Source organism: Babylonia areolata, chromosome 30, assembly GCF_041734735.1.
Source record: "Babylonia areolata isolate BAREFJ2019XMU chromosome 30, ASM4173473v1, whole genome shotgun sequence".
Taxonomy (NCBI): domain Eukaryota; kingdom Metazoa; phylum Mollusca; class Gastropoda; order Neogastropoda; family Buccinidae; genus Babylonia; species Babylonia areolata.
Window position 1 is genome coordinate 9,314,036 of NC_134905.1, and position 144,179 is coordinate 9,458,214.

At 42.5% G+C, this 144,179-nt stretch overlaps 3 protein-coding genes across 9 annotated transcripts in view; 1 reads left to right on the top strand and 2 right to left on the bottom strand.

The window, feature by feature from the left end:
• Positions 1–5,781: 5,781 nt before the first annotated feature.
• On the bottom strand, positions 5,782–61,510 carry LOC143275525 (uncharacterized). Of its 5 annotated transcripts, none has more exons than XM_076579701.1 (13): positions 61,391–61,510; positions 56,298–56,524; positions 55,493–55,905; positions 28,701–28,909; positions 26,952–27,157; positions 26,539–26,609; positions 25,445–25,490; positions 24,150–24,221; positions 22,912–23,036; positions 18,843–19,166; positions 12,822–12,895; positions 9,954–10,463; positions 5,782–8,922 (listed from the first exon to the last, which is right to left on the bottom strand). In XM_076579701.1, exons 3-13 carry the CDS (start codon positions 55,653–55,655, stop codon positions 8,629–8,631), a joined length of 2,094 nt encoding a protein of 697 aa, XP_076435816.1. In that variant the 5' UTR covers positions 55,656–55,905; positions 56,298–56,524; positions 61,391–61,510; the 3' UTR covers positions 5,782–8,628. The 5 variants fall into 5 exon arrangements, with proteins under 5 accessions (XP_076435816.1, XP_076435814.1, XP_076435817.1 ...); XM_076579699.1 differs by lacking the exon at positions 61,391–61,510 and adding an exon at positions 61,055–61,360; XM_076579702.1 differs by lacking the exon at positions 61,391–61,510 and adding an exon at positions 61,055–61,360 and having other exon boundaries at positions 56,278–56,524.
• A 4,162-nt stretch (positions 61,511–65,672) lies between these two features.
• On the top strand, positions 65,673–115,369 carry LOC143275353 (uncharacterized). Of its 3 annotated transcripts, none has more exons than XR_013053423.1 (12): positions 65,673–65,765; positions 69,915–69,927; positions 70,660–70,789; positions 71,209–71,326; positions 78,845–79,054; positions 82,042–82,195; positions 82,621–82,669; positions 85,175–85,401; positions 94,566–94,756; positions 107,748–107,824; positions 109,759–109,948; positions 114,098–115,369. XR_013053423.1 is itself a non-coding variant. In XM_076579403.1 (12 exons), exons 1-11 carry the CDS (start codon positions 65,735–65,737, stop codon positions 109,885–109,887), a joined length of 1,329 nt encoding a protein of 442 aa, XP_076435518.1. In that variant the 5' UTR covers positions 65,673–65,734; the 3' UTR covers positions 109,888–109,891; positions 114,098–115,369. The 3 variants fall into 3 exon arrangements, 2 of the variants coding, with proteins under 2 accessions (XP_076435518.1, XP_076435516.1); XM_076579403.1 differs by having other exon boundaries at positions 109,759–109,891; XM_076579401.1 differs by lacking the exon at positions 114,098–115,369 and having other exon boundaries at positions 109,759–111,918.
• Positions 115,370–123,100: 7,731 nt separating this feature from the next.
• The window catches only part of LOC143275671 (protein timeless-like), a 60,981-nt gene continuing 39,902 nt past the window's right edge, over positions 123,101–144,179 (bottom strand). Inside the window, exons 18-23 of the mRNA XM_076579951.1 lie at positions 143,806–143,880; positions 142,303–142,474; positions 137,069–137,128; positions 136,374–136,577; positions 135,672–135,792; positions 123,101–132,328 (exon numbers count right to left, since the gene is read on the bottom strand). Coding sequence (XP_076436066.1) covers positions 132,241–132,328; positions 135,672–135,792; positions 136,374–136,577; positions 137,069–137,128; positions 142,303–142,474; positions 143,806–143,880 — 720 coding nt within the window. The 3' untranslated portion in view covers positions 123,101–132,240. The remainder of the gene's footprint in view (positions 132,329–135,671; positions 135,793–136,373; positions 136,578–137,068; positions 137,129–142,302; positions 142,475–143,805; positions 143,881–144,179) is intronic.

Below are 144,179 nucleotides of genomic sequence, written 5' to 3' on the forward strand. Positions count from 1 at the left end.
CAATGATGTAGATGGAGCTACACTGAAATGTATGGACAGTTTCACATTGTGGATGGATTGTTTAACTGATGTTTAAGGACTGTTTCACTTGTGAATAGACTGTTCCACTGATGAAACTAATGTGGATAGTTTATTTCACTGATAATAATGTGGAGGGACTGTTTCACAAACGTGGATGGTTTATTTCGCTGATAATGATGTGGAGGGACTGTTCCACAAATGTGGATGGTTTATTTCACTGATAATCAGGGACATGGAGGGAAATTATATCATTCTGGTGTTAAACACTGCTGGACATCAGATAGCTAATATCTATGGTCCAAACAGGGATGAACCAGAGTTTTTCAAAGAAATCCAAGCACAAACTGAGTAATTGAGTATTCCAAATATCCTTATTGCAGGTGATTGGAACCTAGTATTGAATCCTAATCTTGACTACTATAACTATAAGCATATAAATAATGTAAAAGCAAGAGATGTAATTTTTTAAATGACCTCCACATTTGAGCTAACTGACATATGGAGAGAATCCTGAAGTTTTAAAGTATAGTTGGAGAAGAACCAACCCTTTTCAAAAGAGTCGTCTTAACTTCTTTTTAGTTTCTGAATCCTTAATCACTAATGTAAAGAATGCAGACATTCTATTTGGTTATCGAAGTGATTACTCTCTAATATGTATAAAATAGTATTCAAAGTTGAAGAAAGAAGCAGAGCCTTTGGAAATTTAATTCATCTTTACTCAAAGACCATGAAGATGCAAAATTGATTAATGACACTATTGAAGAAATAAAACAACAGTATGCAGTGCTTCCTTATGTGAGAGAAAATCTTAAATAAGCAATGACCAGATACAGTTTGTGATTTCGGACTTGTTCTTGGATACACTTCTAATGGAAATTAGAGCAAAATCCATTTCATACAGTATAAAGAAAAAAAGAGAATGAAGACAAACCGAACAACACTTAGAGGAGGAAATGCAAGCATTAGAAAGAAAATCACCCCTTACTGAACTTGACACACTTCTCGTAAGACACAACTAACAGAAATTAGAAAATCAAAAATGGAAGGCATAATCTTAAGATCAAAAGCAAGATGGGCATCTCAGGGGGAGAAAATGAACAAATTCTTCTGTACATTAGAGAAAAGACATTTTGTTAGCAAACAAATGTTAAAATTAGTATCAGATGATGGCAAACTGTTAACTAAAAGTGATGAAATGCTAGAGGAAACAAAGACATTCTTCACCGATTTATATAAAGAAATAAAATCACAAAATATAGAGCTTAGTAATTACGTAACAAATTTACCCAAATTAAGCAAAGTTGAATCCGACAAACTGGAAGGATTAATAACAAAAGAAGCATCAGAAGTGTTAAAAAATATGCAGAATGACAAAAGCTCCGGTACAGATGGGATGACAGTAAACTTAAAAATTTTTTTTTTTTTGTGGAGACAGATAGGGGACTTTGTGGTTCGGTCTATAAATGAAGGGTGAAATGTCAGTCACAAAAAGGAGAAGGATTGTTAATCTGTATACCCAAGGGGATACCTTAAAAACTGTAGACCTATCTCACTACTGAATGTCATATATAAAATCAGTTCAGCAAATAGAATGAAAACAGGGTTACCAAAACTAATTCATGAAGATGAGACTGGGTTTATTTCAGGGAGGTATATTGGAGATAACATTCGATTATTATATGACACTACTTAGATAGACACCTGGGTTATTGGTTTCAATTGATTTTGAAAAAGCCTTCTACTCCGTAAACTGGGATTACATGGGAAATGTTCTTGAAACATTTGGTTTTGGAAATGATATCAGAAAATGGATATACACTTTTTATAAAAATATTAAAGTTTATGGAAAGATGTCACAGACTTTCACTATAAACAGAGGGTGTCATCTTGAGTGTAGAAATATTAGCATGTAAAATTAGAGAAGACAGAGAAATTAAAGGAATACAGATATCAGACACGGAATTTAAAATAAGCCAGTTTGCTGATGACACATCATTTACATTGGAAGTAGACAGAAAGTCTCATGAAAAATTGTTTGATGTATTAGGAGAGTTTGAGGATTTTTCAGGACCTTAAATGTTGGAGAAAAAAAAAAACAACTGTTAGGTAAAAAGAAAAACTCAAATATAATATACTTAGAGAATCAACGTGTTTTTTTGTTTTTTTGTTGTTGTTTTTTTTTGGTGTTTTTTGTTTTTGTTATTGCTGTTGTCTGTGTAGGTGTTTGTTATTTGTTTGTTTTCTCTATTCTTCATCCATTCTTTCTTGCTTGTTCGTCAATTATTTGTTAACTAAAAAACACCCTTGCAAACGGTCACCATATTAAACGTGTGTGTATATTATATGTGTATATGTATATGTGTGTGTGTGTGTGTGTGTGTGTGTGTGTGTGTGTGTGTGTGTGTGTGTGTGTGTGTGTACCTCATTTGCTAAAGGTGGTGTGAATTGCAATTTTGCTTTATTGGTGTGAAATTTCATGTGAAATTGTAATGGAGACAATGTTGAAAAGAAAATATAACCACCTATGCAAGGAAAAAACAACAACAAAAAAACAGATGTTGGCCAATGTTGCCATCATCTGCCTTCCATACTTTCTGAATGAATTGTTTGTATGTATATGATTAAAAAAGACCATTTTGAGCTTTCGGAGCTCTGATACTCCTTCTTCAGCAGCTATGAATAACTTTTGTCAATATAGATTATACTGTTCAAAAATAAAATTAACAGTAGTACTTTAAATAGTTAAATATTGGAGATAATTAATTGTTTGGATAGTGCTCCGACAACGTTCATCTGAACAAGCCTGGTTGACACGAATTCATATATTCATATTCTGCATTACTGGTAAGAAAATGGAGAACATTCATAAAATCAAATGTGCGTCTTCTACCAATTTAGCATGAAAACAAAAAGATCTTTCTTACTCTGCTGCAGTGTCCTGCGGTCAGCATCAGCGCGGCAGCAGTCACATGTACTGTACCGCGCTAAGGCATGATGAGCATCATTCCACGCTTGCGTTACCTCCATCACACACTCTCACCTTCCGACTGTTTGTAAAGCAATCTCCCACGGCAAGAAGTGTAAATAATGATTATAAAAAAATCAAAACCTAATAAAGTTCCCCTCCCCCCACAGTGGTAAACTTTATGTTAGTATGATCAGCCCATGGAAAGTGGGTCGGGGGACATCTCTAATAAACATCCCTCGCGATTATCTTCAGTTGCATTTGTCTGCTTTAGCTCAGACATCTGACAACTGATTTGAAAATACAACAGCTGAACAGTATCGTAAAGAGATGACCCATGACCCATCAATGGTTCTGACATCTCCAGTCAGCGTTTGTTGAAGAACAGATCCCTTGACCTGAACTGCCTTTGATCAAGCCAGTATATTGGATCAGGCCCAGCGGAATTCTGGTTTACTCATCACAAAGTCCAGTGTCTACTTCACAAGCTCCTTTCAGTGTTGCAGCTTTTACTCCTGATGAGAATATTCACATAATAGTATGAAACAAGACTGTCAGCACATACTGCATTCATGTCCAGGGAACTGAAGGAATATATCTCAGTAGGGTGTGCGACTAGCAGAAGTACACCATACCAACAGGAAATTCTCAAGTGGAAAGGTACAATGGAATCATCTGGAAAACTGTGCAGCTTGCACTTCACTCTCAAGGACTGACGGATCGTGATTGGGAATCTGTGATCCCTGAAGCTCTGCAATCTCAACAGCGACGGACACAGCCCTTCATGAGAGGTTATTTGCTTTTCAACGAAGATCCTCTTTTGGACTCTCACTCCTTTCTTGGATGAGTCCTGGGCCAGTGCTGCTTTGTCGTTTTGCTCGCACCCATGCTGGAAACCCGCTAGTTGATCCTGTGTTACTGCTGGATGCAAACCCTATGTATGCACACATCCGTTTTTAGATAGACGTGAATCAACTGTGTCTCTTCGGGACGCACCCTTTCCACGAACTCCAGCAGAAAGAGGCGAAAACGTGGAACTCGACGGAGAAAATGGACGACCTGACATCCACAATAAGAACAGAGAGCATGGAGAAAAAGCAGACAGTATTCATCAGTCTCCAAGTCCAGGTCTCACTTCTGAACCTCCTGTTCAGTCTCTACTCTTGAAGTTCTACTCGGGTGTCAAAACCGCCTGATCGTTATGGGTGGTAACATACTCTTGAAGGCCGAAAAATGTAGTTTATTTCTTTTCTATTTTCTTTTCTGTTCAGTTCAGTAATCGAAGGTTTCTCTATCGTTATATGCCTCTTCAAGGAGGTAAGAATGTCGTAATATCTGTAAGACTACACTTTCGTTTCGCTGGTTTCTGGCTTTCACTGTTTCGTCACTTCCTGTCAATGGTGGTCATCTTATTTAGCCGGTTAAAGGCTGAGACTGAGTTCCAAAAATACGAAACCGTTTTCTGTCGGCTTGTGTCAGTTGTGTAAGGTACAGTAGAGAAAGTGAGTTACCAATGACCACTACCACACAGGCATACATGGCCTACTGGTTAAGATGTCTGCCTGGGGAGTGGAAGCTCCTGTTGTTTGATCCTCGGCTGAGAAAAGACAATGACTTTAAAACTGGTATTCTAGCACAGGCCAGTGATCACTTTGTAGTAAACTTGCAATTTTGACAATTTAACAGCTAAAGAAGCTGGCCTGTGCTAGAATACTTCGTATTTCTGTTCATTACACAATGCAGATGACCAGTGGTTACTATGACATAATTTTCAGATTATGACTATTAGCTTATTAGTCTCCTGAATACTTCTGTACCTTGCATAATGCTGGTGACCAGTGGTTAGTAGAGGTTTTGACTCTTACACAACTTCTAAGTCTCCTGAGTATTTCTGTACCTTATCAAATAACCGCCTCAGTGGCCTTGGGGTTAAGGCGTCCGCCTCGAGAGCGGTAGGTCGTGGGTCAAACCAAACCAAAGACTTAAGAATAGGCAGTCTAACAGCTGTCCCGCCAGGCGCCTGGCACTGAAGGAAACAGTGTTAGGACCAGATGGCCCGGTGACTGGGTGGGATGAGTTGGCTGGATCTGCTCCACCACTCTTGAGTGGGAGCTCCCTCCGTCTATGCATACCCGTAATGAGATCGCCTCGTTACTGAAAGGCACGTTAAACCCCAGTCAACAAGCAAACAAACCTAATTGAATGCATATGACCTCTGACCAGCAGTCATCTTCATTGTTCAGAGTACAGAAGTACTCAGGATACCCTAAGTTGTTAAACAGTAAAAATCCGCATATTCGTCAGACTGACCACTAGTCTCTGGAACTGGCCACTGGTCATATGCATTATTAAAGGTAAAAAAAATTATCTGGAGACAGTAATAATTATGCTGTTAAAGAGTCAGAATCTGACATTTTAGGTCAAAGTGATCTCAGGTCACACACACACAATTGCGACATTTTGTACCGTTGTGACATTTTGTACCGCAATTATGACATTTTGAACCGTTGTGACATTTTGTGCCGCAACACAAGCCACGTCTACATTCCCAATCCTTGAGTGATAATTATGGTCTCTCTCTGTGTATCTCGTGAACGCTGTACCTAAAATCCCAACTGTCTTTTGAGTAATCAGATTTTGAGATGAAGAACCTCCCCTCCACACACACACACCCTTCTTCTCTTTCTCACTCTGAGCCCATCAATGAGGGAAAAAAGACGTAACATCGAAGAACTTTATTTTGCCGAAGTGACCACGAAAAAACACACACAAACCCCCGAAAACAAAGAGGAAGGATACATATAAGCATGGAACAAATCATTTTTCATTCTACAGCATTGTTGCTACTTTATCACAGAAGCTGTTCAGCAAACCACACACACACACACACAAACAACAACAACCCTCTCTCTCTTTCCCGTCTGTCTCAATTTTGTCTGTTTACTCTTACTCTCTGAAGCAGTAAATCAACAAGAAAAAGTAATCATGACCAAAGAAAAAAATAACAATTGTGCGTGTGCGTGAGTGTGTGCATGTGTCCGTGCGTGTGTGTATGTGCGTGCTTGCTTATGTGTGTGTACATGCTGGGTAAAGAAAAACGCACAATGATTTCCTTTAGGGTGGAACTTTCAAGAACCATGAGTGTACTCTCTCTGTCTGGGTGACCCATGGGAATGAAACATGCATTCGGAATCAAGGAAATGTTGATGTTCCCAACAGAGTGCCCGCGAACACTCTGGATCTGTCATCTTTCCTTCGCTGCTTTCTCTTTGCTCTATTCTACACTCAAATTTGTATCTGTATCTAAAAAATACTTTAAAAACTTTGCTGTTTAGTCTTCATTGACTGAGGCATTCCTGTCGTACGCGACTATTCCGTTGTAAGTATACATGATTAGATAGATTAATAAATATATATATAGATATATAAACACACACATACACATGCTTTCTTTTCGTTGTCAAAATACTGACATGTCTTCATTGTAACATCCCCTTTTCTCTGTCATACATAAATCCAGAAACCAAAAACACGTATATCTACTATCGACGCACACCCCCCCCCTCCCCCAAAACAATCCAAAACCAAAACCAAAACAAAACCCCCTAAAAAAAAACAAAAAAACAACAAAACAAAACAAAACAAAAACACCTACGATAATCGAATATGTAAATCATGTTTGATATTTTATCTATAGGACCAGTTCAAACGGTGACTGCTAGATCAGTAAATTATTGACATACACAGTATTTTATAATAAATACTAAATCCTAATATAGTAAAAATGATATTAAATCTGTGATTCACCGAAACATCCTCATGCATTTCAGAAAAATAACACAATTATATACGATTACTGAAGGAGCATCTAAGTCTTACACGTATTTTTAAAAGCATGTCTTGCAAACTATCTTAGTACCTAAGTGCAACATATTCATCACATGTTTAGAAATAATGCTGAAGATTATAATACTGATATTCGTTTTGGCAAGTAATGTATGGTAAACGCAAATGCATAAATAAATGAATAAACAAATGAATAAACAAGACAATGGCAGCGCAGATCACAAACCACACAAAAAATTTCATTGTGTAACTTACATACACACACGCACGCACACACACACACGCGCGCCATTTCGATCTCTCGTAAGAGAGGTAATGCTGTTCAGTAAAAGTTCCATGGTAATTTCGCAAAAGCATAATCTTTCGAAATATGAATTAATTTCAAATGGCAGGAAATAAATAGACCCCCTCCTCCCCCCAACATTTTTTTTGAATCAGAGTAAATGTAATTATGACATTTGCGTCGCTCGTTACAGATTTGGGCATGGTTGCACGAGCGAGCTTTGCAACGCTAAGTTTGCTTATCGTGAAGGATATTCCTAACTCCACGGTAAATTCCACATACTTAGGAATATATTCTCATCTCACAGCAAACAGCACTGTTAAATTCGCTCATGCAACTCGCCCCTGGTTCCACCCGCACATTGTTTTTATGAAAAGTATTTCGACACTGAATCTCGTTGTGTGGGTATACGTCTTTTGTCTGCGTCGTGGTCTCCGTACATTTTACTAACACAGATAACTCGTTTATTGCGTTGTCTACTTTAAAGGGTAACGGTCAAATAGCCTAAATAGCCTATTACAGCCTCCAGGGTAGCGAATTCATATCCACTGTGTCTAGAGCTCGGCATAGGACGGCGGGGCCCAATTCTCTCCCTCCGCCGTTTTAACCTCCCCAGACGAAGTCAGGCAGCCATTCACACCTCAATGGGTGGAGTGAGGAAAATCGGAGTAAACCGCCTTTCCCAAAAGCACAACACCATTGCCGGAACGGGGTCTCGAACTCAGATCACTGGTAAACACTGGACCTGGAGACTAACGCCGACCCTATTCTGCCACGGTGCTTTCTCTTGCGTTTTTTTTAAACACGGATCCTACTCGTTCATTTCCAGTTGAATTCATCTTGCCTTTTCTTTTGTTTTTTCTTTTTCTTTTCTCAGCTGTCCGATTGAAGACTGCCTGATGTCACAAGAACAGAGTTAAGTTATTCAAAACATCAGGTGTTCGAAAAGAACGGCAGTGATCAATGTTCATGTTACACTGCTCAGCTTTCGAAACAGTCACAGAGAAAAACCAAGAAACATTGAAAGGCGGAAGATGTTGATGAAACAGTCTATAATGATGAGGAGGAGCTGAAGGGAGAAGAAAAAGAAAAAGACGAGATGGAGGAGGATGCGAAGATACTGCCAGTTTTGAAGAGAAAAAGAAGAGAAGGAGGAGGAGGCGGGTAAGATATTGCCAGTGATGATTGATGATGGTGGTGGTGGTAATAGCCATAGTATTTGTGGTGATGATGATGATGACGATGATGGTGACGACGACTAACACAATGATGTTGAAAAACGTCAAGCAATTGATGGCAAACAACAGAACCATTTTCCTCAGAAATTCTCATTCTCAACAACAACAAAAAAGTACACATTGCTCAAAGGTCTTTCGCTTTCAACATATTCGCCTCTCTCAATGCAACTCCTAACCTCTTCTCTCTGTACATGAGTCAAAACCACCACCACCTTGACCCTGTCCTTGCTCCCCCCCCCCCCCCCCCCACCATGTATCAACGTCAGTGTCTCGAACTAGCTTCCGACGGCCTCGTTCTGAGCACCGGACACGGAAGTAGCTTCAGAGTCTTTAGCGTCGTCTTGAAGTGTCTCTTCTTCATTCTTTCTGTGAGTGGTGTTGACGCCAGTTGTGGGTGCTGTTGCACCGTTCTCTTCCTCTGCTGTAGCTTGGTTCGGGGAAGTGGTGACGTCATTCTCAGCAATGACGGCGCCAGCGCCTTCCGTGAGGAAGAACTTGACGTCATCCTTTTGTTGTTGTGGGAGGGCATTCTGGTTGTCCAGTTCTGTGGAGCCAGCCGCTGTCTCCGTCTGTGAAGGAGATCAAGGATGTGGAGTGTTAAAGGCGGATGGTTGTGATCTTTAGATATTGTCTTCTCTGGTTGGTCTTCTGTGTGTATTGTCTATCTAACTGTACGCACTGAAAAAGAACCCATGGCAACGAGAGTGCTGTCCTTTGGCAAATTTCTGTTGAAGAAATCCACTGATAGGTACACAAAATTAATATATATAATTATGCATGCACACAAGGCCCGACTAAGCGCGTTGGGTAATGCTGCTGGTCAGGCATCTGCCAAGCAGATACGGTGTAGTATATATGTATTTGTCCGAACACAGTGACGTCTCCGTGAGAACTGAAAACAAATGTATGTATACGTCTGTCCGAAAATTAAATATGCCATGACGCGACTGATAAATAGTAATTGCTTGTTTGTGTGTGTTTTTCCAATATGCAAATTGTTTATTATTTTGTTGTTGTTTTTTCATGCACACACACACACACACACACACACGCACGCACGCAGGCAGGTACGCTGGCACACACGCAAATATGCAAGCATGTCATACATACATACAGATGTTCATGCCTTCACACAAAGGCACAAACACACACCGTCACGCGCACATACACACACACACATATACACGCACACACACACATACACGTACGTAGGCATGCATACCCATGCGCGCGCGCACACACACACACTTTCTTTTTTTCACATTACTCTATGAACCAAACTAAGAAAAAAAAGTACAAACACGCTTCCGTAAAATGAAATAAGCAAATGATACTTTTGTTACACGAGCAGTTACACTGCATTATGTGTTAAGTATTGTATTGTACTGTACTGTATTGTATTGTATTGTATTGTATTGTATTGGCATTACATTATATCATATTGTATGGCCTTGCCTTGCATTGCATTACATTGTTGCACTGCATTGCATTGTACTGTATTGATTTGTATTGCATTGTATTGTACTGTACTGCGCTGTTTTGTACTGTACTGTATTGTATGGTATTGTGTATTAGTTTGGATGTTTTGTTGATGTCTTACCTCAGGCACGTCTTTTTCCTCTTCTGTGTGTTCCATGTCTTCTTTCTTTTCTTCTTCCAACTGTTCAGTGTTTTCTTCATCCTTCTTCTCAGACAGTTTTTCCCTCTCTTCTTCTCCAGCGTCTTCTTCATCCTTCTGTCTTTCAGCTCCCTTGCCTTCTGTCACCGCTTCTTCGTTCATGTCCTCTGGCTTTTCTTCTTCTCTTGTTTGTTCCTCAGTGTTCTCTTCTTTCTCTTCCTCAATCTTCTGTAGTGACTCTTCTTTGTTTTCGGATTTCTCTTCTTTCTTGTCTTCTTCAGTTGTCTTCTCTTCTGTCGGTTTCTCGTCTTCTGTTTGTTTTGCAGTCTTCATTTCCATGTCTGTTTCCTGCGCATGAGCGGCGCCGGGTTTTGTTTCCGCTTCCTGTCGAACGGCTGGCAGGTGTGAGCTGTCTACCCTGACGTACGGGGGAACAGGAGTGGGTGGGGGCTGGTTGTGGAAGGAATAGTCCTCTGGTAGATATTCTCTGAACTGCAGTGTGAAACACACAGTGATTTGCGTTCAGTGTCAGCTTGCCCAATAAATGTAAGTTTACAGGTCAGGATGCCAGTGAAGGGCTATCACCTCACTGTGACAAGACCGAGCTTACAGGTCAGGATGTCAGGTAAGAGCTGTCACCTCACTGTGATAAGACATAGCTTACAGGTCAGGATGTCAGTGAAGGGCTGTCACCTCACTGTGATATGACAGAGCTTACAGGTCAGGATGTCAGGTAAGAGCTGTCACCTCACTGTGATAAGACATAGCTTACAGGTCAGGATGTCAGTGAAGGGCTGTCACCTCGCTGTGATATGACAGAGCTTACAGGTCAGGATGTCAGGTAAGAGCTGTCACCTCACTGTGATAAGACATAGCTTACAGGTCAGGATGTCAGTGAAGGGCTGTCACCTCACTGAGATAAGACAGAGCTTACAGGTCAGGATGTCAGTGAAGGGCTGTCACCTCATTGAGATAAGACATAGCTCACAGGTCAAGATGTCAGTGAAGGGCTGTCACCTCATTGAGATAAGACAGAGCTCAAAGGTCAGGATGTCAGTGAAGGGCTGTCACCTCATTGAGATAAGACAGAGCTCAAAGGTCAGGATGTCAGTGAAGGGCTGTCACCTCACTGTTATATGACAGAGCTTACAGGTCAGGATGTCAGTGAAGGGCTGTCACCTCACTGTTATATGACAGAGCTTACAGGTCAGGATGTCAGGTAAAAGCTGTCACCCCACTGTGATATGACAGATCTTACAGGTCAGGATGTCAGTGAAGGGCTGTCACCTCATTGAGATAATACAGAGCTCAAAGGTCAGGATGTCAGTGAAGGGCTGTCACCTCATTGAGATAAGAGAGCTCACAGGTCAGGGTGTCAGTGAAGAGCTGTCACCTCACTGAGATAAGACATAGCTTACAGGTCAGGATGTCAGTGAAGGGCTGTCACCTCATTGAGATAAGACAGAGCTCACAGGTCAAGATGTCAGTGAAGGGCTGTCGCCTTATTGAGATAAGACATAGCTTACAAGTCAGGATGTCAGTGAAGGGCTGTCACCTCATTGAGATAAGACAGAGCTCAAAGGTCAGGATGTCAGTGAAGGGCTGTCACCTCATTGAGATAAGACAGAGCTCACAGGTCAGGATATCAGTGAAGGGCTGTCACCTCACTGACATAAGACAGAGCTCAAAGGTCAGGATGGTGGCCAACGTTCTGTATTGGACTTCTACCTGTTGGGACTGCATTGCTTTGTTTAGCTACACCTGTCACACCAACTATAAGAACACAAAAAGTACCAACTGCATTTTAGATTTATATCATTTTACATATGTTCAGCAGACAAAAACATTTGCTAACACGTTCGTCACAGGAGAAAAAAAAAACGTATGAAAAGCCTATTTTCAAAACGTATCAAAACCTATTTTAAGGAATAATATTACAATGAAATGATTCCTTCATGAAAGTAAATCACATTTAAATAGAATCCATGGTGGGGAAGGGGTTAAGGGAGAGGGTGTAGGAGAGAGGAAGAAAGGCCGTGGCACAATCATCATCACAGTGAATGTACGTTCAGTCAGTGTGATATGTACAGTAAAAATGAAAGCTCGACACAAAAACACGTCAGTTAAAAAGTCTTATCCTTAAAAAAAAACCGATAATGCTTAGGATTCATTAAAAGGAAAATAAACGCTTATATTGTTATCAATTCTGTCAATCAGCTAATCAAATTTCTACATCATCGTCATCGTCGTTACTATCACCGCCCTAGCTCTTTGTACTTTCTTGTTCAGTTGTGGGCAGCTCAATCCGCTTCCACGAGTGGATGAATGACGGTATTCATCCCACCACTTAGGCAGCCATACCAAACTACGTTTTTGGGCATGGAAACATTCTGGGTGTGTTCGTCCTACCAGTGATAATGAAACAAAGGAGTTGTCAGGTTAGGAAAATTCAGATCATGATGTATAGTTTTTGAATTACGAATTTCAAAGTCTACAACGCAATAAGAAAAAATCCAAACCATATCTGTACCAACAATTGCAGTAAATGCCATGAAACCAAATAATAAGTATTTCAGGGATTAGTTCAGTTGAGTATATTTTGTTTCAGTATGACTTCATTGCAAAAAAGTAATTAATAAATACCATCATTTAATGTTTGAGGGCACTTGTAGGCGCATTTTGACATTCATATATTATATGATAATTATTATTATAAGTATGATATATTATTATTATGTACAGTGTGTGTGTGTGTGTGTGTTTGTGTGTGTGTGTGTGTGTTCATTATGTTGTCGACATTTGTAAAAACAAAGTGAAAAAAAAAAAAAGATTTTCATCAGTGAAACTTACCGGACGAAGTTTGGGTAATTTTCCCTCAAACCTAAACTGTCCCTCTCTGCTTGAATTGATAGGGACTCGGCTTCCTGAATGAAAAGCAATCAATTAATCAATCAGTCAGTCAGTAAGCAAGTAAGTCGGTCAGTAAGTCAAACAATGTCAATCAACCAGTCAGTCAATCAGTCAATAGGTCGGTCAATCAATCAATTAATCAATCAATCTGTAAAATGGTTAAAAAATAATCAGTCAGCCAATCAATTGGTCAGTCATGCAGTCAGTAAGCTGGTCACTGAGGATCTGACTGATTCAGTCAGCAGTATCATAATAACTAAAGTCTCAATTCTCCAAGCTTCAGTTTCAGTTTCTCAAGGAGGCGTCACTGCGTTCGGACAAATCATACACGCTACACATCTGCTGGGCAGATGCCTGACCAGCAGCATAACCAAACGCGTTTGCATGCATCTCTCTCTCTCTCTACACACACACACACACACACACACACATATATATATATATATATATATAGAGAGAGAGAGAGAGAGAGAGAGAGAGAGAGAGAGATCACAGTGGATTATGTGCGTGCTGCACACAGGATCCCGGTTTATCGTCTCATCCGAACGACACTTAGTTTGATTTTCCAGTCAAACTTTGGAGAAAGGGCAAGAGCACACATACACGCACACACAGACACAAATGTTTGAACATAAGTCGCACATAACATATGGATGGGGCTGATGACTAGATCTTCAGGAAAGTGGTTGTTGATTGCACAATTATCTTATTGTTAATACTGTTGTTGCTAATTATTCTGGTTTGATCATTACAATGATGTTTTAATGTGCTTTTCCCCTGCGCAATAACAGCACGCACACCGGCGCTTATACACCAGGCAGTTAAGAAAATACAGACATGACCTCACGTACTTCTGACATTAAAAGAAAAAGATCGAATGTCAAATCTCAGAAAAAAAGAACATACCGCACAGGTGTATTCATTGCAAAAGTATTGAAAAAAGAACGTGGTGGTGGATACACGTTCTTCTGAAGTGGTCGCAGCAGTGCTGAATGACGAGAAGCAGGCGTGGGATTTGCCATCAAATCTCACCTGGCCTGTAGACTCACACCCTCACAGACATTGCATTGGCAGATGAGCGTCTTGACCATTCTGCCACCTTCTCCCTTATTTCTCAAGGCCTGACTAAGCGGGTTGGGTTACGATACTGGTCAGGTATCTGCTTAGCAGATGTGGTGTAGCGTATATGGATTTGTACGAACGCAGTGACGCCTCCGTCCTTGAGTAACTCAACTGAACTGTCTGTTGTCACGTCTACCTGTTCCCGCATGCGACTAGACTATCTGCGAAGCTGTATCTGGAACACATAAACTATTCAGTTTACCTGCAAAGAAGTTAACCAGTAAAGACAACTTGAAACACAAACTGTCATTACTTTGTATTCTGTACACACTGGTATGAGTGTTTCTGTGTATCAGAAACGTTTCTCAGTGGATTACTCTGCGTTTACATGTATCGTTTACCAAAACTCTGTGAAGTGTATTATAATTATGCCATGTATGTATTCCTGTACTGTCAGGTCAGGTCATTAGATCTGCTACTGGTAACCTGTAATCCAGTACAACCTGTTCAGGGTCGGGTTGCCGGCGACTAAACCGGCACTCCCACCGCTCCCTTCCGGGACTGGTGAGGCAGGTGGCTAGACACCCTTATGGCGATCCATAAAAGGGCGTTGGCTCAGGAGAGCCACTGACGGCCATCTAGCTCCACCGTGCTGTGTGCATGCCACACGCAGTTGGCCCCCGGGGTGTGTCTACCCATGCATGCGAAGTCTGGATCCGGCAGAATCTGCGGAAGAAACCTATCGGTTCAACGGAGAGGAAGGCGGTTACAGCAACGCACTGTGGAGTGCAGAGAGCAAGATGAGACACCGAAAGGATATCTTGGTCATCCACTGCATCCGTGCTCATCCTCCAGTCGTCTCGACTTAGTCTTGCCACTGGAAATTGGTGGACCCGGACGAGAGAGTGAGGTCGACGTTGCGCAACTCCTCTTCACTTTAAACAAACTCATCGCGCAAGTCATCAGTCATCCAAAATGACCTTTCATCCTTCATCATTTCATCACCCCCAAGTCCTGTGGCGACAGGCGAGCGACAAAACGACAGGTGTGGGTACACTGGCAGTCGCAGCCGCAGACCTGCACACAGGCGGCTCAGGCCATAGGGTCGTTCTTCGTCGACAGGAGCAGCGATGGAGCTCGGCAGCCGTCTGAGCGTCTGAGCAGCCCTCTTTAGGAATGCACTGCTCACCTCCCTGGCATGAGGAAGGGGCTAGAAAAGGTGCCCTAAAAATTGCCTGCTCCATATCACCCTGGCCAGCATACCGCGGCTGGCGGGGACCCTACATCAGCGGTCGAAACAACAAGAAAGAAAAGAAAAAAACAAGGATCGTTCCTCTCACCATTGGTGCTTGGAACATAAGGACTCTCCTGGACAGAGATAACGCGGACAGACCCCAAAGGAGAACGGCACTAGTTGCATCCGAACTCGCCAGATACAACATTGACATCGCAGCCTTGAGTGAGACTCGGCTTGCAGGCGAAGGCGAGCTCTGTGAACAGGGATCTGGTTACACCTTCTTCTGGAGTGGACGAGGAAGCGAAGAGCGACGTGAAGCTGGCGTTGGTTTTGCAGTAAAAACAGCACTTGTCAGCAAGCTAGCTGGAATCCCAAAGGGAGTCAACGATAGGCTTATGACCATGAAACTCCCACTGGCATCTGGCCAGAAGCACCTCACCATTGTCAGTGCCTACGCCCCAACCATGACCAACCTGGATGAAGTGAAGGCGAAGTTCTACGAGGACCTTCACTCTGTCATTGCTGCTATCCCTAAAGCAGACAAGCTCATCATTCTTGGGGACTTCAGTGCTAGAGTTGGCTCTGACTACATCTCCTGGGATGGAGTGATTGGAAAGCACGGTGTGGGCCACTGCAACCCGAATGGATTGCTTTTGCTTCAGACCTGTGCAGAGCACGAACTGCTGATAACCAACACAGTTTTCTGCCTCCCTACCCGTAACAGGACGTCATGGATGCACCCTCGCTCAAAGCATTGGCATCTCATCGATTATGTCATCGTCAGGAAAAGGGATAGGCAAGATGTACGTGTAACAAAGACCATGTGTGGCGCCGAGTGTTGGACAGACCATCGCCTTGTAGTCTCGAAACTGAATATTCGAATCCAGCCCAAGAGACGCCCCCAAGGCCAGAAGGCTCCAAAACGGCTCAACATTGCTAAGCTGAAAAACATCACCATCAAACAGTCCTTTGCGGAGCTGCTGGAAGATCGTCTGGAATCCGCCTCTCTGGACAACCAGAATGTGGAGTCTGACTGGAGGACCCTGCGTGAGCTGATCTATAGTACAGCTTCAGAGACCCTGGGACCCATGACCAGAAAGCACAAAGACTGGTTTGATGAAAACTGTGATGAAATCAAGCAGCTTCTGGATGAGAAACGCCGTCTGCATCAAGCCTACCTGAGCAACCCAAAGTCCACATCAAAAAAGGATGCATACGATGCCATCCGCAGGACTGTTCAGCAAAAGTTACGCCAAATGCAGGATAAGTGGCTGAGTGACAAAGCTGATGAGATCCAGGGATATGCTGACAGGCACGATATGAAGAGGTTCTATGATGCCTTGAAAGAAGTCTACGGCCCCACATCCTCAGGATCATCCCCCCTCCTCAGTGCAGATGGGAATACCTTGATCACCGAGAAGGATAAAATTCTCGAACGCTGGGCTGAGCACTTCAGCAGTGTCTTAAATCGCCCTTCCTCCATAAATGATGAAGCCATAGACCGTCTCCCACAAGTCCCCATCAACGAAGCACTGGACGATCCACCAACACCTCTTGAGACCCAGAAAGCAATCCATCTGCTATCCAGTGGCAAAGCACCTGGCTCAGACTCCATACCAGCAGAGGTCTACAAGGATGGAGGCACTGTGCTGACTGAGAAGCTCCATCAGCTGTACTCACTCATGTGGAAAGAAGAGACGATCCCCCAGGATTTCAAAGATGCATCTATCATTCACTTGTACAAGCGAAAGGGGAACCGGCAAGCCTGTGATAACCATCGGGGCATTTCCTTGCTCTCCATCGCAGGCAAGATACTTGCCAGGATCCTACTAAACCGCCTCACAGCACACCTTGACCAAGGTCATTTGCCTGAGAGTCAATGTGGATTCCGGAAAGAGCGCGGAACCACCGACATGGTGTTTGCTGCAAGGCAGCTGCAAGAGAAATGTCAGGAGCAAAATGCTGATCTGTTCTCCACCTATGTCGACCTCACTAAGGCCTTCGACACCGTGAGTAGAGAGGGACTGTGGAAGATCATGGCCAAGTACGGATGCCCTCGGAAATTTATTTCCTTGGTCAGCCAATTCCATGAAGGCACGCAGGCTCGAATCCAGGACAAAGTCGAAACATCTGCTCCTTTTGCTGTCACAAATGGTGTCAAGCAAGGCTGCGTGCTGGCTCCAACACTGTTCAGCCTCATGTTCTCTGCAATGCTTACTGATGCCTTCAGAGATGGCGATGTTGGAATCGGCCTAAAGTACCGAACAGATGGCAAGTTGTTTAACCTCAGAAGGCTTCAAGCAAAAACGAAGGTCATGACAGACATCATCAGAGACTTTTTGTTTGCTGATGATTGTGCCCTCAACGCTGGATCTGAAGCTGACATGCAACTCAGCGTCGACAAGTTTGCCACTGCCAGCAGGAACTTCGGCCTTACCATCAGCACGAGGAAAACTGAAGTTCTCCATCAGCCAGCCCCAGGGAAACCCTACGTTGAGCCCAACATCACAGTCAACGGTCAGAGACTCAGTGTGGTGGAGCGGTTCACATACCTTGGCAGCACACTGTCACGAAATGCGACCATCGACGATGAAGTGAACGTCAGGATTGCAAGAGCAAGCGCAACTTTTGGTAGACTCAATGCAAATGTCTGGAACAGAAGAGGCATTAGTCTTGAGACCAAGCTAAAGGTCTACAGAGCAGTAGTTCTCCCCACACTACTGTACGCCTGCGAAACTTGGACAGTGTACCAACGACATGCCAAGAAGCTGAACCACTTCCACACAACATGCCTCAGGAAGCTGCTGAACATCAAGTGGCAAGACAGGACCCCAGACACAGAGGTGCTCGCAAAAGCCACCCTTCCCAGCATCTTCACCATCCTGATGCAGTCCCAGCTTCGCTGGGCTGGACACGTGGCGCGCATGCCAGACCATCGGCTGCCCAAAAGGCTCTTCTATGGCAAGCTGCAACAAGGGAAGAGATCACACGGAGGTCAGAAGAAGCGCTTCAGAGATACTCTGAAAGTCTCTCTGAAAGCGTTTGATATCAACCCTGACTCCTGGGAGGAATCTGCAGTGGACCGTGACAAATGGCGCGCTGCTGTGCACAAAGGCGGCAAGTTGTGCGAGGCCAACAGGACTGCTGCAGCTGTTCAGAAGAGGCAGGCCAGAAAGTCACGGGCAAACAAGCTCCCTGACAATGGTATGCCTGTCTTTGTCTGCCCCAACTGTCAGCGAACATTTCGTGCGCAGATTGAACTATTCAGCCATCTGCGCATTCACAGATAGATTCATGAGCATCCTCCCCCCCACCCCACCACCACCCTCCCCCCATCCCCCAGCTGGATGACAACGATGGTCATCATCGATCTCGATGGACACACACCAATTAACTTAATGTTTTATTATGCATTATAACACACACACACACACACACACACACACACACCTATGGACTGACTTGTTTTCTGTGCTGGCACACACATACGCACATCATACGGTTTAGTTTTTTGTTTTGTTTTTTGTTGTTGTTTTTTAACAAAACGAACATACACATAAAATAAAAACAAAAAAGTCACAAAAGCTTGTAGCCTGACCTTAACCCGTGACCATGACACACCATTTACATACAAAGGTCAACAACACTCCTCACAAACGCACCCCTCACGCGCAGCTGATGCGGCGTTAAGGGCCGGTAACTTTCATCAAAACCGGGCATCATGGCTGTGACTGCTGCAGAGTTCTCCGCCTTGGGAGGAGAAACACCACCACCACCACCGTCGTTGTTGCTGGGAGGGAGGTGGACGGAGGTGGTGATGGAATCCCCCCAAGCCTGGCGAGGGGGAGGGTGGGGGGCGTGAGGCATGGGTCCTAGTCCTCTCTTCCCCCCGTGTCCTGGGGCCGTAGTGGGACGTGCGCGGGTCTCTGTTGTAGTGGTGTTTAGGTTCGAACCAGCTTCTTCATCATTGTCTGATCTGGGTGAGTCTGAGAGAGAGAGAGAGAGGATCAAAAACGAGATCGATAAGATAACGGGAACAGAAAAACCTCTTCCTTCTATATCATTATCGATTTTGATTTTAGAATAGACCAGAATAGAATAGGATATGTCTATATTACCAAGTGGACCGGGGTCACAAGGAATATTGAAGGGAACAGTACATAAAAAGGTACAAAATAAATCGAAAATCATACACAGTACATAAAAAGGTACAAAATAAATCGAAAATCATACACAAACACAGATACAGCAGAATTAAGGATGCATACATGTGCATATCAGTATCAGAACTCACACATGCACATTCACACACACATACACACTCGCGCACGCGCACACACACGCATACACACGCACACACACATACACGCACACACACAGACACAAACATAAGTCGCACATAACATATGGATGGGGCTGATGACTAGATCTTCAGGAAAGTGGTTGTTGATTGCACAATTATCTTATTGTTAATACTGTTGTTGCTAATTATTCTGGTTTGATCATTACAATGATGTTTTAATGTGCTTTTCCCCTGCGCAATAACAGCACGCACACCGGCGCTTATACACCAGGCAGTTAAGAAAATACAGACATGACCTCACGTACTTCTGACATTAAAAGAAAAAGATCGAATGTCTAATCTCAGAAAAAAAAGAACATACCGCACAGGTGTATTCATTGCAAAAGTATTGAAAAAAGAATGTGGTGGTGGTGGATACACGTCCTTTTGGAGTGGTCGCAGCAGTGCTGAATGACGAGAAGCAGGCGTGGGATTTGCCATCAAATCTCACCTGGCCTGTAGACTCACCAAGCTTCCAAAGGGTATCAACGACCGTCTGATGACATTTCAGCTCCCAATTTCAAAGAAGAGTGCAACGCTGATTAGTGCCTACGCTCCACCATGACCAACCTAGATGACATTAAAGACAAGTTCTATGAAGAACTCGACGCCCTCATTTCAGCAGTCCCACAGTCAGAGAAGCTCATTGTTCTCGGGGACTGCAATGCCAGAGTAGGGACAGACTACCAAACCTGGGAAGGGATCATTGGAAGACACAGCACTGGCAAGTGTAACAGCAACGGCCTTCTGCTCTTCAAGACGTGTGCCACACATGAACTTGTCATCACCAACACCCTGTTCCGCCTACCCATCCGTAAGAAGACGTCATGGATGCACCATCGCTCGAGGCACTGGTATCTTATAGACAACGTCATCACCAGGAAGGGGGACAGGCTGGACGTCAGAGTGACAAGAACCATGTGTGGTGCCGACTGCTGGACCAACCACCGCCTCGTTGTGTCCAAGTTCAGGCTTCACATTCTGCCCATGAGAAGACTCCAAGGTCAGAAAACTGCAAAGAGGCTGAATGTTACGAAAGAACTCGCCAACGACCTTGAAGGCAGACTGCCAGACACACCACAGGAAGACGGGACCAGTGTTGAGGAACAGTGGATGGCCTTCAGAGGTGCTGTCTACACTACTGCCCTCGAACATCTCGGACCAGCAACTCGAACAAACCAAGACTGGTTCGATGAGAATGATGAAGAAATAGAGGCACTGATAACAGAAAAAAATCAACTGTTCAGAGCGCATCATAACGACGCTACGTCACACAAGCCAAGGATGGTTTACGCAAAAAGAAATGTGCAGAAGAGACTTGGCGACGTGCAGGACAGCTGGTTCAGCAAGAAGGCGGATGAAATCCAGAGCTACACAGACAGCCACGACACAAAGCGCTTTTATGATGCACTTAAGGCTGTATACAGACCCCAGTCCTCCGGCTCCTCACCGCAGATGAGACACAGCTGCTGACAGATAAGAAACAGATTTTGGTGTGGTGGGCTGAGCACTTCAACAACGTTGCTCGCCTGCCCCAGGTAGAGATCAACGAGGACCTTAACACCCTCCCCACAGAAGATGAAGTCAAGAAGGCAGTGAAGCATTCCTCCTGTGGCAAAGTGCCAGGATCCGATGCAATCCCTGCTGAGGTATACAAAGCGGGAGTCCCTGCCATGATGCAAAAAGCTGACTGAACTATTCCAGTCCATGTGGAACGAGGGACAGATTCCGTAACAGCTGAAAGATGCCAGCATAGTCCACATCTACAAGAGGAAAGGCAACCGCCAGTCTTGCGACAACCACCGAGACATCTCCCTCTTGTTCATTGCTGGGAAGATTCTGGCCCTTCCTGCTCAGCCGCCTTCTCCAACACCTTGAGCAAGGTCTCCTTCCAGAAAGCTAGTGCGGCTTTCGTGGTGAACGTGGGACTGCAGACATGACTTTTGCTGCTCGCCAACTCCGGGATAAATGCCAGGGTCAATAAACTGATCTCTTGATCACCTTTGTCGATCTGACCAAGCCTTTCAATACGGTGAGCACAGAAGGCTTGTAGAAAATCATGGAGAAGTTCGGCTGCCCCAGCAAGTTCATCACAATCGTCCGGCAGTTTCACGACTGCATGGTGGTGAAAGTTCTGGATGACGGAGACGAGTCACAGGCCTTCTCAGTGACAAACGGCGTGAAACAAGGCTGCGTTCTCGCCCCGACTCTGTTCAGTATGGATTTCTCTGCCATGCTAACAGATGCCTTTCGTGAAAGCGAAGGAGGAATTCACGTCAGATATAGGACTGACGGGAGATTGTTCAGCCTCAGGCACCTGCAGGCTGTTACAAAGGTGAAAGAGACTGTCATCAGAGACTTCTTGTTTGCTGATGACTGCGCACTCAACGCCAGCACACAGCATAAGATGCAGTGTGAAATGGACTGCTTCTCACAAGCCTGTGACAACTTCGGTCTCACCATCAGCACCAAACAAGTTATGTACCAGCCTGCCCCAGGAAAGACACACCAGGAGCCGCGCATCTCAGTAAAGGGGCAGAACCTCCAGGCAATCGACGACTTCACCTATCCGGGCAGCGTGCTCTCTCGCACAGTGAACATAGCCTCTGCAGCGTCTACACCCTCCTGCAGAAAGCCCGAGCCAGATGGGCTGGACATAATATATGATCAGTATGCCAGACAGTCGACTGCCTAAGCAGCTGCTGTACGGAGAACTGTGTCAGGGCAAGCTCCTAGTTGGAGGGCAGAAGAAACGCTACAGAGACTGCCTCAAAGCGTCCTTCAAAGACCTGGGCGTCGACATCAACACGTGGGAGACGCTTGCTCTGGACCGTCCAGCTTGGCGCAGCAAGATCACCACAGCAGCCCGTGCAGCTGAAGCCAGGCGCATCACCGAAGCGCAACGAAAGCGTGCTGTGCGAAAGGCCCGAGGAAGATCCACTGCCACGACAGCACCCACTCACTTGTGTCCCACATGTGGGCAAGCCTTCAGGGCCCGGATTGGCCTCACCAGTCACCTCCGAACCCACAGCCACCGATCTTCCATCTGATATTTTAAGCCATGGTCATCTTCGAGTCCGAAGGGCGAACATCATTGAAAAAAGCATATATGTTCATCATTGATAATAATAATGATAATAACAATAATGATAATATTATTTCAATCTGTACGTGCCTATCCATGTAGAACATGCTCAACTATGTAAATACCGACGTTTAAAACATGCATTTAAACACTAAAATGGAAAAAAAAAGGGAAACATTTACATGGACAGTTCTTTTCAGTCAACCAACCAAACACTCAAGCACAATACTGATAATATCAAACAACCACCACCAACAACAAAACAAGCAACAAACGAAGAGAAAATGGAGAAGGGACGGCTTACCCGGGGGGGCCGAGGAGGTGTCCAAACCGTCCGCTTTGTGCGGGAGGACAAAACAGGCCAGGGGGTTGTGACGTGGCATGTACACCCCGTGCTGACTAAGGCACTTGGAGTCCACGTAGTGAGCCCTGCACATGGGGAAGGAGGAGGAGGAGGAGGAAGAGAAGAAGAAGAAATGATCATAATGATAATAATAATGATAATAGTAAGAAGAGGAACAACACTAATACTACTCCCAACACTATTCATAATATTAATGATAATAACAATGCACCTTTGTACAACGCTTGCATTGCTGCTCTAAGAATGTTTAACAGTACATGGGGGAATGTGGGCTTCTTCAGAAAGATTTAATGGAAGATTTAATAAAACAGAGCTGACGGAGATCTGTTCTGCATTCTAAATATACAAAACACACACGCGCGCACGCACGCACGCACGCACACACACACACACACATACACAAACGCACACAAAGACACGCATATGATAATAATGATAATAATAGTAATGGATACTTGTTGAGCGCTTTCCTCCCTTAAACCCGAAGGACTGGGTTTTAACACGGGGAGCGAGTAGCCGCCGTGAATCGGAAGATCATCTGAGTTGTCGAGGGTGTGTGCAGGTTTGAATGACTTCTCTCAGATGCTGATGGGCAGCACCCGAAATAGAGCTGATGGTAAGAGTTGCGACTTTGCACTGAATGCGGGCAGATATTTGGAACCAGTGAAGAGAATGCCAAAAGATGAGTGATATTGTCAGTCTTTTTGGTTCTGTTGATTAACCTTGCACCTGCATTTTGAGTTTTCTGGAGTTTTTGCATTAAGTATTGAGGACAACCAATGAGGATTGAGTTACAATAATCAAATCTGGACAAGACAAGAGAGCACACGAGAGTTTGTGTAGCTGAGTAATAAGGAGATGTCGGATGGAACTGATCTTTCGAATTTGAAAGTTTGCAGCCTTGCAGAGATTGTTCACGTGTTTCTTCATTGAAAGGTTTGAATCAAACTTCACACCCTGATTTTTCACTGAAGATACCAAGACTTCATCTGAATCTCCAATTTGAAGAGAGGAAGGTAAAGAGTTGTTTACAGACAGTCTCCTTGAAGAAATAATGATAGCGTCAGTTTTACTATCATTTAATAGTAGTTTGTTTGGATTCATCCATGCCTTAACGTCAGCAATACACTGTTGTATACAGGTTCCATACACACACACAGAGAGACACACACACACACCTGTTGTAACGGGCACCGGTGAGGAAGGAATAAAAGGACTCTCCATCAATGTCTGGGTGCAGCTGAAGAAACCTTCACAACGACACAAACATAAAGCACTGTTGTTGTTGTTGTCGTTTCCCCAAAATAAGTCGTCAAGCCACGTCAAGCCAGGTCAGAAGAGAACAGATCAGATCAAGCCAGATGAGGTCAGGTCAAATTAGATCCAACAAAACCAGTCACGACGCGTTCACAGATCGGCTGAAGTTTCATGACTTGTCAGTCACTTTATTTTGAGTTTTTTGTTGTGATAAACAAATAAATGCATGGATTCATGAATAAATACATACATTGATATATTGAGAATAAATAACACCAACTAATGAATGAGTGAATGATAAGCAACAAATTAATAATTGAATCGATAATGAAAAACAATAGGTAACGATTCAAAACAGATAAGTGTATAAGTATTGAACAGATAAATGATAAGTAAATAAAAAATGATTCAACCAAACAATCGATTGACTACAAACTGTTTCTGAACGAGGTAAACATAATAGTCAATGGTGGGATAATAAAAATAAATTAAAAAAAAACACACAAAAAAAACCCTGCTTGTATATCTCCTATTATTTTCTGTCACACACTTTTGCTACATGCTGTTAATAATGGCAGTAAAAAATTCAGTGCTGGTGTCATCTAGTGCAATACCTCTGTAGTCACCAGGATTGTTCACTTCTCCTGTTTTGTACATCGGTAGGATAATAGACTTGAAACGTTTGTCTGGAAATTCTCCTTTGTCTAACAAAGATTGAAGAAATTTGAATGGTTCAAATGTACAGGTTAAATATTCCTATTCATTTCAGTTATACGATATAAACCGAACAAGACTTAATGAGTCCATTACGTGGAGAATATATAGACGAGCTGCATTTTGTCTTTATATGTCCTATAATCCAGAATTTAAGTGAAGATTTCTATGGGCAAAAATATCATAGAGAACCTTGTTTCTTCCGTTTCAGCACGTTAGTGTAATAAGTAAATCAAAGGGTGGTAACAAAAAATATCAGGTTTTTATTTTTATTTTATCAAGCCTTTAAACTCAAAGCCAGATAATGTTTATAGTATATTTATGTGTCATTTCTGATTCAAACATTTACAACTTTTGACGGGATATTGTGTCACATTCCCTATTATGCAATGACCTTGGCTTCTTATGAACAAACCATTCATTGCGTCGAAACTAACAAACCAATTCAACACAATATGTTTATTGTATAGTTGATGAGAAGTACTGATGATAATTCACTCACTCTCTGGGGTTGCTGAAGGCACAGGTCAATCTGATCTCCTCCATTCCTATCGACAAACAACGTTGGACATAAAAAAAGAAAAGAAAGAATGGACAGACAGACGGAGGGAGTCGACTCAAGAAAGACAAAACAAGCAAGAAAGAAAACAAATAAATAAATTTGTTTGGCAGTTGTATAGTATAAAAAAAAATCATGTGATTGAAAAAGATGAAGAAAGGAAGCAGAAAGATGAGGAGAAAGACTGGCCGAGAGAAAAAGTAGAAAAAGAAGAAAACATATAACAACAGAAATACGTCTGACAGTTGTCGAGAATATGTATAGTGGGGGGAAAATAAGGAAAGGAAGGGGAAAAAATTGAGAAACAGAAAGGCAAAGAATTAATACCACAAAGGCATAGGAAGACAGAGAGAGAGAAAAGGAAAAAAAGAGACAGAAAAACACAGACAAACAAAAGGAAGGAGGAAAGAAAGGAATAAATACATCTTGTAATGTCAATTTCTGTGGTACTCATGGTGTATTTATATACTGAAGGACGGGTGGCTTAAAATGAATGAATGAATAAATGAATTCGAAACATCAAAAAGACGAAGAAAGAGAAACAGAGAAGAAAACTGAGAAAAGACGAAACACACAGCAAAGCATGTCACTGAGAATCTTCTCACACACACACACACACACGCGCGCGCGCACGCACACACACACACACACACACACACGCGCGCGCGCACGCACGCACACACACACACACACACACACACACACACACACACGTGTGCGCGCATACATAAACACACGTACATACAAGAAGAAAGAAATAAAATACACAAAAGGAGATCCTGCACTGCTGCAGAGTCACATCAGTAGTGCCTGTTCTGAATCAACATACACAGGACACCACCTACTATGCCCCCATGATTGCTTGGTCGTGGAGCCAGACCAGGTGAGTTTCCTCTCAAGAGGACCACCACCACCTCCCTTCATCGACAACCCCACATGAATCTGCCGACACCGAACACCTTGACAGGAATTCACCTCAAGCATGGAAGTGGAGGGGGGTCGAAAATGAGTTGACCATGAGAATACAAAGGACTTACTCTGATCCAGCTGACGACGTAACTCAAAGGACATGGCAGATGAATTCAGTTTTTGCCTGGCGCGAAGCAGTCTGTAAGAACATTGTCAGTCATCAATAAAATGACATGAACACTCTCTCTCTCTCTCTCTCTTTCAAACACACACACGCAATCACACTTTCACACACATACACGCACAAGCACACACACATACACACTCACGTACACGCTCATTCATACACGCACACACTCACGCACACGCACATTCATACACACACACATGCAATCACGCATAACACCCAACAGACACACGTACGCGCTATCACACACTCACACAAACACACACACACTCTCTCTCTCTCTCTCTCTCTCTCTCTCTCACACACACACACACACACACACACACATACAGCAACTACACCACCACCACTCACGTGGTCCGGGTGGGCCTCCCATAACGGACGAGGTCCTCGCAGTCGGCTCCGTCCTTCAGGTCGGAAGCGGCAAGGAACTGATGGGAGCGGGTAGGTCTATAGTACACCACCCCGTTATTAGACCCCGCTGGTGGGGCCGACACACGTATGGGTTTGCCCGATGACTGGTTGGTTGGGAGTTTGCTGAACCCGTTCGTCGTTTCCATCTGTGTATGGGGAATAGAAAGAAAGGGAGAGGTTGTGAACTGAAGAAAGAAAAGATGAATTATAATTATGAGTGATGATGAAGATAATATTTTTTGTGTCGCGAAGAGAAAGGAAGGGGGGTATGAATGACGAGGAGAGGCAATGATGATGATGGAATGGATACTTATATAACGGCTACCCTCGGTCGGATACCAAGCTCTTAGCGCTTCACAAACACGGAGTCGTTTGCACAACGGGCTGCCTATCTGGGTAGAGCCGACTGTCAGCTGCCCTTGGGCGCTCATCAATCGTTTTCTGTGTCATTTTTTCAGGTTTCAGTCACGCACACATATACACTCAAACAGACATGTGACATTTTACGTGTATGACCGTTTATTTACCCCGCCATGTATGGCCGTACTCTGTTTTCGGGGATATGCTGGGAATGTTTTTGTTTTCATAACCCACCAAACGCTGACATGGATTACAGGATCTTTAACGTGCGTATCTGATCTTCTGCAAAGGCAGAAGGGCAGCAAGGTGGAGGAGTGAGAGTGATGAAGGGAAGGTGAAAGAGGAAGAGAGTGAAAAGGAAGAAAACAGGATGTTCATGTCGAATATAAACATGAAGGTCATAATGAGAATGGTGGGAAGAAGAAGAAGAAGATGGAAACAAAAACACATCTCCCCTCCCTTTCGCCGAACACTCTTCTATACCACACTTTCATCCATACCATAAGTTCATTATTATTATTAGAACATTCTTAAACTTCACACTCAGACTTCCACACCAGCGCATAATTGAAAAAGTCAAAACAGATTCTAAGAAGCACGAATAAAATGATTTGAAGACGACAGTGTTAACATTAGAAGACATGAGCTTCCGCAAGCAGTACGGCCTTGTTTGACATATCGTGTTGATATGATCAACATGTTGTTTCAAACGTAACTTGTCTAAAACTGTCCCTAGATATTTATTAGAACTAACATGCTGAACTTCAGTACCATTTATGAAAATGTTTTAAAAAAAGAAAGAAAAAGAAAAAAGAGAGAGAGAGCGCCTTGTTTTTCCAACATTCAAATCGAGGCGACTGCAATCACACAAATTAACACATCTTTGAACTACATTGAAATAGTTGAAGTCACAGTTAGAAAGGTCTTCAATTGGTGAATCATCTAAGTATTTCATAAAAAAAAGTTGAATGGCTTCCTTTGCAGTCACTCTTACACAAGTCAACAAGGGGAGAGGAGTGTCCCTTGGGGGTGCACCTGTTAAAACTGAAGATCTGGGTTAAACAGCAGTTTGATATCGGACAGACTGTGCGCTTGCGTTAAAAAGTCAAAAATACATACATATTAATTAGCCTGCTGTTTATGTTTAAAGATTAAAGTTGTGTGGTGTTAAAAGCCGAAGAAGAAAAAAACAATTGAAAGAATGCGTACAAAAAAGGCATGTTTTTTTGTGTTTTTTTCCCAGATGTGAGTATGCATGGTGAAGGGATTGTAAGTGTTGCGTCTGTTGAAGTATGTTGTCTGAAGGCGAGCTGCGTGTCGCACACTGACCTTGGAAGGAGACAGGAAGCCGTGAGCCAGCAACGGGGACTCCCCGGAGTGGGTGGGCCACCGGTGAGCCTCCACCGCCCACGTGGGCGACTCCCCTATCAACCCCATCTCCTCCCGCTCCATCTCCAGGTCAAGGTCGTCGCGCAGCTGCCGGTGGTACTCCCGGCCCTTGTCGAAGGTGTAGAGGCTGAGGGGGTGTCTCTTGCTGCCTAGGGAAAGATAAAAACGGTGTTGATGATGATGATGATGATGGTGACGATGGCGGTATTGGTGTTGGTGATGATGATACGATGATGACGGTAACGACAAGTACTGCTATGAAAACAAACTAGTATGTGCTCTTGCTGCCTGGGGAAAAGGGAAGGTGAGGAAAAAGATGATGGTGATGATGACAATGATGGTGTCGGTGATGATGATGGTGGTTGCGGTGGTGATGATGATGATGATGGTAATGATGATGATGGCGGTGATGATGATGGTGGTGGAGCTGTTGTTGTTGGTGGTGGTGGTGGTTGTTATGATGATGATGGGGGTGATGGTGATGGTAATGATGATAATGGTGGTGGTGATGATAGTGATGATGATGATGATAATGATGATGATAATGGTGATGATGTTAACGATAAAAAAAATAAAAAACAAGAGGGGCAAGGCCTTCAAGACTCACTTGTGATACACTTTAAAAAAAATCTAAACGTTAAAATGTGTTCTGCATTTGTTATTATAAAGTTTCGCATTAAAAAAAAAGAAAAAGAAAAAAAAGAAGTCCTAACCAGATTCGATTTAAGTCCCCTAGCATTAATTACAGAATAATTTCCCTTTTTTACTATCTGCACCAAAAAGTTTGAAAAATAAATAAAACTTCCATGCTTAGCAAAATAAGTTCCTGTTTCAACAAAAAATGATAAAAATGACTTGTTGTTGGGTCAGAATATCAGATCAAAGTGCCAAGTTTAGAGAATACAAAAAACAACAACAAAAAAACCCAGTAAATGCAGTTTGCATATAATTAGGCTTCATTTTTTATTTTTTGTGCCCATCCCAGAGGTGCAATATTGTTTTAAACAAGATGGCTGGAAAGAACTGAATGTTTCCTATTTTCATGCCTAATTTGGTGTCAACTGACAAAGTATTTGCAGAGAAAATGTCGATGTTAAAGTTTACCACGGACACACAGAAACACACACACACACACAGACAACCGAACACCGGGTTAAAACATAGACTCACTTTGTTTACACAAGTGAGTCAAAAAAGGTGTTGAGGCTATGGAGGTGTCTCTTGCTTCCCGGGGTAGAAGGAACAGGGGTGGGATGAATTAATAAACGATGTTGATGATGATGATAATGACAAATTTTAAGAGGGAAAGATAAAACAATATTAATGATGATGATCATCATGATGATGATAACAACTGCTATTAACAGTGTGTGTGTGGGAGGGTGGGGAGGGTGGGAGATGTGTGTAGAGCATGTTTATTGCTGCTTATTGAAGACGATAAATGGGGCGGGTGGGGTGAGAAAGATGAACACGATGTTTTTGATGAAAGTGGTGATGATGAGAAATACTGCCAATGACACAAACGGTAATAACAGAGTGGGGGTGTCAATGAGAGTGCGCGTGTGGGTCAGGAGAGAGAGAGAATGAGAGAGAGAGGAGAGTGGGTGGACGGATGTGTGTGTGTGTGTAAACCAACGAAAGCTTCTTTATTTCATAACAACTTGTTTCCCTCCGTTATTATGTTGCAATAAACATGGGCGTATTCTATTTTCACATTCCCTTGGTGTTACACGGTCACTGAGGGGTATTTACATTATCAGGCTGTTACACAATGTAAGTATAAATGTCAACACAAGCAGACAGTCACATTGATCTTATACTGAGAGATTGGCTGACACTCAACAGCACAAGGAACAACAACTGTTCTGGAGTCAAAGATAAGAATCACGACTTACCTCTCTTGTTACAACTATTTGCGGGACAGAGAGAGAAAAAGGAGAGGGAGAAGGAGAGAGAGAGAGAGATAGACAGAGAGAGAGAGAGAGAGAGAGAGAGAGAGAGAGGTGGGAGGGAGGGGGGGAGAAGGGGGGGGGGCAATATTAAAGAATACAGAGTATGGTTTGGGGGAAGGGGAGCATGGTGGGCTTATCCTCCCACCTAACCCTTCCTCATATTTCTGTCTGTCTGTCCGTCAGTCTGTGGCCGTCTGTCTGTCTCTGTATATATATATCTCTAACGACCATCCTTTGATGAAATATTTCAATTCAATTTCTAAGATTTTTTCTGAATGTGTGTGAAGCCTCCACCATTTCTCCCTTCCTCTCCGAACCTCTGTTTGTCCCTCTCCACACACCCCCGCCCCCCACCACAATATCTCTTTTTTGGGAACAGTATTCAACAAAACATCCCTCTTCTCCCATCCCTCTTTTTCTCTTTCTCTCTGTTTCTTTCGCCTTCCATTTAAAAAAGAAAAAGAAAAAAAAAGGCAGTTAGTAACCCCCAAATTATCACAAAATACAATAAAATATTTCAAACTAAAACAAAATAAAAGAAAGTGATTTAGGATGAAATGAAATAAAATCAAATCGTGTAAGGAACCCTAACAAAAAGTTCCTCTCCACGGTTGCCAAGCAACCAAGCGCTGCAGTTGCGACACCGTCAAATATGTTCGCTCGGCGAATTCGGTATTCATTGGCTATGCAAATGTAGGTGAATTCAATGATACACAATCATGACCATTCTCGGGCCACACAATCATTGTGGCAGCCAGTCGTAACACGATCTGACCTCGATACTCCGTTTGCATATCAGCGTGCGTCGCGCACGCTCGAAAATGTATTTAAAAAAGACAAAAACAAACAAACAAAAAAACAAACAAACAAAAAAGAACGGAAACAGCCATGTCATATGAAAAATGTCTCTTTTCTCTCTTGACCATGGTGGGTTGAAAGTTGGGGTGTGCCGGGTGAATTTACAGTTTTGTGTCATGGAAGGGTGTGGATTAAAACAACAACAACAACAACTGAACAAAACACCTGTGACAGAACGACTCACGTGATCTGTTTACTTCAGAATGCTACAGAACAAAGAGTTCAGTTGCGGTACATTTCGTGAAAGTATTGATCATTATTGTCCAGAAATAATTATACCCGTGTGATGTTTTTGTTTCTGACAACTTTACTGATTTAATAAAAAATATGCGGATGCAATGCATGAAATGTACAATTAACATATTTATTAATATCATCGAGACTGATGTGACAAATGTTGATGATAAAATTATCTGTTTCACGATTACAAAGCATTTCTTTGCAGATGAAAAGATTAAAAAGCGAACTTTCATCGACATTGTGCTTTTTAACGTAATGAAACTGCAATATGAATACATAATAATAATGATAATGATGATATTTATATAGCGCCGAATCTTGCGCAGAGACAAATCAAAGCGCTTTCGCACCAGTCATTCACACGCATGCATAACTCTAAAACTGGAGAAACTGAAGACAAGAAAGAGGCAGGGAAGGGAGGCTTTTTTGGGAAGATGTGGGCTTTAAGGCCAGACTTGAAAAAACTGAGTGTGGAGACTTGACGAAGCGAAAGAGGAAGTTCATTCCAATTGCAAGGTCCAGAGACAGAGAAAGAACGGCGGCCAACAGTCGAGTGTTTGAATCTGGGTATGCGTAAACAGAGTGGATCCGACGCCGATCGTAGTGAGCCAGATGGAGTGTGGAGGTGAAGGCAGCTGCAGAGATAGGAAGGGGCAGGTTTGTGAATACATTTATAACATAGAGTGCTGATCTTGTACTTTATTCTGTGTGAGACGGGGAGCCAGTGGAGATGTTGCAAAAGAGGAGTGATGTGCTCAGATTTTTTTCTTTCTGAGGACGAGTCGGGTAGCAGAGTTTTGTATGTGCTGAAGAGACTGAATGGATGAAGCAGGCAAACCAGGCAACAGAGTTACAGTAGTCAAGGCGAGTGAGAATGGGAGAAACGACAAGTCTAGATGTTGCATCAATGGACAGATATTTCCGGATGGAACTGATGCGCCGCAATTGACAGTAGCAGGATTGACATGTCTGACTGATACATTTTTGCATGGACAGTGTGTTGTCCAGGACAACGCCGAGGTTCCAGACTGAACTGGAAAGAGGGATGGATGTACTGCCAAGTTTGATTGTGTCAGTTGTAATGGAAGAGAGATTTTGCTTGGTTCCTATGATCATTGCTTCAGTTTTGTGCGCGTTCAATTGTAACTTATTTAGAGTCATCCAGTTTTGAATGTCCAAGATAGTCGGATGTTTCTTGCAAGAGCGACGACAGTTTTACGGGGGTATCACTCTTCTGGAGTTGAGTGTCATCAGCATAAGAATGATGACTGACATTATGGCGGTTGATAATTTCAGCGAGAGGAGCAGTGTACAGTGTGAAGAGCACTGGGACTAAAACAGATCCCTGTGGGACTCCATGTTCGAATTTAACGGGTTCAGACTGGAAATTATCAACAATGACAGACTGAAATCAATCAGTGAGATCAGATTTGAACCAGTTTAGAACAGTGCCGTTGATACCAAATGTAAAATGAAGACGGGAAAGAAGGATTGAATGGTCTATCGTGTCAAAGGCGGCTGACAAGTCGAGAAGAGTGAGAAGAAAGATCTGTCCTGAGTCGGACGCTAGCAGTAGGTTATTCAGGATGTGGAGGAGAGTGGTTTTGGTACTGTGGTCAGCACGATAGGCAGACAGAAATAGGTGGATGAGATTGTTGAAACAAAGGTGGTTGTTTAGCTGCTTCAGGACAGCTTTTTCAAGGAGTTTGGACAGGAATGGAAGATTAGAAACTGGTCGATAGTCTTTCAAAATGTTTGTGTCAAGGTTGGATTTCTTCAGAAGAGGCCGGACGATTGCAGTTTTGAAAGTGGATGGAAACGTTCCAGTGAGAAGCGATAGTTGACAATACTGGTGATTGTTGGGAGAAGATGTGAGACACACTGGGAAAAGACAGAAGCTGGTATAGGATCGAGCTCACAGGAATTTATTGTCATTTCTTTCAGGATTTCATGGGTTTCTGTTTGTATTTTGTATTTGTATTTCTTTTTAACACAACAGATTTCTCTGTGTGAAATTCGGGCTGCTCTCCCCAGGGACAGCGCGTCGCTATACTACAGCGCCACCCTTTTTTTTTTCCTTTTTTTTTCCTGCGTGCAGTTTTATGTTTTTCCTATCGAAGTGGATTTTTCTTCAGAATTTTGCCAGGAACAACCCTTTTGTTGCCGTGGGTTCTTTTACGTGCGCTAAATGCATGCTGCACACGGGACCTCGGTTTATCGTCTCTCCGAATAACTAGCGCCCAGACCACCACTCAAGGTCTAGTGGAGGGGGAGAAAATATCGGCGACTGAGCCGTGATTCGAACCAGCGCGCTCAGATTCTCTCGCTTCCTAGGCGGACGCGTTACCTCTAGGCCATCACTCCAGTCAGTGGATTAAAGAAATGGAGAGGAGTGCCGTTGAATTGAGGATCAGGATGACTCAAATGAATGTCCCGAGCGAAACGCTTTCTTCGGAACACAGTACTATTCATAGGATGTTTGTTGTTGTTGTTGTTGTTGTTGTTGTTGTTGGTGGTGGTGGTGGTGGTGTTTTTGTTGTTGTCTCTTTTCTATTCTTTTCCACATTGATAAACCCCGTCAAAAGAGGTACTGACGACATTATAATTATTTTTGAAATTTTGTTTTAATTTCAGATTGAAAAGTTTACAAATCTTGTTACGCTGCACCATTAAACGTGACTCATTCTGATATCTCCGCCAGGTGGGCGTAGCGGTACATTAAACATTAGTCTCCAACAGTTAAGCGAACGTTTTTGTAACATTGTCAATCATACATGTGTTATGAAATACTCGTTTGAGTTATGATGAGCTAAACCTTTGATATCACGTCCTGTTTGCTCATACCGCTTATCATCATTGATATTCAGGGGCCATTATCTGGGTGTTTTTATTATTATTATTATTATTATTATCTTTAAAAAAAAAAAAATTCTTATACCCCAAACGTGCAAAAGAAAAAGAAAAAAGTAAAAAGAAAGAAAGAAAGCAAGAAAATTATGGAGAAAAAAAAAAGATGAAAAAAAGAGGAATCAGAAGACGACACACGTAAAGAACAAAATTGGCAACACGCACATGCAAACACCAAGGCCTAATACAAACCTTCCCTCTCATAAAAGGGAAAAAAAACGGAAGGGGGGAGGGGGAAAGAAGAAACAGAAAAAAAGAATGAATGAAAGAAAAAAAGGGGAGGGGGCCAACTGTATGAGTAAAACTTGTGTCTCGATGAGATAAAAATTAATAAACACACCACTTTTTGTTGAGGACATTCAGTCGTACGCCAGCCATGCCTAAAATGAAAATAATTTTTCTTTTTAAAAATGAAGAGGGGAAAAAATCATATGAGAGAGGGAAATTCATATGAATAAAACCGGTGTCTGGATGAAAAACAGCATTTTCTTGGGGACATTCAGTTGGGTCATACCTGACGTCAGCCGTGTCCGAGAGGAGAATGAAAGGAAAAGCAACATGCAATGAATGCACCTTTCGCACAGAGAGAGAGGGGTGTGTGTGTGGGGAGGGGGGGTGGGGGGGGGGGGGGGGGTAAGGGAGAGAGAGGGGGAGAAGGAGAGAGAGAGAGGGTGGGTGTGCAGTGACACACTGCTGTGTTTCTGTCTGCTGTGGTCGTCACTGGGAGGTGTTTGACATGTGTAGTCTTTATATGTTATTCAATACGTGCGGGCGTGTATGTGCATGCAACGTTAATGTTATGTAATCTCCTTTCTCTCTCTCTCTCTTACATACACAATTTATTCATTTACTTTTGCTGCCCCATTCCATAATCTGCCGCTCATTCCGAGTCTTCCATACATGGCCACATCCGGGTTCGTCTGTCACAGTCCCAGCGTCGGCAGTCCTCAGGGAACCATGGAAGTTGGGTCGCAAGGAGGTCATACACCAGAGGAGACCCTGCACTGCCGCTGAGTCAGGTAGTGTTCAGTAGTGCCTGTTTTGATTTAACCTACTAAGGACACCACCTACTAAGTCCCCTACTGACGACAATAATGGCTTAGTCGCGGAGCCAGACTGAGTGAGTGTCCCTGCCAGAGTGGAGACCGCCACCACGTCCCTCCAACAACAGCCCTCAATAAATCTGCCGACACTGAGGACATTGACAGGACTCACCCCAAACACGGAAGTGGAGGGGTGTCGAAACTGATGTCACCATGAGAACAGGGCATGAAAGGCCACATAATTTGGGACTTGTTTCATTTTATTTTAAATTTTATTTTTTAGTGATGATGAAGAAGGATAACGATGAAGTTGATGACGATGCTGCTATGGCGGTCCGTTCAGGTTTGGTACTACGTGACAAGGCTGTACTTAACGCTTCCTAATGATATCCCGGCGTCAACCAGGCCCGAGAGACACAGACACTTGCAGTGTTGGTCAGGAAATTACAGCAACACACCCAAAGAAGTGAAGTGAAGTGAAGTGGATGATACTCGACTGTGTGGTCCCAGTCGTCCAATTTAAGCCCACAGCACATTTAATTCTGGGTAGGAGCCGGCCGCGGGCGGAAAAACCCACCTCCGCAGGGATTCGAACCCGCGTCTTCCCTGCGGTCAGTCCAGCGACGCTAACCACTTCGCTACGGCAGCCGGCTTTATTTAGTTCTTGTTTGAGTGAGCCATACCTAAAGTATCACAGATACTTGTATTCTGTGTGTGTGTGTGTGTGTGTGTGTGTGTGCGTGTGTGTGTGTGTGTGTGCGCGCGCGCATATGTGTGACGTGTTTATGATTACGTTCCCCATTCACACATTTGCATAACACATGACTTTCCAGACCAGGCTTGTCGAATACTTCGTGATATTGCGAACGTACTTTTTATCCTTAACGTGTCCCGCGGTGAATGATGCGTGTCCACCACAGAACAAAGTTCTACTTTTGTAAACAGAGAAATACAGGGATTGAACTGAATACCTGCAGTCAATATCGATCTTCCGTGAAGGATGAAGGTCGATTTATTTCGCTTGTTGACATTTGCATCGAGAAATCTGCATGTTTTGAAAACGCTGTTGTGTTGTGCTAGCAGTGCAGTGTTGTACTCTGCTTCACTGTGTCGGGAATGTTTTGTTGTGTAGTGTTACGCTGTACTTTGCTATGTTGTAGTATGCTGTGGTATGTTGTGCTGTGTTGTACTGTACTATGTTATGCTGTGTTATGCTGTGCTGAGCTGTGCTGTGCTGTGCTGTGTCGATTGTTCGGCTGTATCGTATCGTGTCTATTATATTGTATCATATTGTATTGTATCATGAAAGGTGATCTCTCCTCTCCATCCTGTCATTCTAATGATTGTGCTTTTTTTTCTCGGCAAGTTTACTGCATGAATTCTTTTTTGGACAAAGAATACTTCCTGTTCACAATTTAAATTAACACAAAAACTGTAAACAGAATTAGCAGTTTAAGTTTTTCAGATTCAGTTTCTTGTGGAGGCGTCACTGGCGTCGGACAATTCCATATACGCTACACCACATCTGCTACGCAGATGCCTGAACAGCAGCATAATCCAACGCGCTTTGCCAGGCAATGAGTGTATGCATATATATTAGTGTACCTATCAGAGTGGATTTCTTCTACAGAATTTTGCCAGAGGACAATACTTTAGTTGCCATGAGTTCTTTTTCAGTGCGCAAAGTGCGTGCTGCACACGGGGCCACGGTTTTTCATCTCACCCGAATGACTAGACGTTCAGTTTAATTTTCCAGTCAAAACTGGGAGAAAGGGCGAGAGGGGATTCGAACCCAGACCCTCACACTGGCAGATGTGTGTTTTAACCATTCTGCCACCTTCAGCAGTGACATAAGTGTCAGCATCAAAACGTATCGGTTTTAACTCTCTCTCTCTCTCTCTCTCTGAGTCTGTCTCTCTGTGTTTCTGTCAGAGGGAGAGAAACAAAAGGTCATGAAATTTTATTCAACCAGTGGAATGAGATCATCAATTTTTGACATGTTTTTTCCACCCGACCTTGAGGCAAGGCCTGACTAAGCGCGTTGGGTTACGCTGCTGGTCTGGCATCTGCTTGGCAGATGTGGTGTAGCGTATATGGATTTGTCCGAACGCAGTGACGCCTCCTTGAGCTACTGAAACTGAAACTTGAGGCATACAATCAATGATAAAGAAAGAAAGAAAGAAAGAGAGAAGCAAACAAACAAGCACATAAATCGTACACACACAACCAAAACAACAAGAAGAAACAATCACACAGAGAAAACTGTACAATTGCATAAAAAACAAATAAACAAAACAAAAACAGACAGACATAATTATAGACAGAGATAGACAGATAGATATATATATATAGAGAGAGAGAGGGGGGGGGGAGAGGGGCAAGAAACAGACAGATAGATACAAGAAGAACTAAACACTTTTTTTTAAACATTTTTTTAACATGATTTTACCCGGGACAACTCTTTTGTTGTCGTAGGTTTTTTTTACGTGTTCTAAGTGCATGCTGCAAAATGGACCTCGGATTTTCATCTCATCCGAATGACTAGCACACAGACCCATCACTCAAGGTGTAGGGAGAGGGGTGGAGGCAGTAAAAAGTACGGTTCGTACATTAGACACAAACCCGTGGACACATTACGACGTGAGCACCGCCTGGACAGGTGACAGATCATGCATTTACCATTACCTTTACCATTTACCACTTAAAACCACTTAGCGCCCGCTCAATTTTCCTGTACTGAACCGGGACACACAATACCACCATGATTACCTTGTCCAGCTTGTTATTGATTCAGGCATTTTCCTGGGCCTGTCGAGTTAAGATAACGTAAGACGTTATGTGAGTGTATACATGTATACACCGGAGATACTCGCATACCGCCACAACGTTGGTATTCAAAAATTAATATAAAACACGCAAGATTTGTGCATGCACGCAAACACACACACACACGCGCGTGCGCGCACGCATCACAGAAAACTACACTCGCAGACAAACTTGCGCGCATGCGCTTGCTCGCATACACTGCACACACACACACACACACACACACACACACACACACATACGTACGCACGCGCATACACACACACTCACACGCACGCACTCACACACATACACGCACACACAGATCTTGAAAAAGGTGTGTGAGTGGGGTGGGAGGGGGTGGGGTTACAAGGAAAGAGGAGTGGCTGGCATATTCTGCGTGCATGAAGGGTGAGGGCGTATGCACGTGCGCAGCATGTGTGGTCCTATCAACTCGACGTAAAGTTAAACATGAACCTGTTTCAACCAAACACTCAAAACAGTCTCTCTTCACATTCCCCTCTCCACCCATGTTCGATAACCACTTAACTCCTTTAAAAAAATTTTTTTTTTTACTTGTAGCCCCCCTTTCTTATCTCTTTTCCAATTCATGAGAGACAGGACGGGGGAGTGGGGGGTTGGGGGGCGGGGGGAGCGGGTCAGTGTGTGTGTGTGTGTGTGTGTGTGTGTGTGTGTGTGTGTGCGTGTGTGTGGAGGGGTGTTGGGGTGTGAGGGGGTCGTTGCGACGAGAAGCAGCTGGTGTGAGGGTGGAATTTCAATAACCACAACTCTTCTTTACACCGGTATATCCCCTCTTTTTTCTTTTCTTTTTTTTTTATCCTGTTTTCAATTCTAGAGGAAAATGAGAGACAGACAGAGAGAGAGAGAGAGACAGAGACAGAGAGGCAGACAGACAGAGACTCAGAAAGACATGCAGACAGAGACTGACAGACAGACAATGAGGTTGAGAAACAGAATGACACCTGCACAGAGACACAAAACACAGACACACACACACACACACACATGCGGCTTAATATGCATCTGTTCCTTAACCATACATCACCTACCCCCTTCCTCACTTCCTTCTCCATACCCCCCAAACCCCTTTTCCCCCGTCTAACATCACTTCAAGTGGAAAGACGTGACGTAAAATTGAGGACTACTACTTCTACTACTACCACAACCACCACCACTACTACTACCAATGAGAAGAAGACGAAGAAGAAGAAGACACAGCCATTCAATCAGAAACGGAGTTAAAACAGATAAACACTGTTAACTCACTCAGTACGGCCAGTCCTCTTTTCTCCTCTACACACACCCCTCGGATGTCCAGTGGGTGTCTGAATGACCCAACCTTTAGCTTCCGTCGTCAGAATTGTGGTATTCTTTGTCAACATTCACGTCTTCAGTATAAGAGCCTTCCGCTTGCAATATTTTGATGGTGGTAATTGGGGTGAAACGCAGTTAACGTCGTCTCTTTCGCCGTTCGGATGGAGAGAGTTAACCAGACCGCCTAGGAAAGGGCTAATACGGTATACAGCAGAAACCTTCTGATCAGTTTTAATTTAGCAGCTGCCTTATCACTGCATATGATTGATGCGATTTTAAGCAAACGCACTTTAGCAGCCATTTTTGTCAGCCCTTTCGCTTCAATGGCAGTCAGCTGAATTTAATCTACATATTTCTCATGGAGAGAGAGACAGACAGACAGAAATAGAGAGAGACAGAGACAAAAAGAGACAGAGAGACAGACAGTGAGAGACAGAGCGAGAGTGAGACAGACAGAGAGACAGACAGTGAGAGACAGAGACACAGAGAGAGAGAGGGGGGCGGGGTGACAGGAGACGGAAAAGAGAGAAAGCGAAAGAAGAGAGAGATTAAGTTTCAGATTCAGATATTTTATTCATTAAAGATGGGCTAAAACATAACTGTATGATCAAACCTAGAATCAGAGTCCTTTCAAGAGAATTACAACACAAAAATCAAGACATAATTGTCTCTCTTAACTTAATAAAGATACAATGCTAAATTCCGAATAATGCTTTCATTGTTTGATGCCATCAGTAGACCCAGACAGAACTAGCATGGCTCTGCATATTTCTTTGGTATGAACTGCACACGAAAATCATTCAGTACATGGCACATCAAAACAAAGTGGACTTCATCTTCAATTGAGACTTGACACACTGGACAAAGTAGATCAAAATCATTTTTATGTTTATAGCGATAAGACTGAGTTTTGATGAGAGAGAGAGAGAGAGAGAGAGAGAGAGAGAGAACACTGAACACTGAATGGTTTAATGAATAGGCCACTGGCCCATGTCATTGAGGGTGGTTACAAATTCACAGTCACATCAGATGAATGATTCCCTGCAAGGTCACGCAAGTTATGATCAAAAACCATATTACATAATTTGAACATGTGCACATAGTTATCCAAACTCGTGTACATGTACACATATACACAGCTATGCACATACATACATGCACATTTAAATACACACACACCTATGCACTCGCGCACATACACGCACGCAAACACACACACTCATGTAAGTATTGATGACATACTTAAACTATCAATCCAACAGATACATACGACGGACTTTCAGAGCTTTCTCAAGGAACAGAGCAAGGCGGATGACCAACGTTTTAGCATTGTCAGCTTAAACTGTGATGGATAATTATAATATATGGTAGGGATATACTGTTCTCTTAAATCCTGGTACTTTGGACATTGTAAGACAAAATGAGTTTCTATTTGAAATTCACAGAATGGGCAAAGCAGCTGATTTACTGACAAGTTCCTTCTGAAACGCAACTTATGGACACACAATTCAGACACACCCAGTCGCATTCTGATCAGACTGATTCTGGCTCGCAAATGATTTACTAATTGTAAGTATTGAGATAAAATAAGATCACTTTTAAATGTTCCATAGAATTGAAAACGTTCACTGTGCAGCATATCAGAAGACCACTGTGTTTTGTATTCATCAATTAGCTTATTTCTCAAGACTTTTAAAAATTCATTTTCGTTACCGACCCCTTGGTTTTCCCAGACCTCCTCAAAGCCAAATTTATATAAGAAAAAGCAGACTGATGATGCCCAAGTGTTCTTATTACTGTAATAGTAGTATAATAGCATTTTATACGCTTTGTGTGGTAAGCGATGGGGCGACATTTTCAAAATTTTCAACCAATACTTAATGCTCTTTAGGTATAGATTAACATACAGTGGGAACCGTCCAAGTTCTCCATATGCCATTATGTTAGGTGTTCTTAAACTGATATTCAAGAATCTTTTCAAAGCAAAAAGGTGTACCTTTTCCACAGTGTCAACATTTGCAATGATTCCCCAAACCTCAGCCCCATAACTAAGTATTGGCTGGATCTGAGCATCAAAAAGTTTGAAGAATATAGTAGGTGATTTTTCTCCTAATGACCACAGGAATCTAAATATAGTAATGACTCCTTTCTTCGCTCGACTTGCCATGTCATTCAAACTATGCGTGAAGGAAAGTCTGGTGGACATGATAATTCCTAAGTACTTATACATGTTAACGACTGTAAGCTTGTTCTGGCCATAAAACCACGTTTCCTTTTCAGAGATATAGCCACCATTTCTAAATATAACAACATTTGATTTCTCGAAGTTAACTATCAGCCCAAGTTTCTTTGCTGTGTCGAACAGAACATTTAACTGATTCTGGAGGCCTACAATCGAGTCAGAAATCAAAATAATATCATCAGCAAACATAAGAATTAGGATTTCTAATAAATCAGGAATAAGCTGAATACCATGTTCACCTTTCTGAATGACTTCTTCTGCTAATTCGTTTATAAAGAGGGAAAACAGAACTGGACTACATACCTCTCCTTGCTTTAACCCTGAAGGACACATAAATGAATCACTAAGTTCACCGCCAGCTCTAACTCTTGCTTTCACAATGTTATATATGCTTGTAATGGCTTGGTACATTTTCCCATTCATTCCCCTTTTCTTTAGAATTTTCCATAAGTTTATACGGACAACAGAATCGAAGGCTTTTCTAAAGTCGATAAAAGCAACATATAATTTTTTGTGCAGCAACAATTGCTTTTGAACCATGGTGAATAATGTAAAAACATGACCAACTGTGCTATATTTCTTTCTAAAACCGGCTTGACAGTCGTTAATGACATTGTTACTTTCAGTCCATTTATTTAATCGTTCGTTTAATACATGGCTGTACAGTTTACTGCATATATTCAATAGGGATACCCCTCTATAATTATCTGGTAAATTTTTGTCACCTTTTTTAAATATGGGATGGATGATAGCTTCCGACCACTGTAGGGGATAACTTCCAGAAGAGAAGAGTTGATTGAACAAGAGGACCAAAAATGGAGCAATCACAGTGATAGAATTTTTAAAGATTTCTCCAATGATCCCGTCAGGGCCCGCTGCCTTGCCGTTTTTCAAGGAACGAACTGCAGCACAGACTTCACTTTCAGTAATGTCACAGTCAAGTGAATCAGTGTTGAGTTGGCTTTGCTCGTTACTGATAGGTTCTTCAGACTGGCTGTCTACATTGTCTGACAGGTCATTGTTCGCCTGAGACTGAAAAACCTGAGAGAAGTATTTATACCATTCATCTTTACTTACGTTATTTTCACCAGATTTTCTGCCTTAAAATGATTTGAGTTTGCTCCAAAATCCGGTAGGATTATTAACATTCTCATGCAGTGCGTTCAACACTTTTTTTACGATGGGTTTTCTTTTTCAGCCGTAAGAGCTCTTTGTATTCCCTGCGTTTCTGGTTATACGCAGTTCTAATAGTTAAATTGTCATCCTTAAGTTTGTAGTACTGTCTCAAATCGTGACGGAGATCTCTTCTGTGTTGGTTACATTCCTGGTCGAACCACGGGTCGGTTCGTACATTTCCTATGGTAATGTTTTTTCTCATACAATCACTAGCAGAAAGCAACGCATCATTGAAAATTTGTAAGGCTTCATCAACATTATGATTCACCAGGTAAGAAGCTCGTTCCAAATGGATTTTAAATTCACCAGACCCCAGTTTTTCTTTAAATTCCTCGTTTTTTTCTTGGTCCCAAACTAGTTTTTCAACTTGATAAGTATTCTGAGTATGACATAATTCAGCTATATCTGCTTGACAGTGCATGACATTCTACAGGCATGTGTTTTGATTCAATCCTTGGTCTAACATTCTGGGAAACACAAGAATTTAACAAACAACGTGATACTATGACATAATCAACAATACTGCATCCTGTAGAAGAAATGTAAGTGTAGTTACCAAAATCAATGTCTTCTTTCATAGTGCCATTCACAATGGAAAAATCAAAAGAACTGCAAAGATTCAATAGATATTTACCAAAGTCATTCTGAATGTTATCTTTTGATGAGCGATATACCTTGTATTCCCTATCATCGTCTAGTAACACATCTACCTCTATATCATCATTCTCTATTGCATTTTCACCCCCAGTACGTGCATTAAAGTCCCCAAGTTACAGAAAAGACATATTTCCATAACACTCTATCAAATCCATAATACATTGTTCTACAATAGCAACACCATTTGATATCTCTGTATTGCAATAATAGTCAGAAGTACTCGGTGGTAAATACATGCCAAGTAGCATTACTGGCAAGTCTGTGCCAAACATATCTTTGGACAGTCTTACTGCTATGATGTTGTCATACTCCACATCTATTTTTTCAACATACTTGGAAAAATCTTTCTTCACAAGGAGTGTCAAACCTCCGGACAGTCTTGCAGTTATACCATCCGAGAGTCTAACACCCGGCACAACAAAAGCATTATAATCTGAGAACAAATGTTCTGGAAACCGAGTTGTAAACGTTTCTACAAGAAGACAAAAATCAAAATTATTGATATAAGATTGTAATTCATGGTTATACACATGGGAAAGCCCTTCAATATTATTTGTGACAAAGTTAATATTCTTCGTGACTTGAGCCTGGCTGAATCTCTATTGGTTATTTTGTTTTGTGGTTCTACCTGTTGCTTCCTGAATAGTAGTTTGTCGTTTAGTTGTGGTTGCTGTACACGAGGCACTTCTCAACAGAGCTGCCGGCGCGTCACGTGCACTTCTGTCTCTGGAGCTCCGTGTCTTGTGCACTGCTGTGGCCTTGTCTTGGCTGTTGCGTTCTGTCGCTGACTGTGTGTGTGGTTCCGTCACCGAGTGGTCTGTCACATCTACCTGTTCTGCTGTGTTTGTGTTGCTATAGTCAGTTTGTCTCGTTGCCTCACAAGTTTGTTGTGGTTTTGTGTTTTGCTCGTTGTTTGTTTCCGTGTCGTTCTGTGCGGTATATTGTGGCTGATTGTCAGTGACGGTAACGTCAGTAACAGTAACTGTCACGGAGGGCGTGTCACTGTCAGATATCTGTTGTCTGCATACGTAAACTTCGTTGTCCACAGCAGATGTTTTCTCTTGTTTTTAGTGAGGGTATTGTCTTTGCTTTCGTCAATCTCTTTTTCAGTCTCTTTGTCAGTTCCTTTGGCAGTCTCTTTGTCTGTCTCGGTAGATGTTTGTGAAGTACTGTGTCCCTGTGTCATAGTATCATTCATACTACCTGTTTGAGTCACGTTAGTGTTATCAGACCGAACACTGATGACGTTGGCGTTTCGTGTAGATCGCAATGGTGGGAAGTGATGCATAGAAGCATAGTGGGGGTATGGCTGGACATGGTAGTTCCAGTCCTGCATCTCACTCCCGTCATGATTCCAGCTCTCACCCCCGTACCTCCTGTAGAAGTCGGCTGATGGTCCGTCGTCGTACCGCTGGTCAGGGTACCAGTATCCGTGGTGTGACTCAGATGTCGGCCCGTCACCCCGCTCTCTGAGGTTTCCTCGGTCACTGGTGCCGGTGCTGCTGCCGGTGCTGTAGTAGGCCCTGGTGTCGTGCTGGGCGCGCCCCCTGTGGTCCCCGTGTCCCCGCTGCCACTGAGAAATGTGTGGCCGCTTCTGTTCCTCCACCACCAGCCTGTTCCCCCTGTAGTATGCGTGCATACCTTGGTGACGGTAATCTTTGATGGTTTCTCTCTGCCTGTCTGTCAGATCTGCAGCCACGCTTACGTCTTTTCTCCGCAGAGCAGCTTTACCCTGTGTCAAGAGTGCCATTTTGTCTGACCATCGTGTGAACTTGACAATCATCGGCGGAGGGCGGCTATTGTTGTCGTTGTAGTGTCCGAGTCTGTGTGCACGTACGATGTCATCACGGCACCACACTTTACCTGGCACTGTCCCTTCCAACACACTGAGAACGGCCGTCACGCATTCGTGGTACGACTCGGGGCTGGATGTTCGAGGAACATTGAAAAACTTCAGGTTTTCACGTCTCGAAAACATTTCAAGTTTTTCTATCCTGTCCGACAGTTTTGCTGTGGCTTGTGACAAACTGCCTTCCAACCGGCTCAAAGCTTGCTTTGCGAGGTATGTTTCATGAACAGCAGTTGTCACCGTTTCTTCAAGTGATGATGTCTTGGTACGCAGCTCGTGCATTTCGCTTTTTAGCTCACACACTGCCTTTTCTAGGTTGGCTGAAATTTGCTGTGTCACTGCTGGAAGACGACAGTCCAAAACTTTGTGAAGTAAATTTTCAAAATCCTGCTTTTGCGATTGAAGTAATTTTTGAATATTTTCTTCGTTGGTGACATCAAAAGAACTTGATTCCATTCTTATCGATGGATCTTGTTTTAAAAGACGCAATTAACAAAAATAATAACAATTTTTTGGGAGAGCTCCGAATCCGCGTCTTACCAGGTCTGCGAACCTGAACTCACCCCCCAAAGAGAGGGAGAGAGAGAGAGAGAGAGAGAGAGAGACCGACCGACCGACCGACCGAGACAGACAGACAGACACAGAGAGAGACAGACAGAGACAGAGAGACAGACAGACAGAGACAGACAGACAGACAGAGAGGGTCATAGAGAGAGAGAGAGGGGGGGGGGGGGAGAGATGGAGGGGAAGAAAGACTGACAAAGAAAGAAAGACGGAGTCAAACAGGGAACGGTGCGAATACGTGGGCTCGTGTTTTACATGTACGACTGTTGCTGTCGTGTTCCAGATTTTTCGACAATCGATCACACGTAAGAAATCGATCTACGCGTGAATGTGCACCTGCAAAAAGTACACCTGAATAAGGCCAACAGACCATACAGCGTGTTCGATCCTTCCACCTCTTTGAAGCCAGTGCTCTACTTGGCTGTTTGTTTTGCACACCGTTCGCTATGCTCTCACGTAACATTCCCCCAAACTTTTAAGCACGCAAATAATATCCACTTTCATCTCTGGAAAATGTTTGACATAGCTGTTTATTTGCATCCTGTAAGCTATACTTTCACAAAAAGGCTCGGGGTTGAAACATGCACAAACACAAGCCCGCACCTGACAGTATTTATTCACTTTCATCTTTGAAAGAAAAATTACGTAGTTGTATATCTTGTAGACTGCTCGCTATGCACTCATGAAAAAGGTAAGGGCTGAAACATGGACACAAACCCGCACTGAATAACAATTAATCACTTTCACCTTTGAAAAAGAGTCGTTTTTTCTGTGTGGAGAGTTGTCTCTCATCACCATCATTATCATCATCTGCAATAGATTTCAGCACAATACAGTACAATGCAATGCAGTGCAGTATCGTATAAAATTACACAATGCATTGCAAAGTAATCCAATCCAATACAATGAAGCTGAGACGGCGTACAAATCAATAATATGCAATGCAATACAATACAATACAATGCAATACTATTAAATACAATATACATCCACGAAACACAACACAATGAAATGCAACACAATACAAATATTTTGTTGCTGTTTTTTTCATGTGCTTGTTTAGTTTTGTTTTCAACAGACTACAATACTCAATGCAGATTTTATCACAATCTTAAAGTGTGTCTATTCATCCGTACCAACGCATTCGTTGTGTTATTCCCGCTGTTCCACTTTGCGGGCGTCATATTATTACATTTAGTCGACATCAAAGCATTCCATATGTCCCTGGTTTTCAGTGAGGAACCACTGAAGCAAATGATTGTAACGGTAGCTTCCAAGGTGCGAAAATGGTGCTTTTTTTCTGTCATGAAAAGTGGACAAGTTCATCAAATTTTCAATTCATAGTGGCTTGCATCGACGTTTCTACAAAATACCATATCGTTTGTTTTGTTTCTTTGTTTCAAGGCCTGACTAAGCGCGTTGGGTTACGCTGCTGGTCAGGCATCTGCTTGGCAGATGTGGTGTAGCGTATATGGATTTGTTCGAACGCAGTGACGCCTCCTTGAGCTACTGATACTGAAACCGAAAACAACAACATAAATGATGATAATAATAATGATGATGATGATGATGATGATAATAATAACGATGATGATGATGATTATGACAATGATAATTATAATAATGATAATTTCTTGTTTTAAACTTCTTTTTAACTGCCACAATGTCAGTCATCATTCTTATGCTGATGACACTCAACTTAAGAAAAGTCATACCCCTGAAAATTTGCCCTCGCTCTTGCAAGAAACATCTGAGTGCTTCCTGGACATTCAAAAATGGATGGCTCTAGGTAAATTACAATTTCATTGAACGCGGACAAAGCCGAAGCAATCATCATCGGAACTAAACAAAAACTTTCTACCATCACAACTGACACAATTAAACTTGGCAGTACATCCATCCTTCTTTCCAGCTCAGTCAGGGACCTCGGCGTTGTCACTGACACACATTGTCCATGCTAAAATTTATCAGTCAAACCTGTCAATCCTGCTATTGTCAATTGCGGTGCATCAGTTCCATTCGGAAATATCTGTCCACCGACTCAACATCAAGACTTGTTTCTCTCATTCTCTCTCTACTGTAACCCTCTATTGTTTGGTTTGCCTGCTTCATCCATTCAGTCCCTTCAGCGCATACAAAATTCTGCTGCCCGACTTGTCCTCAGAAAGAAAAGATCTGAACACATCACTCCTCTTTTGCATCATCTCCATTGGCTCTCTGTCTCACACAGAATAAAGTACAAGATCAGCACGCTGTGGTATAAATGTATTCACAAATCTGCCCCTTCCTATCTCTGTGGCTGCCTTCACTTGCACACCCCATCTCTCTACGATCAACTTCGGATCCACTCGGTCTGCGCATACCCAGATTCAAACACTCCACTGTCGGCCGCCGTTCTTTCTTTGTCTCTGGACTTTTCATTTGGAATGAACTTCCCCTTTCGCTTCGTCAGGTCCTCTCACTGAGCGCTTTCAAGTCTGACCTTAAAACCTACCTCTTTCCAAGACAGCCTCTCTCCCCTGCCTTTTCTTTGTCTTCAATTTTTCAAATTTTGAGTAAAGCAAGCGTGTGAGTGACTGGTGTGAAAGCGCTTTGATTTGTCTCGGCACAAGATTCAGCATTATAAAAATACTTATTATCATTAATATGTATCTATTTTAATCTCTTTTTCTGCTTTTTTTTTCAAGCGTGACTCATAATTATGTACTCAATCATCGTGGTGATTTGAATCATCTACAAGCTTGTCTGCGTCGGCCTTTTATAAAGTGGTTAAGTTTTGTTGGGGGCCTACTGTTATCACTGATAATTTTTCATGTGCGAAAAAGGAGAGAGAGAGACAGAGAGAGACAGAGAGAGAATAATTAATATACGAACAAGGAAAATATGTTATCTGAAGACCCATGCGCATTTGCCCGTTAGGAGTTATCACATCACCTCAAAACGGCTCGCTCTCTCTCTCTCTAACACACACACACACACACACACACACACACAGAGAGAGAGAGAAAGAGAGTGAGGGGGAAGACACACATACAGAGACAGCCGTTCAAATTTGCATTAGCTCTCCCAGTACATGCTCTGTCTTTCCGAACATGGAACAAAGTTGTTTTGTTTTTTGTTGTTGATGATGTTGTTGTTGTTTTTACTGTTCAGATAACTTATAAAGAAAATTTCCCACTCCACTAAATTTCAAATAAATGCAAATTTCACGGCAGTTTACCTTCCGTTCAGACTTTTGTGCGCCGCTTAAAAAATAAAATAAGAAACAATATGAATAGCGCTGGTTCTCGTACGAATATATATTTTCCGAAAATGAATAAATTGTGGATTCCGTATAAAAAGGCACATTAGTTCTGATAGTATGAAAATATGTAAAAGACAAACAAGTTTTCCTTGCATTATTTGTGTCTTATTGCAGCCACAACACTGTTATATTCCGAAAGAGTTTATGTGTGTATGTAATATGAGTGCGTACACTCATTAATATGTATGTATGCAGTACATGCATATGTATGTATGTATGTTTGTATGAATGCATGCATGTCTATATGTCTGTCTGTCTGTATGTATGTATGTTTGTTTGTTTGCATGTAGTTATGCAAACATGCGATTATGTATGCGTCTGTGTGTATGTGTAATACATCTTTGTACGTTTACTACAGTACAAATCTGACAAAAAATAAAAAGTAAACCACCGCACTCAAGAAAAATCAGAAACCTGAAATCACACGTACGTACCTTGGACATATATCGATCGATTTTTATCAAAACGAGCAAAATCAACATCTCAAACTAGTCAAGTTACATGTACTCTACACTTTCGAAGTTGCTGTGGCCTGCCCGGTTTGCCTGCCTGGTCAAGTAAAACATTCCATTTCATTCGGATGAAACAATAAACCGAGGTCCCGTTTGCAACATACACTTAGCACAAGTGTTACCCCCGCCCCCCAATCCCCCCACCCCCACCACCCTCCACAAAAAACAAAAACAAACAAACAAACAAAACAAAAAAACCCACAGCGAAGCGAAATTCGGCAATAGCGTCCATAGATCATTCCGCACTCTCCTCAAAACTGAAACATGCATCAGACAGCGTACTAAAGAAGGGGCTAGAGGCCGTGTTCAAATGTACCAAAGGAACAATTATTTCCGTGTGTGTGTGTGTGTGTGTGTGTGTGTGTCCAAAAGCATGTGTGATGTGAGTTGCGATTAAACTTTGACAAAGAAACACACACACACACACACACACACACACACACACACACACACAGAGTAATTGTGTTATTTCTTTGTGTATGCGTGTCCAAAAGTGTATCATGAGAGTGGAGATTAAATTTTTGACAAAACCAAACACATACTCAGATACACACACAGACACAGACATACACATACAAACTCGCGCTTGCATGCTTTTGCATGCGCACACACACATAAATAGACACAGACACAGACACACAGACACACACACGGACAGCAAACAAGCAGACACAAATAGACAAACCATGGCAGCAAAATATAGACAAGCGCACACAGAATGACTGAAACAGATATCTACCACAAAGGGCCGTTACCCCCACCCTACATAACCTGAATGCGTGAGGAAGAGAAAAAAAAAAAGGAGAGAAAAAGAAGCAATGTGTGTGGGAAATATTAAGGTAAAGCTTTCGGTGCCGAATTTAACGGAAATACGGTTAAGGAAAATCTTTTACATCCACGCCTCATTAGTTTGTTGGACGTTTCTAACACCAGCTTTCACAAGCAAATCCTGTCAACGCCGATCGATTGTGGCAAACGAAACGTTATTATCGTAAGAAAAACCCATTCATTCCTTTCAGTCTCTGCTCTTTTGAACGTGGGAGCGATTCAAACTGCTGGTGTTGAAAAGCTAAGTTACATTGGAAGCTTTGGGAACTGTCGTAAGATTGTGCAGATTTTCAGACTGGAAGGTTGGAAGAAAGGGTGTTTTGATCATGGAGGTTTGAGCTGCAAGTAATGGTATCTGAGAACCGGCACTTACGTGTGGTGTTATGCTCGGCTGTTGTATTGCCTCCGGCGTTGGCTTTAGTGTGTGTGTGTGTGTGTGTGTGTGTGTGTGTGTGCGTGTGTGTGTGCGTGCGTGCGTGTGTGTGTGTGTGTGAGGATCTGGGTGTGGGAGCGGGGGAACGGGGGAACGGGACATGGGAGGGGTGTGGCGGTGAGAGAAAGTGTGAGTTGCACACACGCACGCACACACACACACACACACACACACACGCGCGCGGAAAGAGAGAGGGAGAGAGAGAGAGAATGAATTTTTATTGTTTTTAGAAACATTGATCCCTAAACAATGGCGTAAAATGGGAAACAAAATCAGAAATATAAAACACAGAGAGAAAGAGAGACAGACAGGCAGACAGACAGAAAGACATAAAGACAAACAAATAGAGAGGAAACAGACAGACAGACAGACAGAATGCGAAAATTTTATTTAGATGGCCGATGGCCCATTACGAAGGGGTTTAAACGATAGTTAAATAAAAATACTTTTTTAAAGACAGGCAAACAAGATAAAGACATAAGCACACAGACAAAAAGAGTGATAGATTCGGGCAGAGGGAGGGCAGAAGAAGAGAGAAAGGCAGACTGACAAGCAGACAGATAAAGGAACAGCCTAAGAATGAGAACCGTTGCTTGCGTATTAAGTGCGCATGTATACACACAGACAGAAACAGATAGAGGTAAGCTAGTGACGATACGCACATTATGTGTGTGTGTGTGTGTGTGTGTGTGTGTGTTCTTTAGATTAATGTCTTTTCACTATAATTGATATTAGACGAGGGTTGGGGAAAAATCGAGGGAGGGGAAAGAAATTACTGTGTACACATGCGAGTATATGAATGTGTGTGTATGCGTGTGTGTGTGTGCGTGTGTGTGTGTATGTGTTGCATATAGAAAACAAGAGAGGCAAGGCCTTCAAGACTCACTTATGATCACTTTAAAAAAAATTCAAGCTTTTTATGTATTGAGTATAATTTCAAAATGTAATGTTTAAGATGAGAAAGATCAGTTTAAAGCAAATTAAGTCCCCTAGCATTAATTACAGAGTAATTTCCCTTTTTTACTATCTGCACCAAAACGTTTGCAAAATAAATAAAACTCCCATGCTTAGTAAAAGAAGTTCCGGTTTGAACAAAAAATGATTAAAATGACTCCTCTTGTTGTTGGGTCAGAATACCAGATCAAAGTGCCAAGTTTAGAGAATACAAAAAATATAAATATAACAGTAAATGCAGTTTGCATATAATTAGGCTTCATTTTTTATTTTTTTGTGCCCATCCCAGAGGTGCAATATTGTTTTAATCAAGATGACTGGAAAGAACTGAATTTTTTCCTATTTCTATGCCTAATTTGGTGTCAGCTGACAAAGCATTGGCAGAGAAAATGTCAATGTTAAAGTTTACCACGGACACACAGACACACACACAGACAACCCAACACCGGATTAAAACATAGACTCACTTTGTTTACACAAGTGAGTCAATGATTGACTGAAGTTGTGTGCGTGTGCCAGTGTGTGTGGGTGGGGGAGGGGGGGGGGGTCCGTGTCCGCGCGCTCGCGATTATAAAGACATAGGGGGCATGTACGCTTGCTCCATCGCACGCGCGTATGCGCATGTTTGTTGTGCATGTGTGCTCGTGCATGCTTGCATTCGCAGTGCGTTAGTGTGTGACCCTGCGTGCATGCGCTCGCCTGCGTTACTTTGCTACCAGGTAAAGGTATCACTGTGTGCTCATTCGTGCGGCACAAAGACAAATCTTTCTGGATAGTGGATGTGACAGCGAATATTCAGCTGTGTAAGATTGTTTTCAGGCCGGCAAATCTTTGTCTCGAACAGCGGATTTCCTCTTCAGCAAGGTGGTTTGTTCCATAGGTGCAGATCTTTTCATGTTACCTGGCATTGAGACCAGGGGGAGGGGGTGTGTGCGGATGGTGGAGAGAGAGAGAGAGAGAGAGAGAGATTGGGCTCCTGTTAACACCTGTTTCCGTACTAATACAACAGTGACAGAGAGAGAGACAGAGAGAGAGGAGGGGTAGGCGCGGGGGGCAGGGGAGGGGGGGGGGTGCATTTTAAGTGGGCTGGCAAATGATGTGACACACACACACACACACACACATATATATATATATATATATATAATAAATAAGACAAAGTTGAAAACCAACACCTATTTTGTTAAACAAAAAAAATAGAGGCAAGGCCTTCAAGACTCACTTGTGTTACACTTAAAAAATAAAAAAAAGAAGCTATTCATTAAAATGTGTTCTGTATTTGTTATTATAAAGCTTCGGGTTAAAAAAAAAAAAAAAAAAGAAAGAAAGGAAAAAAAAAAGTCCTGAAGGAAGATTCGTACCCCGCGTGTTCGGGTGAGAAGAAACTGTCTTACCCATTACACTATCATTGCTCCTTAACTGACGTTCAAAAATTTAACATTTAAACATGCTTTTTTAAGGGCGATAAATCGATCGCGGTATTCACAGTGAGAACGCTGTTTAAATCATATTATTCTGGTGTATCTTGGGTATTCAAAAAATCTGTAAGGTCAATTAAAAATTCTTTTTAAGTCCCCGGTAAAGGAGACGTGGCTATCGCTGCAATCACACTGCAACATTTAGCCGTTTTCTCTGGATCTAGATAGATGTACAAGCTTAGTTACACCCGCCGGGAATGTACGACATGGTCGATTCAATTTCTCTTTTATGTTCATTCTAGTTTTATAATTTTAAAGTTGTTATGAAAATTGAGTATTCTGTTAAACTAAAAACATGCAGAGCCAAGTACAAGTACTTCTAAACGTCGTATGAAGTGAAAAGGACTTCATTTTGAGAAAAGTCAAGACTGGAAATTTTTACGTTTCATCAAGGGTATTAACTCTCATGGTTTATTATTTTAAACTGTGAATTCCAACTGATTTTGTTGATATTTTTATGGCAGTTTGGGGCATAATCCAGTAAGTGATGAGGCGTTCACAAATCTTTCTCTGAATAAATATTTAACGGTCTCCTTCTCCAACTTTCCATCACATGTTATCGTGTATTGTCGATTGAATATAGGATTGAACGGGCTGGTCAACTACTTGAAACAAAATGGCATCCTTCGTGTTCACGAGGAATATGAGCACGCGCTTTGAATATGTATAAATATGTGTAGCAATTGATTTTTGCCCATGACCTTCAGGGATCAGCCAATAGATCTATAAAATCCACTCGTAGTATTGATTTTAATATTTTCCAAAAAAGACCACTTGGGCGAATGAACACAGTGAAAGCCCTGTACACTGAGAGTAAAACACACAAGCTTTTTATGTATTGAGCATAATTTCAAAATGTAATGTTTAAGATGAGAAAGATCAGTTTAAAGCAAATTAACCCCCCTAGCATCAAGCTAATTACAGATTAATTTCCCTTTTTTACTATCTGCACCAAAGACATGCACCAGAAATATAACTTCCATGCTTTGCAGAAGAAGTTCCTGAACAAAAAATGATAAAAATGACTGCTCTTGATGCTGTGTCAGAATATCAGATCAAAGTGCCAAGTTTAGAGAATTTTTAAAAAAATTATAACTATAACAGTAAATTCAGTTTGCATATCATTTGGCTTCTTTAAAAAAAAAAAAAAAAATTGTGCCCATCCCAGAGGTGCAATATTGTTTTAAACAAGATGACTGGAAAGAACTGAATTTTTCCTATTTTTATGCCAAATTTGTTGTCAATTGACAAAGTATTTGCAGAGAAAATGGCAATGTTAAAGTTTGCCACACACACACACACACACACAGAGAACCGAACACCGGGTTAAAACACAGACTCACTTTGTTTACACAAGTGAGTTAAAAATCCTAATTTTAGCTGCCAACCGGCAGCTTTTTCACAGACTACTTATAACAAGTGACGTAATGCTATTTACGTCATCTTTCTGACAGTACATGACGTTTTCTACTACGTAAAGTTATCGTGTTCTAAATATTCCTTCAATTGTCTATGTACACATCACTCTTTTTCACTCTCACTCTCTCTGTATGTATGTATGTTTGTATAAACACACACACACACACACAACTCACCTTTATATCCCCCATGAGGAAAACGCCCGTTGTCCAACTCGTCGTTTTTAAAAGCCACCACCTTGCCTTCAAACGACAGATCTAGAAAACGGAGTTTGCAGCTACTGCTGCTGTTCGATTTTTTGTTATCCGTCGATGCGTTCGACGCTATGTCCGCCTTCATCTTCGCGCGCACACGCTCACAAACGGATGAAAAGAACACTGAAGCTTAAAAAAAGCTGGGATGGAATATCCCACGAGGTCATGAGATTCTGAACTGTTCACTTTTCTGTTTGTTTTTGTTTCAATTTGACGGTGGGATTCATATAAACACCACCGTGGAGTTCACTGTCGAAGAAGAAATGCCGCATACATTCTGGGCAGGGTTTCTTTGCAGGTTTCTTTGTATGAACTTGCATTCAACATTTTGCATTCTGAAAAGACGTGCAGGTCCAATTTAAACAACAATGATGAATTACTGGAGTCAACAAAATGTAATTAACACTAAACAGTGCATCATCTTCAATATGAATGATTGAGTTCAACAAAAAATAATCAATTAAAGTTGTGTAGGTTCTTTTTCTTTCAAAGACATGCCTATGAAAATCAGCATTAATACGTCATTCTCCTCTCTGTTTCCAAAACAAGTGAATAAGCCTAAAATTTGCACACCTTTAAAAAAAAGAAAGAAGAAGAAGTGAGAGAGAGAGAGAGAGAGAGAGAGAGAGAGAGAGAATTGCCTCAAGATTTCTTTTTTTTTTTTTTTTTTTTAATTTTAAAGAGAATTTTCAAAAATCAACAACCACCTTCAAAAATGGTCTCTCACCTCCAGCAGAAAGACAAGCGATAAAAGAAATCTGAGTTTTTGTGTTGCTGTTGTTGTTTTTTTCTCACTTCTCACACCACAATCTTTCAAAATCTGCGCCGGTCACTGGATCGCCTTGGCGTCGCGGAGCGTGGAGTGATTGATCTGTGATTATTCGAACGTGTCTTATTATCCACCGCGCTATCGGGGCTACCTCGGAGATGATGTCTCTGGTATGACAGACTGACCTGAAGAAAATAAACACGAAATAAAATTATCAATGGTTTTTGTGGTGTCAACAGAAAAAGGAAGAAAGAACGCAAGATACCAAGGAGAAAAAGAAAAGAAAGAAAGGCATGTGAGAAGGGAGAGAAAAGAAAAGAAACAAACGAATGAACAAAATCACACACACACACACACACACACACACACACACACAGATGAGTGTGTGCGCGCACGTGTGCTCGGGCCGCACATGTGTGTCTTGCGTAATCAGTTGTTACAATAACTGCGCTGTACATACCCTGTAAGATTATCATTATCATCATCAGTAACTACTGATAACATTATCTGATCATTACTATCATCATTATTATCACCATGCATGGTATCTGGCTGTTGTCGCGAAAGCTTTGTAAACAGGTAATTCTGTCCACATAATTCTACAACCTTTTTGTTGGAATCTAAAAAATGGCAGGTTTTTTGTTTGTTTGTTTGTGTGTTGTTGTTTTTGTTGTTGTTGTTTTTGTTTTTTTTTGTTTTGTTTTTTTGTTGTTTTTGTCAAAACCACTTCCCTTGAATCTGAATGCTAAAAAGTGTACAGTAGTAGTATTTTCTAGGGGCAAAGTAAGAACATTTCCTGATTTTTATATCAATAAGGACACAACTGAGGTTGTAAGTGACTTCCAGTATTTGGGATTAAAGTTAAATTACAATAATAAAATGCATGTTGCCCAGCGAGTTTTTTATGATCGTGCTTCAACAGCAGCATTTATATTACTGAGGAAAACTAGCCAACTTAACGTTCCTGTCGATTTAATTACTGATTTATTTGATAAGACAGTTCTTCCTATACTTACATGTGGTTACGAAATTTGGGGGTTTTATGTTTCTGAAATAGTTGAAAAATTGCAATTAAACTTTTATAAACTAGTTCTAAAACTAAGGCAATCCACCCCATCATTTATGGTTTTTGGTGAAACTGGTAAACTACTCTGTTAGATCCAGAATGCTAGTGTTTTGGTTTAGGCTTGTTACAAACCAAAGAACGTCTAAACTGTCTTCGGTTGTTTATAGATGTCTCTTCAGTCTATACAATGATAATGTACATCAAAACCAGTACTTGAAAAGTATTCATACTGTCTTGAATGAAATTGGATTAAGTTGTTTCTGGTTGAACCAACACAGTTTTGATGTACATCCTACATGGTTCAAAGAGAAAGTAAAACGTTGTTTAAAAGATAAGTTTTTGCAAGATTGGTATAGACATGTCGATAACGATACTATATATATATATATTAATTACATGATGTTTAAACCAAACTGTGGCCAAGATGCTTATTTTACAGTGTTACCAAATAATTGTGTAACTGAGTTAGTTTAAGTTTAGAACAACTAATAATCCTTTGCCTGTTTGCGTTTTGACAATTTACCCAGAAATGAAAAAAATTTGTGATATATGTTCCACAAACGACATTGCTGATGAGTTTCACTATTTGTTTGTCTGCCCATTTTTTTAAAAGCATCAGACAAAAATGTTTATCTAGGTATTATAGAATCCGTCCAAACTCCATTAAATTCCACCTATTATTTTCTGAAAAACAACAACAAAAGAATACTGTTAAAACTTAAATCCTTGGTTTCTGCTATACGTAGCTCTTTTTATTAACTCATTTGTGCAAACAAAGTGAGTCTGTGTTTTAACCCGGCGTTCGGTTGTCTGCGTGTGTGTGTGTGTGTGTGTGTGTGTGTCCATAGTAAACTTTAACATTGACATTTTCTCTGCAAATACTTTGTCAGTTGACACCAAATTTGGCATAAAAATAGGAAAAATTCAGTTCTTTCCAGTCATCTTGTTTAAAACAATACTGCACCTCTAGGATGGCAAAAAAAGAAAAGAAAAAAAAAGCCAAATTACATGCAAACTGAATCTACTGTTATATTTATATTTTTTTAAAATTTTCTAAACTTGACACGTGTTCATGTTCCTCGCGAACGCGAAGGACGCCATTTTGTTTCAAGTTGTTGACCAGCCCGTTCAATCCTATATTCAATCGACAATACACGATTGCATGTGATGGAAAGTTGGAGAAGGAGACTGTTAAATATCTATTCAGAGAAAGATTTGCGAACGCCTCATCACTTACTGGATTATACCCCATATTCACAGTTAAAAATAATAAACCATGAGAGTTATTACCCTTGATGAAATGCAAAAATTTCCAGTCCTGACTTTTCTCAAAATTAAGTCCTTTTCACTTCATACGACGTTTAGAAGTACTTGTACTTGGCTCTACATGTTATTAGTTTAACAAAATACTCAATTTTCATATCAACTTTAAAACTATAAAACTAGAATGAACATAAAAAAGAAATTGAATCGACCTTCTCGTACATTCCTGCGGGTGTAACTAAACTTGTACATCTATCTAGATCCAGAGAAAAAGGCTAAGTGTTGCAGTGTGATTGCAGCGATAGCCACCTCTCCTTTACCGCGGACTTTGAAAGAATTTTAAATTGCTCTTAAAGATTTTCTGAATGCCCAAGACACACCAGAATAATATGATTTAAACAGCGTTCTCACTGCGAATACCGCAATCGATTTATCGCCCTTTAAAGAAAAAAAAGCATGTTTAAATGTTAAATTTTTGAACCTCAGTTAATCTGCCTTCTGTCGAATCTGCCTTCAGGACAATCTTTTTTCTTTTTACTTCTTTAACCCAAAGCTTTATAATTATAAATACAGAACACACTTTAACGATTAGTTTTGTTTGATTTTTTTAAGTGTATCACACGTGAGTCTTGAAGGCCTTGCCTCTCTTGTTAATATTTTGTGTATTGATTCGATTTAAACAAAAATATTTTGTTGTTGTTTTTTGTTTGTTTGTTTGTATTATGAGTGAAATAGTACTTGTCTATGTGTATATTAAGTGATTGAACGAATGAGCCTACTTCTTGTTTTTGACATAACTCTTTTTGTATTTATTGGATATGTGTAAAGGATGAACGTATGTAATGTTTCAATGCCCTCACGGGGCACACGAAATAAACTCCTTGCCTTGCCTTGCCTTCCTTGAGTAATCGGATCAAACGAAGTGTGTGTGTGTGTGTGTGTGTGTGTGTGTGTTCGTTCGTTCGTTCGTGAATAAGTCAAATACATCCACGTTGTTTGATATCTAGAATATTTCCATTATCTAGCATTGTATATTGTTTAAAGCAAGGCACGTGTCAATCTAAAGTTCCACTACATTATACATATTTGTTTGTCTTGTCATATCTATCATTTAATGTGTATCCTTTGTACCTCACTAGTCGTCATTTTTTGAGAAAACAAAATTTTAAGCGAACTGAAAAAAGATATCACCATACCAGCACAAAATTGATGAAGGTCTGTCTAAAGGTTCTTTATCATCACATTTGATATCGTAATTACAAATGTAAATATCGTTGTAATTATTACTATTTGTCACTGGATTACTGCTTTAAATACCTTAATTATTTTCAGCATGTCTGCTGTTTTTCACTTCCCTGATATTTGTCATCATCATCATCATCAACATCTTTCTGATTATCGTCTTCTTTGTTCATCTCCCTCATTTGTTTTGTTTTTGTTTGGATCATCATCATCATCATCAACAATAACAAAAAACTAAACAAAAAAACACAATAAACGACGACGACAACTATTATTATCATTACCATTGTTGTTATTGTTGTTTGAATTGTTGTTACTGTCGGCAACAGCATAGCCGTAAACATATCAACAACATGACTGATATAATTATATTTTAATTGGATGCAAAGAAAAGAAAAGTTACACTTTTAGCAGAAAACACTGGTCACCAAACGTTTTGGATCAACATAATAACATCACGCACGGTTGATAGTGGCGGCCGAAGATATCAAGGTTGGAACTCCATTTTTTTCCGAAATGAGTAGAAATTTTGTTGTTGTTGTTTTTGTTTGTTTGTTTGTTTGTTTATTAATTGGAGCAGTTCATACTGTTACCACAGTGGGATGTTGTAAATCGAGAGAGAGAAAGAGAGAGAGAGAGGTGGGGGTGGGGTGAGAGGGATGGGTGGCACATACACACATTCTCACCAATTCTGTGACCCATGTGTTGTGTTGTGTTGTGTTGTGTTGTGACTTTTATCTATCTTTTTGTGGGTTGCTGTGTGTGTGCGTGGATGTGCGTTTTAGTGCTGAAACAAGCATTGCATTTTTCTGTTAATATATATTTCGTGTATTTGACTTTTGAGTGAAATTTGAAAAAAAAGAAAAAAAGAAGGGATAGCAACAACAACAACAACGTGAGATATATATATATATATATATATATATATATATATATATATATATGTGTGTGTGTGTGTGTGTGTGTGTGTGTGTGTGTAAAATTGCACTGAAAATTCATTTAATAAATCATTTATTCATAACACAAGCTACAGCTTTTTGTGACAGAATTACGTTTCGATTACGTTTCCTGTGCAACTACGGAATATCTACACCCCTATTGGTATTATTAGTTATATTTACTAATTTAGATGTACGTAACTTACCTCATGCCACAAAGAAGCAGAAATAGAATCACCACAAAATTCGACGATCCATTTTGAAGCTTTCTTATTCTTAATTATTTAATACTTTTGTTTTGTCAGGCAGATGTTAAACCGAAACACAAATAAATCAAATGTTGACTCATTCCAGAGACCTAATTTCCCTCTGAAACATCTCAGCCAGAGATATTTTGCTAAATGCACGAAGTGTCGTCTGCATTGCACAGAAATAGATCTCGAGCAAACACTTTACGCGCGCGAGCTTGTAGAGCGTGGCTCCGAGTCCAATCTAAACCACAAGCGAAAAAAAGAAAAAGAAAAGAATAAAAGCACACCCACCCGATTACATTGACTGTCGGCCACGGCTTCCCGACTTCACACCCGTAAAAAATCCCCGAGTGAAGCGAGTACCTCAATCACAACGCCACACACTCGAGTTGATCTGTGCAAAACTGTAATTGTCTGCAGACCACAACCGGCATGACTGAAAAATGATTGGGAAAAGTTAAGCACGAGGTGTTTATGGAGATTCATTCCATTCGTGCTTTTCCTAGGGGCAGGGGGGTGGAGGGGGGAGGGTGCGGGGTGGGGGTGCGGGGTTAAAAACGTGTTGAGTGTTAGTGGGTATAGCGTTTCAAAAACAATCCACATGAAATTTAGCCATGGGTGGGGTTTTTTGTTGTTGTTGTTGTTGTTGTTGACAGATCGGCTTTGTCTCGATCTTCCATTGTGTGAACACAAAAACTGTGGTGAAGTGGATTGTGTCACATACAGGGCTGCGAGGTAGTGGGTTCCAATCTCATCATCAGAGGCATAAATAACATTGCGGCATTTTCAGTTCTGAGCCAGAGCAGAGTGTGCAATGAAATGAAATAGGAAGACTGGGTCTAAGTGGATACTCAGTGGTATCAAATGTCAAACCTTATTCAAGGACACACTTTTTGAAGTGTTACTGAATTGTATTTCTTGACGAACATTACAGATGTCTGCATCTCGCAAGCTTAAGACGTCGGCCGGGGTATATCAATGTTAATCAGGGTGGTGGATTACAGCTCTGTTGTAGAGTAGTTAAAAAGAAAAAGAAAAGAAAAGGAATGATCATATGATAATATAATTATTATCGCCATCTTCATTGATAATTATAATAATAATAATAATAATTATATATATATATATATATATATATCTGTGTGTGTGGGGGGGGGGGGGGGGAGGGGGGGGGCATTGTTTCAAGTCGCAAATTCATTGTCATTCATGCCTTGCTCTTATGGTAAGATATACTTAAAACTTTTCCCTCTTCTGCTTCCATCCATGTGGCAGGTGTAAATTAAAGTCTTTGGTGTCAGTATTCATTGGGAATGTCGTCAGTTGGAGCATGGACAATTTAACATAGACACTAACATCTCATATGAATGTTAGTGTCTATGGTTGGAGGTACGTATTTGTATCGTATTGTATTGCATTGCATCGAATTGCATTGCATTATACTGTACTGTTCTGTACTATATTGTACCGTACCGTACCTTACCGTACCGTACAGTGTACTGTACTGTACTGTACTGTACTGTACTGTACTTCTCTGCATGAAATTCGGGCAGCTCTCCCTGGAGAGCACTTCAACATAATCAGGTGCCACCTCTCCCACGTTTTGTTCCTGTCTGTATGGAGGCAGAAGTGGTTCACCAGTCATTAGGGGACGAGGCTTCGTTTCGGCATGGTGTTGTGTCCTTGGGAAAGGCACTTTACTCCGAATTTCCTCATTCCACCCATGTATGGATGGGTACCTGACTTTGGTTTACCGTCTCATCTAAAGGACAAGCACCTTGTCCACTTCGTTTAATGGAACTTGATTGCTATGATGTTTTCATCATCATCATCACCATCATGAAGAAGAAGAAGATGATGATGATGATGATTGTTGTTGTTGTTGGATGATGATGATGATGATTGTTGTTGTTGTTGGATGATGATGATGATGATGATGATGGTGATGATTGTTGTTGTTTACATACCAGGTCTGGGTCGGGGAAAAGCATTTTTTAATAATGCCTATCTCATAAAATTTCGTTTCGTTTCGTTTCTCTCTGTCTCTCTCTTAGCTGTAATGCAGCAACACTGCCTACACCCATAACCAACCTTCTTAAAAGAAATTTGAAAAAACAAAAAAGAGAGAGAGAAAAAAAGAGAGAATAATATACTCAAATCCAACACACGTCGTCCCTAGGACAAAACTGACAGGTGTCCATCGAAAACCCTACACCGTATACAGACTGCGAGTCCCGTTATTGACTGTGTTGTCATGGGCGACAACATTTCCGTCAGTGTGGATGAAAAGAAGTTATGGAAGGTACGGTGTGTTGCGAGTTACCGCCTCCTTGTTTGCGAACAATCGGCATGTAAACGGGTGAAATAATTCCCGCTTCGTTTGTTTTTTTTTTCTTTTAAATAATGTGGTTTTTGTTTGATGTTCCTCTGCTGCAGGAAAACGTGGTGACTGTTTACTGCGGGTAGTGTTATGAGAATGTAATTACTTTGGCAACTATGAGTTGTGTGTGGCCTGTGTTTGACGTTAGAAGGGATGCCGTGTGTGTGTGCGTGCGTGCGTGTGTGTGTGTGTGTGTGTGTGTGTGTGTGTGTGTGTGTGTCTGTCTGTCTGTCTGTCTGTCAGTCTACGTCTGTGTCTGTGAGTGTGTTTGTGCGTGTGCGTGCGTGTCTCAGTGTGTCACAGTGTGTCTGTGTGCGCGTACTGTGAAAGCAAGTAAAAAGGATCTTTAGTGATGATAAGAGAGTAAAGTTATGCACTTTTCAACATCCTGTCCTTTTGAAGAAGAAAAGAAATGGGACAAAACTGAATATATATATATATATATATATATAAAGGCAGACACAACATGAAAACCAAGTACAAGCACTGCACAAGGAATTCCAACGTGGGAAACATAATAAACGCACAGATAGCCAACTTATGATTAAAATATGAACATCCTGAGTAGTCATCCAGGATGACAGAGTGCGAAAGCGAGAAAGACTGAGTGTGTGTGTGTGTGTGAGAGAGAGAGAGAGAGAGAGGGGGGGGGGGAGATAGGGCCGGAGAGAGAGATAGAGAAGCATTGCCGTTTTGTGTGTACTCTCGCTCACCGTGGCTTTTTCTGTGTTTGTGTATGAGAGAGAGAGACAGACAGACAGACAGAAACAGAGACAAGACAAGACAAGACAAATTCATTATTATCGAGGATAATAGATAAGCACTGGTGCACTTTTTTTCATCCAGTCCCCGCCCTGAAACAGGGTCTACACTACACAAAACTACATTATATATGTCATTGCATGCACTACACAATACTACTTAAAGTCATAGAATGCGAATACTATACTACATAGAGGCATAAGCATGGTAAAAATGACACACACACACACACACATTCACACACACACGCACGCACACACACACACACACACACACACACACACACACACACACACACACAGGCACAACTTGAGCATGACATTAATAATCGACATAAAACAAAACAAAACAAACAAACAAACAAAAAAGAACACACACACACACACACTCTCTCTGTCTCTCTCTGAGTCTCTCTCTCCCCTTCTCTCTCTCGCTCGCACACGCCGGCACACTCACACACACATAAGCATACATTGTGTATGTTAAAAAAGTACTAAACTAATGTGAATATAAAACAGTAAGTCTAATATAAAAAAAAAAATACACATAGCAATAACAGGGGGCAGGGGTGCTCATTGCCAAAGGAAGCATAAGAGAGAGAGAGAGAGAGAGAGAGAGAGAGAGAGAGAGAGAGAATAAAACAATATCAAATAACGAATAGATAACATCATATTGCATGGACATTTGTGATTGAGACAACAGGTCAGTAAAGAAGACAAAAAACATGCATTGTATCATCTAATCAACACACACACACACACACACACACACACACACACACACACACACATATATATATATATATATATATATGTATAAGGACTATGCGCTTATCGGTGCACATATACTATGATCAATACATCAAATTGACAAATGGAGCAACTGGCAAATACTGTATGAATGTAACTACATTTAATGGAAAGAAATTAAAGGACCGAAGAAGCAAACAGAAGTAACATGCATTACAAACGAATGAAATATTATGAAATAATACTTCAATTCACACACATAAAAAAACAGGGGTACAATATAATATGATGAGGTGGGGGAATAGGGGGACCTGGGCAACCGTACACTCCAAGAGTCAATCGGTATCAACAAAGCGGACATTACACTGTCATAACGCGGGAAAGGTAATGTTTTTGGAAGGTTGTAGGGCAGTGATGTTGTTTAACTTTTGCTGGGAGTGAGTTCCATAGAGTGGCGCCTGAGTAAACCAAATTGGATTTGAGAGAGAGAGAGAGAGAGAGAGTGTGTGTGTGTGTGTGCCGGTGTACACGTACGCACACACGCACGGGCGCGCATCTGCCGTGTGTGTGATATTGCGTGCGGCCGTGTTTGTAAAAAAACAATCACAGCCAACTTTTTGCAGCAAACGTGTCCAAGTCTGCTTCAAGAAGCATGAGAGTTACGTCCCCTGGTAGTGCAATCGTAGACGACATTGACGTCTTGTGTTCTTTAAAAAAAATTTTTTTTTTTATAATCGGTGTTAAAGCATGGAAATCGATGAACTCGAGAAGTATACTGGTGAGTAACTTTTAGATTCGTTTATTTTCATTTTTATTAATAGATTTTGAGCTACCAAACTGAGGACATGTAGATTTTTACGTAATTATAACACATGTTGGAAAGGACCGATCTACTTTCAGCATCACTGCTAGTTGGTTTGTGTTGAGACCAGTACTAGTGAAAGACTCAGTATTTGCAGTTTAAAATCCATCTGTATAACTGCCAACTTCAGGACAATTTTGTAAAAAGGTCAGTAGATCCTGAAATGAAAACTTCGTTCATCTAGGCAAATCGCATGGTTGCAAAGTTGATTTTTAAAAATTTTTAAATTTTTTTTAGTTTAATTGTATTGTGTTTTTTTTCCAAGCCCGATAAGTTTTATGCTGGGAGATATCAGCATAACGGATAAACAAATGAATGATCAAACCATGTTAAGTGAATTTTCAGTTTACTGCGTTGGTTTCATCATACTTCACTTGTGCCATTTCATATAAATGTGTATAGAATGTGATATGTGTGTGTGTGTGTGTGTGTGTGTGTGTGTGTGTGTATATATATATATAGAGAGAGAGAGAGGGAGAGAGAGAGAGAGAGAATTGGACACATTTGAATAGATTTTATTTTCTGAGGTTAATACAGTAAGCAAAATATTGCTTTTTTTTTCATGCAGCCCTCGAAGGGGAAGCAGTAACATAAACAAAGGGGGAATCATGGCAGTACAGCATACATATTATACTATATAGTCATGGATACATGAATGGTAATTTGACATTTACAACATTAAATAGAGGAGAATAAGAGGAGAGAGATTGAAGGGGACAGATAGAGAGAGAAAGAGAGAGAGAGAGAGAGTAAAAAAAAAAGAAGAAACATAGGTCAAGATAATGATCAGTCAATGAATAAAATGAAATGATAAAAAATATATATAATTAAAGAAAACAACAACAACAACAACCCCCCCCCCCCCCCCCCCCCCCACAAAAACACACACAAACTGAGGCTAAAATAAGCTTGCACATGTTACAAAAACAGTAATAGAAATAACACCATTTAAATAGTTGTGGGAGAAAAAAAAAAGAAAAAAAAAAAGAAAGAGAGAGAGAAACAGTTGAATTGAATTGAATAAATTTCAATTTATGAGGGTAATAGAGTAATCAAAATAATGCTTTTTTTCATCCAGCCCTCGAAGGGGAAACGGTAACATAAGCAAAAAGGGGGAATCATCATATCAGCACAGCATGCATATTATAGTCATGGATACATGAATGATAATTTGACATTTACAACACGAAATAGAGGAGAATAAGAAGAGAGAGATATGAGAGGACAGAGAGAGAGAGAGAGAGAGAGAGAGAGAGAGAGCACAGAAAGTAAAAATGAACACAGGTCAAGATGATGATTAATCAATATAAAAAAATTCAAGAAAAAAAGACCCCCCTCCCACCCCCCACCCCCCCAAAAAACCCAACAAAACAAAAACAAAACAAAACAACCAAACCAACCTCCCCCCAGAAAACACATAAAAATAAACTAAAATAAGCATGCACATGTTACAACAAAAAAACACAGTAATGGAAATAACGCCATTTAAATAGTTGCGGGAGCAAAAAAAGAGTTTGAAAGAGAGAGACGGAGAGAGACAGAGAGACAAAGACAGATATGACATTATATAAGATTAATAAAGAAATATACATTACAAAATCAAGAGCGACCTTCTCTAAAACCAGATTGGTTAAGGTGAAGGAGTTTAGTGCTGTCCATATGTTTGAGAATATATTTGTTTATATGTTTTTCTAGTGGTTTAGATAGAATGGACATTATTGATATTGGTCTGTAATTACATGGATCGTTGGTATTTCCAGATTTATGAATTGGATAACTTTGGCCTTTATCAGAGTGTTTGGAAAATAATGTTTTTCGAGGCATAAATTGAATATGTATGTTAGTGTGTTTGCTATCATGTGCTGAGATTTTAAGAATTTTGCTGTCAAGTCCATCAAGAGATCGGGATTTCGAATGCTTACAGTGTGCTAAGTAACCGTAAACATCAACTAACGTGATGAAAGGGATATCTAGATCAGAAGTTATGTTTCTTTCTGAACAGAACGCCGCAGCTAGATTTTGTGTGGTTTGTAGAAATTATTTTATCAACTATTGTTGAAAAATGAGAGTTAAGTTCTTCTGCAGATATGCCTTTTATATACTATATTATGTGGACACCCTCAGCAATCTCATAGAAGAGGCTGAGGCATTGGTGCCTGTGTCTTTCCTCCAGGGGCGGCAGGTTTAGTTCCTTCAGCATGCCACTTATGCATCTGGGATTCCTGGACTTGTAGTCTCCAGTAATAAAGCGTGCTGCTTGGCGTTGCACACTCTCCAGCTTCTCGATGTCATGTCTCTGGTGCGGGTCCCACACTGTCGCGCTGTATTCCAGCTTGGATCTGACCAATGCCATATATGCCAGGTGCCTGCAGTCTTTGGGACAGTTCCGGAGGTTCCGGCGCAGGAATCCTAGAGTCGATCCAGCTTTGCGGCTGATATTGGAGATATGTGGGGACCATTTCTAGTCGCTCGTGATTTGTACTCCAAGATAGGGTGTCTCTTGTACTTGTTTCAGTATTTCTCCTCCCAGGCTATAGAGGTAACGAAGTGCTTTTGATGGAGAGCAGATAACACTTCTGGGCGTTGAAATGCATGCCCCACTTCTAGGTTTCTGAGATCTGTCTGCAGGGTCAGATGGTCCTGGAAGCTGTGAATTTCTTGGTACAGCAAACAGTCATCAGCGAAGAGCCGTACTGTTGATCTTACTGATTCCAACAGGTCATTGATGTGGCAGAGGAAGAGTAATGGACCAAGCACTGTGTCTTGGAAGTATCTCTTCCGTTCTTTTCGCTTTTGGGAGTTAATGGCATTTTGTAGTCTGTTGGATTCTTCATGATACCCATGCTGTTTTAAGAGGTCCCGGAGATGACCAGCTTCCTGTAATTCTTTTGTTATCCATGGTTGTTTCGTGGTATGTCTTACTCTCTTTGTTTTGAGTAGAGCATGTTTGTTGTATATTTCAGTGAAAGTATTTAACCAGTATTCGATAGCTTGATCAGGGTCAGTGATGTTATAAACCCGCGATAGATTGAAATTGCTCAGATCTGTTAAAAAAGGCATTTTCATCGAACCTGGAGAAGCAGTGATAAGTGATTGTTTTGTTTCCAGCTTTAGGTACCTTCACTCCTTTTTTGGACCAAGTTACACAAATGGGATAGTGGTCACTACATGCTGAAATGGGAACGCAGGTTTCTATGATGTTGTTTCCATTTGATACATAAATGTGATCGATTAGTGTTTGAGATGTTGCTGTAACTCTTGTGGGTGTTTGAACAAGTTGGTGCAAGTTAAACAAGGTTGTTAAAGTTGTCCATTGGTTGTTTACCTTTGGAAGATCAATATTAAAGTCCCCCAGGAATTCTTTAGCTTCCAGTGAGGCAGCATCCATCATTGATACAAAATTATCTATCCAGTTTAGCCTTTCATACAGGTTTCTTTAACAGAACCCTATCAGTACTGGATGACATTTTTTTAAGTCTGACTTCAATCCATAGCGATTCTACAGCATACTTTTCTAGGTGCGTTAGTCAATTGATTGTGAGCGATTTGCTGACGTAGAGCAGCAGACCTGTTTCTTTGGACTTACTTGGATCTTTTCGAATGATATTTTATCCAGGGATAGAAATATCTTGGCTTGTTATATGCTTGTTTGGTCTAGATTCGAACACACCAAATAAATGAAAATGTTTGCCATGATTTAAGATTAGTGATGAAATGTCGGTTACCTTGTTAATTGCGTGATTAATAGTCAAGTGTCCAATCTGCAGACCTTATTTCAAGGCCAAGTATTCTGGGGGGAGTTTCATTGTAAATTTCACAGGAAACAAAATGTCAACGAACGTAATGAAAGAAAAACAAAAAAACAAACAAACAAACAAAACCCAAAAAAACCCCGCCCAACTACAACAACAACAACAATAATTAAAGACTGAAAGAGATGAATAAAAACACACCACAGAGAGAGAGAGCGCGCTAAATGAGACGTTTAGATCTGGCACAGTGTTAAGCTTTATTATTAGTTTATGCATATGATTTTAAACTGGAACATTTGTTTCACTTTTGCAGATGCCATCGCATGGTAAGTTCACAGACCTGGTGTATTTACAGTCTTCTGCTTTCTGTCTGTCAGTCTGCTTGTTTGTGTTTTTGTGGCTGTCTGCCCCTCTCTCTCTCTTTCTCTGGGGGTTATGCGCAAGATGGCGACCAGTAAGCAGCTGTCAGGAAAGCTCTCCTGTTCGAAGTGGAATTTCGGGCGTTTTACCAGTCCTACAGTGAAGTACACTGCTTATGTGAAGCAACTGTGAATGTGGTTACTGAAAAGACAGCAAAATGATAGATGTGTGCATGTGAAGGGCCAGAGTGTATGTGTGTGTGTGTTTAATTTTGTTTCTTGTGTATTTCTGTTGACACCAAGCTTTGATTTTTATTTAGTATTGTGAAGTGTAGACTTTGTTCGTGGTGGAGACTGGATTAGTGGATATGAAAAGCACACCAATGTTTTTCTGTTATCTTCGAAATAAAGAATTGTGTCTTGTCTTGTCTTGTCTTGTCTCTCTGTCTGTCTGTCTGTCTGTCTCACTCTCTCTCTTTGTCTGTATGTCTGTCTGTCCCCCCCCCTCTCTCTCTCTCTGTGCGTATGTGTGTGTTTATGTATGTGTGTGTGTGTGTGTGTGTGTGTGTGTGTGTGCGTGCACACACTTGCTTACATGCGCTTTCTTTCCGAGTGCACGTCCATATTAATGAAGTCTACATGCTGTGTTTCCCAATATTTCTGTCCCGTATGGTGTTGTGTGACTGTCCACTGACGCAGTCTCCGACAGACGCTGAAGGAGGGCTCCAAGGAGAACAACGTGGACATCCACATGATGGTCACCAACCTCTCCCACTGTCAGCATCTCGTCAGGCAACTCTATGACACACAGACCGACCCCCTTCATTCTGTACGTGTGTGTGTGTGTGTGTGTGTGTGTGTGTGTCAGTGTGTGTGTACATGCGGGTTTGTGTGTGTGTATGTTTGTGTGCATGCGGGCGTGTACGTGTGAGTGTATGCGTGTATGTGTGAGTGTGCGCGTGTCTGTGAGTGTATGCCCTAGGAGGGGTGAGGAAGGGGACATTAACCTGATGGTCACCAACCTTTCCCATTGTGAAATGACCCCCATGACCTATTTCATACTGTACGCGCGTGCGCGTGTGTGTGTGTGTGCGCATGCTTTGACACGTCTGTAGAAGTGAAACTACTACTACAAGGATCTGCCACTACTACTCTTTCTACAACTGCAACTGCTGCCACGACATAACACACACCAATAAAATAATGAACACCCCCCCCCCCCCCCCCCGCCCCCTGCTCCCCTGCCAGCGGGCACTAGCCAGTCTGAGCTGCAGTCTGTCGGCCAACAAAGCTGTTCTGACCAGGAAGATACAGCAACTGAAGGGGAGCAGCCAACACGACAACACTGCCACTCTCAGATCCACGGGTAAATTCATGTCAGATGTACACTGTCGAGGGTTGTTATTGTTGTTACTGTTGTTGTTGTTCTTTCTCTTTTTCTTCTTCGTCTTGCTTCTATGCTTCTTCTCCTCTTCTTGTACCTCCTCCTCTTCCTCTTTTCCTCCTCTCCACTCCTCCTCTGGCATTCTTCTCCTCCTCCCCTTGTCTCCTTCCCGTGCCATTCTTCTCACCCTCCTCATTCCCCACCTTTCTCCTTCATCTTCACCAGTCCTCCCCAACCTGTGTTTGGAGGTTGTTATGTGTGTGTGAGGGGCGTCGTGTGTACGTGTGTGGAGCAGTGGAGCGGGATGGGTGGCTGTGGTGAATGGAAATGGGTGGGCAAGGCAAAGCAAGGCAAGGCGAGGCATTTTATTTCTTGTGCCCCCTGGGTGGGAGGGGAGGGGCATTAAAATGTCACATTCATACTTCATTTACACATACCACATACCACACAAAAGTGTGAGGTTACCTTTACACCACCTTGATAAGAAAAGTCCAGTTATATGCGTAGGACCTATAACGAGAGGACTGCTGCTGCTTCGCCTGTTAGCTTGCACCTTTGACTGCTGGATGGTCCTGGCATGTGTTCGAAGAGTTGTTGCTATTTTTCAGTGGTATCATTAACTCAGTCCAGATGTAGAGTGGTGACTGACATCCTGACACTTAAACTCTGTCCTATCTCTGTGAAGGGGGTTAGGGGGTGCACGGGAGGGGTAGTACCTCTAGAGGGGGGGCTTGTCACAGTCTTCCGGGAGTGGTTCGTCCTCTGTTGGTCCCCACCAGCACCCAGCTCTCACCTATGGGTCCTAGAAGCTGCTAGCATGCGGCAGCGCCCAACCCCCGGGTAACAGCTTTGACAGGTTGGCTAAAGTAGGTGAAGGTAGCCGACGGGTCTCAAACCTTCGGTGAGTTAGGGCTTATCTACCCAAGCATGTGAAGACTGGATCCGGCGGACTCTGCGGAAGAAACCTTCATGGTTCAATGGTGAGGAAGGCAGTTGCAGCAGAGCACTGTGGAGTGCTGAGGGCAGGATGAGGCACATAGGACATCCTGGTCATCCACTGCATCCGTTTCCATCTCCAGTCGTCTTGACCTCGTCTTGCCACTGGATACAGACGGTCTCGGACAAGAGAGTGAGGTCAACGGTGCGCAACTTCTCCTCACTATAAACAAAGTCATCACGCAAGTCATCAGTCATCCTTCATCCCATACCGTCATTTTCCCCAAGTCCTGTGGCGACAGGCGAGCGACGAAGCGACAGGTGTGGGTACACTGGCAGTCGTAGCCGCGGACCTGCACACAGACGGCTCAGGCCATAGGGTTGTTTTTCACTGACTGGAGCAGCGGTGGAGATCGGCAGCCCCTTTGAGCGACTGAGCAGCCCTCTTCAGGGCAGCACTGCTCACCTCCATGGCATGAGGAAGGGGCTAGAAAAGGTGCCCTAAACATTGCCTGCTCCACACCACCCTAGTCAGCATACCGCGGCTGACGGGGACCCTACTCAAGCGGTCAACACACAAAGGAAAGAAAGAAGAAAACAAGGAGCACCCCATTGACCATTGCCACATGGAACGTGTGTACGCTTCTGGACAGAGGCAACTTAGCCAGACCACAGAGATGCACAGCGCTCATTGCGAGTGAATTAGCCAGGTGCAACATCGACATCGCTGCCTTAAGTGAGACCAGACTGGCAGAAGAAGGCGAACTCTGTGAGCGAGGTGCAGGCTACACCTTCTTTTGGAGTGGTCGCGGACCTGAAGAGAGACATGAGGCTGGAGTTGGCTTTGCAGTGAAGACAACCCTCGTTGGCAAGCTGGCTGGCCCCCCGAAAGGAGTGAACGATCGCCTGATGACGATGAAACTCTCTATATGCAATGGGAAGAAGTTTACCACCATTGTCAGCGCCTACGCGCCCACCATGACCAACCTGGATGAGATCAAGGACAAGTTCTACGAGGACCTGAACGCTGTCATCACCACTGTTCCCAACGCAGACAAGCTCATCATTCTTGGTGACTTTGACGTGAGAGTTGGTTGTGACAGCACCTCCTGGGAAGGCGTGATTGGGAAGCATGGGGTTGGTAACTGTAACAGCAATGGCCAACTACTTCTCCAGACATGTGCCGAGCATGACCTTCTTATCACAAACACCATCTTCTGCCTCCCTACCCGTAACAGGACATCATGGATGCATCCTCGCTCTGGGCATTGGCATCTCATTGACTTTGTCATTGTCAGGAAGAGGGACAGGCAGGACGTACGAGTCACGAGGGCCATGTGCGGTGCCGAGTGCTGGACAGACCACCGCCTTATCGTCTCCAAGCTCAGCCTCCGCATCCAGCCCAAAAGACGGCCTCAGGGCATGAAAGCACTCAAACGCCTGAATGTCAACAAGCTGGAGCTAGGCAACATCAAGCAGAGCTTTGCTGACACCCTGGAGGAACGCCTTGAGTCCACCGTGCTGGACAGCCAGAATGTGGAGGCAGCATGGGGCGCACTGCATGAGACGGTGTACAACACTGCCGTGGAGTGCCTGGGGCCTTCTGTCAGGCAGCACAAAGACTGGTTTGATGAGAACTGCGCTGAGATCAAGCAGCTGCTAGAAGACAAACGCCAAGCCTACAGAGCCCACATTGAAGATCCTAAGTCACAGTCAAAGAAAGACATACTGAAGAGCGCACGCAGCACCATCCAGCTGAAGCTGCGGCAGATGTAGGATTCCTGGTTGAGCAACAAAGCTGATGCGATCCAGGGCTTTGCAGACAGGAACGACATGAAGAACTTCTATAACGGCCTTAAGAAGTCTACGGTCCCACCACCTCTGGATCTGCTCCACTCCTCAGTGCTGATAGTTCTACCCTGATCACTGACAAGGACGCTCATGAATCAATCTGTGAGTGCGCAGATGGCTGAATAGTCCAATCTGCGCACGAAATGTTCGCTGACAGGGCAGACAAAGACAGGCTTATCATTGTCAGGGAGCTTGTTTGCTCGTGACTTTCTGGCCTGCCTCTTCTGAACAGCTGCAGCAGTCCTGCTGGCCTCGCACAACTTGGCACCTTTGTGCACAGCAGCGCGCCATTTGTCACGGTCCACTGCAGATTCCTCCCAGGAGTCAGGGTTGATATCAAACGCTTTCAGAGAGACTATTAGAGTATCTTTGAAGTGCTTCTTCTGACCTTCAGTGGCAAACTTGTCGACGCTGAGTTGCATGTCAGCTTCAGATCCAGCGTTGAGGGCACAATCATCAGCAAACAAAAAGTCTCTGATGATGTCTGTCATGACCTTCGTTTTTGCTTGAAGCCTTCTGAGGTTAAACAGCTTGCCATCTGTTCGGTACTTTAGGCCGATTCCAACATCGCCATCTCTGAAGGCATCAGTAAGCATTGCAGAGAACATGAGGCTGAACAGTGTTGGAGCCAGGACGCAGCCTTGCTTGACACTATTTGTGACAGGAAAAGGAGCAGATGTTTCGCCATTGTCCTGGACTCGAGCCTGCATGCCTTCATGGAATTGGCTGACCAAGGAAATAAATTTCCGAGGGCATCCGTACTTGGCCATGATCTTCCACAGTACCTCTCTACTCACGGTGTTGAAGGCTTTAGTGAGGTCGACATAGGTGGAGAACAGATCAGCATTTTGCTCCTGACATTTCTCTTGCAGCTGCCTTGCAGCAAACACCATGTCGGTGGTTCCGCGCTCTTTCTGGAATCCACATTGGCTCTCAGGCAAATGACCTTGGTCAAGGTGTGCTGTGAGGCGGTTTAGTAGGATCCTGGCAAGTATCTTGCCTGCGATGGAGAGCAAGGAAATGCCCCGACGGTTATCACAGGCTTGCCGGTTCCCCTTTCACTTGTACAAGTGAATGATAGATGCATCTTTGAAATCCTGGGGGATCGTCTCTTCCTTCCACATGAGTGAGTACAGCTGATGGAGCTTCTCAGTCAGCACAGTGCCTCCATCCTTGTAGACCTCTGCTGGTATGGAGTCTGAGCCAGGTGCTTTGCCACTGGATAGCAGACGGATTGCTTTCTGGGTCTCAAGAAGTGTTGGCGGATTGTCCAGTGCTTCATTGATGGGGACTTGTGGGAGACGGTCTATGGCTTCATCATTTATGGAGGAAGGGCGATTTAAGACACTGTTGAAGTGCTCTGCCCAGCGTTTGAGAATTTTCTCCTTCTCGGTGATCAAGGTATTCCCATCTGCACTGAGGAGGGGGGATGATCCTGAGGATGTGGGGCCGTAGACTTCTTTTAAGGCATCATAGAACCTCTTCATATCATGCTTGTCAGCATATCCCTGGATCTCATCAGCTTTGTCACTCAGCCACTTATCCTGCATCTGACGTAACTTTTGCTGAACAGTCCTGCGGATGGTATTGTACGCATCCTTTTTTGATGTGGACTTTGGGTTGCTCAGGTAGGCTTGATGCAGACGGCGTTTCTCATCCAGAAGCTGCTTGATTTCATCACAGTTTTCATCAAACCAGTCTTTGTGCTTTCTGGTCATGGGTCCCAGGGTCTCTGAAGCTGTACTATAGATCAGCTCACGCAGGGTCCTCCAGTCAGACTCCACATTCTGGTTGTCCATAGAGGCGGATTCCAGACGATCATCCAGCAGCTCCACAAAGGTCTGTTTGATGGTGATGTTTTTCAGCTTAGCGATGTTGAGCTGTTTTGAAGCCTTCTGGCCTTGGGGGCGTCTCTTGGGCTGGATTCGAATATTCAGTTTCGAGACTACAAGGCGATGGTCTGTCCAACATTCGGCGCCGCACATGGTCTTTGTCACACGTACATCTTGCCTATCCCTTTTCCTGAGAGATGGGCTGAACACTTTGACAGCGTACTGAACCGCCCCTCCACCATCAATGATGAAGCCATCGACCGACTCCCCCAGGTGCCAGTCAGTGAGTCGTTGAATGCCATTCCAACTTTGGAGGAGACCCAGAAAGCTATCCGTCTGCTATCTAATGGCAAAGCCCCTGGCTCAGACTCCATTCCAGCTGAGGTCTACAAAGAAGGTGGTGTGGCGCTGACTGAGAAGCTTCATCAGCTGTTCCAGCTCATCTGGCAGCATGAGGCAGTTCCACAGGACTTCAAAGACACTTCCATCATACACCTGTACAAGCGCAAAGGAAATCGTCAGGCCTGTGACAACCAAAGTGGAATATCCCTGCTGTCCGTCGCAGGCAAGACTCTGGCCAGAGTGCTACTCAACCGTCTCATAATGCACCTTGAGCAAGGTCTTCTACCAGAGAGCCAGTGTGGCTTCCGGAAAGAACGCGGGACTATCGACATGGTGTTTGCTGCCAGGCAGCTCCAGGAGAAGTGTCAGGAACAGAACGCTGACCTTTACTCCACGTATGTCGATGTGACCAAGGCCTTCGATACTGTTAGCAGAGATGGCCTTTGGAGAATCATGGCGAAGTACGGGTGTCCCAGAAAGTTCATCACCATCATACGGCAACTACACAATGGGATGCTGGCCCGAGTCCAAGACAACGGAGAGACTTCAGAACCATTCCCTGTCTCCAACGGAGTCAAGCAAGGGTGTGTTCTTGCCCCCACCCTGTTCAGTCTCATATTTTCAGCCATGCTGACAGGTGCCTTCAGAGACGCTGACGTAGGCATTGGCATCAGGTACCGCACAGATGGCTCACTCTTCAACCTCAGGAGGCTTCAAGCAAAAACCAAGGTGAGGGCAGACACCGTCAACGACTTCCTGTTTGCTGATGACTGCGCTCTCAACGCTGCCTCCAAAGCTGACATGCAACACAGTGTCGACAAGTTCTCTGCTGCCTGTGACAACTTTGGCCTCACAATCAGCACAAAGAAGACTGAGGTAATGCACCAACCAGCTCCAGGAAAGCCTTACGTTGAACCAAACATCTTCATCAACGGGCAACGACTGAACGCGGTGGACAAGTTCACATACCTGGGCAGTACACTCTCTCGCACAATTGTCATCGACGACGAGGTGAATGCCAGACTCGCCAAAGCCAGCGCTGCCGAATAAGAACGTTTGGAACAGGAGAGGCTTCACCCTGGAGACGAAGCTCAAAGTATACAAGGCCATAGTTCTCACCACACTGCTCTATGGATGTGAATCATGGACAGTCTACAAACACCACGCCAAAAAGCTGAACCACTTCCACACCACCAGCCTCAGAAAACTTCTCGGCATAAAGTGGCAAGAGAAGATCCCTGACACAGAGGTGCTCACTCATGCAAACTTGCCCAGCATCTACACCATCTTGATGCAGGCCCAGCTGCGCTGGGCAGGCCATGTAGTTCGCATGCCAGACCACCGGCTCCCCAAGAAACTGCTGTACGGCGAACTCCAACATGGCAAGTGCTCCCATGGAGGCCAAAAGAAGCGCTTCAAAGACACTCTGAAAGCTTTTCTGAAGGCCTTCAACATCAGCCACGGCACATGGGAGCTGAATGCAATGGACAGACCAAAGTGGCGTTCAGCTGTCCACAAAGGCACCAAATCCTGTGAGGCCAACAGAATCGCTGCAGCAGAGCAACACAGACAGGCCAGGAAAAGCAGTGCCAGCAAGTCCCTGACAGCCGCCACCATCCCCTGTCCACACTGCATCAGAACCTTCCGGGCGCGGATTGGCCTGATCAGTCATCTGTGCACCCACAGAGCCCAACCCACCCACCCCCAGGATGACTAGATGGTCCTCGTTGATCCCGATGGACGAACCACATCTCTGTAAGCAGTCAGTCCTTCACTGAGGAGCATACTGGCCAGCAGCACTCAGGGGGTCCAATCTTGTTGTTCAGTGCCTGGGTCTTGGTTTTGTGAAGGTTTCCTTGTTGAAGGGGTTGTTCAGCCAGTGCCTGGGTCTTGGTTTTGTGAAGGTTTCCTTGTTGAAGGGGTTGTTCAGTGCCTGGGTCTTGGTTTTGTGAAGGTTTCCTTGTTGAGGGGGTTGTTCAGTGCCTGGGTCTTGGTTTTGTGAAGGTTTCCTTGTTGAAGGGGTTGTTCAGTGCCTGGGTCTTGGTTTTATGAAGGTTTCCTTGTTGAGGGGGTTGTTCAGTGCCTGGGTCTTGGTTTTGTGAAGGTTTCCTTGTTGAAGGGGTTGTTCAGCCAGTGCCTGGGTCTTGGTTTTATGCAGGTTTCCTTGTTGAAGGGGTTGTTCAGTGTCTGGGTCTTGGTTTTGTGAAGGTTTCCTTGTTGAAGGGGTTGTTCAGCCAGTGCCTGGGTCTTGGTTTTATGAAGGTTTCCTTGTTGAAGGGGTTGTTCAGTGCCTGGGTATTGGTTTTATGGTTTCCTTGTTGAAGGGATTGTCTGGTCTCCATTTGGATACATCGTTACAGATTAATACTGTTCTGAGAAGACTTTTATCCCTTCTCCCCACCCCCAACCCCCTCTCTGTTCTCTGTCCCCATCTCTCTCCTTTTCTTTCAGTAACACTCTCACCCCAGTTGCACCAGCCACACAGCAAAACAAAAGAGATTTATATTGAGTCTACCATAATATTTCTTTTCTGTTTCAGTGAGTGGGGATGGGGGAGGAGAAGAGAAGGAAGGAGGGGGAGGGGAGCAGGAGAAGGAACGACGATGGCGCCAGCAGACGATAGAGGGGACGATCGTGAAGGGTGGAGGAGGGGGAGTGGGGATGGGGGACGTGGTGGGACTGGTCCAGGCCAAGCAGGCCCTTCAGGAGGCCCTTGTCATGCCGCTCGTCTTCCCCCACCTCTTTCTAGGTCAGTGTCTGTGCGGGTGGAGGGTCATTCATTTATTATTTATTCACTCACTCACTCACTCACTTACTTACATGGAAGATGTCTAAAATTTCATGTGGAAGATTTCTTCTTCTTCTTCTGCGTTCATGGGCTGCAACTCTCACGTTCACTTGTATGTACACGGGTGGGCTTTTACGTGTATGACCGTTTTTACCCCTCCATCTATGTAGCCATGCTCTGCTTTCAGGGGTGTGAATGCTGGGTATGTCCTTGTTTCCATAACCCACCGAACGCTGACATGGATTACAGGATCTTTAACATGTGTATTTGATCTTCTGCTTGTGTATACACACAAAGGGGGTTCAGGCACTTGCAGGTCTGCACGTATGTTGACCTGGGAGATTGTAAAAATCTCCACCCTTTACCCACCAGGCGCCGTCACTGAGATTCAAACCCAGGACCCTCAGATTGAAAGTCCAATGCTTTAACCACTCAGCTATTGCGCCCATCATGGAAGATATCTAAAACTATGTGGAAGATTTCTGAAATTGATGTCTAAAATTGCACATGGAAGATGTCTGAAATTCTGTGTGGAAGATGTCTGAAACTGTACATGGAGGATGTCTAAAACTGCATTGTATTATATTGTATGTATTGTATTACTTTTTGTCACAACAAATTTCTCTTTGTGAATTTCGGATCGCTCTTCCTGGAGAGTGTGTCGTTGCAATGAGAGTGCCACCCATTTTTGACTCACTTGTGTAAACAAGGTGAGTCTATGTTTTAACCTGGTGTTCAGTTGTCTGTGTGTGTGTGTGTGTGTGTGGTAAACTCTAACATTGCCATTTTCTCTGCAAATTCTATGTCAGTTGACACCAACGCAAAGGAAGCCATTTTGTTTCAAGTAGTTGACCTGCTCGTTCAATCCTATATTCAATCGACAGTACACGATAACATGTGATGGAAAGTTGGAGAAGGAGACCGTTAAATATTTATTCAGAGAAAGATTTGTGAACGCCTCATCACTTACTGGATTATGCCCCAAACTGCCATAAAAATATCAACAAAATCAGTCAGAATTCACAGTTAAAAATAGTAAACCATGAGAGTTAATACCCTTGATGAAACATAAAAATTTCCAGTCTTGACTTTTCTCAAAATTAAGTCCTTCTTCTTCTTCTTCTTCTGCGTTCGATGTTTTGGCTGCGTCAGACGGTCACCCCTGTCGCCACGATGTAACCCACGGTCTTCTCCAGGTTGTGGCGGTCTCCTCAAAGCTGCGCCTGTAGCTCTGTGCCCCCTGGCCAGGTTTGACGCCGTAGAGCTTCATGGGTTGGGCAGTGTTGGAGGATGTGTTCAGGGGTCTGGGGTCCAGTGCCACATGGACACTCATCAGTGTGGGCGATCTTCATACGGTGAAGGTGACTCAGTAGTCGGCAGTGGCCAGTTCTCAGTCTGAAGAGGACTGTCTGCTGGTGTCTCTGGAGCTGGTGGATTGGATCGACACCACTGTTTGCACCCAGCCTTCTCTTCCACTGGTTCTGGTATCGGTTGTGGATGATGGTCCTGGCCTCTCTGTAGGTCACGGGGTGGCTGAACTGCTTCATTTTGCTGCCTGCCTTGGAGAGAGCATCGGCCTTTTCGTTCCCCGTGACCCCACAGTGAGAAGGAACCCACTGAACAGTGACAGTCGACCGTTTTGAAAGGTCATGAAGGGCTGCTTTGATGTTTGTCAGCTGCTGTTCGTTTCTGGTTGAAATTAAGTCCTTTTCACTTCATACGACATTTAGAAGTACTTGTACTTGGCTCTACATGTTATTAGTTTGACAGAATACTCAGTTTTCATATCAACTGTAAAACTAGAATGAACATAAAAGAGAAATTGAATCGACCTTGTACATTCCCGGCGGGTGTGACTAAACTTGTACATCTATCTGGATCCAGAGAAAACGGCTCAATGGTGCAGTGTGATTGCTGGGATAGCCACGTCTCCTTTACTGCGGACTTACAATTCTTAATTGCCCTTAAAGATTTTTTGAATGCCCAAGATACACCAGAATAATATGATTTAAACAGCGTTCTCACTGCGAATACCGCAATTGATTTATCGCCCTTAAAAAAGCATGTTTAAATGTTAAATTTTTTAACATCAGTTAAGGAGTCACGATAATGTATTGAGTAAGACAGTTTCTTCTCACCGGAACACGCGGGGATCAAATCTGCCTTCAGGGCTGTTTTTTTCTTCTTTTTTTTTCTTTTTTTTTTCTTTTTTTTTTTTTAACCCAAAGCTTTATAATAAGAAATACAGAACACATTTTAATGATTAGATTTTTTTTTTTTTTTAAAGTGTATCACAAGTGAGTCTTGAAGGCCCTGCCTCTCTTGTTTTGTATATTTTTCTGCCTGTAAATGTGTTATTTTGTTTACCTGTCAAAGTGGATTTTTCTATAGAATTTTGCCAGGGATAACCCATTTGTTGCCGTGAGTTTTTTTACATTCACTAAGTACATGCTGCACACGGGACCTCGGTTAATCATCTCATCCGAATGACTAGCGTCCAGACCACCACTCAAGATCTGGTGGAGAGAGAGAAAATACTGGAGAGTGTGGGAATCGAACGAGCGCGCTCAGTTTCTCTCGCTTTCTTGGCGGACGTGTAATTACTTGGTACAAGGCCAACACTCAGCAAGTGGAAAGTGTCTAAAATCTTAAGGGGAAGTATCTAAATATGTACGCAGATGTCTGAATATGTATAAAACTGAATGGAAAATGTCTGTAGACGTAGAAAAATGTATGTGGAATATGTCTAAAATTGTAAGCGGCAAAATCCTTAAATTGTGTGTGGAAGATATATAGATAATCCAAATCTGTACGAGGAAGATATGCCAAGATGTCAAAAATCGGAAGTTGAAGATGCCTAGAGGTGTGCGGTGGAAGACCCCCTAAACTCTTTGTGCAAGGCGGCAAATACCGAGCATGGAAGATGGACTGACGTTGTTGACGTGCAGGTGGCCGACAGCCGTGGAAGCGCATCTTGCTGTACGGGCCTCCAGGCACGGGCAAGTCACGGTTAGCACGAGCCATCAGTTCCCAGGTCCTGTGCACCTTCTACTCAGTCTCCAGTGCCGACCTCGTGTCCAGCTGGGTGGGCGAGAGTGAGAAGTAGGTGGTGTGTGTATGTGTGTGTGTGTGTGTGTGTGTGCGCGCACGCGCGCTTGTGTGTGTATGTGTGTGTGTGTGTGCACGCACGCTTGTGTGTGTGTGTGTGTTTGTCAGTATGTGTGTGTGTGTGTGCGAATCGTGTACGTGTGGCGGATGGAGTGGGGCAGGCAGGCGTTTGTGTGCGCATGCACTTAGAATACAAGGCCATTTTATACATAAACATTGTTTGCGAAGGTTATTTGTGTTTGCCAGCGCTCATGTGCGTACCTTCTGTTTAAGTATAAATTATGCAGGTGTGTCGTGGGTCTGCTTTCCCGAGCTTACTCACACAGACACACACACACACACGCACACACATGTACATACTACACACCTTTACACACGTGCACCTTCGTGTTATAAATATATGGCCGTGTGGGTTTCAGATTGATCAAAGAGTTGTTCACTCACGCTACAAACCAGCTTGGAAGATCTGTAAGTCGTCAATTACATATGTTTGTCAGTGTGTTCAAACATACACGCGCGCGCTCACGCACACCAACCACACGCCAACGCCTTGACATCCACGATTGTAGATTTGTACATAGGCCTATGCGTTTTAAGGTCAGATTTGAACTGAAATTTTGTTTTCAGCATGACGGATTTGGTAGGAGAGTTTGTTCTAGGCTGCAGAAGCAACGTTTGAACAGGCACGCAGTGCTTGAAGATAACTTGTTTAATTAACAGGAAAACAAACCCAGCAAGTGCCCACTCTGTTTTCACTCCCTCCGTTAGGATGCCGAGGGCTCTCTCAGTGTATCTCAACCATCGGGAAAATTATGTGCTGGAAATTTCCTTTTTTCTATCACTCTCTTTATATCTGACTTTCCCTTTTCTTTCTGTTGTCTCTTCCATCTGTTTTTTGCCATACCAACAAGTCAGTTCTTGAATATTTTTTGTCCTTTTCTGGACCATATGATTTTGGAATTCTTTCTTTGTTGTATTCTTTTTTGTGCATGTGATGTGTGAGATGCCTGTTGGCAACTTCTGGTTTTGTATACCTGTTATAGATAAGGGGGATGATCATGTCCATGCCCAGGTTGTTTTTTTAATCCTCTGATGAGAAATTGACAGTTAAATGTCAGTTGCATGCCGAAGCTGTATGTACGATAATGTGACTGTACCTCATTTTCTTTTCCAGATTTTTGTACTCTTGTGTAAACCGGTGTTCGGTTGTCTCTGTGTGTGTGTGTGTGTGTGTGTGTGCGTGTGTGTGTCTGTGGTAAACTTAACATTGCCATTTTCTCTGCAAATACTTTGTCATTTGTCACCAAATTTGGCATAAAAATTGGAAAAATTCAGTTCTTTTCAGTCATCTTGTTTAAAACAATATTGCACCTCTGGGATGGGCACAAAAAAATAAAAAAGAAGCCATATTATATGCAAACTGAAATTACTGTTATATATATATTTTTTAATTCTCTAAACTTGGCACTTTGATCTGATATTCTGACACAGCATCAAAAGCAGTCATTTTATCATTTTTTTGTTCAAACCGGAACTTCTTTTGCTAAGCATGGAAGTTATATTTCTGGTGCATGTCGTTGGTGCAGCCAGTAAGAAAGGGAAATTAATCTGTAACTAATGCTAGGGGGTTAATTTGCTTTAAACTGATCTTTCTCATCTTAAACATTACATTTTGAAATTATACTCAATATATAAAAAACTTGTGTGTTTTTACTCTCAGTGTACAGGGCGTTCACAATGTTCATTCGCCCAAGTGGTCTTTTCAGAAAATACTAAAATCAATACTACGAGTGGACTTTATAGATCTATTGGCTGATCCCTGAAGGTCATGGGCAAAAAATCAATTGCGTACGCATATTTATACATATTCAAAGCGTGTGCTCATATTCCTCACGAACGTGAGGGACGCCATTTTGTTTCAAGTAGTTGACCTGCCCGTTCAATCCTATATTCAATCAACAATACACGATAACATGTGATGGAAAGTTGGAGAAGGAGACCGTTAAATATTTATTCAGAGAAGGATTTGTGAACACCTCGCTGCAGCGAGGACTGTGACAACCAAACACAAATGGCGGCCGCCGGCGGGAGAGAAACTTCCATAAAAGTAATCAACAAAAATCAGATGGAAATTGGCCACAATTTAAAAATAATAAACCATATATGGTTTTTGTATATTAAGTTTATATTATATTTGTGAAATATAGGTGATCTGGGGCCCGAGAAGAAGTGAAAACCAACAAATTGTTAAGAGTTTTGTGCCAGGAAAGTTGGAGAAGGAGACATAGTGTTGGAAGGAGGTAGTTATTTTTAATGAGAGGTGTGAATGTTGTTTTATTTTTTATAATGAAAATTGATTATTTTATAATGCTGTGGGAGGGGGGAGGTTTTTTTTTTTTTTATAAGTATAAAATGTTATTTAGGTTATATTAATTAATTTTTTAAATATTATTTATGAAATAAAAGGGGATGTCAGTGCGTGACGTTGAATAGTTTGAAGTAAATGGTTGATTAACTTTAAAAATATAGATTTTAAATAAACGTTCATCAATGCGAATCCCAATATTATATCCCCTTAAAAAAACATTTTAAATTTAAATTTTTAACATCATGTAAACAACATACTATTATACACACTTCTTCTCACCCAAACACGCGGGTTTCGAATCTGCCTTCAGGGCTTTTTTTTCTTTTTTTCTTTTCTTTTTTTTTAAAACCCGAAGCTTTTTAATAACAAATACAGAACACAGTTACGATTTTGATTTTTTTTTTTTTTAAGTGTATCACAATGTGTCTTGAAGGCCCTGCCTCTCTTGTTTTCTTTTGTTTTTTCACATCCCACAGAACCGATATTTTCAGTTTTCAGCCCTGTTAAACACTGTGTGGTCGTATGGGCTGAAATCAACAAAAGATTATGAAAGATGTCCATCATCACTGATGGCGATATCCTTTATCGTTGTAGTCCTCATCCAGGTCATCTTCATCGACGAAATCGACAGCATCTGCCGGCAGAGGTGCCGACGGGAGGACGAGCACACACGCCGCGTAAAAACTGAACTACTCAAACAGATGGAAGGGGCAGACAACTCGGCTTCCTCGGAGAGAATCTTCCTGATGTGTGCCACTAATTGCCCCTGGGACCTGGACTCGGCCTTCCTCCGGAGGTTCCAGAAACGGATTTATGTACCCCTTCCTGACAGGTGCGTGTGTGTGGGGGGGTGGGGGGAGGGGTGTATACCTATGTGTGACCTGGACCTCCGGAGGTTCCAGAAAGTGTACATTGGCATTTTTTTTTAGTCAGATTTGAAGTTTTGTTTCAGCATGACGAATTTGGTTCATCATTAGCTTATTAACGCTAAGCGAACTCATATATTCGTCTGTCTGCACTGTGTGTGTTGGGGAGGGTAGGTTGGTGTATATATGTAAGGGAGTGTTACCATACCTTTGAAGAGGACCAGCGGCAATGTCACACTGCTGCAAGACACACTCATACACAGCATCGCCCGTCTTATTCCAGACAACAGATGCTATTGTGACACCTGCCGGCTGTGAGCTTCCAGTTTGGCACTGTGGACCTGCTAGCGCTGTCATGGCAGGTTGCAATGGCAGTGTGTAGGAAAATACTTCTGTGAATAGCGAATCTTCAAAAAGAAAAATGGAATATTTGTTGGTCAGAGTAATGTTCATCCACACTTTGTCCATCAAGGGCTAAGGGCTACGCCTGACAGGCAGCATAGTCCTAGCTCTCATTTCTTTCGTCAGTTGTGTTGGAATGTGATTGTGCGTTGACGTAAAAGTTGTGTATGTACTTTATGATGGAGTGGAGTATACACTGGTGCTTGTTTTGTGCGATTCTGCCACCGGAACTTCAAGTTATTTGGACATGTTTTCTGTGTAACCTGGCAAGTATTCTTGCTTGTCAGAGCAAGCCATTTCTTCACCATCCCCTTTTGCACGCGCAGCCCGCTCCACGTGTTCCTGAAGCTGACCTCTACCACAGGCCCTTGCTTAATGCTCATTCTCCCCGTGTGTCTTACACACGGGACCAACTCCTGTCCGTGCCTCCTGCAGCACTTGACCCTTCTGTCATCGACGCCATCAGAGGTGTGGGTATAGGTTGTCACCTCCCCCGTGTTCGCACTCATCGTGCAGGACGTCGCAAGCAGAGGAAGATAGCTGTTGTGTGTGGTACTGGACGTGTAACTTCCACTGACCATCCTGTTAAATGCATCAACTTTAATAACCTTATTCGTGTACCTCTGTCCTGCTTTCCCTCCCACCGCTCAGCTCAAATTTCTCTAGGTCTGTTCAATGCCCAGTCAGTTGGTCCTCGCCTCAAACGCTCAGCGATCAATGAACATCTGCTTTCAATCAGCCTCGACATCCTGTGTATCACAGAAACTTGGCTTCGCAGTACTGGGGATGAAGCTAAGTGTCGAGATCTCGCTCCCCCTGGCTACACTACCACCTCCTTCCCTTGTGTTACAACAACTTGCGGGGGAGGAATCGCCTTCGTTGTGTCAGACAGGCTGCTCCCACACACAACGTACACAACTGCCTTTCCCTTCAACCATGCCTCATTCGAACTGGCCCAGCTTTCACTGTCGCTGCCACATTCCCACCTCAATGTGTTCTGCCTCTACCGTCCGCCACCAAACAAGAAAAATAAACTTTCTGATACGATGTTCATAGAACAGTTTCCGGACTTCTTAGAATACGCTAATAGTTTACCAGGCTCCCTACTTATTGTTGGTGACTTTAATTTTCATTTTGATTCACCCACACAGTTTTATACCTCTAAATTACTTGAAATTGTCAGTTTGTTCGATCTTAACCAGTCTGTAACCGAGCCTACACACAATCGTGGTCACATCGTCGATTGGGTGTTGCACAGAAATGAGGACTGCCTCCTGAAGTCTACCACTGTCGATCACACCCTGTCCTCTGACCATCACAGTGTGACATGTCATCTGAACCTCACCAAACCTCCCACGCCCCGTGTGTATAGGGAGGTGCGCACACTGGCCTCAATTGACTTAGACTTATTTAAAGCTGACCTGCTGACTAATATCCCTTTTGAGCCGACTGCTGACCAGCTATCCACTGTCCTACGCGCTGCACTCGACAGGCACGCCCCGTCGACTCGGCGCCTGATCTGCAATCGTCCCCCGTCGCCTTGGTACAACACCGTGGGACCAGAGCTGTTGGAGGCCAAGCGGGAGAGAAGGAGAGCTGAGAGGCACTGGCGCGCCACTTGTTTGACCATCAGTAGGGACATTTTTCAGACAGCCAGGAATAATGTAACAAACATTGTTGACAGGGCAAAGTCAAAGTTCTACTCTTCTAAAATACTTGCATGCACCACAGCCAAACAGCTTTTCAATGCTACGAACAATCTACTAGGTAAAATGAAAAACACTCCTCTCCCTACAACATTTTCGGTGCAGGAACTCCCTCAAAAGTTTTCTGACTTCTTCACCGGCAAAATATCATGCATTCGTGAGAAGCTTGACTCTGTTGTGTCTCCTTCACCCGTTCAAGAACGCGTGTACAGTGGTCCTGTTTTACATTGTTTCCAACCGGTTACTGAAGATTTTGTGAAGAAAGTGTGTCTGAGCGCTTGTCCGAAATCCTGTGAGCTTGACCCTGTCCCGTCTTCTTTGTTGGTTGAATGTATTGATGTTCTACTGCCACATATTACTCATGTCATCAATTCTTCCTTACTGTCTGGTTGTTTCCCCGAAAGCTTCAAATCTGCTGTTGTACGTCCACTCATCAAGAAACCATCTTTGGATCATAATTGTTTGAAAAATTATCGACCTGTCTCTAATCTGTCATTTTTATCAAAACTGCTAGAAAAGATCATATTGTCTCAGCTCTTAGCTCATCTGGAGCAGAATGGTTTACTTAATTCCCACCAGTCAGCTTATAGACGTGGTCATAGTTGCGAAACAGCCCTTCTTAGAATAGTGAATAATTTGCTTTCGGGATTTGATGAGGATAAGATATCTGTTCTCGCTCTCTTAGATTTGTCAGCAGCTTTTGACACTATCGACCACTCTATCCTCTTGAACAGACTTAAAACTTCCTTTGGTATTCGTGACACTGCACTAGCATGGATCACGTCTTACCTGTCAGATCGTACACAGAAAGTGTGTGTAAATGGTACATACTCTAGAGTATCTGCCTTGAAATATGGTGTCCCACAAGGGTCCGTCCTAGGTCCTGTTCTTTTCGTGCTGTATGCGGCTCTTGTGTCGGATGTCATCAGTCATCATGCGATGTCGCATGAGAGCTTTGCTGATGACACACAACTTTATCAGTCGGCTTCCATAGCTGAATTTGATGCACTGGTGACTCAAACACAGGAGTGCATTGCTGGCCTAAAGGACTGGATGACTCTCAACAAGCTGCAATTAAATGATGATAAGACTGAATTTATGATAACCTGTCCAAAGAAGTTTCGTCAACATCCTTCCTTTCCTGACTCTGTTCTGATCAATAGCACACCTGTTTCACTTTCTCCCTCTGTTCGTAGTCTTGGTGTAATCCTGGACCAGTCTCTTTCCTTCCAACAGCACATTTCGAATATCTGTAAAGTTGCCTATTTGGAACTGCGTAGAATCAGCTCTATCCGCCACTATCTCTCAACCGATGCAACCAAGACACTTGTATGCTCTCTGGTTCTCTCAAGATTGGATTACTGCAACTCTCTTTTGGCCAGCCTTCCCAAATACCTGTTAGACAGTCTCCAACGAATTCAGAATAACGCTGCCAGACTCATTTGCAGAGCTTCTAAATTTGACCATGTTTCTCCTCTCCTTCAGTCTCTCCACTGGTTGCCTGTTTCTGATCGAATAGACTATAAGCTATCCACTCTGACCTTTTCTGCAGTCAACGGATCTGGCCCCAAGTATCTTTCTGAACTCATCCATATCTATACCCCGTCTCGCCAGCTCCGTTCTTCCTCTGATACTCGACTTCTCAGGATACCTCACGTCAGAAGAAAGACCTATGGACACAGATCGTTTTCTTTTCAATCGCCAAAGACGTGGAACAAGCTCCCTGATAACCTCCGTCATTCTGATTCCCTCGCATCTTTTAAATCTCGTCTCAAAACTCACCTTTTCCCTCAGCAATAAGTTCAATTGTGGCAGGTCCACTTCCTTTTCGTTAGGTGTGCTTGACTATGTGTGTATACATATGTATGTGTACATAACTACATGCATGCATATGAATGTGTATTGTGTGTGCGTGTGTTTATGTAAGTTTGTGCCTGCCTATGTGTGCGTATGTGTTAGGGTAACTGTTAGATACACATGTATGTTAAAATGTATGTATGCAGTGTGTGTGTGTGTGTGTGTGTGTGTGTGTGTGTGTGTGTGGTCACATTTTGGTGTGTGTATGTAACATAGATATAATGATTTATGTTATCAAAAGCGTTTTTGTAAAGCACCTAGAGCAGATTTCTGGATAGTGTGCTATATAAGTATCCATTATTATTATTATTATTATCATTTGGGTCTGTTTTATTGTCCTTTTCTCTGTCTTCTCTGCCTCAATCCCTCTTGAATCTTTCTCCCCCTGTCACAGACTTATCCCATAGTCCCCTTCACTGTCTATGTCTCCCCCTGTCACTGATTTATCCCATGGTCCCCTAACTGTCTCTGTCTCCCCCTGTCACTGATTTATCCCATGGTCCCCTAACTGTCTCTGTCTCCCCCTGTCCAAGACATCCCATAGTCACCTGTCTCTGTCTCCCCCTGTCACTGACTTATCCCATAGTCCTCTTCACTATCTCTGTCTCCCCCTGTCACCGAATTATCCAATAGTCCCCTGACTCTGTCTCCCCCATCACTGATTTATCCCATAGTCCCCTTCACTGTCTCTGTCTCCCCCTGTCAGTGATTTATCCCATAGTCTCCTGTCTCTGTCTCCCCCTGTCACTGACTTATCCCATAGTCCCCATCACTGTCTCTGTCTCCCCCTGTCCCTGACTTATCCCATAGTCCCCTTCACTGTCTCTGTCTCCCCCTGTCACCGTATTATCCCACAGTCCCCTTCACTGTCTCTGTCTCCCCCTGTCACCGTATTATCCCATAATCGCCTGACTGTATCTGTTTCCCCATGTCACTGATTTATCCCATAGTCCCCTAACTGTCCCTGTCTCCCCCTGTTACTGATTTATCCCAGTCCCCTAAATCTCTGTCTCCCCCTGTCACTGACTTGTTCCTTAGTCCCCTTCTCTGTCTCTGTCTCCCCCTGTCACTAGTTTTCCCATAGTCCGCTTCACTGTCTCTGTCTCCCCCTGTCACTGATTTATCCCATAGTCCTGTTTACTGTCTCTCTCTCACCCTGTCACTGATTTATCCCATAGTCCCTTTCACTGTCTCTGTCTCCAACTGTCACTGATTTATCCCATAGGCCCTTTCACTGTCTCTGTCTCCACCTGTCACCGAATTATGAAATAGTCCCCTCACTGTATCTGTCTCCCCCTGTCACTGACTTTTCCCATACTCCCCTTCACTGTCTCTATCTCCCCCTGTCCCTGACTTATCCCATAGTCCCCTTCACTGTCTCTGTCTCCACAGGTCCATGACTTATCCCATAGTCCCCTTCACTGTCTCTGTCTCCCCCTGTCATCGTATTATACCACAGTCACTTGACTGTAACTGTCTCCCCCTGTCAGTGATTTACTCCAGTCCCCTAAATCTCTGTCTCCCCCTGGCACTGACTTGTCCCACAGTCCCCTTCACTGTCTCTGTCTCCCCTGTCACTGATTTATCCCATAGTCCTGTTGACTGTCTCTCTCTCCCCGTGTCACTGATTTATCCCATAGTGCCCTTCACTGTCTCTGTCTCCCACTGTCACTGATTTATCCCATAGTCCCCTAACTGTCTCTGTCTCCCCCTGTCACTGACTTATCCCATAGTCCTCTTTACTGTCTTTGTCTCCCCCTGTCACTGACTTATCCCATAGTCCTCTTCACTGTCTCTGTCTCCCCCTGCCATTGATTTATTCCATAGTCCTCTTCACTGTCTCTGTCTCCCCCTGCCATTGATTTATTCCATAGTCCCCTGTCTCTGTATCCCCCTGTCATCGTATTATACCACAGTTGCCTGACTGTATCTGTCTCCCCCTGTTACTGATTTATCCCATAGTCCCCTAACTGTCTCTGTCTCCCCCTGTCAGTGATTTACTCCAGTCCCATAAATCTCTGTCTCCCCCTGGCACTGACTTGTCCCATAGTCCCCTTCACTGTCTCTGTCTCCCCATGTCACTGATTCATCCCACAGTCCCCTTCACTGTCTCTGTCTCCCCCTGTCACTGATTTATCCCATAGTCCTCTTCACTGTCTCTGTCTGCCCCTGTCACTGATTTATCCCATAGTCCCCTTCACTGTGTCTGTCTCTCCTTGTCACTGATTTATCCCATAGTCACCTGTCTCTGTCTCCCCCTGTCACTGATTTATCCCACAGTCCCCTTCACTGTTTCTGTCTCCCCCTGTCACTGACGTACCCCATAGTCCCCTGTCATTGTCTTCCCCTGTCCCTGACTTAACCCATAGTCCTCTTCACTGTCTCTGTCTCTCCCTGTGACTGATTTATCCCAGTTCTCTCACTCTCTCTGTCTCCCCCTGTCACTGACTTACCCTATAGTCCCCTTCACTGTCTCTGTATCCCCCTGCCAGTGACTTATCCCATAGTCCCCTATCTCTGTCTTCCCCTGTCCCTGACATCCCATAGTCTCCTTCACTATCTCTGTCTCCCCATGTCCCTGACATATCCCATAGTCCCCTTCACTGTCTCTGTCTCCCCCTTTCACTGATTTATCCCATAGTCCCCTTCACTGTCTGTGTCTCCCCCTGTCACTGACTTATCCCATAGTCCCCGAACTGTGTCTGTCTTGCCCTGTCCCTGACTTATACCATAGTCCCCTTCACTGTCTCTGTCTCCCCCTGTCCCTGACTTATCCCATAGTCCCCGAACTGTGTCTGTCTCTGTGACTGATTTATCCCAGTCCCCTAACTCTCTCTGTTCACCCCTCTCACTGACCTATCCGATAGTCCCCTAACTGTCTGTGTCTCCCTCTGTCACTGATTTATCCCATAGTCCCCTTCACTGTCTCTGTCTGGACCTGTCACTGATTTATCCCATAGTCACCTTCACTGTCTCTGTCTCCCCTGTCACTGATTTATCTCATACACGTAGTCCCCTAACTGTCTCTGTCTCCCCCTGTCACTGATTTATCCCATAGTTCCTTTCACTGTCTCTGTCCCCCTGTAAATGATTTATCCCATAGTCCCCAAACTGTCTCTGTATCCCCCTGCCACTGACATATCCCATAGTTCCCTTCACTGTCTCTGTCTCCCCCTGTCCTTCACTTATCCCATAGTCTTCTAACTGTCTCTGTCTCCCCCTGTCCAAGACTTATCCCATAGTCACCTTCACTGTCTCTGTCTCCCCCTGTCACTGACTTATCCCATAGTCCCCTTGACTGTCGCTGTCATCCCCTGTCACTGAATTATCCCATAGTCCCATTCACTGTCTCGGTCTCCCCCTGTCATAGACTTATCCCATAGTCCTCTTCACTGTTTATCTCATAGTCCCCTAACTGTCTCTGTCTCCCCCTGTCACTGATTTATCCCATACTCCCCTTCACTGTCTTTGTCTCCCCCTGTCACTGATTTATCCCATAGTCCCCTTCACTTTCTCTGTCTCCCCCTGTCCCTGACTTATCCCATTGTCACCTTCACTGTCTCTGTCTCCCCCTGTCACTGACTTACCCCATAGTCCTCTTCACTGTCTCTGCCTCTCCTTGTGACTGATTTATCCCAGTTCTCTCACACTTTCTGTTTCCCCCTGTCACTGACTTATCCCATAGTCCCCTAGCTGTCTCTGTCTTCCCCTGTCCTGACTTATCCCATAGTCCTCTTTACTGTCTCTGTCTCCCTGTGTCATTGATTTATCCCATAGTCCCCTGACTGTATCTGTCTCCCCCTGTCACTGATTTATCCCATAGTCCCCTTCACTGTCTCTGTCTCCCCCTGTCATTGATTTTTCCCAGTCCCCTTCACTGTCTCCCCCTGTCACCAAATTATCCCTTAGTCCCCCGACTGTATCTGTCTCCCCCTGTCACTGATTTATCCCATAGTTCCTTTCACTGTCTCTGTCCCCCTGTAAATGATTTATCCCATAGTCCCCTGTCTCTGTATCCTCCTGTCACTAACATATCCCATAGTCACCTTCACTGTTTCTGTCTCCCCCTGTCCCTCACTTATCCCATAGTCTTCTAACTATCTCTGTCTCCCCCTGTCCAAGACTTATCCCATAGTCACCTTCACTGTCTCTGTCTCCCCCTGTCACTGATTTATCCCATAGTCCCATTCACTGTCTCGGTCTCCCCGTGTCACAGACTTATCCCATAGTCCTCTTCACTGTTTATCTCATAGTCCCCTAACTGTCTCTGTCTCCCCCTGTCACTGACTTATCCCTTAGTCCCCTGTCTCTGTCTCCCCCTGTCACTGATTTATCCCATAGTCCCCTTCACTCTGTCTCCCCCTGTCCCTGACTTATCCCATTGTCACCTTCACTGTCTCTGTCTCCACCTGTCCCAGACTTATCCCATAGTCCTCTTCACTGTCTCTGCCTCTCCCTGTGACTGATTTATCCCAGTTCTCTCACACTCTCTGTTTCCCCCTGTCACTGACTTATCCCATAGTCCTCTTTACTGTCTCTGTCTCCCTGTGTCACTGATTTATCCCATAGTACACTTCACTGTCTCTGTCTCCCCCTCTCACCAAATTATCCCATAGTCCCCTTCACTGTCTCTGTCTCCCCTTGTCAGAGATTGATCCCATAGTCCCCTTCACTCTGTCTCCCCCTGTCACTGATTTATCCCATAGTCCCCTTCACACTCTCTGTCTCCCTCTGAAACTGACTTACAGTCCCCTTCACTGTCTCTGTCTCCCCGTCAGTGAATTATCCCATAGTCCACTTCACTGTCTCTGTCTCTCCCTTTCACTGATTGATCCCATAGTCCCCTGTCTCTGTCTCCCCCTGTCATAGACTTATCCCATAGTCCTCTTCACTGTTTCAGTCTCCTCCTGTCACAGACTTATCCCATAGTCCCCTTCACTGTGTCTGTCTCCCCCTGTCATAGACGTATCCCATAGTCCCCTAACTGTGTCTGTCTCCCTTGTTTCTGCCGTCTCCCATATCTCTGTGTCAGTCTCCCATGTCACAGACACACACACATTATTATTATCATCATCATTATTATTATTATCAGCTTCTTAACGCTGAACGAACACAGCACCGCTATAATCGTTCGTGTAACTCAGCCCCGGTGTTTGCCCCCACAGGGAGTCACGGATCCAGCTGATGCAGCAGCATGCAGGCAGCACGTGCGTGGACCTGGACTGCCCAGACTGGGAGCAGCTGGCGGACTGTACGGAGGGCTACTCGGGCAGCGACCTGGCCACCATGACACTGGGCGCCCTCTTCCAGCCAGTCAGGGACCTCCGCCAGGCCACCCACTGGAGACAGCTCCATGGTACGCGGGGAGAGAGGGATAGGGGAGGAAAAGAGAGAAGGTAGCAGGGATGACGATGACGGTACATGGTGGCTGAGTCTTTTTGGATGAGGCTATACACCTAGGTCCCATGTGCTGCTGGCATGTACTTTGTGCGCTTTGAAAGAACCCACAGCAACAAATGGGTAATATCATGACAAAATTCTGTAGTAAAACAAAAACACTTTTTTAAAATTTTTAATTTTTAATTTTTACATTTTTTTTACCCAGACTTTCTTGGGTCGACCACCGTTTTATTTTGTATATAAATCACACAATGCGAAAGTAATCAATAGCGTTTATGGAATAAATACGTCTTTTCATTCACTGAATTTGGGCTTGTTACAATAATATGGAAGGAAAATGTACAAGTCATACAATTAAGTGTACAAAACTTGGAATCAATGTTTTTCTTTGTTTTTGTTTTTTTTCACCTTCATTCATACACAATTCTATGTCTGTCTGTTTCTTCATATATGACAATCATGTTGCAAAAATTTAGTGTTGGAAGATTGTTTGGTTTGTCTGGGGCGTGGGGGAGGGGTTGAGGTGGGGGCGGGGGGGGGTCATGCTCTGGTGTGCTTTCTGTGTGCATATTTGTCTCTTTCTCACTTCTCATTCGATCATTTGACGTTATTTGTAGATGGAGGTGTTGTTTTTTTTCCACGTGAATTCGTCTTGTTTCAAATTCTCGTTCAAAAATAACATGTAAGGGAAAGACTGATTTGGTCTTTTATAGATACTTACACACATTTTACCCACTAATATTATATTATTGATATACGCATAATTTCCTTTTAGATGTGGTGAATTTTCAATCCCAAACAGGATATCTGATGCTGACAGTTTCAAGTGGACGCTTGTTTCTGTTAGTAGTTTTTGTTCAATATGCTTCCAGAAGTTGTGTGTTACTGGGCAATCAAAAAAAAGTGTTCAATGTAATCTACCAAATCTTTACAATAGGGACATTTATTGTTTTCTGCTACTTTCATTTTGTTTAGAAGGATATTGGTGGGGTAGATGTTGTGTAAAATTTTCCAGTGCAGAACTCTTAATCTAGTTTCTGTTGTTATATCTCTCGCTATAGACCAGGTTGACACGAGTAAGTGGATACCAAATTTTCTGAGCCAGAAGTAGTATGCGTTGGGAACTGTTTTCTCTTTGTTTATGAGTGCATTTAAAAAAATCTGTTTTAGATTTGTGTTGTACAGGCTTACATCACATTTCTGTGTTTCATTCTCCTTTTCCCCTCTTTCTATCCATTGAAGCCATGCTTTTGGTATCGAATTTATCAATGCGTTATATTCAAAAACAATGCCTGCTTTGTTTTTACGCACTATATCCTGTACCTCTCTTAAAGACGACACTCCATTTTCCCTGAAATTGATTATGTCTTTTACTTGTTCAAGTCCTTTCTCATTCCAAGATTTGAAGAATAATAATTTGTTTTTATACTTTATCAAGGCGTTGTTAAACAGCAATTGGGAGTGAAAGTTGTTACTTTTGATATCTGAAAGTGATTTTAACGGCCTGCTGTCAAGATACGAACTAACCAGATCTTTCCAAAAATCGTTATCTATCATGTTCAAACCTATTAGTAGGTAGCGGCAGCCCCCATGGCCGATGCCGGGAAACCTATGAATGCCTAAAAAATTGACTAATTTTGAAGTGCATTTTCTCAAATTTGATTTCATTTCGTGAAAAACTATCCAATTGAAATAATTATTTATCATCCATATTTTTAATTTTTATTGTGTTTGCTTTATGCAATGCGTGAATGAGTTCGCGGATGGAAGAAAAAGAAGTGTACTGTAACGCGAAATAGCGATCCTTGTTCAATGGCGGCCGGCGTCTTTCTGAGCAGGACACAGTTAGTTTCAACCACTTAGTGGAAAAAAATCGCATCCGTTGTTTTCCATTCATTGGTTACTGCTCGAAAAACTGGGAGCCGTGAAAGGCGAAAGTTCAAGGAGAATTTTCGTGTGTTTTTTTCCAAGCCTTGGGCGAAGTAGGGTAGTTAGATCTGAGCGCAAAGTTACGGGAATTTTTTGGCTATCTTTCAACGCCTCGCGCAGTTCGAAAAAGAAATCTGACCCTACGTGATACTGTATGAGCAGTAAAGAGCATTTTCTGCTGATTTTAATGGTATCCGAAACTAAGATTTTTGATCCATGAGCAATTTGCTGAAGCGATTCAAAAGCAGGTACCCCTCTTCGTCAGTTGTGTCGGCACAATCAACATTCGACACAGGAGAGCGGCACTTCATCTAACACAAAAATGGCATTGTTTCTCCTGAAAATCTTAAGTTTCATTGGTAAGTTTTATATTATTTTTGAAAATGAATGTCTTTAGCACTTTCAAGCACAATATTGAGCTGAAATTCTTTGAATCAGGATTTTGATCGATGTCAGTAACTGAGCAGCTTGGATCTATTTCATCAGTGTTTTCGTAACATGACACCGTGTTTCAATCGGAACACGATTTATTTTTTTCTGAGTAAAACACACAAAAACTACTGATACAGAATGAAAAATGGACATGTTAAAACGGAGCCCATGAATTCCAATTACTAATATTTGATTGATTTTTGCTTTAGTAAGCAAAATATTACCTGCGTCTAAAACCGGAAGTGCTCGGGACAGCATTAGCGTCGTCTGCTACAGACTCGGTGAGTGTTAAATAAGTGAGTAAAAAATTGTAATGTGGTTTCTTTTTCCATAAAATGAGCATTTCATTCAACATCACACAAAAGTCTGATATTATAGTTGCATTCTGCTTCAATAGCTGTGAAACTTTATATATACAGACAGATAGATACTATGCTCTCACATTCCAAAAAGAACAAGAACACCAATTCATACTAACCCCCTGGTCCCCCCCCCCCCCACCCACCTCCCCCTATCTCCTCTGCAAACTTCACTTTAATAATTTGCTGAGAGTTGTATAATTATTCCCCTCACTTGTCTCTGAATATCTCCCACCAATGGTAAGGAGAGGGGAGGGGGTTGTCAATGGTTGTGGCAAACTTAGCACTGAGCCAAATCATTGACCACTTGCTCCAGCTTAGAATCCCTGACTGCTGACAGTGATATAATCCACCACCTCCTCCCTCCAGTCATCCCCTTCCCCATTTCTTTCCTGTCAGTGGAGTAGGTCTGTGTGTGTGTGTGTGTGTGTGTGTGTGTGTGTGTGTGTGTGGTGTGTGTGTGAGTGAGAGAGAGAGAGAGAGAGCAAGTTTGCATTTGCACATGTATGCTTGTGAGTATGTGTATGTCTGAGTATGAAAAAAGTGTAATGCGAAGAGATATATGATTAATTTGAACAGTGCAGTCAACATCCTGTTTCTTAAAAAAAAATAACACCAATTTTTAACAAACTAAAATTAGTAAAAAGAAAATCAGTACAGTAATACCCATAGCCTAAGCTGCACATCAGGTTAGTCAAACTATATAACACTATCTGGGATCCAGCAATTAAGAGTATAATGTGTGTGTGTGTGTGTGTGTGTGTGTGTGTGTGTGTGTTCATGTAACCCATGATATGCTGTGCATCTTGACTGCATGAAACAGGAAACAAAGGGATAATTCATGAAATGATAAAATGCAAAATACCATGCACATATTGTGAATGAAATATTCACTTCGATATATATATATCTAAGACATGCATTCTCACATACACACACAAATAAAGGTGAGTACACAAAATATATATCAAAGAATAAGATACTAAGTATGATGTGCATATTAACAATAAAATATTCAATATTTAGTAACCATATATACCTAAGACATTTAGTAATATACTCATCTCAATCATGAAATGTAGTACCCTGAAGTGGAAATATCTGAGTAAATAATCGCATGCAACAAAGACACATAAGTTGAACAGTACATGTAGATGGCAAAGCTCTTGTCAGCAACTGGAAAGGACAGACCCCCAAAACTTCAGCCTCAGTTGTCAAAGCATAAGTTGTTGCTGCAATTTGAGTTATTGTGTGAAAGGTAAATGCAGCCAAATAGTTCAGTGCAGTGAATTTTGTGTTGAATGAATACTTACCTGTTAGTATGCCATTTTATAATTCTGTTATCACAGTGTTTTCCTCCCACTCAAAACACACCGAAATTGACAAAATCCTAAACATATATTAAACTGAGAGCTCTTTTTTTGGTTGTATGTTTTAAATTGAATATAACATTTGTTCTTTCTTATGAGCTGATCTGTGTATCTAACATGTTGCAGAAAGGGCTGCTCATGGCAGGGCATGCAAAACCTATTCAATGATCCAAAAAGGCCAGTATGAACAGCTCAGGTAGCGAGCAGCATGTTATTGCTGATGCCAGGAAACCTGTGAGTGCCAAAAAAGAGATTTTTTGGTGTGCATTTTCTCTCTTGTGAATCGAATGCCATTTTGTGAAGAAATAAAGATGCATCATCCACCTTTTATTTCTTATTTATTGTGGTTCTTCTACAATGAAATGCATGACTGAGTTCATGGATGGAAGAAAAAGCTAGAGAGCTGAAAGAAAACAGATTCATATATCTGTCATTTTTGCTAGCAACTTAAGTAATATTTGCTCCATCCTGGGAACCTTTGTCATGGAATGCCCCATCAACCTACCCATACTGTATAATGCTCTCAAGTTGCATTTGTTTAAAAATTTGCAGTAATTTTGCAGAAGCTGATCAGCCAAGACCACTGGTAACTTATTGTGGCTGTAACTTCAATATTTTTTCAAAAACAAAAATTTTGAAGAAGTCTCATCCACAACATGCACCCTTATTTATGAGAAAATTGGGTATCATTCCTTTTCTGCCAACTTTAGATAGAAGTTTTAAGGTTGATTTTAATTTATTTTGAAAGCTGACATTTCACTCAATACACACACAAAATTTCCTGGTCCTACTTGTGACAGTTACTGAAATATTCATCTTTGCTGCATGCTACCCCAATAAACCGTCTTTTTTTCGCTGGTCAAATTGAAGATTTTTCAAAGTTTGAGACTCTGATACTTAAAATCCAGTTAATTATCCTGCCTGAAAAAAATTCAGTGCACTTTTTGTGATGTATTCTGCAAGATATTTTATTATGAAATGCAACTGTCTATTCTTTTCAGTGCTGTAGACCTTCAAAGTTGCTATTCTGTGCAGATTGACATGTCTTGATTTTCTATTTCCCCCTACTTTGACAGGCATATTTTCCAATTTCTTTGCTGCTGAAGTGTTATTTTTTTCTTGTGCAATATGCCATTATCATATGGTTTTTAGAAGTATATGAGTTTTCATTACAGTACCCTCATGGACAGTACAGTGTGACTGTGAAAATGTGAAAATATTAAGTACTAACAGCATGTACGCATCGTCACATCTTTCAAATGGAATATCTTCAGAACCAATCAAGATATTCACTTACTCTTTTTTTCTTTTTGTTTGTTTTTCTTATATTGTCATGTTGTTTGCCAAAAATCACATTCAGTCATTGTAATGAATATTTAAATTTTCACTGCCGCCACCTACTATTAGATCTTTTGATCTACAATTTAAGAGAAACACATTTTCTTTAACAAGTTTATCCATATGCCATTTAGGGATCACACTCCAGTTTTCCTTGGCTGTCGCCCCAAACAGTTTTCCTGCCCATTGTAGGTGAAAACATTTTTGGAGCTGGATCATGTTTATCATGTTCAGACCACTTTCTTCTACACTTGCTTCCATTACTTTTCTTTTTACTTTCTCGAAAGCTTTCTTGTTACTGTGTTTTTTTCTGCCACAGAAACTTATACAGAATTGAGTTTATTTTATTCAGAACTCAGTTGGAAGGCCAATCGGCTGCATAACGTAAATGAATTGACTGACAAGAAATGATTTTATCACGACTACTTTCCCTTGAATACTTAAGTCACGTTTACTCCACTCTTTAATGATTTTGTTCACTCGATCAATCCTGCTTGTCCAGTTATCTTCAATGTCTTTGGCCATTCGGTTATTTTTGAAATGGATTCCTAATATCTTTATTCTATCTACTGTTGAGAATGGAAGATTTACCTCTCTTTTCTGTCTACCTAGTCTTAGTGCCTTTGTTTTATGTTCATTCAATTTCAGTCCAGAGAATCTTTCAAAAGAAGTAAAAATGTTAAACGATCTATTCATGTCCTCTATATCTCTGAGAAACAAGGTTGTGTCATCTGCCAGTTGTTTTACTTTTAAATGCACATCCTCATTTCTCTAGGATTGGGGGGGTACAGTTCCCACTATGGGACTGTTTCTTATTTTAATAGCTAATAATTCAACAGCTAACACGAATGCCAAAGGTGAAAATGGGCATCCTTGTCTGATACCACACAGCACGTCGAAAGGTTCAGATATCCAACCACCATGATTAACAGAACTTGTACATCCTTTAAATAAGACAGTAACCCATTTTTGAAAGACTGGTCCAAAACCAAAGACAGAAAAAGCATGTAACAAGAAACTTTTTGATATGGAGTCGAATGCTTTGGAGTAATCTGCTGCTAATAAGTATCCTGCTTTCTTTGTTTTATTCAGATAATTAATAACGTCATCAATCGATCTGATAATTGTAGATATGTTTCTGCCTTTAATGTAGCCTGCTTGATCTTCATTAACTAAAGTGTGAACAACGGATGACAGCCTTTCTGCTAGTAGTTTGTAATCTGTATTGAGTAGGGTTATAGGTCTCCAGTTATTTAGCTTATCTCTTTCTAGGTCTTTTCCTTTGTGTATCAATGTTATAATTCCTTGCTTTTGAGAGTAAGAGAGTTCACCTTTATGAAAGGATTCTACGAAGGAATTTGTCACGATTCTGCCTATTTTACACCAAAATGTTTTAAAGAATTCTACTGTAATTCCATCACAGCCTGGGGCAGACCCGTTCTTCATTTTCGCAAGTGCATTTCCTCTAAAGTGACAGGTCCCTCACACACAGCAGCATCCGTACCATTCAAACAAGGGAAATTTTCATCTGCCATAAATATGTCGGTTGCTTCCCTTACATCATCTACTGCTGTTGTCTGACTATATAAGTTTTTAAAGTAAGACACCTGTTCAAGTAGTATTTCTCTTTGATCTGTTATAACTTCACCAGTTTCTTTACTAAGTCTTGTTATAATTTTCTTTTTGGCTTGAGCTTTTTCTAAATTACAAAAACAAAAACACTTGTACACAGGAAAAAAAAAAGGAGAAAAAACGGTGGCACTGCACTGGCGATACGCTCTTACAGGACAGAGCAGCCTGAAATTCATACACAGAAATCTGCAGTGGCAAAAAGTAATACAATACAATACAACATCAGGTCAGGGGCATAGCCCTTGCTACTGGTACCATGTAACCCAGTACTACCTGCCACATGTGAAGTCTCCCAACGACGGGCCAGGCAGAGGAGGAAACCTTTCCCAACGGCTGTGAAGGCGGAAGAGGATGACCAAATGGCAGGGGGAGCTCTTATCCTTGGCTGGAAGTCCTCCTAGGAGACGGAGCTCCGAAGAAAAAACCTGCATCTGCTGAGGCCATCCTACACGTGGCAGTATATGCACCTGTGGGACTGTGAGCGTCGGTAGGCAAGAAAGTGGGGAAGGGACTGCACAACTCCTCCTCACTAAAAAAAAAGTCACCTGTGCTGGTCAGGCAACCAGGCTAATGTCGGAACGACGAGCTAGCCCTTCGACACCCAGCTTTCCCAAGCCCTGCATTGATGGAGAAGTGGTAACGGTGGACAGGCAGAGGATGCTGCTGGCAGTTCCTAGTCACGGCTCTGCACGCAGGCGGCTGTGAGTTGATGGTCGTCCGCCGTAGACTGGGACAGATGCGGTGCCCGTATCCTCCCACAGTGTCAGAGCAGCCCTTTTTGGGGACAGCACTGCTCTCCCCACATGGGGAAGGTGAGATAAAAGGATCCCTAAACAAAGCCAGCCTTGCCTAGTACCAAGTAGGAAACTGCAAATACTTGGATATCCAACACTAGCGGTTGAAAACAACAGAAGAAAAGAACCAGGAGTCATGCCCTGACTCTGGGTGCCTGGAATGTTCGCACCCTCATAGACAGAGATGACAGACCAGAAAGACGCACAGCGCTCATTATTAGAATGCTTGATCACTACCAGGTGGACATAGCAGCCCTGAGCGAAACAGGTTTGCCAGTGAAACCCAGCTGGAGGAAGTTGGGAGGGCTACACCTTCTTCTGCATTGGGAAGCCAGATGGCACCCCAAGAACCTCAGGCGTGGGCTTTGCCATACGAACCAAACTTGCACGACAGCTTGACAGCCTTCCACTAGGGATAAACGACAGGCTGATGACCCTGTGTCTGAAGCTGTCCAAGGATCGCTTCTCCACAGTCATCAGCTGCTATGCCCCAACGATGACCAACCCTGATGACATCAAAGAAGCTTTCTACGAGGAGCTCAGCCGCACCATTTCAGCGGTAGACAGAAAGGACAGGCTGATCATACTTGTGGATTTCAATGCCCGCGTCGGCGTGGACTTCTCCTCATGGCCAAAAGTCCTCGGACAGCATGGCACTGGCAGGTGCAACTCAAACGGACTGCTTTTGCTCTCACTCTGCGCGCAGCATGGACTGACCATCAACAGCACCCTCTTCCAACAAGCGGACAAGTACAAGAACACATGGATTCACCCCCGCTCCAAGCAGTGGCACATGCTGGACTATGTGATTGTCTGGCAGAGGGACAGAGTTGATGTTTCCATTACACGCTGCATGAGAGGAGCAGTCTGTTTTTTGGACCATCGCCTGGTACGCAGCAAGATGAACATCAGACTTGCACACAAGCTCCAACCAGCCAGGCAGAAACCCCCTAGGAAGCTGAACATCCACCGCCTCCCTACCACCAAGGATGTGCTGCAGCAGCAAATCCAGGCAGCTCTCCAAGACATTCCTGCATCTACTGATGTAGAAGAGGTATGGAGCACCTTTAGAGATGCTGTGTACACAGCAGCAGCTGACACACTCAGCTTTGTACAGAGGAGCCACAAAGACTGGTTTGATGAGAACGACTCTGGAATCTCCAAATTCTGAACACACTGCATATACGGCATCAGGATCACATTTCCGATAAAGACTGCCAGAGGAAGGAGAACCAGTTCTTGCAAACCAAGCAACTCATACAGAAGAGGCTGCGTGAGATGAAGAACACCTGGTGGGAGAGAAAGTCCGAAGAGCTTCAGTCCGCTGCTGATGCTCACGACATGAAGACCTTCCATGATGGTCTCCGAGCTGTGTATGGGCCAAGAGTCACAGGATCAACCCCTGTCCGAGCCTTGGACCAGACCACCCTCCTGACAGACAAGAAAGACATCCTTGTCTGCTGGGCAGAGCACTTCAACACCCTCCTCAACAGGGACTTGTCCGTATCTGACAAGGCAATTGCAGCCCTCCCACAGCTACCAGTCAGTGACTCGCTAGCTGCCTCTCCCACCAAGGCCGAGACCCGGAAGGCCCTGAAGCTGACAATGTCAGGAAAAGCACCAGGAGCAGATGGAATCCTGGCTTACATCTACAAGTATGGAGGCGAGGTGCTGACAGACAAGCTGACCGCCCTGTTCCAGTCTATCTGTGAGAGAGGGGAGGTCCCCCAGGATTTCAAGGATGCTTCAATTTTCCACATTTACAAACAGAAGGGAGACAAAACATCCTGTGATAACCACCGTGGAATCTCTCTCCTCTGCATCGCCGGCAAGATCTTCGCCCGCGTCATACTGAACAGACTGGTTGACCATGTCTCCAACACAGTCATCCCTGAAGCACAGTGCAGCTTCCGCTCAGGCAGGGGAACATGTGACATGGTGTTTGCCGTACGCCAGATGCAAGAGATGTGCCGTGAGCAGAACAAGGAACTCCACATGGTCTTTGTAGACCTGACTAAGGCCTTCGACACGGTGAACCGCTGTAGTCTGTGGAAGATCCTCCTAAAATTCGGCTGCCCAGAGAGCCTAATCCAGCTGATTGTGTCATTCCATGATGGCATGCAGGCGAGAGTACAAGAAAATAATGACATGTCGGATCCGTTCCCTGTGGTAAATGGAGTGAAGCAGGGCTGCGTCCTGGCACCCACACTGTTCTCCATTCTCTTCTCTGCCATGCTGATTGACACCTTCCAAGACTGTGACCGGGGCATCTACATTCAGTTTTGCACAGATGGCAAACTTTTCAACTTGGGGCGACTCCATGCCAGGTTCAGGGTATTTGAGGCACTGTTGAGAGAGTTCCTCTTCACTGATGACTGCGCGCTTGCTGCACACACCCATGAGGACATGCAGTTCATTATGGACAGGTTTTCAACCTCCTGCAGGCGCTTTGGATTCACCATCAGCCTCAGCAAGACCGAGTCCATGTACCAACCAGCTAGCTCACAGAACGCCTGTGCCTTCCCCCCACCTGCAATCAAGATCGATGACACAGAGATCAAGTCAGTTGACAAGTTTTGCTACCTGGGCAGCACCCTTTGCAGCAATGGAGTCCTTGATACAGAAGTGACGCTGCACATCGCCAAGGTCAGCTCCACCTTTGGCAGACACAACAACAGGCTGTGGAACAACAAAGGCATCAGGCTCAGCACCAAGATGAAAACCTACAGAGCTGTTGTGCTGACCACCTTGTTGTACTGTGGTGAAACATGGACGATATATCACTGTCACATTCAACAACTTGAGCAGTTTCATCAGAGATGCCTACGAAAGATCCTCGGCATAAAGTGGGAAGACAGGGTCTCCAACCTCCAGGTGTTAGAGAGGAGCAGCCTGCTGATCCAGTGTCAGCTATGCTGGACAGGACACGTTGTCCGCATGACAGACAGCAGGATCCCGAAGATGCTTTTGTATGGCCAGCTGAAGGAAGGCCACCGTGAACTTGGAAGACCCTGCAAGTGCTTCAAGGACACCTTGAAGACAAACCTCAAAGCCTGTGACAAAGACATCGCTTCCTGGGAAACTGATGCCCTTGACCGCTCTTGTTGGAGGATGCTGTGCTCTAGTGGCATAAAGACGTTTGAAAACAAGAGAACACTGGCCATTAAGGAGAAGCATGAGCGAAGGAAGCAGGGCTCAACTTCTGAAGACGTTTTCCCTTGCAACAACTGTGGGAAGTGCTGCGCATCCAGAATCAGCCTCTTCTCCCATATGAGGACACACACTGACAGATAAGCCTGCCTGCATACTCATCTGTCAGACCGACGGGGGACTCCATCACAATACAATACAATACAATACAATACAATACAATACAATGCAATGCAATGCAATATGTAGGGTAGGTATGCCTAATTGCGAACGATCCAGTCGAAGCGACCAGCTCAACATGTGTTCTGTAAAGATAACATATATGATAGTCTAACATAGTTCTTTTGTTTTTGAAGGCTTTCTCCGACTGGTTGCACCAGGAAAAGTTCGTCTGCTCATTCTTTTCAACGTTTTGTCGACGTTTGAAATAGCAAGGGTGCCTGAGGGTAAATACAAATGGGCAAGTCTAATTGCGAACAATGGCTTTCTTTGTGTACATGTAGACAATTAAAACAGAGCAGGTCTTTAACTCATTAGACATAATATATAAATGGCACATCGCACCAGACTGTTGTTTATTTGGTTTTTGATCACACATGCACACAAACATATCTAAACGCACACACCCCACACCACACACAAACACACCCTTTTGAGAGTGCTCAGTAACTGCAGCATCGTTCGCAAATAGACGCACGTCAAAATATCCTATGGTGTCAAAACTGACGTTCTGATCTGTCACCAGTATGCTTTCTTAAATTCTCCCAGTGCTGGTAATGCGCATTTAACATATCTGATCAAATCAACTATTATAATTTTTGTCAAAGTCCTACATCTTGCTTCCTTTGATTTTAGGATTTTGAGAGCATGTTTGTAACCTTGCTCGGCAATAGTGCGCGAAGAGAAGAAAGAGTGTGGAAATAGCCAGAGATAGCTGATGTTTGACTGGTTCTTGGAAATGGTTATTCATTGAGGTATTAGAAAAAGGTCGAAGCAAACCTTAAATTGTGAAATGCAACAAGAACGCTTCGAGGTGGGGCGGTATATGAATCGTTCACGATTTGACACTGTTTGCAATTACCCATACCTACCCTACAATACAATAAATTGTAATACAAAACAGTAGATTACAACAGATAAAGTAAAATGCAATGCAATACAATACATTATAATACAATACAATTGGTGATGAGATGATGATGATAGTGGAGACAGACCCCGGTCAGTGGAGAGGGAGGGGGTGGCCGGGGTGATGGTGATAACAATGATGGTTTTCATTATGGGAACTCTGTTAACCCTTCCATCCTGGTGGGATGCCGGAGGTCTTTCAGTGTTTATAGCATCCCAGCCTTCCAGGAGTTCTGCATGATAAATTTCCACTTTTTCAGTTGCTGTCTTTGTTTCTGCCTTTCTTTCTTCTTTTATATTGTCTGCCTTTTCTGCTTTTCCAGTCCATTCCCCATCCTTTTTTTTGTTGTTGTTTGTTTTGTTTTCATATAGCAAATCTTGATAGTTTTTTCCTCTAAAGTTTCCATAGTCTTGGTTGTACTATCTGATGTTTTTTTTTGTTTGTTTTTTGTTTTTGCTTTTGTGCTCAGGTAGTTATATTGTAAACACTGGAATGGATGGTGTTTTTTAAAAACAAATAATTTTTGTAATCTGGGGACGATAAAGCGGAAGGGCTGATGTCCTCAGAACAGCCTGGTCTTATTTACAGAAAGGAGCTTATTGGATAAGAAAACTGTTTTTTCCAAGTTGTGACAGAGCCTGCTGATGAACATGATTGATTTTTGTTTTTTGATGTGGGCAGTCCAGATATGGCCCTGTGCGGTCAGCTGGACTGTAGACAGCACTGTCAAATAGAATTTTATCAACAAATAAAGATAGATAAATAGATCCTATTATGTTGCCTCTCTCTTTCTCTCTCTGTCTCTCTGTATTAGACGGCCGTTTCATGCCCTGCTCTGCCGAGCAGCAAGGAGCCTTTGTGGCCAACTTGTCTGATCTTCCGCCTGACAAGGTAAAACTCTTGATGAATGTGTCGAGAAGGAAGGAAGGAGGGAAGGGAAGGGAAGAGAATTGTGGGTAGAAGGGAGGAATTAGGAAGGAGGTGTGGATGGAAGGGGGGAATTAGGAGGGAGGGAAGAGAGAAGTGTGGATGGAAGGGAGGAATTAGGAAGTAGGGAAGAGAGAAGTGTTGATAGAAGGGGGGAATTAGAAGGGATGGAAGTGTGGATTGAAGGGGGAATTATGAAGTAGAGAAGAGAGAAGTGTTGATAGAAGGGGGGAATGAGAAGGGAGGAATTAGGAAGGAGGTGTGGATGGAGGGGGGGAATTAGGAGGGAGGGAAGAGGGAAGTGTGGATGGAAGGGGGGGAATTAGGAGGGAGGGAAGAGAGAAGTGTGGATGGAGGGGGGGAATTAGGAGGGAGGGAAGAGAGAAGTGTGGATGGAAGGGGGGGAATTAGGAGGGAGGGAAGAGGGAAGTGTGGATGGAAGGGGGGGAATGAGAAGGGAGGGAAGAGAGAAGTGTGGATGGAAGGGGGGGAATTAGGAGGGAGGGAAGAGAGAAGTGTGGATGGAAGGGGGGGAATTAGGAGGGAGGGAAGAGGGAAGTGTGGATGGAAGGGGGGGAATGAGAAGGGAGGGAAGAGAGAAGTGTGGATGGAAGGGGGAATTAGGAGGGAGGGAAGAGAGAAGTGTGGATGGAAGGGGGGAATTAGGAGGGAGGGAAGAGAGAAGTGTGGATGGAAGGGGGGGAATTAGGAGGGAGGGAAGAGAGAAGTGTGGATGGAGGGGGGAATTAGGAGGGAGGGAAGAGAGAAGTGTGGATGGAAGGGGGGGAATTAGGAGGGAGGGAAGAGAGAAGTGTGGATGGAGGGGAGGAATTAGGAGGGAGGGAAGAGAGAAGTGTGGATGGAAGGGGGGGAATTAGGAGGGAGGGAAGAGGGAAGTGTGGATGGAAGGGGGGGAATGAGAAGGGAGGGAAGAGAGAAGTGTGGATGGAAGGGGGAATTAGGAGGGAGGGAAGAGAGAAGTGTGGATGGAAGGGGGGAATTAGGAGGGAGGGAAGAGAGAAGTGTGGATGGAGGGGGGGAATTAGGAGGGAGGGAAGAGAGAAGTGTGGATGGAGGGGGGAATTAGGAGGGAGGGAAGAGAGAAGTGTGGATGGAGGGGGGGGGGAATTAGGAGGGAGGGAAGAGAGAAGTGTGGATGGAGGGGGGGGAATTAGGAGGGAGGGAAGAGAGAAGTGTGGATGGAAGGGGGAATTAGGAGGGAGGGAAGAGAGAAGTGTGGATGGAAGGGGGGAATTAGGAGGGAGGGAAGAGAGAAGTGTGGATGGAAGGGGGGAATTAGGAGGGAGGGAAGAGAGAAGTGTGGATGGAAGGGGGGAATGATCAGGCAAAATAGGGCAAGAAGGAGGGAAAGATGGTGGGTGAACAGTGAAGAAAACAACAACTGCAAACCAGCTGAAAGAATAAGAGAAGGGGAGAAAAATGAATGAAAAAATGAATGAGTGAATGAATGAATAAAATTGATTTATCTCTCTGTCTGTCTCTCCATCTCTGTCTCTCTCCCTAGTTTTCTTTGTCTCTCTCTCTGTTTGTCTCTTTTTTTCCCCATCTCTCTGTCTGTCTTTTCCACTCCTCTACCCTCACCTCTGTATCTCTCCACCTCCCCCCACCCTTCTCTCTATAGTTGTACATGACCATAACAGATTTTTTTTAGTGCGTGTGTGTGTGTGTGAGCGCACGCCGTGGGAACGTTGCGTGTTTAAAAAATTTTTTTTGGTGTGTGTTTGTGTCTGTGTGTGTGTGTGTGGTGTGTGTGTGTGTGTGTGGGTACGTTACTTGTTTAAAAAAAAATTTTGGTGTGTGTTTGTGTGTGTGTGTGTGTGTGTGTGTGTGTGTTTGTCTCTCCGTGTGTGTGTGTGTGTGTGTGTGTGTGTGTGCAGGTGACGCCGCGGGAGGTTCGCCTTGCAGACTTCCTCACATCCATCTCCACACACAGGAAGACGGTGTCTGCAGAGGAGCTGGAGAAATTCCACCACTTCACCCAGCATTTTGGAGACAGTGGCTGTTGATGCGGTCTGTTGTGGAGACTTTGGTTGATGTTTCCTGTTCACACAGGCAATGCTATGCTGTGTCAGTAGTGTCTGGGTACTGCCCAAGTATCGTTACATTGTGTAGTCGTGTATAATTATTTCCGTTTGACGCCGGAAAAGCGTCGTAGTATAATTTCTGTGTAATTTAAGATCGATGAAGATTGTGTTTACACTGAATAGTCTTGGGGTAATGTTTTCCATTCGACGCAGGTAATGCTATATTGTGTAGTCCATGTGATAAGATTGACTTCAGTAACGCCGATGTACACATTTCTGGGTCACGCCCCCACCCCCTTCCCCACAGGTACAATGTTCAGTAAACACAACACAGTGTCATACCTTAAAACTGTCACGTTCTATAAGAGACCGGACAAGTAACCGCCACCTGACCCAGCACTAACACCCTGACACCACAAACACAGACTGTAACAGGATAAGAGTTCAGTATAAATTTATTCAGCACATGGAGCAGACAATACACAGAGGGTTAAACAGACGACGGAAAACAACAAAGCACACTACTACAAAGACAAGTTATCCAGCAGCTTAACTAAAGAGTATGGAATGGCACAAAATGTGGAAATAATCACAATCCTTCAAGTGAAGGGCAATGGGCTCATGAGTGAATAAATTCACTTCTGGAAGGAAAATAAACGAATAGCACATGAGTGTGTGTGAGTGTGTGAATATGTGTACAGAGTGACATGGAAACACAAGCACAACGTTGATGATGAAGTAGTGACAACGACGACGACGATGAAGAACAGTAAGTGACGACGTCGAAGAAGAGTGACGACGAAGACGAAGAACAGTGACTATGAAGATGGAGAGCACCAAGACAGCCGAGCACCAGGCCAGAGAACGCTGGCGATGGAAGGCAGCAGCAGGCACCAGCAGCCAATGGAGGCCTGGACCATGGAAGTCAAAGGCTGGTAGTGGGATTCCAGGGAAGACAGTGGAGGGTCAGTGAAAGGGTAGGGAAGTCAGTGGAAGACATGGAAAGTGGGAACGCTGAAAGCACTTTCAGGCGGGTACTGCCACCCAGACGCTGAAAGACACCAAACACAGAACACCGAACGAAGAGCACCCAACACTCGGAGGAAAAATTATCCCCACTGCAGAGTGCAAAACCAGGCAAACAGCCCTGAAGAGTGTAAAGCAGACACGACTGCCACCAATACCAGTCGCAGGTGAAAAGCCTAGAATCCTGTCACTGACTGACCAGCTCAGGAAAGGTTGATCTCAGTTCAGTGACAGCCTGAACTGAGACACATGAGATTGCCGTGCAATCCGCACAACCCACACCGCTCTCCAGCTGAATGGGGTGGGAGAACAAGGAGGGGGTAAGGGACACACACCTTGGTTTGTCATGAGATGTGACAAAAACTGACTCAGATAACGCTATACTGCGTCACTGATGTGTGGTTAACATTTTCCGTTGGATGCAGGTAAAGCTGCATGGTAGTCTCTGTATAATTTTTCACACAAACAGCATGGCCAACTAGCCTTTACTATCTCAGCAGGTAAGCTCTGGAACCTTCTGTCATACTCTCTGAAACAGCCAGTCCTTAGAGTCTTTCAGGTCAGGCCTAAAAACATACCTCTTTACCTGTGACCATGATTAAGGCCTATCCCTCACTACCATTTAATAACATGCTTTTTCCATCCAGACTGATTACTTGATTGTGATGTGTATGCATGAGGACGGAGTAGGGAGTGTGTATGCGGCTGCCTTTGAGTGTGTGTGTGTATGTGTGTGCGTGCGTGTAAGAGAGTTTTCGTGCGTGCGTGCACCCATTTGTGTGAGTATGTGTGTTGTTACTTGTTATCTTTTCGCATTATACACCATACCATATTATTGTTTCTTTGGTATTACTTTTTGCTGTTACTGTAGCCAAGCGCTTAGCTGGCTGCAGATAACCATAGTTCAACTCACAGCGCAAGCCGAAAACTGAGCTGTAGCAGACACCATTTTACATAACTGACTTGCCAGTCTACAATGACCCGCGCAGAATGTATGACGCCATTCCCGGTTTGAATGCAAAGCTCATTCTAAACCTATTCGCTAATCATCTATTAAATCAAGTCTCTATATCGTTCACTGCAATATTATATTTGTTGTGCTTAGACACACACTTAAATCAGTTAGAAGCACACTTGATTTCAGTTTAATCGTTCGTCAGTCTAAAGATTTCAACCCACTCACTGCTTGACCAGTGTCGCGGTACGCTATTGGTTGAGCTGGAATCTGTGTTTCTGCTCCACTGTCTTTTGTCGGAATAGTAAACTACAAGTATTATACACAGGCAGAATCGTCATAATTCCATCTTTAAATCTATTCCTTTTGTGTTTGCCTACGTTAAACTGATTTAACGCAGTTTGTAATTTTCCGCGATGAGCTCGCTAAACTGACCCTTTTCAGATGACTTAAATTAAGATTATAAATTCATCTTAGATAATCAACACATTCTACACACTGGTACTTACAGCGATACAGCGATGATGCTAGCCGTTGTGAGAACACACATGACACACACACACTGCTTGCGACGCAGCAAGAGAGAGAGAGCAGCTCTGGTCAGATGACTGACCAGGTATGAAGTGACCACTCATCACTCACAATTTATGCAAGTTAAGCGGACTGCAAAGACAATTGCGTGTGCTGAAAAGCAGATCAGCACAAATCAGGCCAAATCCGACAACAACTGTGTTTCTTACAAGGTGTTCAGTGATAGATTTCTAAATGATTCCTGAACTGATCTACGTCGGATAAGTTGCAAAAGAAAGAGCTCAACACCTACTTTGTAGAGAGTATAAAATGAAGTGTTGATTATCTAAGATGAATTTATAATCTGTCACCTGAAAAGGGTCAGTTTTAGCAAGCTCATTGCGGAAAATTACGAACTGCGTTAAATCAGTTTAACGTAGGAAACACAAAAGGAATAGATTTAAAGATGGAATTGCGACGATTCTGCCTATATATAATACTAATATATAATACTTGTAGTTTACTATTCCGACAAAAGACATATTAATTAAATACGGTGGAGCAGAAACACAGATTCCAGCTCAGCCAATAGCGTACTGCGACACTGGTCGAGCCGTGAGTGGGTTGTCTGGCAAGGAGGACAAAATGACGTAAGCTTAGCGTCAGCTGAAATCTTTAGACTGATGAACGATTAAACTGAAATCAAGTATGCTTCTGATTTAAGTGTGTGTCTAAGCACAACAAATATAATATTGCAGTGAACGATATAGAGACTTGATTTAACCCTTTGAGCCCTGAGTTCCTGAGCAATTTTAACCCTTCTGCCTGAGCTCCTGAGCCAAAATTTGCAAATAATTGGCATTAAACCCCTTGAGCCCTGACCACTGTTTTACCAGTGGCAGAGAAAAATGACATAATGCCCAGCCACAGGTTGAGCAGTGCGTAAACACTTGGAATGTGCAGAGTCTCAACCTGGCCTGTCAGGGCAGAAATCAGGGACAAAACGTGCGAGAAAACAACTGTACACAACGCAGCAAATAATTGATATGCTTGATGATTTATCGGAAGTAGAGTATGACAATGATTACTCTGATAGGTGGAATTCGAATCGGATGATTTTGCTACAGATAGTGATGTTGAAAATGAATCTGAGCATGCAGAATCAGTTGATCAAAGGAGGCGTGTCAAGTTGAGACTCTGCATGCTTCATGGTAGAAATCGATCTTTTTTATCCAAAGCACATGCACAAAACACAGTGAGGGGGCGCTGCAATGTTGGTACTGTGTTCGCTGGCGTCGGAATATTACGGTTTTTCTGATTGGCTCTTCAGTATAAGTCAACCAATAGCAAAACACAACACAAGTGTTTACGCACCGCTCAACTGGTGGCCAGGCATTATGCCACCCCTCCCCACCACCGGTAAACCGGTGGTCAGGGCTCAAAGGGTTAATAGATGATTAGCAAATTGGTTTAGAATGAGCTTTGCATTCAAACCGGGAATGGCGTCACACATTCTGCGCGGGGCGTCTGCTACAGCTCAGCTTTCAGCTTGTGCTGTGAGTTGGTTATTTGCAGCCAGCTAAGCGCTTGGCTATATTACTGTAAAGTGTTTTGAGCGTTGGAAAGTGCTATATAGATTTCCATGATGATGATAATTATTATAATCATTGTTATCAGTATTAATTGTTCTGTTCCACACAGGTAACCACTACACTGTGTGGTGTCTGGATCACAATGTCCCTTCGCAACGCGGGCAACACAAGGCTGTGTAATGTTAGTGTGATGTTTCACCACTTCACCCAGCACCTAAGTGGAGACATTGGCTGTTAAAGGCTATGTACAGTCACTTGGAACAAACACACTCCTTCATAAAAAAGTGCAGTTACCACAAACAAAAGGAGAGCGAAATGAAAGCTGCTGGACATTTGACAGACCTTAACTTGTTACTCCACCCACTGCAGCATAAGTCACCACGATCTCCATGAACTCAGGAAGCCAGGAAATACAACCCCCCGTTTTTTTCATGATTACTTTTCGCCTTTGTGTAAATTTTCATTGCGCTCACATCTGAAAATACAAACTTTTTTCTTTTTGCCTTTCTGCCCCGGGGCAAAACGCCTGTAGTGGATGTGTTACCCCGTTATGATTATAGGTATTTTCCTCACGAGAAAGATATATAATCTCAAATTCATAAGCAGAAGGTCAATGAAAGAAACAGATACATATTTCACAAATAACTAAATAATCGAGCTTTCACACTGATGAATTTAGATTCATATGTTTCTTACTTATTGACAGGTGTAACTTAACTAAATACAGAAATTTTCGAAAGACATATTACTGCTTTGATTCTGCCATGTAAACACTGGCAGTGATTGTCATAACAGTGCAACACAATCACTACTCTTCATCACATCATAAATTATTTGGTGGCTGTTAAAATTCATAATTTCATTTTCTTATTAATAATTTTGTGACAGTTGAAATGTAATTCATCATTTTATTGACTCAACTGTGTAAACAAAGTGAGTGTATGTTTTAGCCCGGTGTTCGCTTGTCTGTGTGTATGTATGTGTGTGTGTGTGTGTCCGTGGTAAACTTTAACATTGCCATTTTCTCTGGCTTAAACATAGTATGAAAAAAAATCTTCACAGGCATATCAATAACAGGTTGTAAGTCTCCCGAATTAAACTGTATATCTGATTCATTAACGGATTATTTTGTTGAGATTCGTTCCGAAATCCGAAAATTCTAAAAACCGCTTCCCACGGAGTTAGGCTTACTAGAAGGTAGGCTGCGATACGTAGCCTAGAAATGAGTGTGTGGAGGGGGGCAGAGGGGGTGCAGGGTAAGGTGTGTGTGTGTGTGTTGGGGCTCATGTATGTTTATGTGTATTTGACTGTGCTTTCATATATGTGAAACTGCATGTTTGGTGCATATCTGTTATGCATATATGTGTGTGTGTGTGTGAATGTGTGCCCCCCCCCCCCTTTTTTTTTTTTTTTTTTTACATTTATTTGCCTATTTATCATCATTGTTGTCTTATTGCCTATTTATCATCTTTGTTGTCTTATTGCCTATTTATCATCATTGTTGTCTTATTTATTTATTTATATTTTATTTATTTATTTATCTATTTATTTATTTTATTTTCATTATTATTATTTGTAGCTGTGTACCGAGTGGTTCTAATTGGGTACGGACGGCACAAAAGACTTAACTAAATACTGATTGACTGAATTAAAGGATAGATGAGAATTCCCATGCACAGGCCAGGAACATATAGAGGTCAGTCACAAATGGGTTTTTCTATTGTTTTATTTACAATAGTTATGAGAACATAAGAAAAGAAGATATAAACTAAAGGAGAAGAACAGAAGAAGACTAGAAGAGAAGATGTAAGAAGAGAAATAATGGAGAAGACAACTAGAAGAGAAGACAGTGCCTGGAATGACACAAACAAATGTCATTAGCACAACATGTCAGCACAAGTGAATAATAAAGCACATGTATACATATTACATGGAAAGACTACCGCTTGGAAATGCATGTGTGAAGACCAAACACGGACATCAAATGACATTTCTAATACACTTAAATAGTGCAGTTAAAGTGATTGAAGCTATGCTGATTTAGTGAAAGTACACTGACAGTACAGATTAGGTAAAGCTTATACTGTGTCAAAGTGACTCAAATGAATCAGTTATCATGTTGCACTATACTGGAGTAAGCCGTATAGGAGAGAGCATGATAAGTAAATGACAATTAACAGACTGACACATATCTGGTGGTTTTGACCAATAACTGATATTAATCCAACACTATCTTGTAATCATGACAGAATACTACACACATCTTAGAGTACTGCGAATCAGTGGAACACTAACCTTCATCAGTGACCGCAAATGAGAAAGAACGCATCATATGCAGTCACTAGAATATTCTTGAACAAACTATTAGTGTCCAGAGACGTCACTGACTGTGACGTTAAGAAGAATCAAATGGAACACTGCTCCAAGCATATGACGACATGGCGATTTTCTAATCATAGCCGAGCTGTGACTAACACGTCAAAGCAATAACTGAACAAAGAATTAACTGAACAAAGCAATAACTGAACATACTCATATGAACACAAGTACTGTCTTGAACCATACAATTTACAAATCAACACATTTTACACTCTAGTACTTACAGCAATACGTAGCGAGATGTCAGCCGTTGTGACAACACACATGACACACACTGCTCGCGACGCAGCAAGAGAGAGAGAGAGAGAACAGCTCTGGTCAGATGAATGACCAGGTATGAAATGACCACTCATCACTCACTGTACCAATTAAAATTTTATGCAGGTTAAGCGGACTGCAAAGACAATCACGTGTGCTGCAAAGCAGATCAGCTCAAATCAGGCAAAATCTGACAACAACTGTGTTTCTAACAAGGTGTTCAGTGACAGATTTCTAAATGATTCCTGAACCGATTTATGTCGGATACGTTGCAAAAGAAAGAGCTCAACACCTACTTTATAATGAATATAAAATAAAGTGTTGATTATTTAAGATGAATTTATAATCTTAATTTAAGTCACCTGAACAGGGCCAGTTTTAACGAGCTCGTCGCGGAAAATTACAAACTGCGTTAAATCAGTTTAACGTAGGCAAACACAAATAGAATAGACTTAAAGATGGAATTGCGACGATTCTGCCAGTATATAATACTTGTAGTTTACTGATCTGACAAAAGAGAAATTAATTAAATGCTGTAGTGCAGAAACAGATTCCAGCTCAGCCAATAGCGTACTGTGACGCGACACTGGTCGAGCTTTGAGTAGGTTGTCTGGCGAGGAGGACAAAGTGATGTAAGTGGCTTTGCGTTCGAACTGGGAGTGACGTCACACAATCTGTGTGCGGGTTAGTTGGGAAAAACGTCATCTGATGTAGCTCGTGTGTGAGCAGTCTTGGAGCAAGCATAGCGCGCTTGGTCACATATTATTTATTTATTTATTTTTTTTTTAAATTATATTATTATTATTTTAAAAAAAAATTAATTAATTAATTTTTTTTCTCAAGGCCTGACAAAGCGCGTTGGGTTACACTGCTGGTCACGCATCTGCTTGGCAGATGTGGTGTAGCGTATATGGATATATGGATTTGTCCAAACGCAGTGACGCCTCCTTGAGCTACTGAAACTGAAACTGAAGAAGGTAGGTTGTGTTTGAAGACGACTTGACCTTGTTTTTCTTGTTCACAATTAAAAAGGAAAGAAATACAAATTCTGTACAGAACACATACAGTGACACTAACTACACCATCGACGTGTTTACTGCATATAAATATTCTGAAATGGACACTGAATTAACTATGTCTACAATGTGTTGCCGTAGGCTTGAAGTGATGGCAACATCTCCTTTACCGCCGAAATACAAGAATAATAGAGATATAATAAAAGACAAAAAACATGATTTTAACAGCGTTATTACGTCCACTACAATCACATATATTTATCGCACGAAAAGAAAGCATCAACATTGCTTTAAGTATTAAGATTAGTTAAATGACGTCAGATGCGCCTCAGCAGTGGGGATTAATCTGCTTGCTTTGGAACTGAACAGCATGGTTCCATCCTGCTCATATGCCTTTTAAAAAAAAAAAATTCTCCTAATCTTATTCTATATATCATATTTAATACAAAGCACTTTTCAACGATTTTTTAAATCTCTTTTGTTTTTTTCTCATGATTCCTTTACTGGATAAAGTGCGAAGCTCAAGTGAGTCTTGAAGGCTTTGCCTCTTGTTGATTTTTTCACACTTTAAATTCCTAATTTCACCATAACTATCATTTGGTGACTGTTAAAATGCAACACCATCATTTTATTATTTTGTGACTGTTGAAATTCTATTCTAATCATTATATTGTGTAGTTTTATTATTCAAGTGTTTAATACATTAATTCTTTTATTATCTTTTTTATTAATTATTTTGTGACTGTTAGAATGTAATGCCATCTTTCTATTAATCATAATTCTTATGACTGTTAAAAGGTAATTTGATTGTTCAATCAATCATTTTGAGACACTAAAAATGTTATTTTATCAATCATTTTGGGACTATAAAAATGTAATTCCATCATTTATTGATCCTTTTGTGATTGGTAAAATTTGTAATTTCATCGTTTTGAAAATAATTTTGTGACAAAGTGACATTCCATTGCTTTATTAATCATTATTGTAGTGACTGTTAAAGTTTGGTTAACAAGGCAATAAGCAAATTGAGGTGATTTGCTTTGGGTCAATAAAGTTCTGGACAAAGCTGGTTTAAGAAGAAAGCATCTGTGCATGTGAAGACGGATGGTTGTTATTTCAAAGTTGTTTTTCCCCATTCATTATTGTTACTATTGTCATTGTTGAAACGTCATTATCATTGTTTAAAACGTAACAGCCTTGCTGTTCCTTTGGATCTGTCAGCGAGGTGGAGAGGGCGGACAAACTACATGGGCAACAGCCTGTCTTCCATATTACATTGCACAGGCTTATATCCGTCCATCCATCCACAAACGACCTTGCACCTACAACCTGGAGAGGACACTCCGGCTTCGCTACTAGCACTAGCGTCGGAGCAACACGTGAAACAACATTAACCGGTTATAAGTTAGCGCTCAATTGGCGTAGAGCCGACGCCAGGGGTTGCTTCTGACGTTGGGAGGGACCTTCGCGTCCCACTGGACAGCTACCGCCCGCCCAAGCTGGGCAGTCCCCAGCCAATTAGGTGCTGTCCCGCCACGACCTGCCTTATTCTATGGGTGTATGAAGATTAGGAGAATATCCGACAAGCAGGTCGTTAATTTCCGCACCAGGCAAAAAGAAAACTTCAAGAAACGGATCAACAATGAAACTGGCCTGTTGGAATGTCTGGACAATGATGCCTGGGCTCTCCCAAGATCTGCAAGACATCAGTGACGCCAGAAAGACAGCCGTCATAAACAGTGAGCTGAAGAGACTAAATGTGGACATTGCCACTCTGCAGGAAACACGGCTGGCTGACTCAGGAACACTAAAGGAGAGGGACTACACCTTCTGGCAAGGAAAGAGCTCTGATGCCCCAAGAGAGTACGGAGTAGGCTTTGCAGTCAGGAACAGCCTGCTGAACATGATCGAACCAGGCAGCGGCGGTTCAGAACGACTCCTGACTCTCCGCCTCAACACCTCCGAAGACTATGTCACTCTCGTCAGTGCATATGCCCCAACTCTGTCCGCCTCTCCAGACGCCAAGGATGAGTTCTACGAAAATCTCGCATCAACCATAAGGAACATCCCCAGGACAGAACAACGTGTTCTCCTGGGCGACTTCAGTGAGTGCAGACAACCATTCGTGGCCCTCCTGTCTCGGTTCCTTTGAAGTGGGGAAAATGAATGAGAACGGATAGTGACTACTAGAGTTTTGCGCCTGCCATGAACTGTGCATCGCCAACTCCTTCTTCAGGATGAAGCCCCAACACAAAGTCTCCTGGAGGTACCCGCACTCAAAACATTGGCACCAACTGGATCTGATCCTAGTAAGATGAGCTGCCATCAAAAACTTTCTCCACACTCGCTCTTACTACAGCGCAGACTGCGACACGGACCACTCTCTGGTATGCTGCAAGATCAGACTGCAACCAAAGAAGTTCCACTGCTCAAAAGAAACAAGGGAACTCTTGCATTGACGTCAGCAAGATGTCTCAGCCAGACCTTGTAGAACAGTTCGGAGAGGCCTTTGAGAGAGAATTCGATGCATTGCAGCCCAGGGACTCTGCCACAGAAAGATGGGAAACGCTACGAGACACCATGAACCACATTGCTATGGTCACCTTTGGGAAGAAAACCGCGAAGTCCCACAACTGGTTTGAGGCCAAATAATCAGAGATGACTCCCATTATTGAGGCCAAGCATGCTGCACTCACTGAGTACAAACGGTCACTCCGTGAGAAGAACCTGCAAATCCTCAGGGCCGCCAGGAGTAAGGTTCAGCCTAACGCCAGGCGATGTGCAAATGAGTACTGGACAGAGCTCAGCGAAGAGATACAGAATGCTGCTGAAAGAGGCAACATCCGAGGGATGTATGATGGCATCAAGAAGGTACTGGGACCAACACACAGCAAGACTGCCCCCCCCCCCCTCCCCCTGCCCACAAATCCTCCACTGGGGAAGTAATCAACGATCCTAGTCAGCAGATGGAGAGATGGGTGGAACACTACTCCGACCTCTACTCCACAGAAAACATGGTGTCCAGCTCAGCCCTCGATGCCATCAAGTGCATGCCGGTCATGGAAGAACATGATGCAGAGCCAACTGAGGACAAACTCAGCAAGGCATTAACAGCCTGACATCAGGCAAGGCACCTGGCAGTGATGGAATTCCCCCAGACCTCATTAAACACTGCAAGACTACTCTTCTGCATCCTCTGCACACAGTCCTCTGTCAGTGCTGGAATGAGGGAGCTGTACTGCAGGACATGAGGGATGCCAAGATCATCACCCTGTACAAAAACAAGGGTGAAAGGAGTGACTGCAACAACTACAGAGGCATCTCACTGCTCAGTATTGTAGGCAAAGTCTATGCTCGGGTCCTCCTAATCCGCCTGCAGAAACTGGCCGAACGTGTTTACCTGGAATCACAGTGCAGCTTCCGAGCAGAGAGATCCACGGTAGGCATGATCTTCTCCCTTCGCCAAATCCAGGAGAAGTGCAGAGAGCAGAGGATGCCCCTGTATGTTGCATTCATTGACCTCACCAACACCTTTGACCTAGTCAGCAGGGACAGCTTTTTCAGGGCTCTTCGATAGATTGGCTGCCCCCCAAACTGCACAGCCTGATGGAGTCCTTCCACTCCAACATGAAAGCGATGGTGCAGTTTAATGGTAACCTCTCCAAGCCCTTAGACGTATGCAGCAGTGTCAAACAAGGCTGCATCCTCGCCCCCACCCTATTTGGAATCTCCTTTGCTCTCCTCCTGAGGCATGCGTTCAGCACAGCGCAAGAAGGGATCTACTTGCAGACCAGATCAGATGGCTGGCTCTTCAATCTAGCCCGCCTCAGAGCAAGGACTAAAGTCTGCGTAGCCCTCATCAGAGACATGCTATTTGCTGACAATGCCGCAGTTGTGACCCACACCCAGCGGGACTTGCAGTCACTAATGGACCGCTTCTCCCAGGCCTGCAAAGATTTCGGTCTGACCATCAGTCTCAAGAAGACAAACGTCCTAGGCCAAGACACGCCATCTCCACCAGCCATCACCATTGATGACTACGAGTTTGAAGCCATCCATCAATTCACTTACCTTGGGTCCACCATCACCGACAACCTCTCCCTTGACACAGAGATCGCCAAGAGGATCGGGAAGGCAGTCACAATGCTAGCCCGCCTCACACAGAGTGTGGACAAATCCCAAACTGACCATGAAGACAAAGATGGCCGTATACAATGCCTGCGTCCTCAGCACCTTGCAGTATGACAGCGAGGCGTGGACCACACATGCTCATCAGGAGAAAAGGCTCAATACCTTCCACTTGAGAAGCCTACGGCGCATACTCGGCATCTCCTGGCAAGACAAGGTGACAAACACCGAAGTCCTGACTCGCGCTGGCCTCCCGACCATGTATACCATGCTGAGACAGCGTCGGCTGCGCTGGCTGGGCCACGTTAGCTGCATGGAAGATGGTCGCATCCCAAAAGACATCCTTTATGGAGAGCTCGCCATGGGGCAGAGAAGCATCGGCCGCCCACAGCTAAGATACAAAGACATTTGCAAACGTGACATGAAGGTGCTTGAGATCAACACTGAGTCCTGGGAGGACCTTGCAGATGACCGCAACAGCTGGAGAAGCACTCTCAAGAATCAGCTACGGATTGGTGAAGACAAACTGTCAGCTGCTGCAGCAGAAAAGCGAGCTCGCAGAAAAGGGATGGCAGCCAACAGACCAACATCCGCTTATACATGTGACCACAGCGACAGAGACAGTCTCTCTCACATCGGTCTCTACAGTCACAGGCGATGCTGCTTGGTCCAAGCAGACAGCCCAATTAGACATAAGGTCGGATATACTCTATCCACGGTCAGCCATGACCAAAGGAGGCCAACTATCATTGTTGAAGTTTCCTTTTCAGTCTATCTTTTGGGTGGGATGACTGCTTGGTTGCAACTCTCATGCCACATATTGTCACACCTTGGCACAAATTGTTGCTGCCGACAATATATATACTGGGAGTGTCACTACAAACTATCAACTGCAGTAGTAGCGATATATGCTGGTGACAATATGTGCTGTGTGTGTGTTGGGGGGTATTGAAATATGAACATACCCAGCACGCACACTCCCAAAATCAGAGAATGGCTGTCTACATGGAAGGGCAAAAAAATCATACATAAAAGTCCACTGATGGATTCAAGTGAATTAAATTGTAGCACACAGCAAGGAAAGAAAGAAAGAAAGGTGTTGGTCAGACATACAAAATTAGCATATGTAAACCAGGGTTTTGTGTCATTTTTAACTCTACCCCCTCTTGGCCAAGGAATGGGGATGTAACTTGGGCAAGACACTCTCCACTTTATCAAATACAAGCCCAGGGGGTCAGGACAACAGTTGCCTACTCTGCTGTTCTGATGGTCATACGACTCATAGTCAGAGACAACTATCATACACCCCAAAGCACAACCCAAGACCCACAAACTGATAACATTTATTCTCCATGAAATGCAAAGAACAACAGCATCAGTACACAATACAGAGCTCTAGAACATGATTCCATAAAACCATGGGTACACAATGATCCAGCAAGGGTACACAATGGGCCACCAAGGAACCTAACACACAATGTACCAGGCACATAACATTACATATCCAACACACTGATAAAAATTACAGTTTCGCTGTACTATGTATGTGATGTTTAAAATAACAGTGCTGCTTGCACAGATGAAGACTGACTGAATGAAGACTGATGAAACTCTAAAAACCAGTGATGCTGAAAGCGAGCACACTCAAATGAAACACTTTGAACAATATGTCTAAGAAGTGTTGATGATTCTTGGCCCTCCTATCATAACATTTAAAATTCAAGTGGACCGCAACAGGTCAATGCTTACCACTGTAATCTTGATTACCTCTACTGTAATTTTCATGCATCAAAAACTTAACTGAAACCTAGCTTAATCAGGGGGAATGGTGGTCACAAGGACAAAGAATTCTGAGTGTGGGTACGGCTGTAAGAGAGTGGGTGGACGGGGTGGCATGTGGGAAACACTTCAGTAGGAGATGGGAGGGGGGTGAGGAATGGATCACACCCAGTTCAACTTGCAAACCCAGCCACTACAAGTTGGGCTTGAAACATTGTCCAACGATCCCAGATTCTCCCCATCAACAAAGGATTTTTTCCCCTGAAATTATTTTTAATCTAGATACTGTGACCTTATAGTGCAGTATCAGTATCAGTATCAGTACCTCAAGGAGGCGTCACTGCGTTTGGTCAAATCCATATACACTACACCACATCTGCCAAGCCGATGCCTGACCAGCAGCGTAACCCAACGCGCTTAGTCAGGCCTTGAGAAAAAAAAGAAGAAGATAAATACATAAAAATACTACTACTACTACTATTTATAAGGCGCAAAATCTTGATGAAGTCAGCTCTAAGCACAAAAAAAAGAAAGAAAAAAAGAGACAACAATGATGATAAATAAGCAAATAAATGTAAAACATGCAGACACACATTCACACATGCATAACAGACTCTGGCCTGAGCAAGCTTCTACCCCGCTTTTGCAGAGAAATCAAAAGTATGTTTGGCTAGTGACCTCCATTAGTGTATTACCTCCCCTATGCATGCCTGTATAGCGCCCTCTTGTAACGACATTTGAGTGTAATCCAGTGCAGCGTAAAAGAAACAGAAGAAGCTGGCAGGATGGAAGGATATTTACTGTGGGTCATAGTAAGAAGGTTGGATTAAATGTGATACAAGTAACCTTCACTGGCTGTCGCTTTTGACTGCACATGGAAGCTCATGTGGCTCATCCACGACCCATATCGCTGTCGCTTTTAACTACACACGGAAGCTCATGTGGGCTGTCCACAACCCATACCTTTTAGAGACAAAAGCCTGTACATTCCTCCAAAGCTTGTGTGGGTCGTGCACGACCCATACTTTGTAAAGAGACAAAAACCTGTATATTCCTCCAAAGCTTATAACAAAATATAGAAAAGGAAAACATATCATAACTGATTACACACACATGCGCTCGCACACGCACTCAGAAGAAACACATGCTCATGCATTCACACACACGCACATACACACACTCACACAACTGATCACACACACAAACGCATAACACCACATGCACATACATACCCTACTTATGCACACAGAGATAGAGCGAGAGAGAGAGAGAGAGAGATGACTCATAGCATCCTATACACGCACAAAGATATTCAGTCACACAGGTACATGCTGTTAGAGAAAAATCCTATACATGCACAATCAAAGATACTCAGTCACACAGGTACGTGCTGTTCGAGAAAGGGATGGAAGGGGGTTATAGCTGAAGACAGGCTAAAGGGACGGGGCGGGGAGGAGGGGGTGTGGGGGGGTAGTGGGAGATTAGTGGTGCAGTGAGGCTATTGAAAGTAAAACTTCTTTATTTTTCTTCACCAATTGCAAATCAAACCTTCTGAAATCACTTTTAAAAAGGTATGGGTCGTGCATGACCCACATGAGCTTTCGAGGGGTGACCACGTTTTTTTCCTCTTTAAAAAGCATGGGTCATACACGATCCACACAAGTGTCTATGTGTAGTTAAAACGCCACCTTTAATTACTCATTAACTAATTAATGAATTTTTTTCTTCTTTTTTTTTGCAAAAGTTGGCCTTTTAGGTGTAGGAAGCACTTCTGAAATTTCGTAGAAAAATATGAAGAATTGGCTGAGATATTTGCGTTTTTGTACCCTTCTGGGTCGTGTACGACCCAAGATAGCCAACGAAGGTTAAATGCTGGTTTTTGTGTGTGTGTTTGTATTTTTTCCTGAGCATTGCTTAAGACTGCCAAATGAGTGAGGGTAAATTTAACTGCATAAGTCAAACACTGTTGGCAGAAATAATGGACATTTGACCTGTTGCCTACAAAAGCAGGAGGATGGATAATTTATTCAGAATGACTGATTTTTCAACATACTTTGCTGGGGATTACCAGTTAGTTCTTAAGAAAGGTGATGACTGCACCTTACACTTTAAAAAAATGTAATACAAGAAAGAAAGAAAAAATATACAATTTTACAAGGAAAAAAATTTACATAAGAAGAAAAAGAAATAACGATAAAGACCATTCAATGTTCCTAAATCTTATGTGCTTTGTTTGTTTTTTTTCTTTTTCATAAAGTTTATAGTGCTTGCTGGTGCACATTACTGACAAGAAAACCACACACACAAAACAGATAAATAAAACAAAGTCTCTGATCACAAAATGTTCAGTAACTTCGAGGAATGCTTTTATTTTAACATGAATATAAAATTGTTTTCTAGGGACTAAGGTGACAACACATTTCTTCATATCTCACTGTAGCCACACAAAGACAAACTTGGGATTTCTAAACAAGCCAACAATTGTAAGGACAACATTGATAATGAAACACCAAGAGGTTGTTTTTTTTTTTAAATGCATGACATTCATTGTCATAGAAGGCCCGAAGAATAACCACAATCAAAACTGGCTTCAAGTGATATTGAGGTTGCCTTTTATACTATGACCTGAAGAATAAACATAACTTAAATTGGTCTTGACTAAGATCACTTTTTATAATAAAAGACCTGAAGAATAAGCACAATTCAAATTGGCCTTCATCGATAATAAGATCACCATTAATAATAAAAGACCTGAAGAATAAGCACAGATAAAATCGGCTTCAAGTGACATGTACACAAGACACTTTCCATAGGTAGACAGGATCTGCAGTGAACATCCAATAATTTCTCGCAGATTGATGGATTCAATACGAATACCAATCCATCCAAGACACATTTGGTCAAAACAAAGCAACAATAACACAGGGCTGCTGTACAGAACAAGGTAAAAGGTCTTTCACAGCCATTGGGGCAGTGAATTCATGTTAACTGTGTCTGGGACTCAGCACTGGTAGGTGGGAAATAATCCTCAGTCAAGTGCCTTCCCAAGGGCACAACACCATACTAAAACCAGGCCTCGAACCCTGGTCACTGGTGACCACTGGATCAGAAGTCAGACTCTTTAACTGATTCTGCCACGGTGCTTCCTTCAAAACATTATAATGATACAATAATTGACACATATCACCAGCACTTAATACAGAGACTGACCCATCATCAATGCACAACACACTGACAATCAATGTATTACACACACACACAACACTCTGATAACTGATGTACCACACACAAACAACACATAGACAAATGATATATCACACACAACACATTGATAATGGGTGTATCACATGCACACAACACAATTATCAACACATTACCCATTTAACAGTGATAACTTGCATATCACCACAGGTTATCATGTTACATGCAATACAGTGATAGATTTCAAAACAAATTATGAATGATAACCAATACACACCACCAAAATATGTACGACTTAAATAACTGTCATACCACGTTTTGGCAGCTTAAATATGGTACGGTATCATTTCTTCTCAACAGTAAGCACCTACTGAAACCTTCAACTTAGTATGTATGTAAAAATTCTCAATAATCACAAAAAAATGAAAAACTGTTCTGAATAACAGGGACAACGATTACATCAAACCACTCACACATGAAATTGTTCTGAGTAATAAGGATGCTGAACAGATCCCACCCTCCCTTCCCACGCTGGTGGTGAGCCTGAATGACCACCACTCTCCTCATCCCCTTCCCTTTGCACCTGCACAGACAGAGCAAGTGCTTGTGCTGGCAACTGGTTCATGTTCACTTGTCACTTTACTCCTGGCCTGCTACAGACCCAGACTGATCCGTCTCAGGCGCAAAACTTCCATCACTGTTACTTTCACTCTTGTGTCATGAAGTTATCATCATTATCCAGATCTGCACCTGAATCATCACCCTCACCACTACACAGGTTTTCTTCTCCACTGTCCACATCTTCCAGTATTTCCTGGTCCACTTTTAAGGCTGTTAACGTTAAAAAAATTAGTTGAGATTGATTTTTGCTTGAGCACACCATTTTGACCAACCATGTCTGTGAGTGACTTGGGACTTTCCCACTGCCTGTGACTCATACACTACAGACAGTACAAGAGACATAAACATGACTTTCCCACTGCCTGTGACTCATACACTACAGACAGTACAAGAGACATAAACAATCTTCAAACATTCTAGAAGACAGGGAGGAATGAAGTGGGTCGTTTCCCTCTAACTATCAATCGGGAATTGCTGATGAAAACTGGGCAAGAGAGTACTGTCCTGTAGGCTTATAAAAGTGCAACACAAGGGACGTCAAACTCTAGCAAGGGCTAAACAGTGAACCCAGCTGCTTGTCTTTAAATGAAACAAAACTGATATCCTACGTGCTTTTAAAAATGTCTAAATACCAAAGAGAACTATTTCAGCCAAAGATTACAGCAGGAACTGGCAAAAATAACATATAATGTGCTAGTGTTACATCTAAAAATGTTTTTCTTCAAGAAATGGGAAAGCAGTGGCATAAACCAGTATTCTAAAGAGCGAAAAAAGTATAATACATTGTTACAAGCATTGAAAACGTGGTACTTAACTGTGGATCAAGCTTGGACAAAAAAAGAGAGAAAAAAATGACCTGCTCGGTGAATTATGCTAAATCTCTCTAAAAACATATTGCACAACAGACTTCACTACACACAACATACGTTCTCCAGAACAAACATGTTCCTCACAATGTTTGCTGGAAGAATAAATAAATAATCATAAACACAAATTATCCCAAGACTCCCTGCTTTTTCTAACATTAATTAACAACTCTTGATTCAAAGCACTAACGAAGCCATGACCTGAGACTCAAGCTTTCCCAGTGATACAACTCTTCATTCATCATCTGGTGCCAACAGACACAACACTACTTCACTGTGAAACTAACAACTTTTAGGTGATGAAGAAGAAAAAAACGATGCTGGTGACAAAAACCTTAAAAGAACATTAACTCTGGATGAGCTATGATCAATGAGGACTATGTGCTGAAATGAACTACCCACATCCAAGGCTTTAAACCCCTTCCCACCCCACCAAAATGAAATAAAAAAAATAAAAAAAAGAAATTTGCCATATTGTGGAGATTAACATGGGGCAATAAGTTAACAAGAGAACTGGCAAGCTTCCTTGCTGACAGATGAAATCCAAACACATGAAAAAACACAAACATATTGCTTACATTATTTGTAAAATAATGTTCAAAAGGTTACCAACAGAGACTGACTCCTCCCTGTGTAACATTCACATAACCAAGTGATATACCCATATATGTACTTCCACACAAGGATGAGCACACAAAGTAGTAGTTCCTCATCTCATATATATATACATAGAACAATCATATACAAAACTGTATATTACTAGACAAGCTAGCTATTGATGATCAGATCAATAATAAATACTCTGAATTATACACAACATCTGCCATATGAGTATCCAAGTATGAATTTCTGCTATCAGTAATGGTGACCGGAAGAATATTTAATAATAATACTTATGTAAAAACAAATTTCGTACTCAAAGAAACTCTCCCCATTAAAAAATGTTAGACATGGAATTACTGTTCACGTGAGAGGGGTTTAACATGCATGGTTTCTATGGGCAGGAAAATAGTTTGTGTGGAGGACATTTTTGTCCACACTTGTGAACCTGGCAAGTGCATTTTGTTTGTGTTGTGGATGAATGTTCTCTCCCCACAGGCACTTGACTGTATGGCGTTTTGCAGAATATTTACAGCCTATTCGTTTAGGGTGCACTGATCCCACTGTACTGACCATGCACAATCATCTCAGTGGATCCAAGGATGGCAGATTCTTTTACAACAATCAGATTTTTTTTGTTTTTAATTATAAGAATTTTTTTTGTTGTTTTATACAAAATATATTTCCTTCAATGAAGAGAAATTTTCCTCCAAAGAAATGTTAACTGATCATTTTCAACCAGGATTTTCTTTTTTTTCTTTTCTTTTTTTTGTGTGTTAATCATGAATACATCTGTGTTGGAGGCAGTTTCTTCAGCCATCCAACTAATCACCCATCTTGCAGATAATGGTTTGGATTCTTCTCCTGCTCACAAACAGCGTTAGAATTTGACTTCTTTGTTTGGTTATTGTTGTTGCTGCATGATGACTAAAGACCACAGTGGCAACAACGCTGTAGACATCCACTGTAGAGATCAGGAGGAACCATCTGCCTGAAGCCGATCAGACTTTGTGCTGTTATGTGGAGGTAATGCATGTATCACCTCTGTGTCATCAAACGTGTCAACAATTTCTCTGATAGTAATAATAAAGTATTCCTGTACCTTTCAGCCCCTTACAAGGCCAAGCTGTGCAGGCCTAGGGTCACTCTTCTGAATAACACCTGTTCCAGCTTGAGGGACTATCTTTGAGCATACACAACGATGATGATCTCGTTCAGGACACACTGTGAGCTTTCCTTCATAAAATTAAAATCTCTGCATCAAGAGGCCCAAGAGGTGCACACACCAGCAATGCTGTCAGGAAATGTCAACACTATGGAAGGTGCATCTCTGAAACACAAACTGAACTGTTGCCCTGTCTTCCCATCAAAACCTTGCTACACTGAAGCCTGGGTGGGAGCTGGTCAGGGCCCAAACTCCACAATATTCCAGTTTTTGTTGGAAATCAAACCCTGAACTTCAGTCCACCTCAGCCCTCAACTCTGGGAAAGCAAGCATCGGAGCCAGAAAGCCCACCATGATATTCTTGTTTTTATTAGGAATCGAGCCCTGAACCTTCCAGTCAACCCTAGCACTTGGCTTTGGGAAGGAGCTGATCAGAGTAAAGAAATCCCATAACATTCTTGTTTCTGATGGGAATCAAACCTGAGAACCTGCCACTAGACCCTAGCCCTCAGTACTCAGAAGGAGCCACTCAGTAGTGCACTAAATCCAGGACATTCCTACTTCTTATGGGAATCAAACCAGGATTCTCTCACTCATCAGTTTATGCTATTCACTCTTCCATGGCAGTCATAGATCCAAAGCCTTGAGAGGTCTTATTCTCTGGGGTTAAGACTTTGATCTGAACATATGGCAGCTGTTAATTCCTGACTGCTTTTCAGTTTTTGTTTCTTTGTTTGTTTGTTTGTTTGAAATGTGGCATCCCTGAACAAATCATTTTGTGAGAAAAATGAGATTTTATATCCCTACTTTCAAAATATTGGGGTATGGGTGGGGTTGGGTCAGGGGAAGGGGGTTGGTGGTTAAAACAACACACACAAAAAAACCGAAAACTGATTGTAGTGCACAACATAATATCAAACAGTTTCTGTCATGATACAGGTGTAGCTGTCAACAAATGGAAAGGAGATTACTACTGTCATAATTAACAGTCAATGACTGCATACAGTCTTAAACAATCTACTCTCTCTCTTTTATCACAAATGTGATACAACGATCTCCTCATAACACCTTGTGACAAAACCATAAAAACAATAAAAAGAAAAAAATCTTTAAAATTCCTGTACACAATTTTGAACAATCTACTCTTTTATCTCAAACTGTGATACAATGATCTCAAAACACCTTTTCTACAAAAACAACACACACACACACACATATATATATATATACACACATACTATATTAGAAATTTTTTTTTTCTGAACTAACCAAAATATCCAACTTCAACTTCAGTAAACATGAACTAACCCAAACCATTTCTCTCACAGACTGACATCTGAAACCAGTACACAGCACTTATCGTGTATATTTACTTTCGTCGTCAAGAGACTGAAAACAGGTGGTGACATCAGCAATCAGCATGAAACACAGCGCAACACAACGCCTCACGTAGTTGGCACAGGCCACACCCACAATACATATAGTTGGCACAGGCCACACCCACAACACATATAGTTGGTACAGGCCACGCCCAAAATACACATAGTTGGTACAGGCCACGCCAAAAATACATATAGTTGGTACATGCCACGCCCAATATACACACAGTCGGTACAGGCCACGCCCACATTACACATAGTTGGTACAAGCCACGCACACAATATACACAGGGTGGTCACACCACTATGTCAGAAACACAACAAAAGAAAGGCGGCGAGTGACAATGCTTCATACAACACCAAACACATATTTTTCATTAACATAATCCGTCACTAACAGAGTGGCACTACCGACGATGAATGCAGATCACACCAGTCTGGCCAATCGCTCTCCAATGCATTCAAGGCCCAAATGAACACTGCATCAGACAATAATGCTAATCCATCAATTCATGCCCTTGATCAACACAGTGTTATACACCAATACAAATTCTGATCTGATCCTTTTTCTTCTCCACATTTTGGACTGTGGAGATATAACAAAGTTAGGACCTGCATTCACATGAACACTTTATCAATAAACATGGACACAAATTCTGATCCAATCCTTTTTCCTTTCCACTGTTTTGACTGCTGAGGAATAAGAACCAAGTTAGAACCTGAACTCACATGAACACTTTATTGATACACATGGACTGATCCGTTCTGTTGTTTCATTTTTTCTTCACTTTAGGTCTGCAAGGAATGAGAAAAAAGGACCTGAAGCAGGTACACTGGAGAAAATATCTGGTTGTGTGTGTTCACGTCTGGGTGGGCGTGGCCTCCTTGGATCGGTTCAGATGACAGACAAAGCGCAGCCACTGGTGGTTCTGGGTCTCCACCGTGGGTCTGAAAAACAGGACGTAACTTCATTTTCATTCAGTTTCAGTTTCAAAGAGGTGTCATAGTGTGGATTGATCCTTATATGCACCACCACAACTGCCTTGAAAAAGAATAATGAAGAAGTTAAGTAAGTGTAAAAAGCAAGCACCAGAAAAAAACAAACATTTGTGCCTTTGTACTGACAGTCCCAGACCGTAAAAAGTAATGAGGCAATGGAAGCACTAAAAATAATGCTCATGCTATTGCTGAAATAACCTCAAACTCTGAAAACGCAATAAGAAATGCCAAAAATAATGCTCATGGCTTTGTCAAAATAGTCTCAGACTGTATAAAAAAAAAAAGAAGTAAAAAAAGGGGAAGCAACTGTAAAATGATGTTCATGCCATCACTGAGATAGAATGAGACTGTGATAAAATAATAAGGAAATATAATGCTCATGCCACTGTTAACACATTCAGCGCCAGAAAATTTGTAAATAAAAGCTACCCCCTTGACGAGGAATTTTGAGGATTTAGGGGTTTGTCTATTTTTTTCCCCAGTACAAAACCTGTAGGAGAAAGAAAGTAAATCATTTTGTGAAGGAAAATGTATGTGGATTTTGAATCTGGGCTTTATCTCCCAATTATTTTGACTGCAGATCAAAAATATCTGAAAGAGAAGATAATTTCTGAGCATCAAACATAATTTCTGAGCATCAAACAGTCTGTTTTCACCTCCACAGAATGACACCCAAAAATAAAAATAAAATACAGCTGGAAATATCATGCTGATTGTCACACTGTACATGTAGAAATATCATGCTGATTGTCACACTGTACATGTAGAAATATCATGCTGATTGTCACATTGTACATGTAGAAATATCATGCTGATTGTCACACTGTACATGTAGAAATATCATGCTGATTGTCACACTACATGTAGAAATATCATGCTGATTGTCACATTGTACATGTAGAACTATGCTGATTGTCACATTGTACATGTAGAAATATCATGCTGATTGTCACATTGTACATGTAGAAAAATTATGCTGACTGTCACACTGTACATGTAGAAATATGCTGATTGTCACACTGTACATGTAGAAATATGCTGACTGTCACACTGTACATGTAGAAATATCATGCTGATTGTCACACTGTACATGTAGAAATATCATGCTGATTGCTGATTGTCACACTGTACATGCAGAAATATCATGCTGATTGTCACATTGTACATGTAGAAATATCATGCTGACTGTCACATTGTACATGTAGAAATATTATGCTGATTGTCACACTGTACATGTAGAAATATCATGCTGATTGTCACACTGTACATGTAGAAATATGCTGATTGTCACATTGTACATGTAGAAATATGCTGATTGTCACATTGTACATGTAGAAATATGCTGATTGTAACATTGTACATGTAGAAATATCATGCTGATTGTCACATTGTACATGTAGAAATATCATGCTGATTGTCACACTGTACATGTAGAAATATCATGCTGATTGTCACACTGTACATGTAGAAATATCATGCTGATTGTCACACTGTACATGTAGAAATATCATACTGATTATCATTGTACATGTAGAAATATCATGCTGATTGTCACACTGTACATGTAGAAATATCATGCTGATTGTCACATTGTACATGTAGAAATATGCTGATTGTCACACTGTACATGTAGAAATATCATGCTGATTGTCACACTGTACATGTAGAAATATCATGCTGATTGTCACACTGTACATGTAGAAATATCATGCTGATTGTCACATTGTACATGTAGAAATATGCTGATTGTCACACTGTACATGTAGAAATATGCTGATTGTAACACTGTACATGTAGAAATATCATGCTGATTGTCACATTGTACATGTAGAAATATCATGCTGATTGTCACACTTTACATGTAGAAATATCATGCTGATTGTCACACTGTACATGTAGAAATATCATGCTGATTGTCACACTGTACATGTAGAAATATCATGCTGATTGTCACATTGTACATGTAGAAATATCATGCTGATTGTCACATTGTACATGTAGAAATATGCTGATTGTCACACTGTACATGTAGAAATATCATGCTGATTGTCACATTGTACATGTAGAAATATCATGCTGACTGTCACACTGTACATGTAGAAATATGCTGATTGTCACACTGTACATGTAGAAATATCATGCTGATTGTCACACTGTACATGCAGAAATATCATGCTGATTGTCACATTGTACATGCAGAAATATTATGCTGATTGTCACATTGTACATGCAGAAATATTATGCTGATTGTCACATCGTACATGTAGAAATATGCTGATTGTAACATTGTACATGTAGAAATATCATGCTGATTGTCACATTGTACATGTAGAAATATCATGCTGATTGTCACACTTTACATGTAGAAATATCATGCTGATTGTCACACTGTACATGTAGAAATATCATGCTGATTGTCACATTGTACATGTAGAAATATCATGCTGATTGTCACATTGTACATGTAGAAATATGCTGATTGTCACATTGTACATGTAGAAATATCATGCTGATTGTCACATTGTACATGCAGAAATATTATGCTGATTGTCACATTGTACATGTAGAAATATGCTGATTGTCACACTGTACATGTAGAAATATCATGCTGATTGTCACATTGTACATGTAGAAATATCATGCTGATTGTCACATTGTACATGTAGAAATATCATGCTGATTGTCACACTGTACATGTAGAAATATGCTGATTGTCACACTGTACATGTAGAAATATCATGCTGATTGTCACATCGTACATGTAGAAATATGCTGATTGTCACATTGTACATGTAGAAATATCATGCTGATTGTCACATTGTACATGCAGAAAAATCATGCTGATTGTCACATTGTACATGTAGAAATATGATGACTGTCACATTGTACATGTAGAAGATACTATAACAGGTTATAAGTTCATAATAACAATTTCGTGTAGATATGTATGTGAAATACTGTCCCAACAATGACAAATGTGGTTCAGTTCAGATAAAAGTCAATCATATTCCAAGAAAATGAGAGGCATGTGGGGGATTTGTGGCACTGAAACCACACAAATGGTGGGGCAAAAAAAAAAAGAAAAGAAAAAAAAAGAGAACAGTCTATAAGAAAACTGAATGTCTCTGATAATAAATGACATGTTGTGTGAGGATCTGACCTCTGAAATGCCTTTTTTTCTTCTAAATTTAATCTGTACCTGTTTTTTTGTTCATATTTCTAACAACTAACGTCTATTGCAGTATATCGATAACCCAGATTGTCTGCACAGTTTACAAGACAAAGCATTTACCTGATATCTGAGTTGGGAGTTGTCTTCTGGTTATCAGCGGAGTCAGGGTCCTTGAAGAGGGGAGTGAACTCCGTGAAGCTGAGATCATCCTGGACTTGGGTCAGGTCGAATTTCACCATACCTGAAACAGAGGGTCAGGAGTGTGAATTATAAACAACATACAAAAGTTCTTTGTTATCTCTGAGAGAGAAATGGTTGAAACGTTTGGTGACATATGCATTAGCACTACAAAATAACAAAGTCCACCAACGCTCCCCCATTCCAACAAGAACACCCTCACTGCAAACTGACAATGTGCAGTCTTCTCTTGATAACTGTCATTACAATGCTAAACAAGTAATGAAAGTCTCATATGTTGATTAGATAACTATAGCTCGCTGCTGAGCTTCGTGGATGAGCTAACACATACATATATCTGAGTTTTGTGGATGGAAACACACATACACACGCACCACAAACATATGGGGTTAGCAGATGAGCACACACATACCACACATAACATCTGAGCTTTATGGATGACCTCACTCACACACCACAAATATCTTAGCTTTGAAGATGAGCAGACACACACACACACACACACACACATCACACACACAACATCTGAGCTTCACGGATGAGCTCACTCACACAGCACAAATATCTGAGCTTTGAGGAAGAGCAGAAACACACACACACCCACACTCCGAGCCATGCACTCACTGAGGTCGATGTCCCCAAGCTGCTGGGCCTTGATGATGAGCTGGGCAGGCGTCAGGAAGTGGGGGATGCGGCAGAACACACAGCTGGGCCCAGCGTCTGCAGGGAACAGCCCCAGTCCCTCCAGCAGTGCTGTGAAGCAGGGGTCTCGAACCACTCTCTCCTCTTCCTCATTCACCGCCACCAGGGGGATGGACTTGTCTTGCACTGCAGCAGTGTGTACAGAAAAGCTAGAAAACCTGGGCTGGTATGGCCATGCAACAAGGTCCAATGGCCCTGCTGAAACAGTCCCCCAAAGAACTGATGAGGGAGGGAGACAGAGGGAAAGATGAAGGAATAATGAAGGACTGACAACACTGCAGAATGGACAGGAAAACCATTTCCAGAGACCCAGGCTTTGAGAACCAACAGACCTGGAGGAAGATGGTGAACAGTTCTTCTGAGCAACGCCTAAATGACTCTTCACAGAGTTGAGAAGAAGAAGAAGAGTGTAAAGAACATTGTGAATCAATTAAGTCTGTGAAGTGATGTCTGTATGTGTAGATGTGATACAGAGAACTACTGCATTGTGTTGTGTCTTGTCATGGTGCTTTGCACTGTATTGTACTACTTTATAGTCACAACAGATTTCTCTGTGACAGAAGACAGAAGGGAAAATGGAGGGAGGGTGTTCCACAACTAAATCACCAGTGACTCACATGCATAGAATCTGGCCAGGGGCTCCTCCACATGCACTCGGTACTTGCTGTCCCGGATGCCTGCCCATCAGAGTACACAGTGCAAAACATTGATTTGATGGATTCATATGGACACTTATATAGCACTTATCCAAGTTCTCAGTGGTTTACAGTCATGCAGTTATACAACAGGCTGCCTTCCTGGGTAGAGCCGACTAAGAGCTGCCTTTTCGGTACTCATCATTTGTTTCCTGTGTCATTCTGTCAGGCTTTCAGTCACACACAAATACATGTATATAACTACAGTGGATTTTACTCCTCTTCCCTGCGCAGAGTTCCTCAAGCCTTCTATTTACCTGTATTCATAACTTTTGTCTTTCATCCCACACTATGTTTTCCCATTCTGCTAGACCTTGAGTACTGGTCTGGACGCTAATCATTTGGACGAGATGGGGTCCTGTGTGCAGTATGCACTTAGTGCACATGTAAGAACCCACAGCAGTGAAAGGTTGTCCATGGCAAAATTATGTGGAAAAACCCACTTTGATGATGACAACAAATGCACTGCAGACAGAAAGATAGGGTGGCACTGCACTGTGGTTATCACCATCCCCACGGACAGCAGCCCCAATTTCACGCTGAGATATCTGTTGTGGCAAAAATGTAATACAATACAATCACAAATTAACAGCAAATTCAGACTTTACAGAAAGATAAAGACCACTTCATAAAATCAGGAATGCTTTCATAATGAAATGGTCTGCCACTGGCCTCTCACTGAACACACTGACGGCTGTTTCAGGTACATCTGCACCATGAACAGCTTGAAAAATGCATTTGAAAAATCAACGTTTCGGCCATGGAAACACTGGAACTGCATGTGTAAGAAAATAGGTCTGGTTATGAGTAGGGGTCATTACACTGGCTGCATGTACTGCTGTTTGCTGAGGATTCAGCATCACTTCACCATCCCCCCAAAGAGGAAAACAGCAAGTTCCAAAGTAGTCCTCTTTTTGTAAACCCTGTATGTTTAACTGTGACAGTGTCATATATTTGTGGTTCTCCATTAATGGTAACCAGCCCCATCTTGACTTGCCTTCAAAATAATCTGAAACATGGCTACACTCACTGATATCTGATCGTGAATGTAAAACTGGACTGGCTTTAAATACAGCTGGACAAACACACTCCCACCCAGACAAGACACTGTACTGTGTTAGTCTATGTCACTACAGATTTCTCTGCATGAAATTCTGGCTGCTCTCCTCAGGGAGAGTGCATCGCTACAGTGCAGCACCACCCTTTTTCTCCTTTATTCTGTCTGCAAGTCTATCTGTTTTCTATCAAAGTGGATTTTTCAACAAGATTTTGCCAGGGACAACCCTTCTGTTGCTGAGGGTTCTTTTACATGTGCTAAATGCATGCTACAAATGGGCCCTTGGTTTATTGTCTCATCCGAATGACTAGCATCCAGACCACCAGTTGTGGTCCAGCAGAGGTGGAGAAAATACTAGTGAGTGTGGGATTTGTTCTCAAGTGCTCAGATTCTCTTGCATCCTAGGTGGACATGTTACTGCCAGGCCATGACCACGCACCACCAGGCTTTAAATGTAGCTGGCCAGACGAACCCCCCAGCCAGCCACACATCCAGGACTCAGCCTGTCAACAACACGCCTCGTGGGAACAGGATCCAAGGCCTGGACAACTTGACCACAAGGGTGCCACCCAACAGGTAGTTAAACTTCACTCTACTTGGAATGTAGCTGTTTATATAAACCTAACTAAGTTTGTTACCTTCTTGTGAAGGTGCCCTGGAATGCCAAATAAAACTTATAACTATTTTTAACAGCAGTTTGATTATTGGATTAAAAAAAAAATTTTTTTTGCAGGCACAAAAAATGTTATCTCCACTTTGAAATGCCTGATTAGTTGTCTGCGATCAATTGGCCCCAGATTCTGAATCTTCAGTCATTTTCCTTCACAAAACATATACTTTCTTTTCTATCTTGTAGCTTTCATCCTGGGCTAAAACTTGAATCCACAAAATTCCATACCAAGGGGATAGCACTTAGTTACAATATCCTCTGTCACTGAACGGATGAACACATTTCCTACCGCAAACGAGAGTTTCTCGTTTTCACTGTGACGTCACAGCAGACCTGCAAATGAGAGACTCTTGTTCCTGAACAGTACTTTCGTTTTTGCACTTGCCCCGTGTGAATAACCTGCCCTGGCTCATTGCGAGGGGATTCCCCTTCAAGGGACATTACTCTAGTATGCACAAACGTCGGTAGAACGTTTTCGAGTGCGTTGAAAAATGTCAAAGCGACAATCTTTTGCCCCCAAAGTTTGCGAGAACGAACTTGTTCTTGATTCAGACAGTGAATCAGAAGAACTGTCTGATGATAGTTCAGGCGAGTTTCAGCCCAGCGATTCATCGGAAAATGACAGTGAAGTGAGCGAAGAACATACTGAGCCGATCACTGATCCACAACCGTCAACATCGCGATCGACTGCGAGTGTCAGTGGAACAAGTCGAAGGGGGCGTGGTGCTAGAGGTCGACCAAGAACGACCAGAGGGGGTGCATGTCAGCGAGAAAAGGAGCAGACGAACCTTCTATGGACAGAAGAAGGGGACTGATGACCCACCTCATACGCCACAGTTCACAGGTTAGCCTAAGCTTGTGTATGAGTGAGTGTGTGCTTGTGTGAGTGTTGGTGTTAGAGGTGGGTGTGTCAGTTGAAAATGGTTTTACTGTACCCAGATTGTTACCTACAATAATTCATTTTTTACAGCAGATCTGTTCTGTCAGCAGTAAGATCAGATTGTGTTGGAGTTCAGATGTGGTGTGAACAAATTATGAGAACATAAAGGTAAATTATATGATGTGTGTAAAAAAAAAAAAAAAAAAAAAAAAAAAAATTCCAGTCTCACTTTTTTTTTTTTTTCCCAGAATAAAAAATTATGTTTATGTGTGTGTTACAGGGAATCCTGGTATCATGGTAGATATCAGTCCTGATGCCTCTCCTTGGGATTACTTCAACTTGTTTGTTGATGATGACCTGCTGAAGGAGATGGTGGTGCAGACAAACCTGTATGCAACCCAGTACAAGGCAGCTCTTGGACAAGCCATCAAGCCCCACAACCTCTTGGCAGACTGGCAAGAAATCAGCACCCAGGACATGAAAATATTCCTGGGACTGTTATTTTTGATGGGAATTGTGGACAAACCAGACATCAAGTCATACTGGAGCACAAACCCCCTTCTTGAAACGCCAATTTTTGGGAAAAGTATGAGTAGAAATCGATGTGAGGCAATCCTCATGGCTTTCCATCTCAATGACAACTCAAAAAACTTACCTCGTGAGGATCCTGCCCATGACAAGCTATTCAAAATTAGACCACTGATCCAGAAACTGCAGGACAGGTTTGGAGCCATCTACAGTCCACAACAAAATTTAGCCATTGACAAGTCAATGATGCCATGGCGCGGACGTGTTGGGTTTCGGCAGTTTATTCCCAGCAAACCCTTAAGATATGGGATAAAAATGTACATGTGCTGCGAGAGTCAGTCCTCCTATGTCTGCAGAATGGAAATCTATTCTGGGAGAAAGGGGGAGCAAAGAGAGAAGGACCATGGCCCCAATGTCGTCAAAAGACTGGCAGAGGATTTTCACGGGAAGGGCCACACAATTTATATTGACAGTTTTTTTTCATCTGTAGATTTGTTCACAGAACTGAGGCAGAAGGGGACAACCCTCACAGGAACAATACGCAAAGACAGGAGAGGTCTGCCAACACAGCTGGCTGAAAAAAAACTGCTGAAGGGTCAAGCTGCTGAAATGAAGCGCGACATCACATCAAATGAACAGGACCCAAGAGACACAAGTGCTGCCCTACTTGTTGTTTGATACCATGACAAGAAGATGGTAACACTTATTAGTACATGCAGCACAGGCTGTCTTATAGACAGTGGCAAGAAGACCAAGGCCACAAACCAACCCATCATGATACCAGGAGTAGTGCACATGTATAACAACAACATGAATGGTGTTGATCAGTTTGATCAACACATTCAGTACTACTCCTTCAACAGGAAGACCTGGAAATGGTGGAAGAGAGCCTGTTTCCATCTGCTTCATCTGGCCAAAGTACAGTCATATCTCATCTACAAAATGAACAACCCAGGAAAAAAAAACAAGTCAGCTGCAGTTCACAACTGATCTGAACCAGGACATGCTGGCTGACACACCACCACCAAAAGCCTTCAAGCGCCGGCCTTCTGACCCTCCAGCAAGACTGAAGGAGAAGCACTTCCTGACCAAAGTGCCTGCAACAGCCACCAAGCAGTACCCAACAAGGGTGTGTGTTGTGTGTTCCGTCAGAAAAGATAGTGGGAAGGGATACAAGGTGAGGAAGGAGTCCAGGTACGAGTGTCGCGAGTGCAACAAGGGACTCTGCATGGGGGAGTGTTTTGAGCGCTACCACACCAATGTGGCCTACAAAAAACCCAGAGTGGATGAGGGAGGTGACCAGTAGTTGAGGAAAGCTGTTGACAATTGTATATATTTTTTTTCTTTCTTTCTTTTCTTTTTTGTGTGTGTGTGAACATTCTTCTTGCAAAGTGGATTTTTACTCAAGTCGGAGAAAACTGTGACTTTGACCTCAGCTGGAAAACAACAAGTTCAGAAAAATACAGTGTGTATTTTGAATGGTATTCTTTTTGTAAATGCTTTACACTTCTTGTGACACTTATATTCTTGGATTACCATGGATTTCAACAACAAAAAACAGTCAGTGGCTATGTTTGCATTGTGCGTCACCCATTTCAGTTTTTTTTAACTAATTAAAATAACAATAATTGCAGAAGTTTTTATTTTTGTGTCATGTTTTATGTTGTAACATATAGAACAAACACACAGCCACACACATGCAAAATTTCAAAGCAAACAAACTCATAGTTTTTTTTTGCAAATTTTTTTTATTACGTAACCCAACTTTTCATGATTAAAACTGAAAATTACTTGGGCCGGGAGTGTTAATTTGTGCTAAAGTACTTGGTATGAATAGTGTTAAGGTACTGAAACTTAAACAGAACATGAACACAACAGACATTCTGCAAACAAAACATTTCCTGGTAACCTGGTTCAATAACCTGGTTCTATCTTTATCCACTGACCTACTTCTATTTCAAAACCACTGACCTGGTTCTATTTTAAATCCACTGACCTGGTTCTATTTTAAATCCACTGACCTATTTTGACATATGCCGCCTCGAGCAGCTGGTCCTGCAGCCATTTCAGCTGCTCCTGGTTACCTGCCCCTTTGATTTTCTCCACCAGGAAGGGAATTAACTGGTCCTGCTCCAGGCCAGACAACTCTGTCAACAGAGGGTTCTTCTTCACTGTCGACGTCTTCTCCTGGAGCTGAAAAAAAGACAAAAAATAATAATAAATTAATAAAATAAATATATCAAGTATACATAACATTTGAAAAGAGAGAGGAAAAAAAGAAACTTAAATACATGATAGATAAAAAAGAAACTTTGAGACAAGCAAACTTGTATTGGAAAAAAAGACAAAAAATAATAATAAATTAATAAAATAAATATATCAAGTATACATAACATTTGAAAAGAAAGAGGAAAAAAAGAAACTTAAATACATGACAGATAAAAAAGAAACTTTGAGACAAGCAAACTTGTATTTCTGTATGACTCCATAAGCATTCATCATTCATTACCCAGGTACAATCACCTTTTTCTTCTTTTTAAAAGCTCTTAAACATTGTTTAATGTTAGAAATGAGCATTAATAAAAAATATATATATATCTATATATATATCTTCTTTATAAGTGCTATTACCACCACTATTAATATCATCTGTAGTGGTAGTGCCTAATAGCTGCTCAGAAATCACCAACTTCGATCTTTGAAAATGTTTTACTTCAGAAGATATACATCTCATTACTGTTGCCACTGTTGTAACTAACTGTTAATACACACAGTATCTCAATTTTTTCTTTAAAAAAGAAAAAAAAAGAACAAATCATCCTAGCCTGTACCTATCAGATTAAAAAAAAACCAAAAAACAAAAAAAAAAAAAAAAACCCATCATGGAAAGCATGGCTTGTTTTGATTTAAGGAAAAGAAATCTAACACAGTATCAACAAAATGATTTATGAAAAGATAATAAAGGCAAACAAACACATCCAGTCAATTTTCCAACACTCACACAGAGGAATGCAGGTAATTATGTGGCTTCATCTATACACACATATATGCTGACAGACACACAAACAAGCTGATGCACACGCACACACACACAGAGGCTGACACACACATGCATTTTGACAAATGCATGTAAACATACACATGCACAGACACAGACACATTCATTCACACAAACAATAATTGAATTTACTGTAACTGTAACAGGCACAGAAGCATGATAAAGCTGATCTAAACAAAAAGAAAATGACAAACATCAGAACGTGACCATCACACATAGCAAAACCACTTGTACAATTTGAAAACAACTTCATCCATAAATGTTTGACATTCACATTGTCAAACATACTCTTGGATAATAATTACTCTTTCCTCTTATCAACAAAACTCTTCCATTCTCTAAATACCTCTTTAGGGAGTTTGCACCTTATAAGTTCTGATTACACGACAGAAGTATCTCATTACTATGTAACTGTTATCATCATCATTATTATCATTATTATTATCACTGCTATCATTATCATTACCTCTTTGATTTCTTCCGACAGAGCTTCCAGCTGTTTCTCTTCCAGCCAACCATTGCACAGCAAATGTAGCATCACCTGATCATGACACCAAAACAGTGTAAATCATTAATCATTGATAATGTAGCGTCACCTGATCACAGCACCAAAACAGTGTAAATCATTAATCATTGATAATGTAGCATCACCTGATCATGACACCAAAACAGTGTAAATCATTAATCATTGATAATGTAGCGTCACCTGATCACAGCACCAAAACAGTGTAAATCATTAATCATTGATAATGTAGCATCACCTGATCATGACACCAAAACAGTGTAAATCATTAATCATTGATAATGTAGCATCACCTGATCACAGCACCAAAACAATGT

Excerpts from the sequence above, each read along its gene's own strand:
- LOC143275525 (XM_076579701.1), bottom strand. The coding sequence starts at position 55,655 with ATGAAGGCGGACATAGCGTCGAACGCATCGACGGATAACAAAAAATCG. Across the intron at positions 26,610-26,951 it reads GGGAGGCCCACCCGGACCAC|ACTGCTTCGCGCCAGGCAAA; the intron begins GTGAGTGGTGGT and ends ATGTTCTTACAG. Across the intron at positions 19,167-22,911 it reads CACCTCCTCGGCCCCCCCGG|ACTCACCCAGATCAGACAAT; the intron begins GTAAGCCGTCCC and ends TCTCTCTCTCAG.
- LOC143275353 (XM_076579403.1), top strand. The coding sequence starts at position 65,735 with ATGGAAATCGATGAACTCGAGAAGTATACTG. Across the intron at positions 70,790-71,208 it reads AGACCGACCCCCTTCATTCT|CGGGCACTAGCCAGTCTGAG; the intron begins GTACGTGTGTGT and ends CTCCCCTGCCAG. Across the intron at positions 85,402-94,565 it reads TATGTACCCCTTCCTGACAG|GGAGTCACGGATCCAGCTGA; the intron begins GTGCGTGTGTGT and ends TTGCCCCCACAG.